The sequence below is a fragment of the Syngnathus floridae genome, chromosome 18, assembly GCF_059516105.1.
Source record: "Syngnathus floridae isolate MCC-2025c chromosome 18, RoL_Sflo_1.0, whole genome shotgun sequence".
NCBI classification, from domain to species: domain Eukaryota; kingdom Metazoa; phylum Chordata; class Actinopteri; order Syngnathiformes; family Syngnathidae; genus Syngnathus; species Syngnathus floridae.
In genome coordinates, this window is record NC_142430.1 from 4,128,495 (window position 1) to 4,231,539 (window position 103,045).

Below are 103,045 nucleotides of genomic sequence, written 5' to 3' on the forward strand. Positions count from 1 at the left end.
GTTGCAAAATGGTGCCAAGTAAAGAAAAAAAACCCTCCAAGCATGCACGTTTCTTCTTTTTTGAATGTGCTGCAGTTTCATTTTTGTCCAGTCCACCTGCAGAAGATGACGATACAAAATGGAATTTAAACAAAAGACTTTGAACAGCCGTGAGGAATTCAGGTTAGTCCCACAGGACATCTCACCTGCCACTCAGGAAGGGTGCAACATGGAAAAAAAAAGAATCTCTGTGAGGAAATGTTACCTAATATGATGAAAAAATAGATCACTGCACACCAAACAAGGGTTCATCGTGCTTTTTTCCCTCTTCCTTTTTTTCCCAAGCAGGCCTTTGAGCAGAGGAAGATGGTGAAATATTTAAAAATGTAAATATATGTGAGGGTGAGGGAATGGTGAAGCTCGTTCTTGTTTGAGCCCGCCCATGTGTGCTTTTATTTTTTTTTCTCATGTGTGCAACAACTCCTTTTCTTTTTCCTGCAGTGTTGCCTTCACTGTCCTGTCTCACATGCTCCATCACAGCCGGCTTCCTCTCTCTCTCTCTCTCTCTCGCTTTCTCTCTCTCTCTCTCTCCTCCTCTTTTTTTTCTATTTATGAAAACGTCACTTCAAGTCCCTCCCTGTTTGAATCTCATTAGTTTCTTGTGTGTTTCTCCCTGTCAATAATCCCGAATCCAGACTCTCTCTATTTCCATCCCTCTCTATCTGTCAATCAGCGCCGCCTTTGAACTGAAAACCACTCCGACCAACTTCAACTCTCTCAATCCGAGCACCGCGGCTCCTTCTCCGGCTTCCCCTTTTCCACCAAGAGCGCCCTTCTTTTTTTCTTTTTGGGACTTTTTTTCTGTGGGACCGCGAACGCCACACGCTGTGTGTCTCTGCGTGCGGGTGCGTGTGTGTGTGTTTTTTTCCCCAACTGGAGGGGGGCAACGCCACCAACGACACCCCCGAAGTCGCGGAAAGTGGCACTTTTTTCGACGCCGAGGGGTCCTTTTTCGAAAAAGAGCAAAAGTTTCTCCTTTTGGAGATTTTCCCCCCACCACCACTACCGAGAGCAGCAGCAGCAAGCTAGCCGCCTTTAGTGAAGCTCGTGGGGGGGAAAAAGCGCAGCGACATGCCGCAACTTAACGGCGGTGGAGGGGACGACCTGGGCGCCAACGATGAGATGATCTCCTTCAAAGACGAAGGGGAGCAGGAGGAGAAAATCTCAGAGAACTCGTCGGCCGAAAGGGATTTAGCGGACGTCAAGTCGTCGCTCGTCAACGAGTCGGAAACAAATCAGAACAGCTCGTCCGACTCGGAGGTAAGTTTGGAGCTGCACGCAGCTGCACCGCCGCCACCCCCCGGACAACTCCGAGGCGAGTGGCCGCCGCCTGCGGCTTGTGAGGCGGCTAAACCGTAGCGAAAGTTATGCCTCGGGGCCCCGCTAACGCAATTTCTGTGTTTCACTACTGTTTGGTTTTTACTTTTGTCCCCCCCACCCACGCCAACCTCTCTCAAGGCGGAGAGACGGCCTCCGCCGAGGTCTGAAACTTTCAGAGACAAAACGCGAGAAAGTTTAGAGGAAGGTGAGTTATTGGTTTCCATTTGAGACTCCCCCGCGCTTGTTTGTGTCTTTTGGGTTATTGTTAAAAAACTTTTGCCCCTTTCTTCTCTTTCTTTCTGCCTCAACCACAACCGCCATGTTAGCAGCGAAAAGGCAAGATGGAGGGCTGTTCAAGAGCCCACCGTACCCGGGCTACCCGTTTATTATGATCCCCGATCTCAGCAGCCCCTACCTCCCCAACGGATCACTTTCCCCCACAGCGCGCACAGTAAGTTGACCTCTTTTTATCGGTTGTTTTCCCTGCAACACACCGACGCGACACGCGAGCGAGCCTTGCCACCGGCGGCCGTCTCGGGGAAGGGTGCAAAAGTGCAAATGTATTGCAAAAGTCGAATTTTTGCCACTGTCCGTGAAGTGTACAGTTGGCGCGGCTGTCATCGCTGCTAGCATGCTAAGTGGCTAACGTAAAATGGGCAATAAGTTGCTGTGCATATTTAATTTCATGTGTTAAAATAGTCATCGTTATTATTCATGATTAAAAAAAATAATCACAATTGCAATGCACTTCTTTAGTTAATGAATGATGCATTTGGCTTGTGTTTGTTCAGCCCTCATCAAAAATGCCCTTTTTTCCTCTACAATGTGAAAGCTGCACCAATGAAATATGCAAATGAGCTGCAAGTGTGCTGGTATTTGCATGTGGCCCAAAAAAAAAAATATAAGAGGAGGTAAAGCGCTTATCCAACCATTTAAATTGTTTTCATTCATTCAGAAGATTGTTTCTATTTTATTCGGTGACATCGAGCGTCTGCAAATGTAAAGTTCATCAATAAATTCATGTTATTTATTTAGCTGGGCTTTAATTATGCACCTCGTGGATTCCCACCGGGGCTCCGGCGAGCCTTAAGCGCCGTTACCCCCCTTCACCCACCTTCCTCCCTTTTTACACGCTCCCCTTATTTTATTTTAAACGTTTGCAATTACAAGTGGAGCGCTTTAGGACCTGTCATCTCATTTTACAAGGTTAAGGCGAAGGCGAGGCATTTAGGAAATTGGAACCCTGCAAGCCGCAATACACCCCGCACCCCCCTTTTCTGCACCACCTATTTTGTTTCCTCCATTTTCTATTGTGCGCACCTTGTAAATCAATACTTGTACGATGAGGGTAAAATTGTTGCTCCCTGCTCTTATTTTTTGTGAAATCATTTACTGTATTTTCTCATCGAAAAGAAAAACTATTTTTCTTGACCACACCCCTATTCTTTTTTAATCAATCGCCGCTTGTCATTTATTGTCATTAAAACCGACACACGCGCACTAATGTCAAGCACAAGGAGTCCCGTGACGACGCGTTGCACTTTGCTCTTTTGATTTCACCTTGGCGTCATCTTTTTTTTATATCCCCCATTATCCCTTATAGCAATTTCCCTCCATTTAAAAAATGTGATTCACTCAAAAGGAGCATCTCCTTCAATTTAAAATTTTTCTCAATTAAATGTCGCTACATTTTAAATTCACTTGTTGAAATTTCCGTAAATAAAAAAGTGTTAATTTCACACAACTCTAAATTTGAAGAAATTGAAAGAAAATAATATGGTGGAAGCATGGAGGGTTTCGTTTTCTTGCATTTTATCAAGGTGGGTCTAAACAAAATGTCTGCGCTTGTACTTCCTCGTGCCTGCGGATAGTCTGTAAATAACGCCCCCCCCCCAACATGCACCCCACTGTGTCTAAGCCATTAGCGTCTTTGAAGTGGTCGGTGGCTCTAATATCAATTTATTCGACTCCGAGCCGCCATTAATAATTCACCTGGACATTGATTAGCTGTCTGTTAGGCGGCAACTCGCAACCATGATGGAGGAAAAAAAAAGGATTTGGATTTGGGCGTCTTTTGTTTTTTTAAAGCTGAATGGCAGGGGGTGGGGGGGGGTTAACATCATTTGCGTGACCTCTAGTGGGAATTTGTTTAGCCAAGGAAAGCCGAGTCCAAAGAAGCTGACAACTTCGTGCCATTGAAGCATTTTGACGTGTCCAGTCGTGGACAAAAAAAAGCAACTTGCTGGGCTGCACTCGGCCTTTTTTTTTTTTTTTTTAATACGGTGCGTCCGTGTGGGCTCACGTGACCTCAACAGGTAGATGCCCCCCATCCATCCGTGTTGACCCACCCCATGGAGGGTTGGCTACGGGAATGTATTCGCATAAATAAAAATACCTTCATTTTTTTTTTTTTTAAAACACACCCGTTTCTTATTTTCTTCATTTGAATAATGCATGTGGCTTTTTTTTTTGTGGTCCCCAGCAACACGCGACGACAGGATCCTTTTGTATCCGTTCTAATTGGCGCTTGGAGCCACGGTATCTCAGCTCAACATGGCGGCATTGTCGTGACAACAATGCGTCATCGTATGGATTACGTTTGTTTGCCCTCCTGTAAATGGATTTTTTGGGGGATTTGAAGGATTGCGTGTGTGTGGGTCGGGTGCCGGTGGCTGTTCGACACCTTATCAAATTGGCTTTACATGCTAATGGGGTCTAATTGGTGTCTGCAGGGGAGTTGGGGGGGGGGGTGTCAAAACCGCGGAAAGTTGCAGTGCCCCTTTTGTCTTGCAAATCACTTTTGTTGACAAAAAAAGTACGGCGGTGGAACCTTGGACATTTTTTTTTCCCCTTTTCCACGTCTCGTAAAATCTGCTTTGCATTTGACGAGTTAACTTTGGGGGGTTGGGAGCAGGGGGGTCTGGCACACGCAAACGCCGGCGGGCCTGCGAGACATTAGCGGCCTCGCATTCTCTCGGCTTAATTAGTCCAAAATGTAATTGTTCACGCTCTGCCAACAGCGAGGAGAGAGAGCGCGCTAGAATTTTATTTTTTTTCATGATTTTTTTTTTTTTAGCAAAACAATAAATCACTCGCATATTTGCGCCGTGATTCACGTGGAGGCTCGACCTCTCCCCGGCTCGACATGTGGTAAATTGTGAAGTCAATGAATCGCAGATGTAGGGCTGCAGGAGGGAAAGAGGGGGGGGGTATACGTAAGGGGAGTTTGGAGAGGCAGTACAGTAAGCTTTTGTCAGTGCCTGGCCAATGAATGGGAAAGATTCTTGCCGTAAATATTTACCGACAAGATGTGTGTGTGGAAGTTTTTATTTTCTTCTTCCCCATCATCTGCTCGCGGAGCTTAATTGTCTCATTCGGAGGATGTTGGCGGGTTGAGCTGTCATCGTCTAAAATATTTAAAAATAAAAATGTGCATGTGTTTGCCATCAGATTTTTAACTGCTGCATTGGCAGCGCTAAGAAAAAGGAAAGGGGAGGGGGGGTGAATTCAGCATCGGGTTTAGATTTTTTTTTTTTTTAAATGAACTTTATTGACACTATTGTTTTAACATCTTGACATAATTTTTAGTTTTATGTCGACAGGCTTGCACAAAGGCATTGGTTTAGCAGCTGTGCGCTAGTAAGCCCCCCGCCTGCCCGCCCCCTTTTTAGTGTACCCCCCTCTTCTTTCAGCCGCACTAACCACCCACCCTCCCGCTCTCGCTTGCTCTTTCTCCCGTGCATTTCTATAGCCGCCGTTGCAGCAGCACACAAAGATAGCACTGTACATTGAGAGCGCCAACTTTTGTCATCCTGTTAAATATAGGTTCCATCCCCCCCAACCGCCCCCACCACCAGGCTGTTAAAGCCGTGCGTGTTTACGTGCCTCCGTTTTCTTTCATCCATCTGTTGAATCTGCAGTCAAAAGTTTTCGGCTGAGTGAGCGAGTGAGCGGGTCTCTAACTTTACCTCCCCTCACCTTGAATGCGAACTTGAAGCGGGCCCAAGAGATCACCATCAAACTGCTCGTCAATTGCGTCTTTCTGCCGGGGTCGCTCCCGAGCGCCCCTTAAGCGCTGCCGCCGCCGCCGCAAACTAGCGGTGGTGGTTTGGAGACTTGCTCGAGGTTAAATTCAAGTTCACTTACATGAACTGAAATGTGACAAGTACAAAAGTTGCATTTTCTCTGTTCCCCAATTGGGTGGGAGTCTAAATCCATCGTTTTGGGGTTGCTTGTGGTTAAAATTCAAGTTCATTCACACGGGGGGGGAAGCAGTAGAGTGGGAGGGAAAGCGCAAGAAAGCGGGAAATGTGTTCGAGTGGGGGCGGGGACGCCGCCAAAGCGGTTTCAGGGGGCAGCGGCGTGGGTCTGCGGGGTCACGCTCACAAAAGCCGCCTGAATAGAGTGCGTCATTGCTTTTAATGGCGGGCTAATGAGAGCGGCCCGGTTCCATGTCCAAGCATCATTGATCATGCCACGTCCAAAATATTTCAATCATTTTTGTTGACCTACTTTGGCAGCACGGGATTGTGCTCCAAATAAAAATAATGTGGTCTTCACAACGTTTCTCACCTATTTTTAGTATGTCCGTCGGCATCTGCGCTGCCAGTCATTTTTCTATGCTAATAATTTAGATGTGCCACTTTCATCTCTTGGAAATGGGCTTCGCTGCGTACTAAACGCAGATGAAACTCCGGCCTGTGTATTTTTAATCTACTAATTAAACTTTTAATTGCTCGGAGGAGTTATGTACAAGTGTGTAAAGAAAAAAAAAAAAACCTTGACGCGAGGGCACTAATGAGGCGATCCGCCATGAAAGGTGGTCGACGTGTAGCCACATGTTAAAGGTGAGGGAGATTTGCCAGCGCGCGCGGCAATAAATTAATCTGCTAATCTACGGATTATGGCAGGATTTGCACGTTAAAAGACAGGAAAAACTTTGCGCCACGACTTGGAAATGCAAAAGGATAATAAAGTAAACCCCCTTAGTCTGGAAGAGTGTTCGATTTTCCTGTGTTTTTTTTTTTAATCCCTTCCCTCCCTCCAACGAACAAATTCCAGCGGAAAAGTAGATTAAGAGTAAATTCCAATGTTGGCTCCAAAAGCAGATGTTGGGAACCTATTTACACAATAAAAGGGACGGACAGCTGTCAACTTGTGTACAGCTCCAGATAATGCGAACAGCTCGTTGTGGCCCGAGCACGCCAATCCTTGTAACGAAGGAAATGGATTAAGATCGCTAAGTGTTTCTTTTTTGGCGCATTCACTGATGCCTTGGTTAAACTCCCAATTAGTTTTTTCCACAGCCATCTCAAAGTGAATGTTAGCATTATGCTAGCTTTTTTGCAGCATGGGATGATAAACGTTAAACACCATCAAATGTCTGCCGAGCTAGCCTCAGGTTGTTCATTTCGAGGTCCAGATATCGCAAATCCAGTCGCTATTTCAATCAATGGAGGCCGTCCACCCGTCCCGAGTTGTCACTTTATTCATTTGGACAAATTGCATCACCCATCAGGCGGAGGTCAATTCCAAAATTGAGCAAATTGACTCGCAGCATCAAGTGAATTGTCAATTGTCCTCCTTCCCTGGAGGGCTCAAGCGACCACCGCCATCCAGCCAATAGGGACGGACGGACTGAATGATTGACAGAGAGAGCTGAGTAGGCCGCCAGGTGGTTTGGCACTTTTGAGGCGGAAGACCATGCAATCTAGTCACCCTGAAATGACTTGTTTGATTGGAGTAATGACCAGTCGGACGCGGCGGCGTGCGGCTTTCACCGCGTTTCCGTCGTTTGTCTCGCTGCAGGCCCGAGATGAGCCATGCCGAGCCCAAACGATGACGGATATATTGGCTCTCCTGTGTAAAAAGAAAGGAAAGAAAATAAAGAAAACCCCGCAGATCTTTGAGTCTCCGCACCTTGGGCTATATCTTCCGTAATGACGGGTCTGGAAACAAAAAGTTTGACTTCAGCAGGTTCCCAAGTGGCAATTTCTTTTCCTATCTGAGGGAGTGGGACACAGAATTTTTTTGGTTTAGTTTGGAAGCCACATAAGCGGATCAACCCCTGTCGAGGTCCAAAACGAACACCGCAAAATGTATTGTTGCTGATGCTATCCGCTCAGGACAAACTCTGAAATAACGCAGTGTTCCGAGTCTGGACACACAAATGTGAGCCGTTCCGCTTAAGTGGCTTAACATCATAAAATCAACGTCTCCGATAGGAAGGTATTTTAGGTCCAAATCTATCGGCACGCAATCCAAAGGTTGTCTTCCAATACTGCCTATGAATCAGAAACCGCCGCCCTCATAATGAAAGTTGAGATTAGAAGTTGGCATCCCCGTGTCGCAATGGCCTGTGTGTCATGTGATGCATGTCGCAGTGCCCTTTAGAACCTGCAGGCTCCTTATCTTCACTTTTTACAGCCCTTTCTATCTTTATTGCCCGTCGCACTTGTTCATATTTGGAATATCAATAAAGATAAGTCATCCGCTTCGTGACAAATTGTGGAGGAGAAGACTGGCCGGGTCATACCTCGCTGGCTCGCTTTCGTTGGCCTCATCCCCCCCCTGTCTGGCACGTCCCAGGCAGCAGCTGCACAAGAATGCCATGGACGCTGTTTGAACAGTGGCTTGCCTCAGGAGCGTAGTGCAGGGAAGGAAGTAGCTGCATGTTTACATAGTTGAATTGTCCTTTGCCCTCCCCCTTCCTCCCCCCTCTAGTGTCTAATGCACTTCTGTTCAAACATTCCCAAGTGTTGAGATGACCCCAACTGAACAAGTGCTCAATGCTTGCCTAGCACTGTCTGGATGTTTGGCTGAACGGAGGCATGCACTTTCTGGACTGCGCTAGAAAGGCTGCGTGTTTCGAGACAGATTAAGAGACGACGCGTTGTCCGACAAGGACCCCGACATTGACATACAGCCCAGTCGTCAAGCTAATTGTTGTTTGAATTACCTGTTAAGATCCGATGACAAATGTCTCGCGCGCTGGCCGCCAGAGCGGAAAATGTTTCCAGGGGATTGGCATGATCTTTTGCGAGTGTGTAAACCTGGCTTCAACAAGATGGATAAATGCAATTATTGGGTAGACCTGGAGTGGAGGAAATCCATTTAAAGCCCGTAAAGCTCAGCAGGATCCGCGCTTAATTCATTTGGCCAATTTGCGGGGTGATGTACGAGTGTCAGGGCACATTAGTCAGGCTGGCCGAGAAGTGTGTGTGGTGAATCACCGGTGCAGATGGACGTAGCGGCCGTGTAGAGATTACGGAACGCAAGTTGCTCGAAATTTACTCGGTGGACAAAACAAATGAAGCTTGGACACGGAAGTCACAAAAGATGCAGTGTGTGCACCGTGCGGGATTGCATGGCCAATGAGGTGGGGAGACGCGGCGGCGGTCCGGCGCACGCCTGAGTGAATCCAAGCCCCATTTACCGCGCTCAATCAGGTGCCGTCGTCTCTAGCCTACCCCGTGTGTCCAACCCCAGACAAAGATTTTTCTGTCACCAGATCACATCTCAAGATAAAGCACTGCCATGAGAAAATTGCTCTTGTGGTGATGTAGATGTTGCATTCCTCCTTCCCCAGCATACTGAGCGATGCTGACGCTACGTTTATCGTCCGATCGGAAAGGTTGTCTCACTCGTCAACGATACGCTGATGGTGGAAATTTGCTTAGTCTGCTATAGTTTCGCCAGAGTAGACGCACTCGACACTCGCAAGAGCTGAGCGCTATGCAAAGACGGCGGTTAGCGCAGTTGAGGGAAGCGTGGTTTAAGCCAGCGTCTAACTATCAGACATGCGACAAAGCCCTCTCTGGCTACGATGCCGCCGCATAAGTGGTTCACATCATTCTGAAGTGGCTCTTGTCAGGTTTGGATGCAGAGTGCTCGTGTTAGCATTTGTCACCTGACAGAAATGCGGCCAGGCCGGGTGTGAACGCCGAGGCTTATCCGAGACAGGTGCCGGTGCTGGTCCACGGCAGCTGGAGGAATGACTTAAGGCTCGGGGTCAAGTTCAGGTCAGAGGCCTTGGCTTGAATTCCCCTCTTGACCGGACAGAAGACTCGTTGAATTGCGGCGGCTGAAACGAGCTGAATGCACCTTTCTCAACCAGTGAACATCTTTTGGTCACAATCTTAGTCCCTAATACGGTCGGTAGGATCCAAAACCAGACTGAGTCGATTTTTATGCCGTGTTGTAGTTTGCATGCAAAAAATGACAGTGGCAGTAACTTTTGCTTCGTTTGTCAATTTCCTTGGGAGATTTGAATTCCTTTATCAGTGGAGATTCTGTTGACATTCTTGAGACACAATAAAACATTTCAAACATTTTTCAATACCTTGTCACGCAACCCGATCAACCACCCTGTGGGAATTTACAAAGTGTCTCGCTGATGCTCATTTGAACTATTTATGTGCCAAAAATTAAAGAGTCAGATTACCGTCCAAATATCCAAGTAGGTGAGACGGTGATTCTGTTTGAATTAATACTAGCAGCTCGGTTATCTGACCTTTAGACCCGAACTTTATATTATGCCCTGAACAACACTGCGTTCTTTGAACAGAAATTTTGCATGACGGCAACACAAACATGGAACACATTAGCAATGGAGCAGAACTGCAGCGTAACGGTCTATGGGCTGCCACAGGAAGTCTCTTCGGGGCACTCCACCTCATCCTGGGGAGTGTGAAAATCCTGCGCTGTAACTTTGCATGTGCATATGTCATCATCCCCCCCCCCCCCCCCCCCCCCCCCCCATTTCGACTGCTAGATCCCGCCCAAAGTGCTTGCCCAATCTCCAGGGAGAACAACTGTTTCTGCTGTCTACAGAAAGCAGGAGGAATTCCCTGCCCTGACTGGGAAAAGGGAGAACTTGTGGAAGTTTTCTATACGCTCCAGCGGATCGTTTTACATCGGCGGACCAGTCGTCTTTACACAACTGTTCCCGGTTAGTGGCGGGATGCCAGTCCTACTTTGGTTGCCAGTTGGACAAATGTTTTTCACTACCGCTGGATTTAGTTTCACACTATGCAGCTCAGTTGTGAAGGTATTCAAGGGATCATTTTCAGTGTCTCAAGTAGGGATTATAGGGAAATTTTCAAAACGTCACCTGGAGAACATGCAAGGAATTCTGAACGTATTTTTGGCCAGTCAGCACAGATAAGGCAGAAAGAGCCCGACCCCCCCCCCCCTTCTGGCTTTGGAGCAACAACAAAATGACAAACTCGTCGATGAGACTCTCCTTTGTTGGCTCCTTGGTGAGGTGACGAGATGCGGTCAGAGATGCCGGAAAAAGTCAACCTCTAATTGCTTCCAAATGATGATTGAGGCATCAGCATGGGTGGATGCTGCCATGGGATCGCTTCCACTCTGGGGTTTGGAGCTGGAAGGAGTGCAGCCCACTGGGATTGCTCCCCAATGACAAATGGTTGTCATAAAATAGACCCCCGTTACCACAGAAAATCCAACTTTTCTTGGCATACGTTGTGGAGACAATATTTTCTTCATGTTTGGAAGCGGTCTTGTCGTGTGGTTTCCTCGCATGGGCTGCCTGGAGCCGACTGCTTCCACATTAGCCTTCTGCTCTGGTTTTAGTTTCAAGAAAAATACAGCTTGTGTATTCTTCTTAATACCGCAACGATCAGTGCCAAATTTCCCCACACAGTCATCCCCTTGTATTCTCAACTCTTTTGCGAACTCAGTCCCAAACAAGAGGCACACCTGCCCTGTCACCCACTGCTGCCTTTCACCCCACTTGTAGCGGACCCATCCAGTACTCGCCTCGCTTTTCGGCGTGCCGCGATTTAGCAAATCACGCCAGTAATGATTCAATTGGGCATAAAGTAATTGCGAGGCGGCCTGCTTGCCATCTGTCCGTTGAGATTAATACTCTGTGTAATTAAATGTGACCTTGGGGGAGATGACCAGATTTAAAGTTTGAGAAGAAGTACAGCGATATAGATACACTGGATGATTTTCCACCCTGCCTAAGAACGGTGGCGAGGTTGAGACTGAAGATTGACAGTCCGTGCGGCGTGTTGATAGCCTCGACGGCAACCGCTGTTTTAACTCTTATTTTATCTGTGGTTTTTGTACGGACTCCTGAGCTTTGGAAAGCATCCAGAGACTACAAGGCCTGCTTCTCCTCAGCACTCCTGCGGGGTCGGCGTAAAGGACCCTGCAAAGCTCCGTTATTGGATTTCAGGCCTGATCTGGTTGTTTTTGCAGCGTAAACAGGACATTAAAGACAGGGGGGTGCTGGGGGGTGGGGGGAGATGGTGAGCTAATGAGTCTTTGTGTCAGTGTGAGCGCGGCGGGGGGCGGCTGTGCTTGGAGTTTTCAAGCCTTATCCCCTGCATCCGCCATCACGGTGGCACGCAGTGAAGAAGAGGAGCCTCCACCCCTGCTTTCGTCAACAGAAACAACAGATCTGTAAAAGACATTAGTATGGTTCAGTTTGTGCCTTGCAATACTTCCGCACAGTTGTTCTGGGGAGGAACAACATCCCTCTGTCTCGGCCGTACTAAAATAACCAATTTAATTGCTATGGCTGTGTTATGGTGTGGCCGCCTCATGGCAGGCAGGCCCGATTGAGGTGGCACCGACTGATGGGGGACAAGGCGATGAGCTCCTGACTGACCTCCAAGGAACTTGCAGGAACGGAGCGCTACTGTTAGCACCCCCCTCGGTCCAATTTGAGAGATGATTGTAGGTGTAAATGCAACCATCCATCCATTTTCTTGAGCTGGAGTCTACCAATTGAGAGGTGGCTCACACCTTAGTTATGTTGCCCCGCCAATTGGAGCCCACTTATTAACAAACGACCAGAATTGGTCTCTATTTATAGTCTTCAATGATGCTGGACTACCCTGAGAAAATTCACCCAAGCACAGAGTTGAACCCCAAACCTCAGGGGCAGACGTCTTGACCTCTATACCACCATGCCGCCCAAGGTGTAAATCAGATCAGCATCCCATCAATTCAAGTTAAACATCTGCCCAGCATAGCTCTTCTCAACTTGTCTCTGCCAGGCATCTACCCTTCAAACTGCCTTAGAAGAAGACAATACTCCAATTCCAGCAGCCGGAAATCCCTCCCCTGCCATCCCTCTCTCAGTATGTGCTCTGATTACCTCTCCAAACTGGCAATAAGTTGATTGCTTTACAGAGATGATGTAAGCCTCAGCCCTAGGGTACATCAGGTTGGATTTCTCCTGCTTTATCTTGTAAAGCCTAAATTAACAGCTGGTTTGGTCTGAGTTCTCCCGGATCTGACTAAAGGATTAGGCTCGGTTCTCATGCGAGTCAATCCAGTTTGATTTATTGCAGGTCTATCAAAAAAAAGATCAATGGGAGTCCTTTTGAAAGTAAATCCTTAATCGCTCTTTGCACTTACGTGTCATCATAGTGATTTTTTCTCTCTCTCGTTTCCTATTTCTCACTCCCTCATTCGTATTCTTTCCATACACCTTGTCTGCCCCCCCACCCCTTCTCCAACACCACACCTTCCCCCAATAGTGATCCGCCCCACCAACAGTATCAGGGTAGCTGGATAGATTTTTTTTTTTCTCCAGCTCTCATTAGTGAGCCGTTCAGGCAAGGCAGCTCCAAATCGGACGTTAGCATTCCGTGGTCGTGCTCGCAACCTTTGTGCTGCTCTTGTTTTGTCTTCACTGAAACTTTCCTGTATTAAGCCCGTCACTCATGCCAGGCTTGGTAATAAGGAAGTTGAAGAATTTATGTGTTTGGTTCTTCTAACCTCTGACTCTGTGATCCATATTTATGAACACAAGACTGAAATGACAATGCTAACGAAAAAACAAAAAGGTTCTGGGTGGGATGCTTGGTTACTTTGGTTATTTTGAATACTTTGGTTCTCGTCCAGCTCTGTTCGGTTCAGTACGGTACACATTTTTTCAAGAGTATTACATAGCAGACGCGGCAAACACAAGCCAGATCAGTATTCAATGTCATGCTTTTAAGAAACATGACTTCATAAATCCAGTGCAGGGAGGCTTGATATGACCTCACCGTCCAAGCGTGGGAACGTGTCCAGTCGCTTGTGTTGACGACACCGTCCTTAATGTTTTGAATGATTCCTAAGGATCCTGTTTTCAGATTGTCCGGCAATCGCTCACACATCCTGCGCCACAAACCGATAGGTCGGAATTTATTTGCCAGAGACGATCCGGGCTAAATTCAGGTGTGTCACGCTGGCACACTCGGTCGGCCCAGCTGACTGGCACACAGACCCGGCCGGGGTTCTGCAGGGGTGGGGTGAAGCGGGCTGACAGGATACGTGGGAAGGAAGGGGCTTGCTGTCAGCCAGCTGGACCTCTTAATCCCACAGCCTTGGGGAAAGGGTGTGTTTGAGTGTGTGTGTGTGTTTTTGTCTCCTCGTGTCAATTCTAACACACACCTCTCGCAGTACTGCGGCCCAGCTGAGTCCACGCGTGTGTGTGTGTGTGTGTGTGTTATTGCCCCACTGAGACCAAGGCTTGTTTACCGTAGTCCTGCTTTTTAACATCTCTCAGCACTGGAGGTGAATTCTAAAAATTATTTAAAAAAAAAAAAAAGAGAATCGTTTATCGACCGTTGCCGTGTCAACGCATTTTGGCACGCTGTAACTAAGAAGCCACTTGCATCAAATTCTTCTTGTCTACGTCATCTTTAGCAACATTTCCTCCTTCTTGTATTATTTTTATTGTTATGCTATATAGTTTTACACTCTCTCTCTTTGCATATATCACAAGCTTGCAGGCTAAGAGCTCGGGACTTCCCCACACCACACACTCCAAGCGTTTGATCGCTTGCTTTGGAGGTAACATCAAACGGCGCAGTGCAGAAAGGCAGCTACTACTGTGAAGTTCAATGTTCAACTTGATGGCTTGGCTGAGGGCTTTTCCCTCCCTACCACCATCCCAACCCACCCCCTCACGCTCTCTCCTCCTCCAGCCTACCACCACCACGCCGCTCCCTCGATCCCTCTGCTGCATCTCTCAGCTGACAAAAAAAAAAGCCAACACAGTTTGCAACCGAGTTTTTTTTATTTATTTATTTATTTATTTTTTTATACCTTCGACCTCACCTCTATAGCGTTGAGGTTGTGCAATTGCAAGACCTCCTCCCCACCTAAATTTCGTGAGTACACAAAGGTATTGCCGTCTGACCTTTCTGGTTAGAAAGTGCAGCCTCCTCGTGTATATTTCAGACGGTTGCATCAATGCCAAGCGTGAGTGAGTGAGGCTTGCTGCAGGAGGGTAACGGCAACATAGTCTTATTCGGGGAATTCATCTTCCCCGTGTTTAACTTGGAAGACTTTGACTGACTATTGCACAAGTAGTTCACCCCTGGAAATAAAAATGGCACCCATTGTCCATTTGTGACCGTTATCTGCCACCAACTAGGAATTAGTCAGTCTCCGTGCCTCGATAGAAAAGACGTTGCCCCAAACTGCCGCAAACATTTTTTTTTGGTGGTTCCCAACGAGCAGCATTTAGGCGAGTGTGCAATCCAGATCGTAGCCTGGCTCCGCTCTGCTTTTGCAGCATTTAAATGACTTAAGACCAGCCAAGGTGCTCCACTAAATGCTTCTCTCTCTTGGTTTCTTCCGCTCTTGCTTTCGCTTACTGTCTTGCTCTCTCACACTTTCATTCTCAAGCTTCCTTGTCTGACTGCCAATTAGCCCAAAAAAAAAAAAAATACAGTGTGGCCTGCTCTTCTTCTTCCCCGCTACACCTTTCTAGATAGACGCGAGCATACGTGCATGTTTGGGTGTATCATTAGCTGGCTGTGCGGGGAGGCGTGCGCCAGCCAGCTTCTGCTGCCTTATCTTCACGTCAATCACGGCATACGTACTTGTGAGATGTAATGATCTCCATCCAGGCTGTCGGTGCGCGTTAGCGCCCAGCTTCCCTCGCCCCCGGAGCGAACTGTTCCCTTGCTAATAGATGCAAAATTAAGCTGATCAATAGAATTCCTGAGCTCATTATTGACACGTTATCTTCGGCGTGGGATTTTTGTCCAGGGGGCAGGTGTGTGTGTGGAGGGGGGGGAGTTGGCAATGCAGGGCGTGAAGATACAAAAGTGGGAGGGGGCGGGAGAATATTTACATGAGTCCATTAGCCTCGCACAACTATCGTATGAAATCCTAAAAGGAATCTTATGTGTTTATAAATCCATAAGTTGTTGAAGCTGTCTTTGGGACTTGAGTCGCGATCCGCCTTTTGTGATAAATATTCCGAGCTGGACTGCTTCCAGGTGCACTTTCAGGTGCCAAAGAGATCAAAAAAATCTGGCTGGGTTGCTTTTGTGAGGATTAATTGCCTGTGTGTGTGCGCCGTGCCTCCTGCGTGATACTTTGGGATTGATGAATATGTGTAGGTGGATTGTTGCGATAGCGCGGCGGCGTTCCCGGCGAGTCGGAAGTCTTTGTTGAAGCCTGAGAGTGCACACATTGTCTCCCCGGTGAGGAGCGGCTTCCTTATATCCCGTCTGCCGTTTAACTAATTCACAGCGAACTCGCAGAACAAAAAGGGAAAGAGAAGAAAAAAAAACACACACAGAGAAAAAAACATCAAGGGCAGCTCTCCTCGTAGCGCTCTAACAAATAACGACATTCTCCGGCAGCGCTGCACAGTTCACACCCTCGGCTCAGCTCGGTTGCCGCTTCACCTTTTTAACTGTGAGGGTTGCCTGCCCTCCTTCCAACACTGCCTCCTGGTCTTGCCAAAAAGAGGCCTGCAGAAGGACCCACACCAATTGGTATTGATAAATCACACGGAGAACACGTTTCATTGAAATTCGGGCAACGTCACTAAACTGCAGCGGTGTTTGGGACACTTGGAATCCATGTGTGACAGGCTCCGGAAGACGGAGGCGGACCGGTAAATCTAGTTTTGGTGGCGTTGGCACTGGTAGATAGCCAATTACACGATGACGGGGATCGTTCACGTTCATCGTCACGGGATTCTTTTGAACGACCTGCTTGTTGACCGCAAATGTCTCTAGCGCTCGAGCCAAAAGAATAGAAGACTTGAGTGTGATAATTATTATGATTGTTTCGTTTTATGTTTAGCCAACTTTTTGAGAGAGATTGTTAGCTAGCAGGATTTTTCAAAACATCGTTTGTTGGCCTTATTGGTTTTTTGTTTGTTGATTGTTGGTTAGTTTGTCAAACATATTTCAATTGCGGTTTGTTAAGTGGCACAATGGGGCAAATGTTTTAATCAACACCTGCGATTATTCCAAAAACCTTTCAGACCTGTTGGTGAATTATTAGTGCCAAAATATTTTGAAAAACATTTTTTAGTTAGGATGACGCCCGAAATGTTTTTGACACCCTTGTGATTTTTGAGACCTACAAAGGCCAGCTCTGTTGGCGTAGGAAGCGGCTTAAGGAAAGTGTCGCCCGATGCTAAAGGTGCCAGCCAAGGCCCGTTCATTAGTCAGGCTGATGGAAGCCTCGCCATCTCCTGCTGGCCCTCCATCCTCCCTGTCGCTATTTATAGAGCAGCCAAGATCCTCCGAATCGCACGGGATGAGGGAAGGAGAAGGGAAGAGTTTGAAGAAATGCAACACTGTTGATTCCTCTGAGGCTAATTGAGAAGGTGGTAGATTGCAATCAAGTCACGCGTTCTATCATTGCACCCTACACTTTGTGGAGTCATGGACTTTATTCACGGCCAGTCAAATCCAGTTCAACTATTTTTACAATTCTGAGTAGATCTTTTTCACCATGTCGCAATAATTACTGGAGAGCAGAAGTGATCTCCGGCGCCATTTTGTTGTTATTGTTTTCAATCGCTTGCATTCTGCGGGCATTTTTTCTTTCTTTACAAAGTGGCGAGCAGTTACACAATCTTCACCATTTACTGGCGACTCGGGTCGGTATTTGTCTAGCACAGTTGTCCGCACCTGTTAAGTCAACAGTAGAAGAGCCAAAACTGTGTTTATCTCGCCAGCTCAGCAGGACAAACATTCACGACAGGATGGGCCGAAAGTCAAGTGTTTCTTGACGGAGTTTTAAAAGCACTAGATTGGGTCGAAAGGTCATCCATCCATCCATCCATTTCACAAACGGACATTTCTGTACGTCGGTGGCAGTCAACAGTCGGATTCTAGATGACAAACGTAAACGTCCACAGCGGTGAATGAATATGTGAGGTCGAGCGTTGAGGTTGAACAACTTTACAAGTGTACTTTGACAACCAAGCCTTGGTTTCAAGATGCAAGTCAAGTCTGCATTTGGTAGCGAGACAGGAGAGGCCGCGTGGGCATCCCCCGTCGGAATACATGTTTATTTGTAAGAGTCAGGCCGAGCTCCTCCCGCAAGGAAGAAGAGAGTCTCTGAGCTGGTGCATTTTGGACCGGCACGGCGGCCCGATCGGAACCCCTCCCCCCTCAACCCCCCCGAGTGGCTCCGGCTTTGGAGTAAGGATAGGCCCAGCGGACCCATTCCTACCCCGGGCCTTCCCGTATTCCACCTTTATTTTCCTGCTTGCGGAATGCCTCTGGCTATCAATGCAGGTGGGGTGTATTTTTTTCCCCCTCCTTCTCTCCAATATTTACTCATAAAATGTGTATTAGCCAGACCAAAGCTGCCCGTGTTGTCCAAACGGTAGCTAGTTTTGTGTTGAATTTGCCCTGCTCCGTTCATCAAGTGAGTTCTGCCAAAACATCTGTATCTGGCCGATTGTTTTTCAAGCGCGCCGGGATTTCAAAGAGGAAGAGTTAAGCTTTCCCTGACCTCTGTCTGTCGCCCCCCCAAAATGAAGTGTTCCATCCTCAGCAACTGTTGTTTGCGTCTTGCCTTCCACCTGCCACTAAGGACGGACTCTCACTGCAAACAGATCAAGTGAAAAGGCGGCCTTGGATCAGATTGTAGTCAAACTGCCGGGGTTAATCCGTTAATCTCCGGGTAGTTTACTCGCACAGATTTTGTTTTTGCTTAATGGGCTTCTCTAACTCGTCTTTATCTCGTCAGACTTTAATAAAGCTCTTTAATGATCGGGTGTAATCTGCATGCTGTCCGCGCCATCTCGATATTTTTTTTTCGTCCTCTTTGACCAAAGATGTGGCTTTCAGGTGTGCACAAATTTCCGGACAATCGTGTTTTGCGGGCCCCGTCTGACAGATGGCTTGGAGATCTGCCGTACACAACAAACCCAAGCTGCTATTTGTCTGTTTATGACCCCCCTCACCCCTCCTCTTGTGCAACCACCCAAATTTAACCTAGCCTGTCCAACGGTCCCCCGCTGAATTTGAGTGCCACATCTAAAACTCTGCTCGTTTGATTCGTCAGGTGCCCTTAAGTCGCAATCCCGTTACCAACAAGCTGCGCTTTGGCTTATGCGTCAGCTGTCATGTGATGCAAGATATCAGATGGCTACTTGATTGATGGGTAGCTTGACGGAAAATGTCTGGAAAAGTCCTGGTCTCTTTCCATGGACTTGGCCTTAACGGCTGGAACTTCTTTGACTTGTCATTCTTTTAGATAGATACACATTCAAAGACTATGGCTAGCAGGTTGTCATTTCAAAGGAGTTTGCTCCATTTATATTCCGAATTTGTATTTGTCGACCGGGGCGTAGTCCATCACTAATCTATACTTAAGTAAAGTCATAATTATGGTAAATATTTGGCTGCAAAACACTTCAATTCGGAGTCCTTTAAGAATTCCTGGAATTATTCCAACTGCAATCCCCTACCGAAAAGTTTTTGTTTGCCTGGGATGAAAAAATGTGACCCGGCAAGAGTTGAGTTCATCGTGGTACAATCATTTGGAGGACTCCGTTGTCTTTCACCTCATCAGAGACAATTGAGTCATTCAGGGGGGAGAGAAGGGTGGGCTGATTGGGGTGAAAAGGGGGCGGGGGGGACAATCTGGGTGGTTCTTACAAGGTGGGGGGTTGTCTGAGGGGTTGAGCGACAGCGGAGACCAGAGAGTTATCCTGGAACTTGCCAGCAATTTGTCACTTGGGAATGGCTCTTGAGTTACTCGGGAGGCCCCCTCATAGCGGGAGAGTTTTCAGGTCGCGGCGGAGTGGGCGGGGGCTTGGGACCAGCAGCGAGGGGTCAGAGGTTGTGGCCTACTCAAGCCCAGGCAGTGTGTCCGTTGATGGAGGGAAGAAGGGGGGCAGAGGACGGTGGGGGTGTTGCTCGGAAAAGACATCGCTTGCCAAGGCTCCCTTTCCTTGGCAAAGCTGCAGGAGACATTGCACGGGGCCAGCTGAAGTGGGGCCACTTGTTAGCCCCCCCCACCCCACCCCACTCGACCCACTGCCACTCTTGTCACCTTCACGCTCCCTCGGAATGTTCTCTTCCTACAGCTGCGTTGACATATTTTTGCGCATAGACTCGTTTTTGAGCGAGTTGGCTCGTTGCCGCTGTACGGCGGCACTTCTGCCTAATTGGATCTGGCAGATCCGCTCGGTCAACTAAAGCAAGTTACGTTCAGGGTTTTACGTTTCTGACCCCACATCGCTGAGAATCGGAACTATCGAGAGGCTCTAACGCACGTTTTAATGACTTCTAGAAAGATACAATCCACCCCAAAAAATGTGATCTAGCAAGGGAGTGAATGCCGAACAGCAATGAAATTCATGTGCTTCAGACATGCACGCACTTAAATATCTTTGGAAAACAGATAGGCGCAAAATCTATTTACGTAACTTGTAATCTGATAATTGTGAATGTTTAGGATAGACAACTAATGTTTTCATGAGCTAGCTAATGTTTGTAACGTTGTTGCTCGGTGAAGGCAGACTAGCAGGAAAGCCTCACAAACACTTTTGAGAAGTCAGACAAATTAATTAGGGGGAATTTCATTTTATTTGGAAAGACTTGTTAATGAGACATGTTCTCCGACCGTGCATCCAACATGGCGGCTTTTTTTCCTCTCGGCCCGTCCTGACAATTAACACCCGTTGCGTAGGGGGTCCATAAATCCTCAACTCAGGTTTTTACAACTGTTCTTTTTTTTTTTCCCCCACATATAAACAAGCATAAAAAAGCACTAAAATCTGTCTCGTGGTTCTAAATGAGTAGTGGAGAAACACCAGGCACCCCCCCCCCTCCCCCCCCCCCCTTGCAGGGGTTGTAACCGTGGTCATGGAGTCAATAACTCCCTCCAGCGTCGACCACTGGCAGGCACCCCGCGGTGAACTCTCCGCTAATTACCACTGATTTAGACACAGTCTCAGGAAGGGTCGTGACACGCGCTCTCGGACCAGCGCCGACTCAAACGCACATACACACGCACGGACATGCATGCAAAGCATCGGCCACCCAAATGAGGTTTAGCGCACCAAAAAGGTAGGAAGAGTCGCTCCGATAGCATCTCTACCTCGAGCTAATTTATCCATGTGGATGTCAGATGGTGGGAATATAACTGACAAAAAAGTCAGTGTGCTCTTCTAGCAAACGAAGAAACCCAAAGTCATAAAAAGTCAGTGATCTTCTTGTTTTTAGCCCAAATAAAACTTTGTTTTTGGAATATCAATAAAGAAGTAGTTGTTTGACTTAGTCACATTTCAAAGAAAGCGACGGAACCTAAAACCTAAAAATGTTTTGTCTTCCAGGAAAAGCCACGACGTGCATTTTGACAAACGTTCGTTCCTGCTTATCTGTTTTTTGTGACGTGACGGGGGGGGGGCGCGAGCGAGAGCGAAAACGGTCCGATACGGGCCGAGTCAATCATTTACGGGAGCCGTCAGGAGGTCTAGCCTGGTGAGACGCCACGCTTGCACCTCTTTATGGCTCCCAATAAAAGACATGAGGTCACCGCCGAGCCGCTAACCGCGCAACACCGCCGGAAACGCCACGGCTAGCTTCAGTTGAGCCGGAATCATGCCATCCATCCATCCACCTTGCATGTTTTTGAGTTTGCAAATGTCCTGTCTTTTTTCAGTTTGGCATTAACATGTTTTGTTCCCTTCTTTGCGTTTGTCTTTCCTTTCTTTCTTCCATCTAGTACCTCCAGATGAAATGGCCCCTGCTAGATGTTCAACCAGGAGGTCTTCAGAGTAGACAAGCACTTAAAGATGCCAGGTCCCCGTCGCCGGCGCACATCGTTGTAAGTAGAAACAGTTTTTTGTTTTCTTCCCCCTCTCCCGGCGGTTCTTTAACCCGCAAAACAAAATTGTTTTTCATACGTGGCGGGCCAAAAAACATTTCGGGCAAATCCCGAGCCTCCTTTTGTGCGGCGAGGCGTCTTGAAATAGGCTGTCAAAAGTTCTGTGGCAGACAAAGCCAACGCTCACAAAAGAAAAGCAGCGGCCCAGGTCGCTCCTTCGCTTCCGTCGTTATTTTTAAACCCGCCGCTTCAGCGGGGCCCCTTTTTCTTGCGCGGTTATTTTAGGAGTCGCTGTAAATGAGTCCTCAAACCGGTCGTGGGCAGGTAAATAGCGGCGCTTGTTATTTTTCTTGGAAATGACTCGGTGACGTGACATCTTGCCACGCAACCTCCGGAGTTTAGAAATCAAGTTTTGCTTGTAGCTGCAACTTTTCTTTACACTTCTATTTTTATCATGGCAAAATATGGCCGCCATTTTGTTTGCGCTTGAAATCCTGCGAGTCTGCTCAACTATTTATATTGATTAGCATTTTGCGATGACGAATTTTTGCTGTTGACGAATTTTTGCTGTTGATGAATTTTTGCTCAATGTCAATTTTTTGCCATTTGCAGATTTTTAGTGTTTACAAATTTTTGCCGGATGTTCCCCATTTGTGGAGCTTTGCTGTTAGCTTTAGCTCAGCTAATGAAGTTGAGCCAGTCCAGCTGTGAAGGTGTCTTTGTTTGCGCGAGAAAAACTCTTGAACTTGCTGATAAATAACTCAGTAGGTTCATTTTTTTTTCTTCTCCACGTTCTTTTCCCCTTCAGCGCACAGGCCGCAAAGCTCCGAGGCATTGCAGCATCGCGCTCGCTCGCGAAAGCACGCACGCACGCAGACAAGTTGCTGTTAGCGCGTGATGAAATTGAAGGTGAAACGCAGCTTGTATTGTTGGCGCTCCTTCTTTCCTCCTGCTCCAGCGTCCACCGCTTGACTGCGAAGGAGGTGCGATTGAATGTTTCCTCAGTTTGCATCATACCGACTGTGTTGCATTAAGAAAAAAGAAGAGGGGGGAAAGCCAAAAAAAAAAAAACAACTCGACGGATTCCCATGGACAGCGAGCCGATGTTAGCCCCGCCCGTGTCACTCAATCATTTTTCTGATAACTTAGTGTTAGGCTCAATGTTATGATACAGGAAAGTGGGCGTGGCTAACAACACCTCACGTTCTGATTGGCTGCAGTTGCTTAATTTGCTGCTCTCAGAATTGGGGCATGAGCCCGAACGCTCGCACGCTCGCCCGCATCAACGTCTCGAGAGCCAACAATGTGGCCATTGTCTCGCCGGCTTTCCCTGGCAGCGGGGGACGGCGCGAGTGTTAACCATTTTCCCGCCATGCCTCAGCAACTGCTTCGTTGTGGCAAAAAAAAAAAAAAGCCTCAGGGGAAGGGCCGCTTGTACGATAATTAGCGCAGAGGAAGTGATGGAATCTCGACAATTTTTACGGTCACGTAGCTGCTTTGCTAGCTTCACGACAGAATGAATAGTCGGCGGGTGGAATTCACCTTCCCCTCCGGATCGCGCGCGGCCCGGCAAAATCTTTTCGCTCACGAAGACGTTTGTTCAAGGGATCACGGGGTTGATGTCATCAGATGCCACGTCGGGCCCGAGGCTGTTGTCTGGACGGCCTCTTGTTTCCGCAGACACTGTTGACTCTGTCAACAAGATAACAGTGACTCAAAGAGTCACGCTGATCCTTTAATGGACGCTTGCAATCGAGGACCGGTTTCGGAGAGGGCCGCTTCGGAAAAAAACATCTTGGGAATGAGTTCTTGATTCTTCCACAACATAGTTGAGGAGTTGTATGTATTTGTGCATGTACACATGATGGCAACGGAAACAGACTGAGGTGCAGCATATTGATTTCTTGAGAGCCAGCCAGAAAAGGGCAGGGAACTTTGCCGAGGAGAAGCAACCTAACCTTTAGCGCACTGACCAGCTTGGCCGCCCGAAAGCAATCTGACAAGTTGCTTTCTCTGCGCTGAGATCACCGGCTTCTATTTGGACTCGCGCTTAACCCCCCGAGGGCCGGCCGAGATAACTCGCAGCAGCAGCTGCATGTTCGGAGAGCCCTGTTGGGAAAAGGCAAATGAATTTGGATCGGCGCCCTCCAATCATTGAACGCATTTTACCCAATTTTTAATGGCCATGTTTTTGTTAGTCATGAAGGGCAATTTGTGGATTTTGTTTTTTTTCCCTCTCCACCAAATTCCGGCAGGAGCCGGCCCCTCATCATCTCCCCTCAGAAAGCTTGCAAAACGTCGGCAATGTACTAAAGAGTGTAATATTGTTTTAACAAGCAGCCAGCCAGTCGGAACAGCGGCGTAAGCGGCAACCGGCGCGCAAAGGCCCTAATAACCCACTCGGACGTGAGGAGGCCAAGTCCGCCGAGACGAGCTCGTGGGTTTGAAATCAAGGGGATGACGGATTTTCCTGGGAGGACGCCTCGCTTTTGCATATGTGTGTGTGCGTGCGTGTGGAGCTGATATAATTGTGTGACTTGGGACCGTCCATCTTTGCCTTTCAGGGGCCCTTCTGCTGGGAATTCCCTGGACAGTCAGATCTGAGCCTTCACCAATTTCATTTGGTGAGAGACCTTTGAATTCCCAAAAAATATCATGCCAGATTTTTTCTGGGGGTGGGAGGCGGGGGGTTGATTACGCACCACATAAATTAACACCTGCTAATTGATGAATTGAAAAAAAAAAAAAAAAGATCCATTTTAATGAATGATAGCTTGGGATCATGGTGATAATCAGACTGTTTGTGCTTGCTGCTGCTTTCTTGTCGCTTTGCTGCTCGTCGGCCTCTGTCAGCTTTTTTGCTAACCAAACTAAGTCTTTTCTCTTTCTTGTTTTTTGCCCCTCCCTCTACTCACGCTTTTTTTGTCCGCTACTTATCCGGCCGGCCTGGGTGATCTTGCTGATACATTTAACGGAGACCCATTGTGCTTTAATTGTCTTGTCGTGTGTCTTCATATCACACTTGTGACATGTTTTTTGTCCAAATCTTCTCCTGCTTGATGCTCCTCTGAACCAGGGCAGGTTCTGAGGTGCCGTTTTCATCAAATGACGTCGAGAAGTGGAGATACTTGTTGAGCCCCGAGTCTGTAAAGAAAACAAACCACCCAAAAAACTTGACTTGTGAGCAAATAATAGATGGCTTGCTGGATGGCTATTTAATGAAGCGCACCCTGCTACCATATAATTGCCACTTTGTCTGGCACCTTGTTTTACGCATTGAAATAGATCTGCTTAAAGCCTCCGGGGGCTGCGACATATTCCACCGGGCCGGGCTGGGGCTTTCCACATCGCAACAACACATCGCCAATGTCGAGTCCTCTGAGCGGTTTGCAAACATGTTCGAGCTGGGTGCGAACCACCTCCACGCCCACTTGTTTAAAAATGGATTTGACAAATCAAAACAGAGACAAAGTCAAAGACGTGTCCAATTAATGTCATTTCTGATTAGATAATGATGGCTTGATGGCTCAAAGGTAAAATCTTAAAGCAGTGTGGCCCCGGGACTTTCTCCCGAAGCTCTTGACAAACTTGTTGACTCAGCGCACTCTTGACTGTAAATACGACGAGCCCTTAAAGATGCGAGCTGTACTCGAGACGAGCCAAAAGGAATTGTTGCTTTTCACCAAGCTCTCTCTCATGCGATGTCTTTGCTAGAACTTGTTTGACGAGATCTGGCAGGATCACGTTTGGGTGCGCCCGCCTGCCCATCGGTGTCGCGCTTTTTCACGTCCGGAGTTTCAGATGACAGCTCGTCAGACGGAGGTCAGGTCACAGGCGTCACATGTCACGGTCTACGACGACTTGAACTCGTTTCACCCCTGCGGCGGAGCTAAGTAGGCGTTGGAAGAATGCGCTAATCACGCTTTACTCGCTGCATCAACAATTAGGGTCAAAGTTTAGAAGTGGCATCAATAATCCAATCTATTGCTGACCAACTGTACAGCGGCGTTCTTTTTCACTGACCCCCTCCGCCCCTCCCCTTCCCCAAATTTTGGCAAGAGCAGCGGTCGCTGAGTGACAACGGCTGGCTGCGCTACTGTATTACACCGAAGGCCGTTTCACTGGGAAACTTGTTTTGACACAACTCCAGGTGTCTCATTGTTGCCTCTGCCACGGTTCAACAGATTTACCAATTAGCACTGGGCTGAGGCCACGGGAAGGAGGAGGAGGAGGACGAGGGAATACAACGGGAGACGGACGGCGGGGGCCACCGCGCTAGATGGGGGGACAACGATTTCGGCTGCAGTGATGGAATGAGGTCCCCAAAAAAGCCACAAAAACATTTCACAAAACCACACAAATGGAAAATAGACTAAAGAGATTAAAAGAAAAAAAAATAATTTTAGGCCCAGAAAAAATTGACAAAATGAAAAAATATATTAGGTGAAACTGAGAATATGAGAGAAAAATGAGAAAATAATAGAAAATAGAAATAAATAATAGAAAAAAAATTCAAATAGAAAGTACAAAAATGCAATGTGATTAAAATTAATTGAAGAATTGGCAAAAAAAATTACAATTATTTTCACCCCAAAGTATTTGACAAACTATTATGAGAAACATATTTCGAAAGCGTCCCCCTCCAAAAGTTTTTTTTTTTCTTCCAACAAGCAACCTCTGTGACGATTTCAACCTTTAAATGCCGTTCCTAACCGCCAGACATTTTCTGCAACTTATTGATAAAGTGTATGCTGTTGTGTGGGCTTAATCACATTTCCGCGCTCTTTGTCATTGCCACGACATGCGCACTCCCCATTCCGTGAAAGTTTCGAGATGAGAACCTTTTGAGAAGTAGGTGAATGCAGTTTTGCCTTTCATAAGATGCGTGTGAAGCCGCGCAGACGCAAACAAGTAAGGCGCGCACGCACAAACAAAAGCGAGACGAGCATCATTGTGAGCACGAAGCGAGACCAGGGCCTGGCCAACAATGCTTGTGTCAGGCATTCAGGGACAAAAAAAAAGAAACATACCGCTTAATGTCAATTGTGCGAATCAATTCCGAGCGTTCGGGGTCAGGGTTCTTCTTCGGTGGTGGAATTTGCGGCTTGATGTATTATTGATGTATTGTCAACTTGTAATTGCACTGGATGTCTTGCCGGCGTCACACTAGCGCTTTTACTTTTTTTGTTTTTGTTTCTACCAAGCAAACTTTGAACCGTAGTGTTGCGTGATTGGTGGCGGCCCAGAGAAGAAAAGTATTTGAATTCCCTGAGGAACAATTTCAAGTTTTGGACGAATACACGGTGGCAGTCAAATTTGAACGCTGCTCCGGAACGTCGAGTGATTCCAGAGAGCGCTTAAGCCGCCCGCCAGGCCAGCGAGTCTTGTTTGCAGGTCGTGGACGCTCAATTCGCTTCGTCACAATTCTTTCAGGTTGGCCGGGTCAGACAGAACCAGACTAAAGCTCCCCCAATTTATTTGTTTTTGTACCGAGCCTGAACTCCGTCGGATTTGTACGACTCTCGTTTTGGTGTTTGTTTTGTCGCCGTGTGTGCATTTTTTTTTCCTAATGCTCAGTCTTCCGAGTCGACGTCGGAATGGCGGGCTTTTGTTTTGGAAGGAATTTGATAGGTGTCTTTTGCTCTTAGCGTGCTTCCCCCTTTTGCTGTCCTAGAAGTTTTGTCCACTTGAGCGAGACAGGTGATGATGATGTGATCAGACAGCGTACACATACCTGTGCAGGTGCGCACATGCTCGCCTAGTTACTCACCCTTAACCTACCGGTGTTATCGCCACAAATTTGCCCGTGGGAGCGGCGCCAGTCGAAACATTAAAAATGCTCGCCCAAATGAATACCGGCCAAATGTTAAGCTACCGTCGCAAACGTCAACAAAGGTTGCATGAAAAAAAAAAATATTCAACCAAAAATATTTGATGAAAAATCAAATCTATACCTTGTGCACAAGTTAATATTTCAAAATTAGAAATATCAGATGAAAAATACAAAATGATGAGATGAAAATATGACATAGCATAGAATAGTCTGACAAATATCACACATGCTCAGGTAGTTCTTGGTCTAAAAAGGGACAGCTTGAAGATCCTGTTTTAAAGAAAAAAAAACTGACAAGAAAAAGCTTTCAGCGGGAGGCGAGCATGACGGGGTGAAAAGGAGAAGTGGATTTGGCGAGATTAAGGGGGATCATCGTGCTTGATGGCTCAATCCTGACGGCATATCGGGGGGAGATGTCCAAACTAATAACGGCAGAGCGGCCAAAGATGGCCACGGACGGCTACAAACCAGGCCTAGCGTCCCTGCATTAGCGACATTATCCGCATCCGTATGTCTCGTTAACATCTTTCTAGTTAGCCCAGCTGCGCCTAGGCACTACTTTGCGTGACAGATATTGAAATCAAAAGCCCCGGCGGTGTGATTGGCGCTCGACAGGAGCCGCCTTTCCCTCGGCGGGCTCATTAACGACGATGACGTTGAATTTACAGACAATCCTCGTGCTCCTCAAGATAAACTATCATGGTTTTTTTTTTGTGTCATTGGAACGTTTCTCCATCTTGTGTCGAAACAAGTTGAAATTCTTTGGAGGGGGGGGGAAAGGGTCTGGAGCCAGCCGAGACTAATGATGCTTCCTTCGAGCGTGACTTTCCTTCGGCTTTGTTGCCGCAATTTAGCCTCACTCTTGTTTTCTGTTTTATTTATTTTTTTCTCTCTGCCCGCATTGGTAATGTCTCATTGTTACTCGACATTGCGCCTTGAGATGATTTTATCTGACAAGTTGGACTTGGCCAGCTTGGAGTTGTGCTTCTGTGTACAATATTTAGAATTAGAAATTTATTTGAAAGTTAGGGTCAGCTTAAGAGTTACCAAAAGTGTTGAGAAGAACCCGGACTGTTGATTCTTGGAACTTGCGGAAGAAGTTGCAGTTCGGAGTCAAGGTAGGCTTGCAGTGAGGCTCTCAGCGTTTGATTCCAAAATACTCAATGGGAGTTTGGCGCATTTCAGAATCTCCTGGGCTGCCTCCATCCGAGGAATTGATGAGCCGGCCAGATGAGCGTGTCGACAAGCTCCCTTTGGCGGCCGTCGCTAATGCGAAGCACATGCAGGCCCGTCGAGCATCTGCACACCTGTTGAAGTGCTCTTTGGCCTGAGGCAGGCCGGCCGGAACCGGGTTCAAGCCGGAACGCTTGTAATCCTCCTTGACAGAATGTCGTCCTTGTGTTTGGCCAAGCGTTAGCGCGTGTCACGAGCGCGCACTGCTCTTCCTGCGCTCTGCATGCTAATGGACGTGTTTGTGTTTAGTCACCTGGCCCGCTGCCACTGAGGCCCTCCGGACCTTCCGGTTCCGGACAAAATGTGGCCCCAGCTCCCACTAGTCACTCCCTTACCTGCTCTGGCGTCTATGGCGTGTCGACGAGCCTCTCCCGCCGTTTTAATCGCGTCTCATCGGCGCTGACGGCTGCAAACTAGAACATGAAAGGCTCCAGCCTTCTACACGTCGCCCCAGCCGACTTCAGAGAGCCTAAAAAGGCGATCGGTGTGCCGCTGTGAGTTCCCTGCCGGAACGAGTTTGATGGGCTAATTGTAGCCCCCAGTGGACTGATTCTGTCCTTCGATACACAGCCGTATTTCTATAAATCGCTCCTGTTTTTGTTTTGTTATTTGAGTCGCGTAGGCCTTCCGGTGACACTTTCTCTGTCTGGGCCATTGGACAACAGGAATCTCACCCGTCCGCGATTCCTTTATGGTCAGTGCATCTAATAGGCCCTGCAGACCTTTTTGCCAAACAATGCAACGCGCAACACAAAGCGGCCTCAAGAAAGCCTCTGTCCGTCCGTCCGTCTTTTGCGTTTGTTTTCCTTGGTTTCTTTTTTTTTGCATCAAAAAGAAATCAATACCCAAAACTTCTGAGTGCGCGTATCAGTTTATCCTCCTGTCTCTCTTTAGCGTCATGCCACGGGAGGGAAAAAAGGAGGGGGAGGGCACAAGGAGATGACACCGGCTCGGAAAGCCGGGAGAAAATCGATCGGAGGGAACTCGCTCCCGTCCGTGGAAACGGCGCTACGGGAAGGCAAAAGAGTTGCAATGGTGAAAAAAACGTTTGTTTGGGTTTTTTTTTCCTTCCCCCTCCTCCTTTGCTACTACCCAGGGAGAGAACATCTGAACAACATTCTCAAAGAGTTCTTTTGGTGAGGTTGACTTGCGCGCTTAGGCTTTGTTTCATCCAAGTGTGCACCAGCGCGTGTACAAGTAGCCGGCCGCCTTTGGAAAGACTCCTCGTGGCGTGTTGCGGGCTACTCGCTGGACACGCATGCCCTGCAGGAGGCCGAATTATGAATACAACATGAGTAAACACACACCTACGTACGTGCCATTAAAATAGCGCTCGCCGGATTTGAAGCAGAAGCAGCCTCCAGCGCCGAGCACTCGACGACCGCTGCATCCTGTAAGCCGGGACGTCAACATCCCGTGATAGGCAAAAATGGAATTTTAATTTGGCGAGTTAATAATGGTCTCAGATCTGGCCTAGGACTCTTTTTGTTTTGCGCCGTCTGAACTTTGACCTTTAATAGCTTCTCCTTCATTTGATTGAAATTAGTTTCCTAGCAACCTGAGCACTTGGCTGCCTCCCGCAGGACTGTCGGGGTACTACACAATTGTTTGCATGATTGGAAATTTACGATTTGAGGAATGTGCTCTAATCAGCTTCATTTTGGAGTGATTTTCACACGAATGTATTCTTGGATGCTTGTAGCGTTGACTTCCGCGATAAAGCCTCTTTCTTCTTTTTTTTTCTTTTTCTCGAGGCAGCTGTGAACAAAGAGCACAATAGCACGTGCAAGCTCGAACCACAATTCCCAGCCCGAGCCCCCAAATGCCATTCAGTCAGCTGGTAAAGTGACGGTATGGAATTGCCTGCTGCGTGGGGGGGTCAGCGTGACTGTTGGCACGGTTGCCACCTCGCCACTCGGATGCGGCGGCGATGCGCCTTCGCCTTTCATATTGTCGCCGTTTCCTGTTTTGAAGGAGCAAAATTTCCTCGCAGATGAAAAGGCCCGTGCTTTTGAAACGTGTCCAAGCGCAAATGTGAAAAAGAGGGGGAACGACAGCTGATCTGTAAACATCTCCATCGAGGGGTCGACGGAAAAGGAATTGTGAGGAGGAGGAGGAGGGATGGAAATGATACATTCATTTGCCGTCTTCTTCTTTTGCGTCTATTTTTTTGTTGTTTTTGATTCGCCGATGAAAGCCAGGCGGCGTTTTTTGTTCGCAGCCAGCTGTATTGCTCTATTCAGGGTGCGGGGGGCACGGAACCGCACGCACAGCTTAACCCCCTTCCGAAAAAATGCTTTGTGACATCTGCATCCACGCAGCTCTGCATTCAACGCAGCCGGCGAATATTTATAGAGCCGTTTGTTTTTTTTTTTAACCCCGACGCTCTGATCACACCCCCAAAAAAAAACCTTCAGAGAGGATATTTTTCATCAGCTCTCGCTGGCTGTCACATTTGTTTAGTGGCCGATCAGCTGCTGGACACCTCCTCCTCCTTTTTGGTCTTCTCTCACTGACCTCTTAACTGGCTCTAATGGAGCCTAATTGTAGCCTTCAGGCGTCGTCAAAGGAAATGTCGCGAAACAAAGTGGAGCAGGCCGGCTGGTGGCCTCAAATCCAGACCGGGCCGTCGTTTGCAGATAAGGCACAAATTCTGAAAAGGGGCGGCATCCCATTTCCCCGCTGGCGCAGCTACTGTAAATTAGCACTCCCACGCGCTTGCAGCGGCGCCACCTTGGGGCCGACAGCGAAATCCGGGAGAGAGGTGGGGCCGGCCGCTCGCCATGCGGGTCTTTGCCGGGTCGCTGAGCATTATCGATGGAGAGCTGGAGACGGGACCGAGCCGCTGAAACGTGTTTGTGTGTGTGAACGAAATGCCGGTGACCCCTAAAAGCTGCGACCCGTGAAGAAAAAGAGAGGGGATTATCACACTGAGTCGAAGTCTTGGGCCTCATTTGTTCTCTACCTTGTGAGGTCTTAATCCAACACAGCCTGCTGCTCTTCATTTTGACAGTACGTTTACCCCCCCCCCCCCCCCCCCCCCCCCCCCCCCCCACGGCAATCTGCCGTGGGTCCTGCGAACCAAAGAAACCCAGCTCTTTTTTTGCTCAGGCGTGTCATAATGTCCCCATAAAAGACGGCAAGGGCTTCATTTTGTGTCTTCTCGCAGAAGAGGCATAATTAAGATATACAGTCTACTCAATATATAGACTGAAAATATAGAGGAGCAGACCAGTGGCAGCCTGTGGTTTTCCTCTTTGGTTCAAGTGTGTGTGTGTGTGTGTGTGTGTGTGTGTGTGTGTGTGTGTGTGTGTGTGTGTGTGTGTGTGTGTGTGTGTGTGTGTGTGTGTGCGTGCGTGCGTGCGTGCGTGCGTGCGTGCGTGCGTGCGTGCGTGCGTGCGTGCGTGCGTGCGTGCGCGCGTGTGCGCGCGTGTGTGCGTGCGCGTGTGTGCGTAGTTAGAGCAGCGTGCTATAAAAGGCTAGCGACTCGAGCTTTTCCCTTTCAGCGTGTCGGGGTCAGCGCCAGCCAAGTGTACACGTATACAGGCTTGGATAGAATTGGTTGGACCTGAAAAGGTGTGTCGTGAGAATTTGGGATTTATTTTTTTGTCAGGTTTTATTTTAAATTTGTGATTTGTTTTTCTTATTTGGCAATCGAATAGTGATGCTAGTTTGTGCGCATTGTTTTTTTTTTTTTTTTTTTAGGAAAGAACGTAGCCAAAAAAGTGGACAATAAAAATGGGAATGGCCCGTCCTAAAGCTCTGCCTATTGTGGCTCTCAGCCAGGACGCATCCCTATGACCCCACACGCACATTTTTAGTTCTGCCTCAGTTGTTTCAGGGCTTTGTGACTTTCTAATGCTAACTATCCATCAATAGGTGGGCGTCGCCGGTGGCAATGAAGACGGATTGAATGGGTGGCTCCGTAATTACGGCGGCGGTACCATTGAACGGGCAGCCACGCGTTGCCGCCGCGTTAGCGCTCGATGGCGAGGTCGGCTCCGCGTCGTGTCGTCCCTAATGACGAGCGAAAGCGTCCCGTCCCGTCAGTCATCACCTTCGAGCATCCCGCTCTCTCTCGGCAAGTAGCTCCAATTGGCCTCAAGTGTTTGTTTATAAAACTGGACATGGCAAAAAAAAAAAAAACGTCAGTCGGAGCAATTAACCTCACCTCCGCTCATTAAAAATCTCGGCACACATGAAAGCGCAAATTTGTCCAAAGTCATTTGCAAAGTTAGGATTTGACCAAATCATCAGGACTCCTTGAAGAAAAGGACCTGCAAATCCGTCAACATCTGTGACGCCAAAACTTTTTTTTTTTTAAGCTTGTCAATTTGTGGCGTTCTCATTGAAAGTCCATTTGTGCTAATCCAAGAGAGACACTGCCATAATTGTGCAATTTCTTTTTTTCATTTTGATATTTAGTCCCGTAATGGCTTAATAGCCCGCAGAGACGCTCTTGTTTGTTCACACACGCCCCCCCCCCCCCCCCCCCCTTGAATAATCCAAATAATTACAAATGTGCCATTTGGCCGTTTTGGACTTGATCTCATCTTAAAGCTCGCCCGCTAAGTCTGCTACACGGGCTCACGTTAGAATCACCGAATTAAAAACCAAAACAAACACAAAAAGCAAAATATCCCAAATTGCGTAGCCGAGTCACGCCGACGGTCCATTGGAGGCGAGCAAAACATTTGCGCTTGTTAAAATGTTTTCTTTGGCCTTTTGTCCGTGCGAGTGTATCGCTGGCGAGCCTTTTGTCTCGTCTTGAGCCCAAACGGTGGCCCGAAATCTGATTAGGCTCCATTCTAAAGAGCGATATTTTCATCCCGCTGATTCTCGGCACCGCGTCCCAGCATCGGGCAGCTTAATGCCGGGAAAAAGGCCGCTCTTTTGACAGATAGTAGATACTCCCCCGCGCGGCTTGTTTGGACGTCGGACGACTTTTCGCCAGCGACGAGACGGCCGAGGAAATAAAAAGCATCTAAATAATGTCCGCAGATGAGGAATCAATGGGCCGGAGCAACGTGATACGCAGCGCGGGCGTCTTCCCTAAAGTCGCTTTTGTGCGGGCCCCTCGGAGATGTAACTCAAGCAGAAGGAAGCCGTTGACAATGGCCGCATTTGGACGCCCAAAATAGCCTCGGACTTAAGACGGACGGACGGCTTTATTGAGTTACGCCGTCGTCAGCCGCGACGGGCGGGAGGCTTCCGATTTCACATTTTAATGAAACGCGCGGCCGGCGATCAATGGCACCGTGAAACACAAGATTAAATCAAATCAAATGCCAACAGACAATCATTTTATACTCTTTTATAAATGCTGTTATTCACGTTCTTTCGATTGGATTTTTTTCCTTTAATGTTAAGAAGTTGAAATCTTGACTTTTTACAAATGCAGAATATTATTAGTATACCCTTAAAAATATATATTTTTTACTTTTTTCTAGATTATGTACTTTGAAATGATAAAGTAGTCAAATATTTCTGCTACGTAAATTGCAAAATCAAAGTGCATCTAAAAATGAATATATATTTATAAAATTTTAAATGATTCATTTATTATTTCGATTGAGTAAAATATTTAGAAATTGTTTTAAGGTGCTGGTATACATTGTAAAACACAACACATTTAATTTCCAATAAAAATGATTTCAGTTGAAAAAAAAATTTAGTATAGGAGAATAAATGGGTGGATATCATTTGAACAAATGCTGTGCTTGTTTACCAAACACACACAGCAGAAGATGTCTTTGTGAGATTACGCGCATCTAATTCTATTCCTTTGAATTTGTTAATGGCGTTCATCGTTGCGAGCGCTTTGTTTCCGAACGCCACATTTAGGCTACTTTAGCGCATCATTTTTTTCTGAAGCGCCTTTAAAAATAATCTCGACGGGTCGCGCGCAGGGCGACGGTGTAGGGTTTCAACTGCTGTGGGGAGTTGTGATCTCTTCTAATGAGAAATAATAATAATAATATAAAAAAAAAAGAAGAATGCAGCTTTGACACAAAGCGTCGCTGCACTGAGGCGGCCAGATAGACGGGGATTAAAAAAAAAAGGGAGGGGGGGTTAAAAAACAATTCTTGGCCATTTCGATGAGATAAATTTAATTTCTTTGCTATTTGGAGGTCTTCTTTGAAAACAGGCAATCGTAATGAGCACATTCAAAACCGGAGAATAGATTTCGCCTCCCGCTTCAAATGAGCCTGCGTTATCGGCGTCCGTCATTCGCGCTTTCCCATTTTCCAGCTGCTAATTGATGTTTTTGATGTCGGCTGGGGAAAATTTGAAGCAAATGTCATGTGTGAATCGGCGCGGAAGTTAATAAGATTGACTCCGTCGGGCCAAGGCCGCAACCAACGCGGAATGGGGGTGGCGAATTTTCTTCGTCCGTCTGGCAAGGAGTGAAATTGACACTGTCGGACAAAGAATTTCACCCGCCCGCAAATAGAAAGTGTTTGCTTTTTCTCCTTAGACCAATGTTTTCTTCCTGATTGGGGCTTCGAGTTTTTCTTCGTTTTAGCTTTGGAACAATCGACATTTTTAATGCTGTTTTGAGTTTGAAAAGGCGCAGTGCTTCATAAAGGCTGAGCTTCGGAAAACAACAAAAAAGAAAATGCGGTGATATAAGTCGGGGTCAGCGCATCTGCTCGGCCGACCTTAAATCCCTTCCGAAGAAAAGAAGTGCCACCGAGCTCGTACCATCTTGCGCCATTTAGTCAGCTCTGGCGGCGAGCCAAACACAAACGCGTTACAAATAAAAAAAAAACCAACTTAAAAAGTACAAAAAAAAAATATTTTTGCTACGTTTATATTCATTTAGTAACACTAAAATCGATGCGATTGTCATCTGGATTATTTCGCTTGACTGCATTTTTTCTAGCCTAAATGGGCCACGACCCCCTCCGGGCACTTTTCTTTTTGAAACTCAAAAAAACAAAAAGTAGCCTCTGCTTGCGTTGAGCCCTTGGAGGATCGCGGATAAGGGACATTATTCTCAGAATAGGCAATTAATTCCTCTGGCAACGATCGGTTGGAGTGTTGCCCCCCCCCCCCACCCTCTCGCCCTCCCCTCCCTCCCTCCATTCGCCATTTGAAATGCTAACACAATGAAATATTTTTCTATTGGTCGGCGTCCCCTCGGTTAAGCCGCCACCGGCCGCCGGCGAAGAATTTCATCGACTGATGAGACCACAGGCGTGCCCGATAAAAAGGTTAACTGTACGTGACACGCACACCGAGTAGCCCCCCCCACCATCGCCCTCGCTGCTACCTTGAACTCACTCGCAAGTTCGCCGTAACTTTTGTTTGACTTTTGCAACGTTGTTGCTGACAGCGCTTGTTTGCTCATGAATTTTTTATTTTTTTTTCTCCAAATTAAAATTGTTAAATGACGGCGGTTAAAACGGGAACGTAAGCGGCCTTTATGGCTCCATTGCGTTGCCGTAAATTTACCAGAACGTACTTGAGATACGAGCAGAATTGGTTTTGTCTTTTTTGGGTTGCCGTAGTTTCCTATGAGCAAGTGATGTGGCTTCATGGTGGTAGATTGACGTGTTGCTTTTGACTGCAATGTATATTTGATGTTGTAGATTCCCATCTTCCCTGTTGTGCAGCTTAAGGCTCAATTGTGGCGCCGCTCCCGCGACTCTACGTTTTGCCGTTACACAACCCGCCACCGTGTCTTTCTCGCCGCCTTTGTGTTTCCTTATCTGGGTTGTGCTGCGCGTGCATAGTGTGTAGAGTTAAAAAAAAAAAAAAAAAAAAGAGCTGCACATTTTTCCCCACCTTCAGGGATGAGATGCGGTCCACCGCCCGGGAGTGGGAGGAGGCGCAGGATGGCGTAAAAAATAGAAAATTCTGGGTGGTGGCAGGTGAGTCGCCTGGCCACGCCATGGCTTTGGCTTCTTCATGACAAGATGCCGTTGATTGGAAACGGCAGGCCTGTTGATCAATCCCGCCGACATGACAGCTTTGCCGTGAGGCCCGCCAACTCTTTGGAGTGTGGCGGCGGCGGCTGAAGCTCAAGCGGCACAAGCAGCAGCAGCCACAGCAGCTCGCCTGCCCGTTTCGCCTCACTAATTGGCACAGCTTGCTTTTTATATTCAGGCAGTTGTTTATCCTTTTTTTTAATGCCACCACTTATCCCAGGCTGGACAAAGAATGATATATTTTTTGGGGGGGGGTTGTAATATATCAACTCCAAATTACGAAATTTCAATAATTAGAGCTGTTTATTTTTAACCTTTATTAAATAGTAATTATGTTAATCATAATACAATTTAAAAATGATGGTTAATTTTTTTTCGTCAAAATGCCTTCACCCAAATGTTGTAGTTCAATTACCTCATTAAATAGGTTGCTGATTAATTAATTGCCATCAATGATGATCAATGAGTTAACAGCATTAGCATTTATTTGATTCAATATATAATTAGTTTTAAATGAATAATTTCTAATACAATAAAAGAATGAGCAGGAATTAAAATTAGATTTTTTTGTATGAATTAATCAATTTCCCCCTCAAATATTTCAATATGTCAAAGTTTGCACACCCCAATTTTGGGGAATTGCATGGCGAGTTTTTTTCCCCCCTTAAATTGCACCCACCCTTTTCCGTCACATTCAATTACTTTAAAGTCTATCTTAACGCTGCATGTAAATGACATGTTCTTATTGTTTTGCCAGTCGTATTACAAGTTGAGATGGTAGCGAAGCAGGCTAGGTGGTGGGGGGGCGATAGTGATGTATGTGCTGCTGGCTTTGTTCCATCTCTATTTTTTATTAGAATTTTTGTTGTTGTTGTTGTTAGTGCTGGGATGTGACTGTAGGCAATCTGCATCAGTGCCTGATCCGCAGAGGGGCTGACTGCGGAAAAGCGAATCAAGTCTTTGTCAGTGGGGATGAAAGGAAGAAACAAGCTTTTATTCCCCCCTTTTTTTTTTAATTGCAATTTTTTCCTCCACTGCTTAAATTCATATATCCATAATTAAGTGAAGCTGTCATTTTCTTCCCCAGCTGTTTACAGCAATATGCATTTGATTCATCACATGCCCCCCCCCCCCCCCCACCCCCCCTCCCAAACCTCGCGCTAACTCCATCAAACAGACAAGTAGGTTGCACAACGTCAAGGCAATTGTCAGCAAACGGCTGTTTTGTCGCTTTGCTGACTTGTCGCGACATGGCGGGCGCGTCGCGCTCTTAATTCCACCGCCTGACAAAATGAGGCAAAAGGCGGGAGCAGATAAGTAAATGTTGAACTTTCATCTGTTTTCAGGGCCCTTCATTAAGCTTAGCCCGCTCATGCCTCTTGTGGCGCTTAATATTTATCATCAACTTGTGATTTAGAGTCCAAATATTGCCGCAGTCTTCGGTTTGATTTTTGTTGTTGTTAAAAGTGGCCTTTTCGAAAGTCCCTAACGTGACTTCCCCAAGCCCGCCGGAATTAATGTTGACGTCGACGGCGGTCGGCAAAGATTAACTTACTACCTCCACCCAGTGGCAATCGCAAGAAAAAGAAAGTGCGGCTGTGATTGGCAGCGCACCGCATTTAATGTTGTGTGCCTTAAGCCAAGTGGGGGGGGGGGGGGGCGTGTAGTGAGCACACAATAGTGGTGCTATCTCCCTCGCACTCTTGCTTTGTCTGGCTCATTGTGCGCCTTATTACACGCCGCATTTGCCGTGAAGAATCCTCCATCCTGCCTTCTTATCGCCGCCGAATGTTAACGGCGATTGTCGCCGCGTTGCCATTTGGATTGGAAAAGCACTCAGGCCAAAAGGAAAATGCGACGTCTTTTTTTTTTTTTTTTGTCATGCAGTTCCATATGCTGTGTAGGATTCCACCAAAAAATCGAAAAGCTTTTGCTTGCGGCCTTGTTTCCTTTGGGGAAAAATTTGCTGAGCGCCCAAAAAATGGTTTGGGACTCACAGGGGGAGCCGGATCCTGATCCGGGTCGGAACGGGGTGGGTGATGAGAGGGCCCCGCTCTGGTGATCAAAGCATGGCTTGTTTTATGCTTTGCGCTTTGAAGCGGCCCGCGTCACCCACAGCACTCACTTCATCAACTTGACCAGTGTCTTAATAGCAGATCAATAAGTTTCAAAGTCGCTGCGTTAATTTGATACCAGCGCCGATGTGATCACGCTGGGCCTCTCGCTCTCCCTCCCTCCCTCCCTTTGCCACTAAAGCTCGCTCACTCACCCTCCACTCCATCTTTTTTTTTTTTTTTTTTAGGCGGCGGGATTAATCTCCTCACCAATTAAAAGGTTCTTTTTTTGGAGCCTTCATGAAAAATGATAACCTTTATGGGAGCAAAAAAAACAAAACTCTATGATGTCAACGTTTGAGAAGTCTTGAGAAATCTAAATTGATCTTATGGATATGACTTTAGCATTTACGATATTTATTATTACTTATTATTTCAAATGAGTCTTGATGTAATTGACTCATTGAAAACATTTTCTTTACATCCTATTTACGTATTTTCAATTTTCTAATCCCACAAAATGAATCATTTTTTGTAGGCTAATTTACGGTTTTGACAAAATGTAATTTTTTAAAATCAGCTTTGTTTCCCACAAATTTGCTAAAACATTGGCTTCCAATAAAATGTAAAACCGAATGCAGCCTTTGTGTCTATGAAGCAGACCGATAAATGCGCTCGACAGCTTTTTCGGCACAACTTTCCCCTGAGCTCGGCATCGACTTAAGAAAAAAAAAAAAAAAGAAACACCATCTGTGTGCGGGATCTGCACCTGGAGAACAAAAGCCAATTTAATGTGTTCATCTAAGGGTTGCTAATGGTATTAGGCCAGCCCGGGGGTGGTCGGCCCCCTCGGTGGCGTCCGGCGAGAGCCACCGCCTCGACCTCTCGTTCTCGGGGCGGCTGCCGTTTGTGCCCCGCATCTGCACAAAATGATGCCAGCAAAAAGAGCATAAACTCTCCTTTACAATTTGGCAATTATTATTATTTGGCTGGTGTGTTTTTTTTGGGGGGGGGCTTTTGTTGCACACAGACACATTTTGTCTTGTGAGAAAATAATTGTTGGAAAAGGCACTACTAATGTTGGAAAAGTAATTCCACCTAAAGGGCAGAAATTCATATTTACAGTTTTGAATGATCTTTTTGTCTCTGAAAACAAATGTAATTATTCATCTTTTGGATTTGTTTTACACAGATTTATGTGGCCCTGAAAAAGTAATTGAGGCACCACGGCACTTGCCTAAGGGGACAAAATAATTGTCGGAAGGTCAGAATATGCAAAATTGCTAGGAAAGGAATAAAATAGTTTGAGGAAAAAAAAGGGATGGGCAAAATAATGTTAGAAAAAAATAAAAAGGGCTAAAATAATTTGGAGGAAAGTAGAAAACAAATGTGAGGCAAGTCGCAAGATAATTTGGGAATTCGTTTGGTTTCTTGGAATTCTTTTTCAAAGCGACACGTTTGCTGCCTTTTTTTCTTCTTTGCTCCCTCTTCTTCTGCCGCCTGTGTGGTCCTCGGCGGTTGGCCCGGCGGCGCTCCGCCGAGGGAGACGGCCGACGCCGGGGGTCCGGCGTTTTCTTAATAAATCTTTCATGATGAATTTAGGCAGCGCTCGTGGCAAAAATCCATTCTTGTCCGCACAGACAGAAAAGAAAGATGACTAAATCGCATTTCGCTCATCAAAACAACCAAATACATGATTTCAAGTCTGTTCCCACCCCCTCTTTTTTTTTTTTTTCCAACCCCCCCCTCAAGTAAGTGTGGAATCTTGCTTCATTAAAAGTGTATTAATCTGGCCCGGTCTCGTGGGAGGCACCTTAAAGACGATGTTGTGTCATTTTCTTTAAATTGTCAGGGGGGGGGGGGGTATGTGAAGGGAGAGGGAAAAAAAAATCTTCCAGATTTGGTCCCTGTCAGTCAGAAATAATTGTGTGCTTAATCTTGTCCCTGATGGATGACTCGGAGTTCAGCAATGGGCCAGCTCCAATGACAAATACAATATTAATATTCATTAAGCGCTTTGACAATGCTAATTTTGATGCCGTCGTAAAAGGGCCTCGCAAAGTTGGCGGCCAAAAGCATCAGAGCGCTGCGCAAGGTGGCGAGATAATTTGTGCTGCTTTAGCGAGGGAGCGAGCGAGCGGCACGTTGCGGCGGCGGCGGCTTTTAAAGTCTTAAAGCGGAGAAGAAGAAGAAGGAGAGGGGAAAAAAGGAAGGGGGAAAAGGCAAGGTAGCGCAAACAAAATAAAAGAGAAAAGGCAAAAAGTTCAGACGCATTGGAAAGCGGGGCCGCAGAAGTAATACGATCAAGAGAGCAGGCCGGAAAACATTTGACGCCTTCCTTCCTTCGGCGCAAAATACTTTTTTTTTTTTGTTTTTCGTTTTGAAAAGGCAAAAACCCTCCACAAAACTGGCAAGAAAAAGGAGAGGACGCCCAACATGGTAAGTCGACAGCGCATTCTTGATTTTTCGTCCCCTTTCTTTTTCTTGCATCTTTTTGATCTTTTCAATTATCAGCATTTGAAGATCAATAGTCATTTTTTATCTGCGTCGGTTGAAAGGCTCACAGCGGTGGTGAGCGGCACGGCGAGGCGGTGGCGCGGCGGCTGCTCGGATCACGCGCGGCTTTAAGAGCGGGCTTCCTCCTCGCGCCGGCACCACTCGGCCCTCCGCCTCCACTTTGGCCACTTTTTCCCGGCTTTTAGACATCGGCGGCGTTTTTGTGCTCGTTGACGGCGAATCGGACGCAGACTCGGAAGCAGCACGCTTGCTCTTTTTGACGCTTTTCCCCCTGCATAAAATCTCCGGAATGCTTTTTCCACCCCTCGATTTTGCATCTAACGCGGTGTGACCGGCATTGAATGGAGCGTGGCTAGGTTTTTTTTTTTTTTTTTTTTTTTTCCCTCTTCTCCTTTCTGCCGGGTGGGGTGGGGGGATTACTGACATGACGCCCCGCTGCTCGAGTTTAGCCAAGTTAGGGCAACTCCTAAAAAGACGCACCACTCCACTCGCCTTATGTCCGCCGAGCCGGTGAGTGAAAGCCTCTCTTCTTTTTCTTTTCAATTTATCAAAGACGGCAGACGAGGACACAAAAGGGCCGTTAGCGGGAGGGGGGGGCGCTGGATATGAAGACGCGCGAGGGGGAGAGCGAGGGAGTCCCGGCCCGGGCGGACGGCGTGACGGAGCGCCGCGTCGGGTCCGGCCGGCATCGGCTCGACCCCGAAGGGCCGGCTCGGCGGCCGTGGCGGCTGGTCGGCCGGTGTCTTATCGGCTCAACCCATCGAGCGAGGCGTGAGCGAGGGGGGCCGCCGCAGACGAGGTGCTGCCCCCCAGTGGATTAGAGGCTGACATGGCGGTGGGAGTCTGCTTGGAGTGAGTGCACGAGCGCGAGTGGCGGCATGCGCGTTTTAACCAGGAAGCGAGCAGCATCCCAAATCGGGCTCTTTTAAATGGTAAGACTTTTTACACTTTTCATGTTTGGAATGCGCAAACGTGGCTTCACTCCTGCATGCCTTTTGAATACCACGGAGGATTTAGTTTGATTTGTGTCCGGCCGGGCTGGCTTTGGGTCATTTCGAACACTTATGTTGCTAAATGACAGGCTGACAATTTGGATGAATGAAAGGCAGCGTTTGATTGCTTTGTCCTGACGGGCTGACAGGCATGAATTAGTTCAAGATGTCCCCATAAACATCGGCGGGGATTTTGCTTGCGCTCGCAAATCAATCACAACTTTCATTGTATTTATTTAGGAAATGATTAATTAGTCTTTCCTGGAATTTCGATCATTTGTCCCACGTCTCTCGTTCATCTTTTGTAGTTTGCCACTGTGTGTTTTGTACGCGACTGTGATGAATATTAACCTACAACAAATAAGAGAATGGTCTAAATTGAACTTTTATTATTCAAAATAATTTTGAAAAGAAAACTGTTTTAATGCACTTCTTTTTTTATATACAATCAATCACTTTTTACTAAAAAACTATTTTAAAACTATTTCATTTGTTTATCGTTTAAACTGAATTGTGATCCCTGCTTTCATTATTCTTTGATTGTACTTTTAGCGCTGTAGAAACTAGTTCTCAGTTGTTGTTTTTTTTTTTGGAGGGGGGGGGGGTTGTTGTTGTTGATGCTGCTGTGGCAGCGCGTTGGCGAGCTGTCCATCACTTTGAGTTTAGTGAAGAAAGTCCACGTGGGACAAAAGGGAGGCGGCGGGAGCGCGACGGGCCGATCGGATGGGGAGGGCGGGCAATTAGCCGCTGCCTCGTCGGGGGGCTCTTTTACTTGTCAAACCGGGGAGCTCGCCCCCGCCCGCCTGCCTGCCCGCCGCCACCCCGCGCTATTGTGCGGGACATTCCCTCTGCTTTGTTTTGCCTGTTGGGCCTCGGGACGGGACTCGCCGCAGCGCGGCCTGCCATCCGGATGCTCGGCAGAATTTACATTTCAATTGACCTTTTTGGAAAAGTTTGGAAGATGCAGAAATTAAGCATGGATGCATTTCTCCTCCTCGCAATGAATCAATTTGTTGGAATTGTTCAACTTTTATTTAGCTTGGTTGAATCCATGAATATTATTTAGAGGAACAGTGCACACATTTAAATCATGTATGCTATAAATATTTAATTTGATGCGGTTCTCGTTGTTAGGGGGTTGTCATGTTAGCTCCTTAAAGCTCATAGTTGGAATTTAAGGCCATCAAAAATAATATTTTTAACCTAAATAGTAACCTTAATTTTTTATTTGCAAGACATTTTAGAATTGTTTCAATACATTTATAATTACAGTATCTCCATTTACAGCATTCTGCGGTGGCGGTGATATGCTTTGGTTTTATTTATTTATTGTAATTTAATGAGATTTTATTTCCATGTAAAGGCATTTATAGTTGCTGTCACTAATTTGGTAAAAGTGATGGAGAGAGTTTAAAACGTGTTGGGTCATGGATGGAGCCTTTTTTGGGGTGAAAATGTGCAACTCGTAGGCCTAAAATGGCCTGCTCAGACATTTGATGTGGCCTTGCCAATTCAAAGATATTCATAAAACCTTTTGGGGATTTTTTTTTTTTAAAAGGCCAAAAATGATGCCAACAAAAATGACTCCCCCTCTCCACCGCCAACACACAGACAGGCACAAACTTAGAGCAGTTTTATTTTTATTTTACATCAAATATACTTTTGCTGCCCGAGGTCATTTCCCCCTCCGCCTCCACTTATCACGCTGCTATGGAAAGTTTGCGCGAGGAGAGTGCGTAATGGATGAGGCGGGATTAGGTAGTAGTAGGCCCCGCAGCCTGCCAGAGAGCTGCTCAAATGACTAACACCCTTGGGGAACAATGGTCAGCCACGGGCGAGTGTAAAGAGAGAGTGCACAATGAACACAAGTTCACCCACACACTTCACTCAGCGCGGGAAGGCGGCGAGGCAAGAAGCGGCTTAGCGGCACGGCAAAAGGGAGCTTCTGCTCACCGGGCGAGGGAGGGCGGGAATAGCGGGGTGGGGAGGGCTGGGGGGTCGGTCATGTACCCGCAAGACAGACCTCCGGCTGTGTCGGAGGAGACCGGAGTCCTTGGCCCGGGACTCCTCCAGAGGGTGGGCGGCTGGCATCTCAATCTGAGCACTTGGGTGAGTAGGCCGCACCACTTTTTTCCCATTAAGGCAAAGAGGGTGAGACGTAAACATACGGAAACATGTCATACCTTTTAAAAAGTCGTCATCATCCGTTTGTTTATTTACTTGAAAAAAACGTATTTAATCAAAATGCTGTCTTATCGTCGGGAAGGAAAAAGCTTGACAGCCTAGCGTATTCTTTTGTGTGCATCCCATTCCAAATCTTGATTGCCAGACTTTCAAGTGAATTTCGGCAAGGCTGATTGCATTTCAAAAGGTGCTTTTGACACAATACCGCCCGTTTAACTCGGGTACGAGAGCTCAAGAGGCTGTTTATGTTGAAAAGTGTAGTGGGTTGTGTGTGTGTGTGTGTGTGGGGGGGGGGGGGGGGCGGCTTGAACGCACGTGTGCGCCTGGGCGTCAATTTGTCAACACCTCCACCAAATAGCACTTGGTATTTAAGCGCGCCACTTTATTTATGTGTGACACATCACAACGTGTCCTCTCTGCCATTCCATTTGATGTGCCGACTATCAAAGACGCGGCAAGCGGGAAAATGAGCGTCGACGAGCGACCTGAGCGGCAGCACGAGGACGGGGGAGCAAAGGCTCTGGCCCACATAATATTTTTCTTCCGCACTCTGATCAAGCAAGTCAGCGTATCACGACTGTAAAGTGAATAATTAAGTTTGATAAAACATCTCGGGGTGCCCCCTCTCCTCCCCTCTTTTTTTTTTTTTTTTTTTTGCCCTGGGAGATGCATCCCCTCTCGTAAAAAACAGATCAACACTTACGGATCAATCCCGGGCTGGACCAAGAATATGATTTGTGAGGGCTAATCAGCGCCGGCAGATCCAACCTCTGATAAGCCTTTAGTTTGTCTCGGCATTTCATATTCCATCGCCGCTAATCTTTTAAGTATTCCTTTTAGATTTTCTGCCTGAATCTGAGGATTTGCTCTCAAGCTTCAAAGGGGCATTCAACCCCCTTGCCCCACCAAAAAGTCAAATAATCGCGGGCTGACATTTATGATATTGGACTTACTGGAGTGATTAAGCTCCTTATGATGTGCTTGAGTTTTTGTGCCTGGTGTCAAGTCGGCCAGCCACCTCTGGAATGCGCAGGGCGCAAGAGGACCCCAATCCATCACGCCACTGTCATCCGTCAACCTCCTCCCTGGCCCGGCCACTTGCAGCTCATTAGCGGCAGGCGAGCTGTTGTGACAACTCATCATATCATGACACAAAGCAGAAGAAAGGCGGCGGCACTCTAGCGTCGGACGGGCCCTCCGGGGGCCCGTAAGGTCAGCACCTTCACATTTAGGCGGAAACGCGGGGCCAACAGCTTTTTCCTGTCCGGCCTTCACCTCGCCGCCCCGCTGCCTTTGTCTGCTTCTGTCCTGCTGTCACTTTCTGAGCCTCTGGGCTCGCTCTTGCCCGGCCCCCCCTCTCCCTTCCACCCTGGGGTCTGACTTGAAGCATCACATTGATTTGACCGCCTCCCGGGGGCTCTTTTTACAGTTGCTGACTGCTCTTTCCAAATGTAGATTAGTGTTGGGACTTGTGGCGGACCATCCTTCGCTTATAGGTGCTCAGGAATTTGCTGACATTTCGCCTTCCTACGCAATTCCCATATGTCTTACTACCATGATAATTCTCGATGGACTGGTCCCTGAAGGGTCGGGTGCCAAAAAGTATAGACGTGCTAGGAAAAGTCACAAAGACCTAATATAAGCCCCAGAGTAGGAAGTAGGAGTAAAACGATAAAGAAATAGAAGCGCCGGTAATATCAGTATCCTTAGCGGAGGTGGCAAATCCCACGCCTAGACTCGAGTATGCCGCCTTAGTCGGCAAGCGGCACCCTGAGTGTTGCGGACAATCGAGGAAGTCTGTGTGCAGTTCATTGACGCCAGTTGTTTTGCAGGGTCTTGTGAATGTCTTTTGGAGTCTTGAAAAGCTCGGCCGTCTTTATTGTCTGCTGCTATTTTTGTTTGCTCTAGTGACGAAGGATGCGAGTCAGCGGGGGTGTCGGGCCAGGAAACATTCTTTCTTCTTAGCCTGGCCCTTGTGGAGAAGCCTCCCACGTCGCTCGCTTTTGTCTCTCTGCGCTTTCTTGTCTGTTGTGCGATAGAAGCTTCCCCCCAAGTTGAGTGCGAGGTTTCAGAGCAGGTGCGGGGCCTCGTTCCTGCCGGGATCTTGCCTCAACGGGATCGGGAACCCTAGCGGATGATCTCATTGGAGGAGACCGAGTGTTTAACTCGCCACACATCACACATGACTGGAGGATATCTCAAATTCTGGTTTTGAGGTCTTCTCTCTCTGTCCCACAGCCCAGGAATTCTGATTGTCAGACCTGGTCTTGCAGTTTCTAATTCAGACAGCATGGGAGCTTGGTATGAATCCGTCATTTTGGTGGCAGAAGATTTTGCGTACTGTAGCGAAATACCGAAAGGCGGTTTCTGATGTAAATCCGCCGCACTCTGGCCCTTTCCCTCCCTCTTTTTAAGTTGGAACTGGGGCGTTTTGAACTGTGCTCTGAATAGCCGAGGCGTGTGGACAAAAGACTTACTCCAAATGGCCAGTAAAGCTTTTCACAACGCACATGAAGAATCGACAACATTCTTTCACATCATTACCCGAGGGAGGAGCAGGGATTCGTGAAGGAGGAGGTTAGGAGGTGAGAGGGGGGGGGGGGGACTTGGGAAAGAGCGACACAACTCGTCATCTGCATGCGGCAGCTGTCATCATCTTGTTTTTTTCCTCCCCATCATCCGTCTATTCTGGATGTGCGGATCAGATCACGAGCGCCTCGGTTTGTGTTTCTAACGAATCCCGTTGCAGCTCCCAACTCGACGCGCAGGCACATATGCCCCCCCCCCCCCAATCCCACCAAGCCCTCCCTGCTCTGCACAGCCCCGCTCCTCCACAGCCTTTTCAGCTCCAGGCTGTGAATGAGTCCCAGGAGTCTCGCTTGCCTCCCTGGAGTTCTGCAGGGGGTTCATTAATCTTTCATTGGGACCATGGCAATAGGGAATGTCCCCCCCCCCCCCCCCCCCCACCTTCCACAATTCTCCAAACTATATAGAAAAGATCCTGGAAGAAATGGCACATACCCGAGTCCAAATATTCGTCACGTTCTCCCAAAACATTGGGGTAGACCAAATCCAGATTGATATGTGGACTCGGATGCCCCCTCGTCCCATTAAACCTACATCTGCCACAGTGGATTTTTTTAGGCATATATTTAAGTCACTAATGAGGTTGTGTGAGGGCTTACAGACAACGCACTCAAGCAGATCCACCCCTTTGCTTTGCCTCTCCTCCCAGCCCCTCTTGAACATATCATCCATGTTATGATAAGCCTGATTAGTGCTGCTTCTTTGGCTGCTGAGGGCAGGATAAGGATGTGTGGGTGAAGGGGTGAAAGCCACCAGGCTAATCTACAGCAGTGCTCTAATCTGGTTATCTGGCGGCCGGGGGTACGGTCCCAGGCCCGGAACTTAGGGGGCTCCCGTGGCAGCTCCACTGCAATCTTTGGGTAATTGAAAAAAAAAGAAGGGAGAGGGTGGACTGCGCCACTTAGGAGCACAAAGAGAAGATTACATAGCTCCAAGTAATTTGGCAAAAATGCAGAAATGGATTTTCAGCTACTAACCCTTTTAGTGGCAGAATGGAGAATCGGGCCCAAGCGAGGAAGACGAGGAGAGAACAGTGGCACGTTGACCGAAGCCGCTAATGACTCTGGATTTACATGAGCTGTCTTAATTTTGCGCAAGATCGATTACTCGCGCTGCCGCTGTGGTTAAAAGTGCCTCATCACGCATCGGGCCCCAAATGAGAAGTGCCAACCCCCCCAGGGCCTCATAGACTCTCACTGAATTCCAGGATGATACCGCAGAAGTGTTTTTAATTACAAACCGCAGTGTTTTCACTGAGGCCCGGCGGTTTGGCGCCTCCCGGACACTCGAAAAACGATATGCTCTGATTTTACGTTTGTACAATTATTAACCCTTGGCCTATTTTCTTTCTTGTTTTTCTCTCCTGCAGTCGAATAAGGTTCCAGTGGTTCAGCACCCTCACCACGTGCACCCTCTCACACCGCTGATCACCTACAGCAATGAGCACTTCACACCCGGAAATCCACCACCACACCTACAGACAGACGTGGACCCCAAAACAGGCAAGTGTGGCAGCTCTGGATCAAGTAAGCACCAGATACCTTTTGAACTTCACTTACAAGACTTGAAACAAAGACTGCTTTCGTATCTGAAGACTCGGGTCCAGAAACCCGAGGCTTATTTCGACTCTACGGCTGATTCTGTGATTATGTATGCAACTCAATCCCCCGTGGGTCGCCCAGTTTTTTCACATTAATCATCTTTAGGCCTGCATCGGAGCTAGCCCTGTTGCCTTGTTTTGTTGATGGCCTACCTGCCTCTTCACGGTGAACCATTTTGTTCTATTATCTAGTATTTCATTTGTTCCCACTCAGTCATTTAGGTAATGATGTTTGCCTTATTACAACGGCCCTTACGAGGGGGTGAAATAATGCACCAGCTGCTGTTTAATGCAGTGCCTAATGGGGCGGCCTAATCGGAACTCAGTGTTTAATTAATTAACGAGGCGTATTCGGTCTGGCGGGCTGCTTGTGTGGCTTTTAGCGGAATAACGCTCCAAAATGCGGGAGAAGGAAGACACGGTCACCCCGGTCGTGATGTGATGCCGGCAGGATGGAGAAACCTGTAGAAAATGTCACGCTAGCTAATGAGCCTTACCTGCTACGACTTTCGCTACAGCTAAAGCTAATGAGGTATTCAAATAAATAATGAACTAACCTTAGCGACGCTAATCCACCTCGCATATGACGTTACGTCAGATTAAAGATTGCAAGATAGCATTGGCATACTATCTCAACTTAATCCAATGCTAATATGAGCTACTTTGATCCACCTTATTGTTATTCATCTCCATACAGTCACAAGGCACACTCTTACTACTACACCATCCGTAGCATTTGATTGATGTCGCTAAATCAAAGGAGCTGGCTCCCCAAAGGCGGCTGTACCTTTTTCACCGTTGGTGACACCAAACAGCGATTGCGCTAGTCACCAATTAGCCTAAATCGCTCGGCTAACAATGTTTAACAGCTGTGTATTTCCGCTAGTTTTTGTCGCGCATTCAGAATGATGTGGCTGACAGGGAATGAGGAGCCCAGCTCCCTGTGATCACATGCAAACGGCGTAATGATATTGTTGAGTTTTGTTAACTTCTAAACATCCGTCATTTTACATCATTCATCTCCAGAATTGGCATGACAAATGTGACAAGGATGGTGTCGGTGTTTTATTTTATCATTCCCTTCTTCCTCCTCCTCTTGCACTTCTTCTCCCTCACCTCTCTCTCCTCTCCGCCTCCTCCAAACACATTGCGTCGCTGTCGCCTGGTGAGGCCTTTGATCAGAAAGTGTGATTTTTTTTTTTTTTTCCTTTCCTTTTTTTTCACGTTTTTGTTTTTGCGGCGTGTACACACCTGCAACAAGGCTTTCTCCTCCTCCTCTTCCTCCGCCTGTGATGTGCGTGACATCTGAGATTGTGACAAAAGATTTGATTCTCCATCTTGTCCACCTCTTCTCATGTCATCTTCTTTTTTGTGCAGGAATTCCAAGGCCTCCGCATCCTCCAGATATTTCTCCTTATTACCCTCTGTCACCTGGCACCGTCGGCCAGATCCCCCATCCCCTAGGATGGTTAGTACCACAGTAAGCGAATCCTTTTTTTTATATATATACACACACACATGCTGTTTTTACTTTGTTCTTTCACGAGTTGTGCAAAAAGTTAGGAAAAGTCCACTTTCGGAATTGTGTATAAACAAACCTCGAAGGCACACATTATGTATAATGTGCTTTGAAAAGATGAATAATTGAAAAATTGTGAATAATTGACGCTGATAATGAAAGATTTAGAATTGCCTATTGATGCCACAAGATGGCGGCAAAGCACCAAATGAAACTACTCCCCTCAGGTCAACCTAGTTCTTTAGTCACATATGCAATTATTCAGTTTTTTTGCCTGATCTCCAAACTGTTTGAATTCCACAGATTTTTTTTTTTTTCAAGAGCGCACACTACTTTGCATGTCTCTGCAGGGTCAAATTAGAGTAAATGAACGGCGATTGCCCGCCTTTTACCCGCCATCCCGCACGGGGACTCTCCCTGGGTAACTCTTGTCAACACTTGTTAATATGACAAAAGGCTACAAATTAAGCTCTGTTAATTTAATGTTTTCTCGCCGCTGTCTAAATAGTGGGAAAGGGCCCCCGAGCACCGCCACGCCGCCCTTTGATTTGCTGCACTTTATTTTCGGTATAAATTTACATTCATTATTGTTTGTCTTTTGGATGTGTAGGGCTCAATTAGCGTGACGGCTCCATTAAAGGGAGCCGCACTTCGTCTTTAATTATCACAACAAAACACCTCGTTCCAGCTCAGGGAGGGGCGCAGCGAGCGCAGGGTTATAAAATTTAATTAGCCGCCACCATCAAGATTTGCGGCGTTCAAAATGCTCGGGAGTTTATTCCCACCCCGCCTTTGATCCACCGCTTGGATTTTTGTCCCCGATCAAATGAGAAGAGAAGAAGCCGACTTAAGGGGGCTCGCTAGCTTCTCCTCCCTCGTCTGTCAACCTTGTTTCCTTACCTTTCTTCTTTTTCTTCCCAGGCAAGGTCAACCTGTTTATCCAATCACGACAGGGGGCTTTAGACACCCCTACCCGACTGCGCTCACTGTCAACGCATCCATGTCAAGGTGAGTCGAGCCCTCGCCTCGCCGCTAACTCGCGCGCAAACTCGTCTCCCTTAAGGATGCCTCCCCTTATTCAAAAGGCCAAATCTCCAGCAAGGGTGCTCAAATATTAATTCTATTTATCTCCCCGCCCCTTAATGAGGCCCCCGAAGAACATTTAGCCCCCGCCGCACGTCAGGCTGATGCTAAATCAGCCGGGCCACGTAATTGCCAGACGTAAACAAACACCGTGGCGCTTGGGGGGGGGGGGGGGGGGGGGTGGACGAGGCCCAGTTTGGCATCTACCAACATTTATGCTCATTTTGTGTGTACTCGTAAGCATTTTGCATGTGTGTTTTTACTGTTTTGGTGGTTTTGCCGTCATGTTGTGCCTTGAGAAACTTGAAATTGTGCAGAAAACACTCTACGACAACACTCGCAAACCATTGTCGGCCATTTTGCAGCAGTCCTCCAGGACTAGCTGGAGTTTAATTACAAAAGCAGCTCCTCAAGGCATTGCATTTCAACCTCTGTGACGTTGATGGATGGCGTCTGAGGAGGGGGGGGGGTGACTTTTCAATCCAGCTCATCTGTTCCCAAGCCCTTAAATTGTCCTCAATAACACGCCCGAGCCCAACGTTATGGAAAAGGCCTCTCCAGATTGCCCTCGCTGGAGCAGAGGTCCCGACATCTGGCAGTGGCGTCGGCGTCCCAACTGGGCCTTTAAAGTGACTGATAATTTGCTCTCCACATTGTCATCATCCTCTTTCCAGGGTGGCTAATTGAATCTGCCGGCTGCGGGGTGTGTGTACCGAGCTAATGCCCTGTCATGAAACCCCTAATTTAATTACCCAATAGAAGGAGGGAGGGAGAAGGCGGGGCGCCGGGGCTTGTGAGGTCTCCAGAGAAGGCTTGAACACATCCAAATCACTTTTGCTCTTAGGCTGATAAAATGTAGCTCGGGCTAAAAAGCGAAGCGCGGAGAGCCTGTCGCCGTAATACGCCAAGGCCAAGGATTGAAGGGAGCAGGAGGCCAACACTCACTCATCATCAGCATAGAAACGAAATGTCTGTCGTCCTCTTTACACCTGACCCCAAATTAGCGGACAGAAAATGGATCTGGTACCTGCTAGCACCTTGCACCTCCTGTTAAAAATGCATCACGAGGTGGGATAAGATGATTTTGGATAATGATAAGGGTCTGGCTACCTGTATTGTGTGCTGTATTGCGCCTGTGTCAGGTGGGCCGCCCTTTGATACGCCCCCACCTCCAGCCCGCCGAATCCCGCTCCTTCTCGGCCGCATCATTACACATTAAACAGGCGCAGGGGGGGTTGCGCTTCACGTCGGCAATTAAGCGGCACGGCTTTGCGATGCCGCCCCCACCCCGACACACCTTTCCGATTGAGATGTAGGGACCCGGGGTCGGGGCGGAGCAGCCGTTCTCACCGTTCCTTTTCTGTCTTGATTAAATTGGTCCGAGGCGCCGCTTTCCCTGACGACGGCGATGACGATGCCCCCTGCTCTTCAAAGGCACAGCCGTCATGTTTTAACCATAACCTGGGCCCGCTGGGGAGGGGTGGGGAGGGGCGGCAGGCATCGCGGAGGTGGCGAGGGGACAGGAAGAGCAGAAGAAGGGAAAAAAATAGATTTGGAACAGAGGAAATTTTAACAAGTGCACAGAGAGGCAAAGGGGAGGGAGGAAGCGGCGGTGGCGGCGGCAGCAGCCCCTAATGATGGGCAACGCGCAAACGCCCGCCCGCCCCGCCGAGCTCCCCATCAGCACATGACATGGCACAAACACCAACGTGTCAGGGATGAAGGCAAGAGAAGGCAAAAGAGTTTGAAGGGTGTGTGTGTGTGTGTGTGTGTGTGTGTGTGTGTGTGTGTGTGTGTGTGTGTGTGTGTGTGTGTGTGTGTGTGTGTGTGTGTGTGTGTGTGTGTGTTTGGGAGCGAGAGATGGGGGGGGGGGTGGCGCCCTCGCTCTCCCCTGAGATGGCCTCCAACAGAAACTAGTTGTTCCTGGCGAGTTTATCCTCATCATTATATTCTGGCTCCGAGCCATGCAGCCAGACGCGGCGAGATAATGAGCGCACACACGCACGCAGGGAAAAAGAAAAAAAGAAAGAGGGAAAAATCTTTTTTTTTGCCCTCCTTCTTCATCCCTCGCTCTTGGATGTTTGGTCCCACGGTGGCCCCGCACTGTCAACAATGCGGATGGATGGGTCAATGTGTGCCGATTCCTGCGGGAACGGCCCGCTTTCACAAATTGACAGAGAAGACCAAATGACCGCCGATGAGCCGCGTTGACGCTCGGCGCCGCAATTGATCCGCTTTGATGGTCCGGCCCGGCCAACTCGAGCTGCAGTAAATGCACGCTCAACAGCTAAATGGTCGTCGCGCCTTTCAACTCTTCTCATCTGTGAAAAAATGTTCTCTCCACACAATCCAAGTTTCTCAAGTTGCGTGATGGCTATTTGAGCGCATTTGCAGTTGTTATTGTTTTTACATGTGAGCCACGGCCCCATTTCAGCCGCGTCCATTCTGACCGATTTACACAGTCTTCTGTCCTCTAGGTTCCCTCCACACATGGTGCCCCCCCATCACGGTTTGCACACCACCGGCATCCCGCACCCGGCCATCGTCACGCCCAACGTCAAGCAGGAATCCTCACACAGCGACATCAGCTCCCTCAACAGTTCGTAAGTAACTGGCCGGCACCAGCGTGGACTTTTCTTTCCCCTTGGTAGTTTCCCAACCTGTTTGTCTGCAGGAAACAGTCGGATGCAAAAAAGGAAGAGGAGAAGAAGAAGCAGGTGCACATAAAGAAGCCGCTCAACGCCTTCATGCTCTACATGAAGGAGATGCGGGCCAAGGTGGTAGCCGAGTGCACGCTGAAGGAGAGCGCCGCCATCAACCAGATTCTGGGTCGGAGGGTGAGTTGCCTCGCCGGAGATGCCGCAGGGTCCGGAAGCGCGTCCCGCTCACCTCTCACGGCCGCCTCTTGCAGTGGCACGCGCTCTCCAGGGAGGAGCAGGCCAAGTACTACGAGCTGGCCAGGAAAGAACGACAGCTCCACATGCAGCTCTACCCCGGCTGGTCGGCCCGAGACAACTATGTAAGTTTTTAAGTTTACAAGTCGGAACGGAGTGTCAATTTGCAGGACGTGGCAAAAATTGGAAGGTGGTGCTGAAAACGGAGCGCCAACATTTTGTGCGAGTGTTCGTTAGCATACTCTGTAACAAAAGAATCAGTCACATGGGCCTCATTACGCAAGGTTGTTGCTCTTCTACTCACTTCTCCGAAGTAAATCTTTTGATTTTTTTTTTTTTTTTTCCTCAAGTCCAAGTGTGGTCTTTCCCGCTTTCTATTATTTATATCTGATTGTTTACTTTGGTGTTGACGCCGGCCCTCACGTGCTTGTTTTAGCGCCGCGTAAATCCGGCCCGGCCGACGATTGGTCATTTGAGTCCGCTTTCGGGAGCCCATCAAGACAAATGGAGGAAAATAAGGCCGAGTTAGCGAGCGGCGCCTCACTGAAACACAATTCTCGTCAGGCTCCCGCCAACCGCGGGGCAAAAAAGAAGCCATGAATAAATAAATAAACACAAAGACGAGTTGTTCATGTTTTGGGGCGTCCTGCAATATAATAACTAAGGTTCCTGTCTATGTCTGTCTCCCTTTTTTGCCCCTCTTTCTATTTTCTTGGCGGCTAACCAACAGGGGAAAAGGAAGAAGAGAAAAAGGGAAAAGCAGCAAGCGGAGAGCAACGGTAAGCGAGCGGCAATTATCTCCCATATTAGAGCGGGCCCGTCATGTGTCAGCCGCATGTGACGCCCGCTAGATAAAAAACAAGCTAGTTTTGTTGTGCGTGCGCGTATGTGCGTGTGTGTGTGTGTTGGTGCTGCTTTTTTTTTTTTCATCATAGCCATGCGATGCAATATTTAAATGGTAGCAGCGTTGTCTGTACAGTAACACTCCCCCCTCCCCTCCCTCCCCCTTCACTGTAGTCCTCCCTTGCTAATAACAGCTGAATATGCATGAACCCACCCCCTTAAGACCCCCGTCCCGTAATCCCCTCCCTCCCTCCCTTTTTGCCCGTTAGCATTGTGCTATATGTGTAGAGTGAGTTGATGGAATGAAGTGTTTTTCTAACACTTGCAAATACGCTTCAGCGAGTGTGTGAGTGTGTGTGTGCGCACTAACTGGGCTGCCCCCTCGCTTGCTTTTGATCACAATCGAAACCAAAATTAAGGAGGTTTCCTCATCCTGTGACTGCTCCATCTTTCATAATCCACATATTTTCTTGGCATCATGTTTGCTTTATTTTTCTTCCAATATTTTGTTTTTTGGGTGACGGTGATCTCCTCTTGAAGGCCTCTCTATCTGTTCTTGTTTTTGTTGCAGAACACAGAGAATATTTTCCAAACCCTTGCCTTTCACTCCCTCCGATTACAGGTGCTAATGTCATTTTTGACTCTTAAATATACTAACTTGTTTTTTTCTTCCTTTTTAATTGATCTTGATCCGTCCGCCGATGTTTTCTTTTTTTTTCCCCCGCTGCCTTTTATTGAAATGCTAAAGAAAGAAAAAAAAAAAAACCATGATGTTGTTGTTCGCCGAGGTCGTTGTTACCGTGTTTGTGGGTTTGATGCCGGCCAGGGTAAACCTCCTTAATGGACCAAACGCTCCCCCTTGTGCCTCGGCTGTCGGCTCGCATGCTCACGTGAGATTATTTCAGGCCACTAACGAAGGCCAGCGACCAGGCATGGGACGCAAGATCTAGTCTGAAATTATGTTAAATCAGCAAAAAAAAAAAACATTTATTTATGTATAAGAAGAAAACAAAGATTAAAAAAAAATTGATATATAAAACAATGGCCAGCTGTAAATAAAAAATTCGGTTTCCTGATTTGTGCCCATGCCTCCAAGCGTCTGAGCAAAAGTATCGGACCAGTCGCGTTCCCTTCCGGCTTCTAGATGCTCAACCTCGGCGAGGGCTAACAGCTAGCTGCCGCTTTTGATGAATACCTCCTCGCTTTGACAGTCTATTGGGCTTGTATTAATATCCCGATTTTCAACTCGTGCATGGAATGGAACTAATGCTTGGAAGTCACCCGGCCCGAGTCTGGATCGACACCGCCGAGGTCAAATGACTCGCCAATTTGTTCTCCTGAGATTGGCGTCCGATCGTTTCCGATGCAAGCGGTGTCGATCCAGCCGCGAGGTGCGCGAGCTGACAATAGCTGGCGACCTGCGTAGATTCTCTCTAACTCTTTCTCTGTATTTCTCTCCTACTTGTGCTTTGCCTTTGTTTTTTTTTTGGGTGCTATTTTTTTTTTCTCCCCCTCTTCCTTCTTTGCTGGCGTCCCCCTGCCCCCTTTCTTCGGCATCAGACCTGAGCGCTCCTAAGAAGTGTCGAGCGCGCTTTGGGCTCGACCAACAGAATAACTGGTGCGGTCCGTGCAGGTGTGTATGGGGTGTGCTGGCACCGGGTGTGGGGGGGAGGGGAGGGGGTGCCGCCGCGCTGGGACTTCCTCCTTTTTTTGTTTTTTTTCTTGGTCTTTTTTCCCCCTCCCTCCCTTCCTCCCGTTTGTGTCGCCGAGCTACGTCAGCTTCCTCCAGCCGCGCCCTGCCGGTCTGCGGTCTATCTGCCTGCCCGAGTGCCGCTTGTATGAGTGCGATGCAATTTTTGGGGCTTTGTGGACTGGCAGGTGAGGGCTTGGGGAGGTCCCGAACGGAGGAGGTCCCAGTGTCTAGCAGCCTAAACCTCAACCCAGGCTCCACGTGTTTTTGTTTTGTGTCTGTGCAATGACGTGTCCATTTTTTGTTTTTGTTTCTTTTTTCCTCCTGTGTGTGTTTTTGTTTGTGTCCGTACCTCTTTGGCTATAACAGATGCAAATACCCCAAAGAAGTGTCGTGCCTTGTTCGGGCTTGACCAGCTGAGTTTATGGTGCAAACCGTGCAGGTACATAACTTGCCTGAATGAATTGGAGGAAGGCCACCAACCGCCACCAAGCTTTTTTTCCTCCCTCTCCCTTTTTTTTCCCTTGATGATTTTCTCTCTCGCTAAAAACACGTTTCCATCGGTGTGCTTAACAGATGGCAAACCGCTTTTTCCTGCAGTATATATTTAAAAAAAAAAAAAAATGGAGTCAGTTAGAGCCAGTTGGTAGAAAATGGATTTCTGTCCAATATTTTTTTTCCTGTCCCATTAGAAATCCATTTTCTGCACTCCCCCTTATTAACTGTCATGTAGTATCCTAATTGGCACCCCCCTTCCACCCCCTTTGTCCCTTTTCTGGAATAACAATGTGATGCTAGCCGATATTTTAATTTTAGTCCTGCTTCCTCTTGAGGGGCCTGCTCAGTGACACTCTTTTCTGTGCTCCTCCTCTTCCTCATCCTCCTCCCTCTTCTTCCTCCTCCTCTTCCTTCCCTCTCTTCAATAACCCTGACTTAGTCCCTACCTGTTGTCTTTCTGTTCTGACACAAGCAGTCTTTGAATTGGGAATGCTTTCATGGTAGGTATTTGTTTCTGCTAAGTACATAACCCCGCCCCCAACCCCGCCCATCCTTTCTCCATTTGTGTTGTGACGACCGTGTCCTACTTCGACAGATCATGAGATCAGGCGCCGTAATTCCATCTTCATTACCAGAGCCGAGAGGTTAAGCGTCCTCTCCGGGGCTCCCCTCGCCCAAACTCCGGCGTAATTTCCCTGGAGGCGGCGGGAGCCGACAAAAAGCAAGACAAATCAATAGCGGCGCAGTCGATGCGCGTGTTAAAAAATGGATATGAGCTCATTTGTTGCTCTTGGACGGACGCTTAGTGGGAGCCGGGCAAAGCGTACAAAGCGGCAAAACGATACCCCGCCGCGCCCGCTGGATACTATTCCCAATGTTCCGCCTCCTGGAATTGCATGCGCAAAAGCTCCGCCTCCACCCACCGAGCATGTACGATGTGCTTTGTTGGTGTTGCCTCATCCCCAGTAATGTGCTCTCTCTGGTTTTTGTGGGCCCCCAAAATTGGACGCAAAAAGCCTCACTGTTTCTTTTTTTTGTTTGTTTCCGTTGTCGCCTTGGGGCGGGTTCACCGCCAGGGTCAAGGCAAAAGCATGAGCGGGGGCAGATCTCACCCCCCCCCTCAACCAAACGCAGCCCGGGGTGATCACCTTAAGACCGGAGAGCGGTCCCGAACCCGGCGGGAATGCAAACGTAAGGCCGTGACCCCTCCTGTGCTCGCTGGCTGGCTGGCTTGTGTCTGTGGGGCAGCTTGCTGCATTACTGAGTGTACAAACTGGGACCCCCTCAGGAGGAGGAGATCGAGAGGGGGCCAGTAGCTCAGTCTCCAGCCCCAATTGGAGCTTTTCTCCGCGCAGAAATCTGCCCGGCCATTTGAGCCTTTTACACAGCCTTTGCTGGATCGCGTCCAACAATCCTGCAATTGGATGACACTTGTTGGAGCGCTTGACACTCTTGTCCCTACTTGGATGACGAGCGCTTTGAAATTGAATTCTTGCTTTTGCTCAGGAACGAAAAAGTAGTGCAAATCCAGAGAGCGAGCATTACTTGATCTTTGTGTCCATTCCTCATCACCGCCACGCTCATTTCCCCCGCCTGCTTGGTGTCCTGTTTCCTACTCTGAGGGTTCGGGCGGGTGGGTGGGGGCATTCCCCAATCATGCATGGTGCTTTCACGCGGGCCGCCAGCATTAAATCCAAAGTCTGAAAGATTGTCTTGTCTCGCCCTGCCCTTCCCGATCCAGGAGGAAAAAAAAGTGCATTCGCTACATCCAAGGTGAAGGCAGCTGCGCCAGTCCTCCCTCCTCGGACGGAAGCTTCCCAGACTCCCCCCCGTCCTCGCCCTCCTCCGTGGTCCCGTCCCCTTCGCCAAAAGAGTCCAAACCTCAGACTGAACAAATGCAACCTCTCTCACTGACTATGAAAGCCGCCCACCAGCCGCTCCTCGCTCACCCGCACCTCCTGGCCGGGCCGCCGGAAAACCTCTCGACGGCGGCGCTGGGTGGCAAAACGCTGGCCCCGGAGCCCGGCGAGGTCCCGCCCTCGCGGCTACCGGGCCCCTCGGTGGTGTCCCCCGTGGCCCGGCCCTCGCCACTGCTGTGTCATTCCCACTCGCTGCAGCCGCTGTCGCTTGTGACCAAGTCTATCGAGTAGCGGTCGGAGCCTCTTTATCCTTGTTTGCTTCTAGCCGCTGCTAGCTAGCTAGCTGTTGTTTTCTTATCAACTTCATTGGTCAATATTTGACCCGCCAAGGAAGCGTCGCGTTATCCGGGAGCTGCAGCAATAGCTCGTTAAAACTTCTTATTTAAATCCTTTGACTGGACTCTTGCTTGTTGAAGACGTCGGAGCCAAAGCTTCTGTGGTCCAATGGCGAGCTCCGCGAAGGCACTTCATCTGGGTCGTGGTCATCGTGGCTGACGGTTGTTGAAAAATCTTTCCACGGCTTTTTCACTTTCGCATTTGAGTCCAGTTGCCTCCGTTCAGGTTTTGCAGATGGCCACGACTCCAATGACAGACGGCCGATGAGTTCTAAATTTTTCCAGAGAAGCTTTTGGTGACGTGGGTGACTGAGAATCGGTCCTACTTTGTATCTTTTCTTTTTCAATTTGGAACAACGGCGGACACACGACGAGCTAAAGGCTAGCGTTGGTTCTCCTTCTTTATTTGTATTAAATACGAGCTTGCGAACCAATCACACCCCTTCACGCAGCGCACCAGGGCGAGAGGCGAGCGGCGACGCCACACCGAGGAACAACTTTGAATTGTGATGTTACTTGTTTAAATGTACAGAATCGAACAAAATGGGGGAGGGAGGGGGTGGGGTGACGGGCTGGGCTGGTCGGGTCGGGGATACTGTGTTAATTATGCATTCTTCCACTGCTTTTTTCTTTGTTTACCTTTTCGGGGAGGGTTGGGGGTGGGTTTATGGGTGGGTTGTCTCAAGGGGTCGTTGGATTGAAAATGTCACCACGCTAGGACCAGTAGTATTTATTGCTTTAGAGATTTTGATCGTTGTATCTTGTACGTGTCTCTTTTCTTTTTTGACCTTTTATTTCCTTTTTTTGTAATGTTGTACAAAATACTTTTTCTTACGGTAAGCACTACACACACACACACACACACATATATATATATATATATATATATATATATATATATATATATATATATATATATATATATATATATATATGATCCATTTTTACAAGGAGGTTTTAAAAGGCCTATTTTTTTTTCCGACCCATCTTTTTGCGCAAAGCCAGATTCCGCTCTCGTCTCACCCAGCCAACGTATGCACATATTTGGAAGAATGCGTCGATAAGCCATCGTCCGAACACGCAGTTCCTGTCGTCGTTTTCTGACTGTTGATCCGCCGTGTACAGATTTTTTCCGTGCCAAATTTTAGGCGACGATTTCATCTGCCCCCCCACCCCTCACCCAGATCAGACCAGATCACGCTGTCAGGATCCTCTTCTTATCCTTTGAGTTCAACGCCATCGTTTTGCTGTGACGTTACATAGATTGCTATGTATGTAGTATAAATGTTGCTATAACAAATGTGTTTGGTAGCAAATTGTCAAATATTAAAAATTTAAACCTAATTAAAAAAAATGACGGGCATCATACTGTATAAAACCTACACGGGCCAAATTCTGTATATTAGGAGGTTCATAAAAAAACTATCAAATACAAAAAAAATACACAAAACTGCCACTTTTAAGGACACTACTACATATAGGTAGGTAGGAAAAAAAATAGGCATGTTGATGTTGCAAGAGGCTGTAAAATATTAACGAGAAAAAAAAAAGCTCCATCCACTCGGTGCCATTGTAGTTGACATGACGCGACTGTAATAATCTGTCGATTTCTTCTCTGGTTTATTAAGATGCTAATGATAAATAGTTTGAATGTTTCCTTAACGGCTGTGATGTTCCTGTTCTCTTTTCTGCTCTTTTCTTTTCTCTGTTTGTCTGTTTCTTTCTTTCTTGCTTTCTTTCTTTTTTCCTGTCCTTTTCAAATGGTTTGGCGAAACCATGATTTTTGTAATGAATCAATGTTAATGCTGTACAGTCTCTGTAGCATGCAGTTCTGTATTAATAAAAGCAACTTAGTATGTGCACGCCTGCGTCGTCCTTTTGCTCCAGAGAAAGTGTTTTGAAACATTTTGTATTGATAATAAAGCAAAAATAAATAAATAAATAAAGGAAACTGCAAGATTACGTTTGTGGTAAAGTGCAACATCAATCAACATCATCGTCATCTGCAACACACATGAGCTGATTTTTTTTTAGGCTGGTAATTGCTAGTTTGTTTTCTTCTAAGAAGAGTGCAACATGAAAAGTTTGTCTTTTACTCCATAGATTTACAGTCTGTGCTGTGAGCGAAGCCGCAGTAATATTAAGCCACCCTTGCAGAGGACAAAGATTAAAAATGCCTGTGAGTATTTTTGTCTGTCTACATGTGTTGCCACACCGTTTGTGTTCAAATGATGTTTGTCAACTCTTCTACGGCTTTACGACTCTTTTTTTAAAAAATTATTTTAAAATTTCCGTGTATGTCGTTCTTTGGCAGCTTTTTATTCCGTACATCCAATACACTAAGGTATTTAGTTTGACCTTCAAACAACAGACTCAACGGTGATTACAGCGCCCTTCCATCGAGGTTATTGAAGCCGGGCGGCGTCACGTTTTCCTCCTTTTATTTGTTTCTGTAAGTGTCCAATTGCCACTGCGCTTCCTTTGCTGTATGGATTCTGAGCACGTATTCTGCTATATGCCTGCCGTCCCCCGGTCACGCAAAGAACATCTGGGGGGAGGGGGGCGAGGTGGGTGGTTGGGGGGGGCCCTCTTTGTTCCTAGTGAATGTGGCGTCTGGAGATGCACACTTAATGCATCGGTGTGGGCCTCGCCCTTGAACTGTCTTGGCGCCGTGTAAACACGCAAGCGGTTCAATTTCATAGTGAGGAGAACCAAAGGCTTTGTATCGCCCAGTAAAGAAACGCCGCTTTTGATGTGGCGGCTCGACAACAACGGCAACCAAGGCCGATGCTGCCGGCGAGCGCATGGCTGCATCCAGCACGCCGCCGTTAGCCAGGTCTCAGCTCGTTGCAGTCACAAATGTCGTCTTGTTTATTTTTTCAATCCTGAACGCTTTTCACCCAATTGAAAGCTTTGTTAACATTTGCAACATGGCCATCCGGGTGTTTGTGAAGTGACAAACAAAGATGAAATATTTTTCTGACAAATATGTTGTCAACTTTACACCGGGCTCCGACATTTTGATATTTTATTGCCCCGTGCTGTCGACTGAAATTGATGTCAAAGTGCCTTTGGGCCGGCCTTGCAAAAGTTGGGTGAGCTGTGAGGTTGGCAACACGAGCCCGAGGGCACCCATGTCAATTTCGGGTGACAGCAGAACAACTTCAAAATGTCCGACCCCCGAGATGGATGAAAGCAGGTGCATTCATTGTCGTCATCCTTTCACGAATGCAAAATTAATCCGAATGCTACATCTCATGGGGGCACTTAAAACATCTCGCCACAGAAATTTAGGACTTGAGTTCCGCTTTAAACTGGGAAATCACATTTTTGTAAAGTTGAATTTTTTATTTTATTTTTTTTCCAGGCCATGCCAGCAAGTCACCCTCATCCACGTGCTCACCGGCTGACTGACGAGCGGCTGGTGTGTCACCTTGGCGCCACAAGCGCCCTCCTCCCTAATGATGGCGCTGTGCCGCGCAGGCGGCTAACTAGCCTCAGAGTGGAGCGAGCCCCCAGGCTAGTGCCACATCTTTCCATCAAGGTCCGCCTTCATCCCGCTTTGCGATGGGACACGCACGCACACACACATACATGCACGTGTAGCCGATGACAAATAATTCATATTATCTGGCACGGCTGAAAGTTTGCCACAGTGCCTCATTAAGCAGTCCTGACACTCCCCGGGCTTAATAGCGCACCTTGCCGGGTGCCTTTTCTTACTTTTTTTTTTTTTTCTTCCCCCTCCTTGATTTGAAGGTACATCCCACTAGTGGGCCTCGGGAAGAAAAAAAACAGTCGTGTTGTTTTTCCACCTTGTCAAGGTGATGCAACTTGTGCGGCTGCCACATATCAATAATAATAACAATGCGCTCCTCTGGGTCGGTCGGCAAAGGACGATCACAAGAGCCGCTGAGAACTGCACTAACTTGTATTCTTGTATAATATTCAATATTCATTTATTTGTTGTAAATAAAATATTGGACTATTAGTCAAATAATTCATCAGCTAACAACAATTTTACATATTCAACATTCATTATTCGTTACTGACATGAAAAATGTAATTTAGGACAAACATTAAATAATTGGAAAATTAAAAAATGAAATTTGACAAAACCTTTTCTCACTGTTCTTCAGCCCAGTGGGTGGTGGCTCCACCTCCAACTGATCATTTTTATTGTGGCCATTTAAAGCTTCAGCTTCGTGACTGGCGAGGTGGTTTGCCGAGGGAGACGACAACTTTCTGGCAAATTCTTTCAATCTGCTTCATTAAAAAAAAAAAAATCAGCTTTTGTACTGACGTAAAAAAGAAATGGAGAAAGAAGGAAAATGCATGTTTGGAACTAAAGTTGCTTTCACTTGCAAGAGTGCACGTTTCCCCCGTGCGCTCGTTCCACGGAAAAAAAGTTTCCTCTTCCTCCTCTTGTCGATTCCCCTGTAAAAAGTGCGTGCGCGCTCTCGCCCTGAGGACAGCGTGCAACGGCGCGCCGCACATGCCTCGTAGGCTCGCCAGGAGCTCAGCGGCTCTCAACTTGACGGATTGCCACTCAGGCAAACGCAAGAAGAAAAAAAAACACCCACACTGTTGCTTGACTTGCGTTTGCCTCTGTGCACAAAAGAGGAACATCTTCACCCCCTCGCCTGTGTCTGCTGCCTTTTGTTTTCTAATCTTTCTTTCTTTCTTTTCACAGGCGCAATCAAGCACTCGTTGCGGGTAAAATCCTGCCAAGGATTGCCAATCAATTGGCCATGAATTGATTTCAGCCTCTGAAAATCCACCACAGTTCTTTGGGGGTATGTGCTTTTAATTTTTCTTGTCACTTGATAGGGAGCGTATCTGAAGTGCACTTCAATTTTGTGGTGCAACATAAAGCAACAAAAAAAAAAAAATTGCTGCCCAAGAGGAGCTTGTTATTTTAATCAACTAAATGGCTGTGTTTGTACTTTTTGCGCTCAGGCCAAAGCCATGTCCAATACAAAAATATTGCTTGGCACCATCTTGTGGCATCCTGGTGGAAAAGGAAAAAATAAAAAAAATCGAAAAAGGGAGCCTCATGCCCCTGCTCCCCCCCTCCCACATCAAAGCCCTGCCCTCAGGCATCGTCTCGTGATATTTATTTATTGAGATGATTTTGCCAGGAAGCCCCCACCCCTTTGATATGTTGCCTGGCGGTCCTGGAAGAAGGTGGGTCACGGGGGTCACGAAGGGAGCTGGCGGCTGGCAGAGCGGGTCGCTCAGCGCCCCGATGTTTCCAGATGATGCGTGGGGAACGGGCGGGGCGGTTCCTATTGATCACGGGGGGGCATTGATTACCGTTAAAGGGCCAATTATTGTCTTCCTCCGCTGTTTGAAGGAGTGTGGCGCACATCTGAATGAATATTGGATTAAGACGTCCGCAAGTTAGCATCCGGCAGGAAGCTACACAAATGTTTGACAGCCAGCAAGGCAACGGCGTCATTTACAAGCGCACCGGCCTCTTCTTATTTATTTAAGTTCTGAAATGTAAACTTTTCAATGATAAGTAAATACTTGAAGATATTTATTTAGCTATTATGTTTATGCACTCGGGCGCTCGTCGGCGGCCACGTTGGGTAGGATACGGCGCCTGCCGCTCATTGAAGCGGCGCAGCTTGCAGAAGGGACCATTTAACACGGATGTTGTCGCGTAAACATATGCAGCCGCCCCGTCCCCCTTAAATGAAGATGGATGCGGGCTGCTGGGATTTAAAAAAAAAAAAAAAAAGCAGCGTCAACGATTGGCACCGTCCTCGTGCGCTTCATTCAAAGGGGGAGGGGAATCAAGCAAGGCCAAATGGTGTCATCCATCAGGACGGACGCTGCAATTTGCCATCTCGTTTCTCATCCATCAAAATGTTAGGCGAGGGTGGGCGGACGTTTGCACTTTTATTTTTGGAGTGAGCTCGGTCGGGTTTAATTTTGTCACACGTTCGGCGTCCTCTCGCCGGCTGTTGTGAGATTAAAAAAAAAAAAAAAAAAAGCACGCCGTGTCGTGTCAGGAACTCAAGCGTCATTAACCCGACACGTTGACCTCCGACCTGCGGGGCAGACGACAGCATGCGCGCGGCATTGTGCCGCGAGGCACCCGCGATTTATGGCTGTCAACACGTTGAACGTCATTTGAATGTTTGCTACCACCACCACGATGGTGGCGGCAGCCTTCTCCTGTCAGCCATCCTCACGGCACTTTTCGACCCGCTCGGATCCAAGCGCCAAACAGAGCCATTGTTGGCATTTTTCCGAGTTGTTGTCAAGTGCGAGTTTGCTAAAAGAAAAAAATATGCAAAAAAAAAAATAAAAGTCTGGCATCCACCGCACCGGGCTGGGAGATGTTCTAAAGACCTCCTCTCACTTTTGTGCCAGCTCGGCTTTACCCGAGCGGCGTTGCGTTTAAGTTCCCCATCTGCTTGTCTTTGCGTTATCTCGCTCCAGGGCAGGCACCTTGCCCAAAACACACACACTCACACACTTTCATCCTTGGGATGATGACGCACTTTTTTTTGTGCAGCCCACACACACACTCACACACTCCCCATCCGTAGCTGAGATCAAGAGGAACGCGGCGGCCTCCAGAGAGAGGAGGCCGCTAACTTCCTCGGAGCGTTGCGATGGCAGTCGGGCGGTTGGGCGGGCGGCTCCGTCACGACTTGGGCATTGGGGAAGGACGCCGCAAAGGGAAGCAAGACCACGTCAGGAAAAAGAATGAGCAAAGTTCTCCACTGAAAAAGAGAATTTCTTTTTGGCAGTTTCTCTTCATAGCAACAATTCAGAAGGAAATTATGAAAAAAAACGTTGCAGTTAATTCTTTGAGGGGGGGGATTCTTGTTGAGTAAGACTAGACTGAGCATTTTGGGCTCAACAATGTCTTGACCTTTGATTGAAAAGAGGGAGCCATAAAACAGATTGTTATATAATTTGTGCGGACCCCCCCCCGCCAAGGATATGGCACGCCGTCGTATTCGCATCGGAATTTCCTTCTCTTGGCTCCAGTTTGCGCGCGACTGTGCCAGGGCCTCGTTAACGCTTTGAACATTCATCGGCCTCAACCGAGAACGGTGACGGAGGAGGCGCTTGATCCCATCCAAAAAAAAAAAAAAAAAAGCCACACAATCTGCGTGTGCACAAGAAGTGGAAGGAAGAGCTGCTGGAATGAGGCCTCCCGGTCGTCCCGCCCCTCCCCGCGCTCGCGTCTCCTGAAATACCTCTCGTTGGAAAGCCGCGGACGGCGTTCCCCAGGGATCCTCTGCTGGTATCATTAGCGCGGCTCAAGTGGCGTACAAACTTCAGCAAAACGTCAAGCGAGGGGAAATGTGCTCACATTGCACCTCTCCCTCCTTTTGCTTTCTCGCTGTCTGATGCCGCCGCCGCCACACTCCTCTCCCAAATTAATATTTCTCCAAATAAAAGTCGGGGACAACTTGAAACTAGCGAGAAGAAGGAAAAGAAGAGAGACTTGTGTGAAGTGGCGCCTCCTGTCTCATTCTTGTGGTTTTTAGGGGCTCCATCTTGTAAATGATGAGGTCGGCGTTTGGCGCACCCGCACACACGTTGTGTGCATCAGCAAAAATGTTCCTCCCCAAAAATTCTTTATTGTCCCTCCCGAGGAAATTCTGTCAGCGTTTTCCTGTTGTCATGCATGTGCAGGCACACTCGAGCACCACGCAAGCCCTGCTTTTTTCCCCCCCCATTTTGGAATTCCATGTCTTTTCATGACATTCCAAGTCCCATTTTTCTTCCAAAATGCAGATAAGAACAAATGCCGTGAAAATATTGCTGGCCACCAAACCTGTGAGCCCTGTCAAACAAAACAAGCGCTCCTTTCCGTCAGTTTTGGTAACATTTCAAGCGCACGTGTTTCTATTTCTTTGGGCAAAGGTCAATTAAGTTCTGCGTCGCCTCGCCGGCCAGTGAGCATGTCTTCCTCTTCTACTACGACCGCGACGTAATTGCAAGTTGTGCTCGGCTTCTATAAAGAGAGCGCTTGAGCCCGTTATCATGGCGGACCTCACAAGCGCTCGCTAACGAGCACACAGGGCCAAACGTACAATTTGACACCATACATTATGTCACCAAACTGTAGACATTCAAGAATAGTTTTGCCTTCCGACAAAACATTGCGGTGAACCTTGCGGTTGGATCGTTTTCAAAGTGGAGCGGAAAAAAAGGAGAGAGAAAATGATGTTGACTTTGTTTCATTGTTGTTTCAGGAAAGGAGACGCCGTTGTCGGCCTTAACCAGTCACATGAGCGCACATGGGATGACGCAACAACAAAAGTGAGTGACCGTTTTACATTCATGACTTTGTAAACAAAAACAAATATGCATTAAGTTGCTAAAGGTCAGCCGGTCACCAAACAAGTAAACTGAGGTCACGGAGCAAACAAAAATCCAGAGTCAAGGTAGCGTTGGCCGAATGTTGTCACCAGAATTGCAATCGACTCGCTTCTCGTCAATATTGCTACTTTGCATATCAATCCCGCCCTTGAACGCCTCAACGTGTTGCCGGTCATTATTTATTAGCCGGACACAAAAGTTCAAAGACGAACGGGCGCGCCGTAAGCAAAATAGCCCCTCGCGACGTTCTCGCTGCGTGCGCGGACGTCCACGACAAGTGCGGCGAGGCGAGGCGAGCTTTGATGTGACAATCATTCCCGAGTTAATTTGTCTTCAATCGCCAGCGCTCACGGCGACCATTGTGCAGTCATCAAGTCAAAAGAACACAAGAAGACCAAAAAAAGAAAGAATAAAAAAAAGCAGCCACTTTTCTGAACAATGTTGTCGCTTTGAGACGTAGTTTGATGGAAGTCCACCTAGAGGCCAAACGGGATCACTGCACGTGTCCTGTACGACCACACGTCACACCCCAAGTTTGCCTGAAAAATGGCAATCTTGCTTTTAAATATATCATCAATATTTTGATGCCCAATTGTCATTGATTTTTTTAAGAGCGTTGCACACACTTTTTTGTGCGTCATGTTTAAAGAATGGCTTGAACAAACGCTGCTAAAAGATAAATGTATAATATTACATATTACACTTAAGTAATATTTTCTGAAATAATACTTAATATCAAAGTTAAATGTGAAATAATTATTAAAACGTATTATATGATGAATAATTTTTGCCATATTTATTCACATTAATATCATGATTAAATTCCTGTGCGATGATTTTATTTTCCTAATATTCTTGCAATATTTTTTCCCTCTTAAAACTCATGTCTTATTCTAATATGGATATATGATATTAATAATGCCATCATAATATCAAAGGCATCCAATCTGTATCTAATGAAGTGCCTGGCTGTTTTGTCTTCTCCTTCCTTGTGCTCTTCTGCCACCTGGTGGTCGGCGTGTGTATGTTCCCCCAACCCTCCCACCAACATCCCAAACTGCTTGTATAGCTGGGAAATTCAGACAATATACACTCGTCCATTCTTGTTGTTGAATATGTGTGTGTGTGCGTGTGTGTGTCATCGTGATGACAGTTGATAGTTCTTTTAATGGCCAACACAATTAACTTCCAGATAGCTAAATAGGGCCTCCTCAGTGTGTTTACGTTGTCATTAAAGTGACGGCCGAAGCGGCAGCGGCGGGCCCTCATTTGCATAATTGAATGGAGTCGTGCGCGTTGTGGACTCTGGAGACCGCACACGTCATCATTAAACGTCCTCCTCCTTCTCCTTCGCCTTTTTCTTCTTTTTTCGCCATAACAAAGACCTTTAAAAGGATGAGGGGGGTGTTGGGGGGGGGGGGCTCATTACTGACAAATGTAGCTGCACCCCCAAACATCCAGCAACGCTGATGCAAATCCGGCCGCGGCTCAACTTTCCCAGTCGAATTCCGCTCAAGAGGAAAGCTCGTAAGCATGTTCCCCAAACATTCACTTTTTGACATTCTTACGGCCAGCTCCCCCCGCCCAACACAGGATGTGACCCAAAAGTTACGCAGGTGAAATTACAAGCAGGTGATCCAATAATAGCCGCGCCGCAACCATGGCTAACAAAACCCCCGTTGTGTGTGAGTTTTTTTTTTTTTTTTTGTCAGCTCCCGAGCCGAGCGTTGGCATCACAAGTGAAGTGTTTGACGTTGGGCGAGGGGATGAATCAGAGAGGAGCCCGAGACCGTTTCTCCCAAAATATCCTGAAGGAGAAGTGAACAAAGGAGCCCACCTGCCGGGAGGGAGCACGAGCGCAACGCACAAGGGCAACCAGGTACACGACACTCCTGCGCAAATAAAAATAGAATATCGGCCCTTACCCGCATCAGCATTTCAAAAGCAAAATGTGCATTTTAATATTTATAAGGGACAAGTAGTGCTTCCCCTGTGAAGGGGAAATAAACATAAATAAAAAAATAAAACAAATTAATATTTAAAAAAAAAAAAGATTTCGAGATGAGATGTAAATTCCACAAACATGACAAATATGCTTAGTTTAAAAATATGAAATATATGGTGGCATATAATAGTAGTATAAGAAAAATACTCATCACACTAAATATAAACAGATATTTTTTTATCAAATACTATATAGTGAAGGAATTCTGATGACTAAACACATAATCTACATAAAATAAATGATCGTGTTATTTTTAATGTGAAGACATGAACCAATCAAATATGTACACTGGAATATTTAATGGTTTAATACAAATATGTGTGACGGTGTTCTTGACAAAATATTCAAATATAAAATGAATGTAAAAAATTAAGTTATAATGAATCAATGTACGATATGATTTGTATACCTTTCTAAATTCTCTCAAGGTGGTGTATGCTTATCTCACATTTTTGCAGTTTAAGACGACTCGTAATCCCAATATTACAAATGTGACTGTTATAATATTGAGCGGGAAAAAAATTGACCGAGCTTGACTTCATTGAATCGTTCCAGTTGCATCCTCCCAGCTTTTTTTCTTAAATTCGTTTAAGTAAAGCAGTTTGACTCGCAATCGATGTCAATCTTCCCGGCCGACGATTATTATTGATCATAACTCAAGTTGATAGGGAAAGTGTGACAAATGTCAAGCTCTGAATTTTATTTTTTTTGTCCAGGGACAGCATCCTGCAGAGATGCGGGTGTCTCAATGATGCGCGCCTGGAGATAGCATCTTTCCATTTGCCCCGCGGCATTACCTCTGTAGGCTGAGGTTTTTATTATCGGGGCCGCCGCTGCCGATAACGACGTTCCGCCCTCGCTCTGACGCTAAACGGCCAGATTGTTTACGTGCGCGCGTGCGTGCGTGCGTGATAAGCCTCAGGAGCAACACTCACTCCATCGACACTTGAGCATCTAAATTAATTGTAGCCTGCTTTGGTTCAAATGTCACCATAATAAAAGCTTCTGAAATAACCCAATAGTAGCATTTTTATTTATATTTTTGCTTCTGTTGGTACCCCCCCCCCCCCCCCCCCCAAAAAAAAAACATACAGTGACTGAAGCAAACTATATTTCCATTTCCACATCAGAGCCCAACCTTTCCAAAAGAAAACAAGGCGGGCCGCTGTGTTATTGCATGAAACACGTTGGCTGTTTTTTTGCCGCGCTACAAATCAGTTGTGACACGGGCAATCTGTGCGTCCACGGTGGAGAAAAAAATAAAAAGAGGGTTCAAACGCGGCTAGGGGGAGCCTTGTCGGGCGCTAAGCGCGCAATGCAGCTAATGGCCTCCCATCTACGTCTGCCGGCTAGCGCTTAAAAACTCTTTGGCGCTTTGATGTCGCGGCGAGCGACGTTCCTCTTTGGGACCGCCGTCCCAGATTTAAAGGCCTGCCGCGTGCCGCCGGCCCTTTGTTTTGCCGTAAACTCTTGTTTTTTTCATCTTTTGCCATTCCTCACGGGGGCATGTTGTCGTCGTTCGTTTTTGGAAGGGGGTGGGTGGGGGGACGTCGGCAAGCGGGAGTTGAAATGGAAGGCATCTCGCTTTTGCGCTTGCTCCTTGCTTTGTGTGTCTCTTCTTATTACGTAGGCTCGGAAGTTTTGATCAATGTAGGTTGAATTAGCCGTCATTTTTGCAGTGTGTACTATATACTGCAATTATTATTGTCACACAGATTTTCTCGTGCAGTCGGGCGAGGCCGTCATATCTCGCAGAGAATGAAGCACAAGTAGACACACAGTCGGATAGACTGTGTGTCTACTTGTGCTTCTTCACCGTTTGTGTTCCACTATTGATGCTAGTTTAGTTGGCCTGAACCTTCACTACCGTAATTCCACCGCAAGAGGTGCAGCCAAATAACTTCTGGAATTCACAAAGGCCCTTCCTTCTCCCGCCTGTTCATCTTACAGATGTCTACCCGAATGCTTGGAACACACGAGTAGCTGAATGCCTGATTAAAAAAAAAAAAAAAAAAGCAAAACGAGATGGAGGCGCGCAGACGTGTGCGACGATTCAAAGCTCTTGAAGTCAGCCAGCCAGTCAGCCAGCCAGCCAGGTGTGGAGTGTTTGGGAGATCTCGCGTTTGAAAGAACTTGTGAGAGATGCCGAAAGAGAAGGAGAGCGCACGGCAAGCGTTTGAGAACAATGCGCCGTGCGTAAACAAGTCCTCACATCTCCAAAAGCGAGCAGCAAATGTTTGAAAGTCTCCTTTTCCACGCTGCGCTCATTAGCATGGCGAGGAAGTGCTTCTTGCCGCTTGGCTTTGTGACGTCCTTTCTTGCTTCCTTGCACCTCTGTCCTCCCAACTTTGGCACATCGCTTAGCCTTGTCCAGAACCAGATTTTGTTTCTCCCCCTTTGACCTGGCACTTTTCATTGGGAGCACGACTTTGTGTCTTGGCAGCGGGAGCGCTCTCGCCATGCGGAGACGATGGCTTCCTTTGCCTCCATTTTGTGTGATCTCGCCGCGTTGTATAACTCTTTTGCGCTGCTCTTGTGTCGTCTTTTTTTTTTTTTCTTGGATCTTTTTGAAATCCCTCCCTTGCTCTTTCTGTGAGTTGCGTTCCGTATCGACCGCTCGCCGTTTTTTAATGTTGCGGCAAAAAAGGCCCGGGGCTTGCGGCTGGGTGGTGATGGCGGAGGGAGGGAGGGAGGGAGCGAGGGGTTGACTCCTGCCGCCCCCGTAGTGAACTCGGGCTCCCCACGCTCTCGCAAGTGCACTTGCTCTTTTCTTCTTGTCTTGCCTCTTCTTTTCCCGCTTTCCCGCACCCCATGCAAAGATCACCTCATAGAAGATTAAGATGTCGGAGCGGGATATTTGCACAAATAACCATCAAAGCAGTCCCGCGGGGGGCGCCAGAGAGCGCCGCGCTCACGGAGGCCTCGGTCCAAAGCTGCCAGGGAACAAACGGGACGGCTCCTCCGCCGGTCGGCCCCTTTTCAGATCCCCTCTTGACTCGCCTTTGTCTCTTTTTTTTTTTTTTTAACGTTCTTCAGCGATCGATGCACTTCGCCGCCGCCCGAGATGAGCCTTTAATGGGACTTGAGCCGCTGATATCTCACTCCTCGTCTTGTTTGATTGCCAGGCTACGCTTCCCGTACGGCCGGAGGTCGAGCCGAGCGTCCCCCGTTTACCGGCCTGACCTTTGTTGCGGCTGCTAATGCGGGACGGCACGTAGCCGCTCGCCAGAGTTTAGATTTTTGGCAGAAATAACCGTTTTCCATCACGGCGAACGCAGCTCGTCTATACAGTAAACGAACATCACGATTGAGTCCTCGATGGCTTCGCCGACAAACTGTAAAAGATACTTTCAAGCGGCGCTCGTCTTTCAAGTGGCGTTCTGGCGCTTTTGACGTCCCCCAACGTCCCCCCCATCCAAAAAGAAAAGGCTGCACTAACGGCGCAGGTTTGACGACCGTTTGAAGGCTCAGCGGCGCTGACAAGCACGTCACGTGTAGCGGCCATGTTTTGTGTTAATACGACAAATTAAATCAGCCCGCCGAGCCCCCCCGTCGGGAATTCCGCACGCAGTCGACGCTTGCTGTGACAAATAGCAAAAGTTTGCCGTTGCTGAAGCCCCCCGCTGCAAAATGGCCGTTTTTTGTTTTTTTGCATCCGCCCAAGATGAGGTCATTGGGAGTAAATGATGTGCTTTGTGACCCCTGGCCCAGCCCCTCCGTCTTTGCCAATAGGAACCTCAAAGACGCCAACCCTGGCGCGTTATTGATTGGACACTCGATAGAAGGTCACGAGGGGTCCGGCTTTTGTCCTCCCCTCCCCCCAATAATTCCATTTCCCACAACGCTCTCAGCGGAGACATCTTGAGTGGCTTGCAAATGTCAGGGATATTTTTTTTTGTATTAATTAATTGTTAATTAGCTCCCTGAGGCTCGCTCACTAATTGAGAGCCCCAAAAAACGATAGCGCCGCACAACTGGTACATAAATTAACCCGGTATTAGAAAAGAAACAAAATAGACAAGTCTTTCAATTTTAATTTGTGTCTTAGGCTTCCTCAACGTGTCAGCCCGACCTGTCAAAAGCATCCCGTCGACGTCGCCAAAGTTTTGTAGCAATTAGCACGGGCCTCGCTCGTCGCACTCAACTTTTAGCGCTGCGTAATTAGCGCTTGTGGAAAGACCCCGCCCCCCCACCGCCGCCTTTGTCAAGGAGTTGAGAGACGTCGGCAGGAAAGGTTGGCTGCGGGTGGGCGGGTGAACGTGCCACGCTCACGCCTGTTCCTCAATTACGCCCCCCGCCGTCACACGTCGACGCTAACGCAAAGTCTTCCAACCTCATATAAATAGATCACTTGGATCAACCTGGCTTTGGATTTTTAATTTAAAGTGCGACATCAGTGGCGTCAATCTTAAAAAACACAAAAAAAACCGCAAGAGTCTAATTGCGAGCTTCACGGCGGGCTTGATTTGACTTTTTTTCGTTTTTTGTCGTTTCGAGGCATCGCAGTGACAGTAAACATGTGAGAATATTGGTTTTGTCTATTCAAGTTGTCGGCTGGCTCGCGAAAGTTTGCGCTCTTAAAACAAATAGGTCAAAGTTTGTTAGCGGCGGCAAAAGTTGAAGATGAAAACGCCCCACCGGCTCGTCGAACTGCGTCAATATTCAACATTTCCACGCAAACTCATTATCGGCAAAACTTTTGCTTTATCTGATGACAAAAACCTCTTCGACAGAATCTCCAAATTTGGACTTTTTGATCAGAAAAACTTTGAGTGTTTTTGGCACAGTTTGTACTTGATTAAAGAAGATGTTTGCTTTTTCTTGGATGAGAAACTTTTTTAGCCGATGGAACGTTTCAACCTGCGCTCTTTGTCGAAATGCAGCAACCATGTTGTATTGTGGTTCATACCGGAAGAGTTTCAGATGTTAAGTCTTTTTTTTTTTTTTTTTTTTTTTGTATCCCGTCGTCTGTCACAATCCCCTTGGCGGGGCCCCCTCGGATCGATCACCGCCCGCTATTGACACGACACCCGCCGAGGGCCGCCATTAAGCCGGCCCAGAGCCAATGTGGCACTTCAAAAAAAAAAAAAAAAAAGAAACGTCCGCCGCCTTTCATGTTTGTCAACATCATCCCACCAATTTGCATAATGACCTTAAGAAAAAAAAAACAGACAAGGGCAAAGTTGCTTTGTCGTTTGTCTGTCGCCTAATTAGAGAGAAGCGAGGGGCCGAGGCTGCGATCGCCTGCAGGAAAGCGCTGTGATCGCCTTGACAAAGCGCACCTTGGCTAATGAAAGCCCCTTTTCGTCTTTAAAAAAAAAAAAAAAAAAACACCTTCCAGACGTCTCGCTAGACAAAAGCGCTGAGGTGTCACTTTAACGCGCATGCAAATGACAGCGGCATGTCACAATCATTTATTGATGAAGGAGGTCACCGACGGGGTCTGCGGTTTAGCTGAGCCCGCCCAGGAGGCGCTCGTGTTTCCCATCATGCCTCACTGACGGACGGCCAAGACAGACAAGGACGCAGAAAGGAGGAGGAAGAAAAAGTTGCAAAAACATGAAGGCGTGCATAATTAGGACTTTTCGAATAATGTGGCAAAACGAGTCCAGCAGAGGGCACTCTTCTTGCTCGTGAGCTAATTAACTTTTTTTAGTGGAAGCTAATTGGGTTACTGCTTTCCCTTTTTTGGTTGGGAATAAATAAGAGTTGTTTGTTGTTGTTTTAGTTGCACAATTCCATCTTATCCCAGAACGTCCTGACGGTTTTGTGGCCCAAGCTGAAGTTCCCCGCTGTCTCTGACTGTGCACTCGGAGGAGGGGAAACAATATGTGTGTGAAAGTGCGCAATTTGCTTCCCCTCCCCTGCGGAACAGGCCCCTTTTCCCGCCGTCGTCAAACGGAATGACTAAACGGCGGGGCTCTTATTAATTTAGAAGCTTACGGGCGCGACGTGGCGTGATTGACAATGTGATAAATGTTATTTGAATATGCTTGACATGAATTATGTAAGTGCAGAGCGATACGCCGCCGGTGGCTTTGTTGGCTCCCTCCAGCTCGCTGCTGTTCCTCTCAAATAATTCGAGCGTTGGTTGCCGTACAATATGAAGGGCCATCCTTTTTTTTTTGTACTCCAGTGTGCGGTATCCATTTATCGATCGGCCGTCCGAACGCCTTCCCTCTAATAGATGTTCGTTCAATTCTAGCAAGACACACTTGTGTATTTGCGATGTTTGCATGATGTTGACATCCCTGCAAGGACTTCCTGTCCCACTTGATGTTGTTCAACACGCGTGTATTCCGACTTCTCGTCACGTGAATGTCGTGGCTCTGAAAATACTTTGAAAAGGTTTGCGTGCTGCATTGCGCATTTCCTCGATGCAATTTTTCCCATCTGAGTGTATCTCAGTATTTATTGGGTTATTTAAGAGATACATGACCATCTATGTTTGAATACGTCATTTTTTTCTGGAGAAACGGCTTTAAGAGCACTTTTTCTTCCTGGTGTGTTTTTGTCCCTCGTCTCCTTCTTCTCGCGGCTCCTCGCCTTTGTTGCAGACATCGGCGCGCCTCAGCGGCGCTCTGGGACGGCCCCCGTCAATCACGGCTCCACGCGTACGGAGAAACATTTCAAACGTGGCCTCAAAGGCGACGCGTGACAGGCGAGCGTTTGAACGTGGCTGTAGCGCCCAAAACAAACGGCAAAAACAACGACGGCGCAGGCGGGGAGGACGACTCCCCAAAAGTTAAAAAGAGGCGAGAATGTGGGTCTTGACGATGAGAATTAGATTGTGGTGTTTTTTTAATTGGGCCGGAGCGGGACGTCCCCGGCCAGCCCCTTGTGCTCTTCGGAGGCCTCGCTGGTGCGCTTGATTTATGCCTCCTTTGCTCGTCAGTCCCGGTAGGAAAGCGAAAACTGAGACGAGGCATCGTCGGAAGAGCTCGTCAATAGTACATTGTCAAACCCACTTGGTAGCTTTTCCAGTCGGATGCTGAGTCGTCAACCTTGCTCACGATGAAAACGCCCATTCAGCAAACTACATTGCTGATGATCTGTCTCGTTAGTGTGCATGCTTCATATTTGTGAGTTGACTTTTAAAGTCACCAAAATGGCGCTCTTGACTTGTTGAGACTTTGCGCATCGTGTCATGACAGACCGAGTTTCGTATTGCCATGTGAGATGATGTGCAAAGCCCTGAAAATAATTTATTGGACCTAAGAATAATCACAAGAACAAAAACAAAGCCATTTCTCGGGGCCTGCCCAAAATATCCCCACAAACGTCATCAGACCCAAAAAAAAAAAAAAAAAAAAAACGTCCTATCAAATGCATAAAAAAAAAACGTGACGCTTCCAAACAAGACTTTAGAACATTTCAAAAGGCAAATCAAAGCAACAAGAGTGATAAGCACAAAGGGGATGTTCCCGCGCCGGGCCCCGACACGAGTAACCGCCGTCTCTCCGGCCCGGCCCGGCGTGGCGTGTGACACTTTTGACTGTTTGCTTTGAAAGCACTCGCGTGCGTGCTGGGGGACGCAGGTCACGTCAGCCTGAAAGTGATTTTGTTTTTCTGTTTCCAAGCGCTCCCTCGCACGTTGCGCGCTCGAGCGTTACAAATGTTTAGATGCAAGCAAACAAATGCACATCCAAGCTACAACAAAACACAGACCAAAAAAAAAAAAGTTCTCATAGAAGCCCTTGCTTTGGCTTCCAGTGCCCTCTAGTGTTGGAAAAGGATTTGTCGCCTTCATCTGGCTAAGATTGGACAGGACAGAAGAGCTTCCTCGATTTAAAATTAAAATAAGAAAAGATAATGTGAGATAAAACACATTGAAATAATTGTTTTGAAATATGAGATGCAAGTCATGATTTTGTAGTCACAACAACAAATTGTAAAAAACAAATGTCGCGTCCATTTAAAAATGTGCCACAAATTATTTAGTTTATTCCTTATTTAGTTCATAAATTTGCCAGTAGTGGAAACCTCAGCATTATTTTTTCAAGTCTACTTACGAGTCACATGCAAATAATTAGAACTATTACATGTGAATAAAAATATATTCTAAAAAAATAAAGTTCTTAAAGGAGGATGAAACATGAAAACAAAATCTTGGAAGGTCAAAATAACACTTTTTTATCTATAAGGATGGAAGCTAGCAGGGTAAAAAGTTGAAGCATGAATAGTTAAAGCATTTATTATCGGCCTTAATGAATTCAAGGCGGCTGTGTTTTTGCTTCTTTGAGCTGCTGAGGAGCAGCAGCAGCTGCTGCTCGGCCCGCTTCTTGTGCTTCTTGTGCTGCTTGTGCTTGTGGTTGCGGCGCAGTCAGAAGCTCATTTCAAACAACTCGCAAGCTCCCCTCAGGACGCCGCCTTCTAATGTCATCACTTCAACTCCACTAATGCCGCGCTTTTATTTCGTATGCGCGCCCGCTGCGGGACGAGGCCAAGAAACACACATTCAAAACAATTCCAAGACTTTTTCTATCTGCTCTTATTTGCAGGAGACGCCTCGTTCGCCGTTTGAGTTTAATTTGAGGCCATGTGATCATGAGCCGCCAGCGTTATTGATGCTAAGTAAAAGGGATGTACAGAGGAAGCGGACTCCTCATTAGGTACACCTACACGATACCATGCAGAGGCCTTTTTGATATAATAGCAAGTTGAAATTTCACCTACTAAAAAAAAAAAAAATGCCTACTCCCCCATCTCCCCCCTCATCTGCCGGGACTCCTCGAAATAAAATTCAAATGGCCTCTGGCAAATTATAAAAAAAAATCGAGCTTTCATGCTGCCAAGTTGAAAAAAAAAAGTGCAAGCAGTCAATCAAAGTCAGGTTATTATTTTTTTTCTTTCCTTTAAAACGGATGAAGATCATTATGAGCACAAGTTGCCTGGGCAGGAGTTCCGGCGACTAATGTGATCAATAATTGATCGACGGTGCAATGAGTCAAGATATAAATAAATAAATGTAAAAAAAATAATAATAATCTGCCGATTTTCCGCCTCCCCTCTGGTGCGCTTGTCACTTGCTGTTGTCAGAACCCATTTGCTTTCGTGACAAATTCGAAGACGCCAACGAGGGCGGCACACGTGTTTAGAAAGCTGAAAGACAGGGATGGGGGGGGCGAGGGGGGCTCTGGACTGGGCAGAGTGTGACTTATTTGACAGGAGGCCATGTGAGGCACTGAAACTCAACTACTTGCTGTAAAGGTCCATTCCAAGTTTCCACGGCCGCTTTAGATTCTCCGTCCATCGGCTCTGTTGACGGACTCCTAAATGTGGACTCCGCTTTAAGCGTACTTTGAATAAAACTTCCAATCTGAAGAGTATAATTGACAGCTGCACGCATGCACACGCTGGCTGGCTCTGTCCGAGCGCCTCCCGTCTGCTTCCTGCTCTTCCAACAAACTGTTTCCTCTTAATTATCCCCCCAGAAAAAAAAAAACGGAGCACATCAGAGACACGGCAGAAAATCCGAAGGCCTTGGCACGGGCTCACAGCGACGCCGGCGTCTGCCGTTCCCGATAGAGCGCCGGCGCTGGCAGGGACAAGAGAGGCGGCAGCAGCGGCTGGAGATTCGGTAAGGACCGTTTTGCTAGCTCCCTATTCTGAGAGGCTTACTTGGCTGGCGTGCTTTATTTATTTTTTTTGCTAGCCGTCTCGCACGGGAGCGCCATTGTTTACACCTCGGCAGCGTGCTGCTTTTGAGAGAGAGCGAGGCCGGCACGCTATCTCGCATGGCAACATTTTGGGGGTGACGCTTGTTCTATACGGCGGGGTCAGCCCACATTTTGGATTGCGCGAATCGAACATCCCGACGCCGCTGTCGAGCAACTGAAGTCTCCTCGTTGGCACGCTACTGGCAGACTGAGGTGCCTGCAAACCCGAGCGTGCATGCTTGTTATTCACAGCAAAGTTGAGAGGGGTGGTTAGTTGGTGGTGTAGAACCTCACACAGCCCACCTTTTGGTCTTGGCATCAAATTGCTGAGTCTAAATTGGGAACCTCAGGATGATTATTGGCATCTTAGCCATTTTCTTTTGTGAGGTCAAAGGTTAAAAGTTAATCAAGTCCGGGTTTCTCCTCACTCGGCAGGGTGTGCATGGAAAGAAGCGCCATTTGATGTTAGCTCGCCTTCAGGGAGGTGGGGCAGCGTCGGGAACATTCGCGCAACTCGCCTGGCCCGTTTGCTGTGATTGTCTTTCCACAAAACAACAAAAAGCCAGTGTGGAAAAAAGAGGGGTCGCTCGTGCTTTGTTTTGCCTTGAAAGGCCAAAAGGTGTGGGTGACCTTTCTGCTCTCGAGTGGGAGGGGCTGCAAATTGATGGCATTGCTCCCCAACATTGTGTATCTGTAAATCACAAACCCTAACTTGAAGCTAACTCCTTGATGCCCCTTACAAATATTTTTCCAGGAGCAATGGGTAGAAAATCGTCCCTCGCTGGACACTCCCCCCCCCCCCCTCCCCATCGCTTTGTTGTTAGGAGGCCACGCACCCTAAAGACCTTTTGTCCTGCCTTTCAAAAGCTTCCACGCTTGCTTCTATAGATAAACACTAGCACAGAGGAGATAAGTGGACAAAAGAGGGCCTGGCGTGAAAAGCCACGAGGGAGGATATAAAAGGAAGCACCAAGTACGCAGGCGGGCCGTCAGGCGCTAACATGGGCAAGGTAGGACGCAGTTCTAATTGGATCGCACGCAAACGGCTAGCAAAATCCTCGAGTGACGGAGCTCTCTCTCCTTCTAGATCATCTTCTACGAAGGCCGCGACTTCCAGGGCCCGCAGTGGGAGTGCGGTGGCGACTGCGCCGACACCTTGCGCCACTTGGGCCGCTGCAACTCCATCCGGTCCAGCGGCGGTCACTGGGTGCTCTACGAGAAGGCCAACTTTGCCGGCTACCAGTACGTCCTGGGCCCTGGCGACTACCCCGACTTTGGCAGCTGGATGGGATTCAACGACCGCATCCGCTCCTGCCAGATGTTCCCGCCGGTGAGTCAATCAAACAGACAGCTCCAGTCCACCCCTCCTCCTCCTCCTCCTCCTCTCCCCTCCCTCTCCCTAGCGCACCCCGGTGCACCGCCGCTCACCTTGCACATCAAATGGTCGCCTTTTCAAAATGGATGTCAATCAGCGGGGCTTTTGATTCCATTTCGAGATCCTCTGGCAGGTCACGGCATGAAAGGCTTTGGCTGCCAGGCCCACAAAGGAGAAGCAGTCAGCCTTTAAAAGGAATATCAGACAACCCCATAAGACTCCGCTGCCTTCATTCTAATTCCGCTAATCACACAAACGGCTTCTGGCGCTTTCAGGCAGCGCCGTGCAAATGTTTAAAAAAAAAAATCTAAACTTGTGTCACGCCCCTGAAAGTGTTGCTGCTTCAAGGTGCGCTGCCTTTCAAAGTGAAAGATTATCTCAGGCCAGAGACAACAAATTCCAAAACTGCCGTCATACTTGCCAAAGTCACCAAGAGTAGATCAGCAATCTGCTTTCCCGTGAGTTGATTTTATGCAAAGCCATGCCCGAGATCTAAACCCGACCCCGCTTTCCAGTACAGGGGCTCGTACAAGTTGAAGCTGTTCCCCCGTCCCGACCTGTCGGGCCGAGCCACGGAGGTGACGGACGACTGCCCCGACGTGGCCTCGCGCTTGCGCCTGAGCGACGTCTACTCGTGCGACGTGGCCGAGGGCTTCTGGGTCTTGTATGAGCACCCCAACTACAGGGGGCGCCAGTTCGTCCTGCGCCCCGGCGAGTACAGGGCCTGCGGCGACTGGGGCAGCCAGCAGCCGGCGGTGGGCTCGCTACGTCGGATCAAAACCCTCAAGGCCAACGAGTAATAAATTCACAGGCATTTGCACAAAAATGCGCCTTTTGTCACGTTATTTTGCCTCATTTGAGATTTGGTCGGGCAACGCCCCCTGGAATTAAGACTGCCCAATCGCATCGCGGCACGCAGCTCAAGGTAAGTCATGTCTACTTTGTTGATTTGTAAATAATTTCAAAAATAGCGTTATGGAGAAATGTTGACCTAAACAAATTTTCATTTCAGCAGATGTTGCAACTCCTATTTGACTTTTTTTTTTTTTTCTTTCCTGCTGCATGAGGAAAAGTTGCAGCCGAGCCGCATTTTCCACAGCGCTTAGCCGGGACAAAGCGGCCGTCGGTGCAGCTGGGCAAGCCTGCTGACTCGGCCCCATTTTGCCGCACTTGGCTTTTGTTCGTGCGACTCACCAGCTCTATAAAGGTGCTGCCGCGTCCATAACGTGGCCCGAGCCGATCTGCCGTATTTTCTGATCGCCCGCCGCCACAATGAGCAAGGTAAGTGGCACAAATACAACATTTACACATAAAAAAAAAACTAAAAGAACTTTTTCTACTTGATTTGTATATTTTTTTTCCCCACCCCTACTTAAAAACCATGCTTTTGTTAGATCATCTTCTTTGAGGATCGCAACTTCCAGGGCCGCCACTTTGAGTGCAGCGGCGACTGCCCCGAGATGCAAAACCACTTCAGCCGCTGCAACTCCATCCGCGTTGAGAACGGCTGCTGGGTGGCTTACGAGAAGCCCAACTACGCTGGCTACCAGTACGTGCTCCACAAGGGCGACTACCCCGACTACCAGCGCTGGGCCGGATTCAACGACTGCATCCGTTCCTGCCGCCTGGTGCCGCCCGTGAGTCTGCCCACTTGTACACACACACACACACACGCGCGCGATCACACAATAACACTTAATTTTGATTTGAATGTAAAATGTTTTTGTCAAATAATGCATTTTTATTTATCTATTTTTATCTAATAATGTGATTTTTTTTTTTTTGTTTCATGAAAAAAAAACTATACTATTGTTTTTCACCAAATTTGGAGTTTTTTCTTCTGACAAATTTTGTGGGTACCTTCACAGAAATGACCCAAAAGTTAATATCAAAAAGAAAACCCCTTTCTAAATGCGCATTTGTTTAAAAAAGAAAAAAAAAAAAACACGGATGGATAGGCCGAAAAGATTTGCTGGCTTGTTTTTGTTGCGGCCACAGTACAACGGCAGCTACCGGATGAAGATCTTTGAGCGGTCGGATTTTGGCGGGCAGAACCTGGAGCTGATGGAAGACTGCCCCGACCTGAACGAGCGCTTCCACACACGCGACATCTCCTCGGTCAACGTGATGGAGGGCTACTGGATGCTGCACGAGCACCCCAACTACAGGGGGCGCCAGTACTTCCTGCGTCCCGGCGAGTACCGCCGACACAGCGAGTGGGGCGGCGCCAGCCCCACCGTGGGCTCGCTCAGACGTGTCACCCAGCTCGACTGATTTGTCGCTCGTTCTCGTGCCACCGCCACCGAACTTCCTTCCCTCTTTCTCGACGTCTCGTCTATTTGCCGAAAACAAAATAGTCCCCCGGTAGAATGTTTGTGCCTTGCCACCGCCTGCCCAAATCCACACAGAAAATAAAATCTTCAGAAAAGTCAGCTTGCGTTTGGTTTCTCAGTCCCTAAACAGTCAGCAAAAACAATTTCATCATTAAAAAAAAAGATAAATTTTCCAGATTAAGTAAAAGAAAGTTTGTGTCTCCAAAGTTTGTGAGTTTTGTGGGAATGGATGTGCGCCTCCAAACACAAAAGATGGATTAAAAGATGTTGAAAATAGAAAAACACCAAAATTGTCAGATGAAAAACATCAAGCTCCAAATATGTAAAAAAAAACACACAATTTTGTTTAAAAAAATAGAAAAGTAATATTTATCATATTACTTTTACTATTTTATTTTTATTACTATATTTATATTTTTTACTTTTATTATTTTAACTAAAAATATAATATTTTTAGTTAAAAAAGCAATACTTGTTTTAAAAGTAATGACATGTTTAGTTAAAAAAACAATACTTGTTTTAAAATTGCACCTCTAGATTTTCTTTTCTTTTTTTTTTTTTGGGGTGATACATTGGCTGGCACGTTGTCAGCCATTATCATCAAGGCGAGCGGCGGCCTCCATCTTCCTTTGTAGCTGGCGCCGCTATTAAAGAGCACTAGAGGCTACGAGCGGATGTACAACAAGTAAGCGTCTTTAGCAGATCACATGGCGCCATGAAAGACGTCCACGTTAGATCCACATCACAGGCCTCAAAGACACGCCGCGCCACGCCGTCAAAGTGTCCCGCGATTAGCCCCGAGCCAGCGGGCGGGAAACGCGCTCGCAACCAAAAAAAAAAAAAAAAAACACAAAACCCGCTGCTCATGCATTTTGCAGCAGCCCGCGATTCCTCTTTCAGAAATAAATATCAATTATTGAAATTGTTAATTAGGCGCCGTCTAATTGGCCGGGATTCGCATGAATAAATCACTCTAGGCATTAATTATTGACTGCTGAGGAGAGGAGGAAAAGAATGAAGCGCGTTTGCTGCTCTCTTAAGATCAACATTGAGAGGAAATATGAGTTTTGGCCTCCAGTAATGTCCAATTAAGGGATTTCCGCCTTTTTTTTGGGGGGTGCACCAGTCAAGCGCTTTGACTTGTCGTACGGATGCATGACAATTCCCAGAAGGGGGCGGAGCATCTTTAAATCAAGTGGGCGGTTGAGGTTTGGGAAATGTCCGCTCATTTCCTCCCAAATCAACATTGCAGCGGAAATGACAACCTGGCAAGTTGTCCCGCTCGCATGTCCTGCGTATGTTTTACGAGTGGGAAAAAAAACGAGATGCCTGCTCCACTTTTTCCCGCCGTTTGAAGATCGCAGAGTTTTGTCTGCATCTCTTTGGTGCCAATTGAAGGCTAAACTAGTGCATTTTTTTCCCCACTTGTTTAGATGATGAGAAGGGCAAAGGAGAAAAAGAGGGAGAATTCCTGTGATTCCCATTGTGAAGTCGCCTCGCGGCTCTTTTTTCATTTGTAACGGCCGGATAATTAAACCTCTGTAGTATTGTCTTGCATCTTTTCTCTTGCTCGCCCGCCTCACTTGCATCAACGGCAGATTCCCCTGTGGGCCCGACGTTCGCAAAGACATCAGTAGCGCTGCTTTCCTTAATTTGGGGTGGGGGCGACCAAATGCTCCCCGCCTTTGAAACTAAATATCCAAATATTCTTTTTTAAGGCGTTTTTTTTTTTCCGATGTTCTTATTCAAGAAGAGGCTTCATTTAAGAAGCCGTCATCTTCTCATGACTCCCCAATGGAAAGGGGAGTGCCACTTTTATCTGCTTTAATTGCAATGTAAATTCTGTGATCAGCAGGACGTGTTCATACTAAAACAAAAAAAAAGTTAGTCTGTGAACTACTTTGTTTAGATTCAAGCTTATTTGTGAGAAATGATATGCAGCAGCGTTTACACATCTTGAAATTTTACCTTCCATTTCTTTGAATCTGACTAACAAAAAAAGACTCAGTCGGTGGTCGGCATGCCCGTGAGGCCGTCCGTGTTCATGCCCGCCTCTGCTTTTGCAAGTCACCCGGTCCGAAGCAGTAGCTGTCGGCCAAAGCAGAGCTAGCGTCGCAGAAGACGCGCGCGGGCGCTGTCCAGCTGCTACAAGGAACCACTCGGCTGTGTCCTCTGAGACAAAAAAAGAAAAGTACACTTTTGGCCGCAAGCACTTTTGCGTCATCAATAAGTTGGACTTTCTAGGGAAAGTACTTGGCGAAACTCTGGATGGGTTTAGCCTTATTTTTTGGCCCAAATGAAAAGGGGAAAAAAAAACTACAAATTTTGCAAAATGTAAAAAATTTCTGCAACATGTACATTTGCTTTTCCTATAAAAGTGACTTGCCATTTTATTATTTTTGTTGTTATTCAAATAAGAGAAAAAAACTCAAATTTGTTGCTCTTGTTTTCAGGCCAGCTGTTTTGTGTGACGACGTGCGTGTTCCACGGCCGCCTCCATCTCGACGCAGCACTCCAGGACGCCGTACTCCATCTCCCGTGGGCCAAATGTCAGGTAGGCGGGACTCGCCACCTGAACCAGCGACCAGCATAACTCGATTGTCATGGGGCTTAAATGCACTGCGTTATTCCATTATTTCGGCCCTGTTTTCTCTCTCGGCCGCTTTTTTGCTCTTTATCTGAGCCTCGTCCTCATCTGTTTTTTGTCCATCTGACTGTCGAGGAAGGAGCTGAATTTACTTTGAGGCTCTGGGCGCCTCACAAACCAACACAGCCGCTTTTTTTAATTGTGTGTCTCCAGAGAACGTAGTGCTTGTGTATTTTTGCACAGCTCAAGGAAATGCACAACTGTGTGGAAAAAAAAAAAAAAAAGAAACGCTAGCCGTGCGCTAAGCAATAAAAAATGTCCATATGGAGATCAAATCCTGAAGCATCTTTGGAGGCTTCTTGTCATGAGCTTGAGAGGCAAAGGACTATTTCGGAGAAGATTCAAATTGGGTGTACAACGACGGGCGAGGGCCGACCGTCCCCAAGGTCGGCCTTACCGCGCTTTTGTCTTTGGCTTGGGCATGCAACCAAAATAACCGCAGACGCACAACTATGTCAACACGGCCCGCCCTGCCCTAACACTTGTGCAGGCTGGTTCGCCGGGTGCAGTCGCAATCGTCACTCGCTCTTTTGCACTCGCGGAAGAAAAGTTGCTTTTGAAGATGAGCGGTGGCGCACTGGACTGCAGCGTGCTGGAGGAGGACTGGTACAGAGGGCAGAGCTACTCGGCTCACTGGCACAGCCTCAGCGTGTCCCGCTCGCAAAGGTCAGCAAAGTGGTCAAGCTTGTCAGCGTTAGCGCTTAGGCTTTCTGAGTTTCGGTTCAGCTTAGTCTGGATTGCTTTTAGATTGAATGTAAACAGGATTCAAATACAAGTTTAGCTTTTAAAATTTGGGTCCGTCAACTTTCCAGGCCTACAGCGAGCGAGGCGCAGCGCTCCGAGAACTACTGGCAAGCCAGGCGACTCCTGCACCGCTTCCTCTCGGGCGCCATCGGACATGGGCTGCCGCCGCAGACCGACAAAAAGGTTGAGCTGGGAAGCCAGCGAGCAACTTGACAGTTCCAAAGAGTCTCGTGTCGGAAATCAAGACCACCGTCAAGATGACGTCGCCGAGGTTCCTGGCTTGAAGGGTTTGCCGTCAGTGGATACAAAAGTATGTTGGCTTCTTTAATAAAGCACAAAGCCAAAGTAACCACTTTGTCCCCTTTGCTTTCATTTGAAAATATGAATCCTACAAAATTGGCAAACGTGATGCCAGGAGGATGATCACATACTCTAATTTGACCGCTAACGTGGCAGAATTCCACATTCCAAATACTGCGAGAGTGTGTGTGTGTGTGTGTGTGTGTGTGTGTGTGTGTGTGTGTGTGTGTGTGTGTGTGTGTGTGTGTGTGTGTGTGTGTGTGTGTGTGTGTGTGTGTGTGTCCATCTGCCAGGGATGAAGGAGGTCTCAAGGGAAGCAGTTTGATGACAACGTGGCAATTTTCCACTGCAGTTCAGCTGCTGCTTACACTGGGAATAGGCCTTCAATTAATTGAATCAGCGGCTCAAAGTGTGTTTTGTCAGCTGGCCTTGGTTGCTTGCGCCGTTCAAAGCCTAACATGCCCCTTTAACCCCCCCACACACTACATTGGCCGACGATGACATTGCAGAAGGTTTCCAAACAACACAGATGACATGTTTGTCTTGTTTTTATGTTTCCAGAATATTTGGGAGTAAAAACCAAACTGCGCTCCGGTGCCGACTGTAAGGGATCCTCTGAAGAGTTAAGATTCAAAGGGAGTTGGCAAAGGCAAACGTGGACTGATGAGGAAGATGGTGGAGATCTGTTGAAGGTTGGACGCCGGACCTGAAAGCAATGATGCGTCCATTAGCGTGGCTAATCTGATGGCATTGGTGCCGGAGGGCAGAGAATGGAAACGTAGGCAAACGCTATCAGGATTCAACACCAGCGCACCCCCCCAAAGTCCAAACATCAATGTGAGGCTATAAAAGGAGGCTCCGAGCTGGAGCTCGGCAGCAAACTGACTTTTATCCGCAGGGGACGAATGGAGCAGACGGAAAACGACACGGCTGCCATGGCTGCCCGCTACCAGCGCTTTGACCCGGTGGCGTATCTGCAGTACAACTACACGCCGCCGCGAGCCGATTTTGACAGAGAGGACAGCATCGTGCCGTGGAAACTGGCCCGGCTACACCGAGCCTTCGCTGAAGGTAAGCGAGCGGTACCCGAGCCGCTCCGCCTGTCACCGAACCGCTTTTGCTCAGGCGACATCGGCGGTGAGCTGCTGGTGGACGTGGGCTCTGGGCCGACCCTCTACCAAGTTCTGAGCGGCTGCGAGGTCTTCGACGAGGTGGTCCTGACTGACTTCCTGGAGTCCAACCGGGAGGAACTGCGGCGCTGGCTGCGAGACGAGAAGGGCTGCAGCATGGACTGGACGCCGTACCTGCAGCACGTTTGCAAGCTGGAGGGCCGACGGTATGACACCACACGACGGTTCTCTCGACTCGCCTGAACTCAACTTGTGACTCTCAGGGCCTCGGCGTGGACAGAGAAGGCGGCCAAGCTCCGCCGGGCCGTCAGCGACATCCTCCCCATCGACGTGCACCGTCCACAGCCTCTGGACCCCCGCAAGTTCCCCCCCGCCAAGGCCGACTGCCTGGTGTCCTGCTTCTGCCTGGAGAGCGCCAGTCCCGACCTGACCGCCTTCACCCGGGCCCTGGGCTACATCGGCACGCTGCTGCGGCCCGGGGGCCACCTCCTGCTCATCGGGGCCCTTGGGGAAAGCTTCTACATGGGGGGGCCCGGCCTGAAGATCCCCGTGGTGCCGCTGGGCGAGGCGGAGGTGTGCGCCAGTCTGAAGGAGACGGGCTACACCCTGATCCGGCTGGAGGTTTACACGCTGCCTCAGGACATGCGAGTGGGGGTGGATGATGTGACGGGGGTGTTTTTTGCAAAGGCAAAGAAGGATTAAACAGGTGCTGTCCAAAAAGTGTATTCTCCTGAGTTATGTGTCTTTGCTGAATGTCTTTCTCATTTCAGATGGACGAGGAAGAGATGAGGAGCGTGCTCTTTATGTTAGATGGTCACACATCCCCCCCTGCAGTGCAAAAACAGGTACTACAGCAAACCCAAAACCAGCCATGCGGTGTTTTAAAATGAAATGACTGTGCATTTCATTTTGTTCATATAGCAAAAAAATGTATAAAAAAAATACATAGATTAACAGTTTAATGTGTACATGTATTGAAAGTGGACATACAAAAACAGATACGCTATTTAAAAAAAAAGCGAATGAAATATGAAAAGTATATTTCTGGATTTTATCGCAAATATTATTACTTTGATGGAAAAATCGTTTAATTTGCTCCAAATTGTACTTATGTATTCATTTCTGTGTCGTGAAGTGACATCATCTCTTGTGTCTTCATTGTATTGAAACTCCATAAAGAGTGAATTAACTCTCCATTTATTCCAAACACAATTCACTGACTAATAAAGGCACTAGATGATACGCTTCAAAAGTCATTCTGGAGCTTTTATTTGCAACCAAGCATAAATATATCGAATGCTAGTGTGCAGGACACACATGAAAAGCCCCATACAAATGTCCATTCAAATGCTTCCATTTTCTTTAGCACCACCTTGTGGCGTCGACAGAGATGTTCTTGCACACACTGTCTTCAGATGCCATCTCCAAGCACGCGTGCACACAAACTCCTGTCCACGTCTTTCTAATCTCATGCCATGTCACTCGTCGGCCTCCTCCGTGGCTCGCGATGCATCCGGCGAAGGTGACCGATCCCGCCGCGCTTTGTTTTGCACGCTAGCGTCTGCCAAGAAAGGAAGCGCCGGGTTGTGTATAGGTGTGTAGCACTGAAGCCGTGTTACGATCTTTATTGATTTGTTACCCGAATCCGACAACGTGCCCCCGTCATTTTCGTCTCCAGAAGGCGTGTCGTCCCGGTCCACAGAGCTCGTGGAAGACAGATGCGCTAGGGCCAGCCTCTGCATGGCTGAAAGTAGGTTGTTAACCTGTTATCGGTTTGTTATCATGACAACGTCTGTGCGTCCATCCCATAATCCGGGATGATCCAGCACAGACTCACATCTGCCGCCCTAATCTTACCATCACACACACCGGGCTTTTTGAGACAGATGTCGACCACATGTCCGTTTTTGCATCACGGTAAGAGACAAATGCGGAGCCCACTGACCTTTGAGGGAAGGTGGCTCGTAGGTGCTTGGCGTTTTGTCAGATGTTTTGGATTTCAGAACTCCATTTTCTCCTCCGAGACACTGTAGCAGGCATGGGGAAAATGGCACCGGGGACACGGCGGGCAACACACGGCAAAAGGTACCAAGCCGGCGTACCTGGTGAGACCCAGGGTCGTCTTCCGGCGATAGCGGGTCCGTCAGTTGGAAGAGGGTGGCGGGCGTTGGCCTTCGACGTCGAATCTGAACACAGAGACGCTTGTGATTCAATTTGAGATCAGAACACTTGTACATTTTTATTTGACTTGTCCTGTTAGGGGTTGCAACAGCACAGCATCATTTTCCACTTAACCCTATTAAACATAAATATTGTATTAAAGTCTTTGGTGTGGGCTATTTTATTTTTAAACAATCAATAAAATAAAAATTGAGAAATTAGAAGTTAAATTAGAAAAACATTTACGTGGTGTAAAAAAAAGGTTGCAATTCCCCATAGACACCACAGGAGGGCAGCAGATTCCTCTGATCAGCACAGAGCGCTCGATTCAGTTCCACTGAATTGCTTGTCACAAAATGCCACTAGGAGGCGTCAAATCACAACGTTTGTATGGTCCTGAGCAGCAGGCGCAGGTTTGATTCCCAACCTGGGCCAGTTCAAACCCCAGTTTAAAAAAACAAAAAGCAGGTGCTTGCATAAGAGCCTCAAGAGCAAATACTCTGCCAAACAAATCATGAGATAAAAAAACCTAACTGGCAAATGTGTGGGAGGCTCATTTTATTCAGTTCCTGCTTTATAAAAATGAGCCATAATTATAAAAACAAAGGTCCTAGTGTTATTTGGAATGCATAATACAGGTGAGTCATAAACACTGCCGAGAGTTATGCAACTTCATGTCCTATTGTAGCTCCCATTCTCCACGCAAGTTGTATGGACATGACGAGGCAAAAGAGCTTGTACGAGAGCCCTCAGCACCCATGTTTTGTAACATGGTGGAAATCACATTTTAATATTTGTAATGCTTTATCCCTCATGTCAGCTTCTCCTCCACTCCTTTTGAAACCTCATCACTTTGAGGAGATGCAAAAAGTCAGGCTTGCACGGCTCAGCTTAATCCCTGCGCTGTCCATACTCGACTGCCAACAGGCGCTAATACATTTAAACAAACGTGAGTCCTACTGCTCCTCGTGTTACGTAAGTCGGGGGCACTTCAACACGGGGGCAGGGGGCCAACAATGAACAACCAAATTCTGTGAAGCTTGCTCAAAGTTCACTGCAGTCCTTTTATTCGAATTGAGGCCACACCTCAGTTGGATGGTGCGGTGCTGTCCACTTGAGAAGATTCACACTGATACCCCAAATACTGTAATGTCCCCCTTTTGAGGGTGATAACACAAGAGTACCACAAGGTGTCGCAATTTTACGGCTAGTCGTACGAGTCACGTTTCTTCCTCTGCGCGCATAGTTGAACAGTCTGGATGCATCTGTAAGGCAGAACTTTGCAGTGGAGTCTATGCCGCTTAATAAAATCATTAGACATCGATCTAACAATGTATCTATATGTGATTTGATGATTGCAGCAGCACACCATCTGCAGAGGACACATGGCACCTGTGAACCTGAGGTTTGCTATGGAATCAATAATGAAGGGGGAAAACAAGCGAATTTTAATACACGTGTACTGTAAAGAACGATTTTAACAACGTAATATTGCTCTGTTTTTATATAGTTTAAAGAAATGTTTTGCAAGTCTCCATCTGCTAATAAATGCCTAGTATGCATGATTCTCACCAGTTCCACTTGTCGCGGGTCCAGCTGGAGGGGCACCGCCGAAGGCACCGAGAACTGGATCTTCCTCTTAGCATCGCTGTCCTCCTGCTCTCGCTCCGCAGTCATGTTGATCCCTGCAGGTAGAAGGGGCTCCATCATCACACGTCTCCAGCCTCGTCTAGAAAAAAAAAAAAAAAAAAGTCCAATCTGCGCTATGTCAGTCCCACTCCCACATATGCATCCTCGGTCACGATGCAACACAGCAGCGCTTGTTCGTGCGAAGGAAGGCTTATGACGCGACCGGTTGTTGCCGCAGATATCGCGAGATCTTGGTGAATTTTATACGTGGCTTCTGCGTTAACCGGTGGGCTTTAGGACCCTGCGCTCTTCTGGCTTCAAAATTAAATACAGCCGCGATAAACTTTTGACAACGCGGAAGTAAATAAAGATTCGTGTAACTGGCACCAACAACGTCTTCCAAATACTCCGAAAAAAGACGTATAACAATGAACAATATTGGTCGTCTTCAAACCGCTTCAGGTAGGCTACCGGAGGTAACTTGTACCGCACTGCACAGAAGCGACAAAAGGCAACGCCTCGCCCGAAACAACAACATATGAAAGCAACGTGGCACAAAAGAGAAAAAACACGACAAAATGTTACTGCCGGTCAAAACGTAATGCGTACTTTAAAAGCCTAATTTCAAGCACTAGCCTCGACTTGTGGTTTAAACAGGCAACGACGTCCCAACCGGGCCATAAATTGAACTGCACTAACACTTTACGGCCACTAGATGTCAGCCCCTGCCAATTCTTGTGTGCACAGCCTGAGGGCTATCGTAAATGTAAATAATGTGTTTATTGCTTCATGTTTGTGAGCAGTGTGCTTCTGGGTGCTAAGTACACTGATCGACTACTACTGACGTAAATTGAAAACGATTACATTTCAACCAAGAACTATTGTTTCGATTTAAAGGAATGTTTTGTAAGTCCCTCAATCTGTTAATAGATGCCTTGTACCCCCAACCTTGGCTTGACACCACAGTTTAAAATCATACTGCTATTTTAAAACCCGAATCCAGACTTGAAACCAGCAAGGGGCAAGACCTAGTTTACGATAATGGGGTTACGGGTGTCACCTTTTTTTGCGATTGACCCCATTTTTTTCCCCCATTCTAAAACATACCCAGTGTGAATCTACTCACTTATGCCGCTTATTTCATTTTGCCTTTCAGAGCCCGCTGACAGATGGCGAGTTTTTCTCAACCGCCTGCCCCCCTCAACACCTCACCCAGCCGCCCGGGGGGAGTCGCTCTCTGCGAATGCGGCCGCATGTCAATCAGCAGCTCTCATGTGATGGCTCTTGCCAATGACGTGCCAGCCATGTGGGCCTGGCATCGCACGGCCCCGCCAGGCGAGTCGCCCGCGCGCTTCCTCCCCTTGCGCACGTCTGAGCTGCAGACAGAGGCACGGTGGCCGCAGAAGAGGAAGAGGAAAGTAGAGGCACGAGCACGCAGCACACAACACAGCCTCTTCTTCGCCCTGCGCGACTCACCGTCGGCATGGTGTAAACAAAGCCAAGGTAGGGTCTTCCGAAATCCGCGTTTCAACTTCTTTGTGTCCACCTGCATCCCATCATTTGTCCACACGGACAACATTTGGTCATTCGTGGAGCCTCATTGCAAGCGGTGGTAAATATAGAAAGATGGTGTGTGTGTGGCTTGAATTCTATGGGCAACACACACATGCGCAGGATAAACGACAATTGTGTTTATAATTTTGGGTGGAAAAGAGGAAAAAAATATAGACATAAAATTAAAAGCATTTCATGCTTTTGACTGTTTTTAATTGATTTTCACTCAATGAATTGCATTTTTGTGCCACTTGACAAATTGTGACGTGCAAAAATAGTATGGAGTCAAGATGAGGCATTTGCCTTTTTTTAAAGCATAACAATCTAAAAATCTTAATTCAAAGCAAAATTGCTGACATTTTAGAGTTTAATCAAGGTTGTTGGAAAAGTTTTTTCAGTTCATATATTTAATATATGTCTTCGCCGGGATTCTAAAAAAGTATATACGTCCTACCATAATAATATCTACTGCCTTATTCTAAAAGTTGTGAATAACAGTATTTAAATGAACAAATAATATATTTGTTTAGACTTAAAAATGTTAAATATTTTTTACGACAAAAGGTGGTCTGCTTTTCGGTCAGACCATTAGGTACACCTGCACACCACGCCACGCCCTTTACAAATATAATTGACAAGGTCAATGACCACCTCTGTGTGTGCGTGCGCATGTTGTGTATTGCAGTTGTACCTAATGATGTGACCTAGCGCATCCATTTGCAACTCATTTTGTGGGTGTCATTAATCGTAGCTCGAACGCATCAGTCTCCAGCCATTTTGTTTCATTGATGGTGTAACTAATACCCGATCGATCCTTTTTTTTTTTCTTCTTTTTTATGTCACCCAATGTTGCATGTGTACCTGGTACATCATTTCCATTTGTTTATTCTGTTTGTGGTGTACATAATAGTGTGACACATTTGCAGCCATTTTGTCTCTTGTTAAAGGTGTCCCTAATAATCTGACTGAACGTAGCCATGTTGATTCATCCCATCTTGTACATGTACCTAATCACATGACTCCGGACATCAATTTCCAGCCATCATGCTGTCAGTGTCCCTAATAAAGTAGCCCGGGACATGTTGCTGGTGTGCCTAATACCTGAGACCTGTGACCTGAGACATCCAATTCCAGTGGGTTTTTTTTTGTTTTTTGTTTTTTTTTACTGCTCAACCTTTGTCCATCCGCATTGTCATATTCTGTTGCATAGATGTCCCTAATCATTTGAACCGATAAGTCGACGAATCCATTTTCCATCTGATGCCATTTTGTCCTCTGTCCCTAATGAAATGGCCTGGCACATTCAGTCCTTGTCTTTCCTCCCCTCATCCCATCTTCAAGTATGCCAAATGTTGACTTGAGACATCCATTTTCAGCAACCGCATTTTTCGTCTCATCCCATTTTTTTGGGGGGTGGGTGGAGTGGGGGGGGCACCATCCAGCTTCACCCTTGTATGACATCATAGAGTGGATATAAACAGCGCACGCGGGACCCCGCCTCCTCTGTTGCAGGTGACAATGTTAAGCCGTCTCTTCAGTGAGGTTCTACCGGACGTCCAGAGGTTGGCGGCGGACTGGGCCGACAACCCGGACGGCGGGTTGGGCAAGGTGAAGAACGAGCAGGAAGGGCGCCTCAGCGCGGAGGACGAGCTGGACGAGGCGCGCTGCGGGGGCAGCAGTAGCCGAGCCGAGTCCGAAATGGCAGATGAGGAGGAGGACGAGGAGGAGGGGGACGAAGATGATGATGATGACGATGAGAGCGGTGTCCACGAAGGCACCGGGGATAAAGGCAACAAAAAACGCGGTCCGAAGAAGCGCAAGACGAGTGCGGCCCGCCACGAGCGCTCCAAAGTGCGGCGGGTGAAGGCCAACGCCCGGGAGCGCACGCGCATGCACGACCTCAACTCGGCGCTGGACAACCTGCGCAAGGTGGTACCGTGCTACTCCAAGACGCAGAAGTTGTCCAAAATCGAGACGCTGCGCCTGGCCAAGAACTACATCTTGGCGCTGGGCGAGATTTTGCGCAACGGCAAACGTCCCGACGTGGTCAGCTACGTGCAGATGTTGTGCAAGGGCCTCTCGCAGCCCACCACTAACCTGGTGGCCGGCTGCCTGCAGCTCAACACGCGCAACTTCCTCACCGAACCGGATGCGACGCGCTTCCACATGCCCGGCTCGCCCTTCTCCTTGCATCCGTACTCGTCTTCGCCGTCGTCGTCGTACCGGTGTCGCCTCGCCAGCCCCAACTGCCAAGCTCCGGGCGGGGGGGCCCTGAACCTACGCGGGCACTCGTACGCCCCCGGCTATGAGGCCGCGTACGCTCCGGGCGGGGCCTCCCCGGACTACCTGAGCCCGGACTACGAGGGCCAGCACAGCCCGCCGGGGTGCTTGATGGGCGTGGGCGTCAGCATGGGTGCGCCCGGCAAGCAGCAGGAGCTTGACGCCGAGCGGAACTATCACTACTCGTCTATGCATTACTCCCGAGCCGGACGCGGTTTGACGTTTGGCCCTTCGGGAGCCCGCGGCGGTGGCGGCGCGCACTCCGAGAACATCCCCCCCTTCCACGAGGGCCACCACGAGCGCGCGGCGGGCCCCTACGAAGACATCAGCGCCTTTTTCCATAACTGAGCCACGCACTGACTGATTTGAGTGACAATCCTTAATCTTTTCCTGTAATCTGATTACATGCGCTTCTTCATTGTACGGTATTCTGTGTGCGCGCGCAAAACAACCTGACATGTAATATAAATGAAATGCACAAATAAAACATGATTTATAATTGTCTGGTGTCATTCACAATTGCGTGGACTGTAATTCTGCATTTTAGGCATTTTAAGCCAAATTTTTAAAGGAATAAAATATAGATGAGACTAAATTGATATTTCTTTGGGAGGCTCTGAGACAAAATGGTTTCATGCATTTAATTCTTGAAAAGTCAACTTGTCAATTATGCATCTACCACTGACTTGTATCAAGTCTATTGCACAGGTTAAAAAAAAGTCAGATTTTGCTTTTTTTTTGTAGCGTGTCATTTTATATTTTTATCCAGTTTGGTACTCTCAAAACAAAGACGTTTTTCCTGTTTTAATGGTCTTTTTTAGCATAAGTATAGCATGCATTACTTTACATGTGTACGGATTATACATTAATAACCACTTGACCCCTATATACATTTATAACCAACTACCTGAGCTTTACACGCTAACATTCGATTCATTTTGAAGTACACTGGTGCACGGAGTTTTTTTTTTCCCCCTTCAGTGACAGAATCACAATGTTCCTTGTGTGCAGGCCAGACGACATCAGTGTTAATTTCTCCATTCGATGCTAATAATAATAATAATATTACTCGGAACATGCAGGCGCCATGTTGGACCATCGCCCGCGGTCCCATATGCTGCCTTGCTGCATGGTCAAGTGTGCGAGTTCGGCTCTGCAGGCACATTCTCGTATACCCAATCCAATAACACACAAATATAATGATGAGCATCTAAATGATTCAAACTGAAACGTGCCAACTTTAAATTTAAATTAAACAGAACTTCATTTTTTAAGTAATAATAATCAAGAAATGAGTGAATTAATAATGCACATGCTGCCTTTTAAAATGCCCACTCGAAATTAAATTTGTAAAATAACACGCTTTGTGAAATATAGATCGGTACAGGCAACCCATGGAAAAATGTGCTAGTTTAATAGCGAGAATTAATAACACGCAAATTGAACAATAGACATTTTAGTTGAATTGGTATCATTGGAGGAAAACATCTACTGTACATTTTGGCAACATTGCGAGTTGATTTGAGATTGTGACGGTCGCCTGTGCACTTTGCGCATGCATATACGTCCTGCATCAGAATTTTGCGGGCCGATACAGGTGATTCACATCAAATCACCGCCAGGACGCTGCGAGCACGTCCACCGCGCACGCGTGCACGCTGGCCGCCCGTACAGCCAAGCCACTCACGCGCACCGTGCACGCTGCAACTCGGCCAAACGTGCACCGGCCCTTGTGGGAGGGCCCCGGTGTTTCTTTGCTAATTCCACCAGCATCTGTTCATTACTCCTGCACAGCCTGCTGCATGAAAAAAAGATTTTTATTTTATTTCAAGCATGCAGGAGAATGTTGTTGAGCTCATTTATAATATCTGATGATTCCTTTTTTTTTATTGTGGTTTGACGCATACTTGAATTATTATTGTTTGAGTTTATTTTTCTCTTTGAGAATTAGGGGCTTCACCTTAATTTATTTGTAATAGGGATTTAATAACCAATTCCAATCAATTAGTTCGGCCTGTTTGTTAAAATGAATGTCTGTAAAATCCCTTCAGAAATGTTGTGCGTGGTGTAATTCAATAAGCCAGCAAACTGTTCATTTAGTTTGAAAGTGTAGCATCTGCATCATTTTATACTCACGTGATACATTTTATTAGGAGACTATCCCTGCAAAAAATGTTTTTACTAACAAGTGTCATTGAATAAGTTAAATAAATGGGCAGGGAATGCTTGGATAAAAACTGCCTACCCAAAAAAATGTTGAGGCAAGTTTTGTATGTTGTCTCTTTGGGATTGCAGTGATAAACATTCAAGCTCTGTTGCTAATCAAAATAACAGCACTTAAAGTATATGAAATAAATTAAAACGTGTTAAAGCTAAAAAGAGCATTTTTAACATCGATTAGTGTTTCGATGTGTGGTTACTTGACAAAGTTCTATGCTCCCATGGTTTTTTTTTGGGGAGGGGGGTCCTTCCCCATTATTGTCATGAACAATTTTGGTTTTAAATGTCACTTTTCCTTGGCATCAAAAACCATAAATATTATATTTTTCCCCAGTTGACAGTTCTCAGAAATGGATAAACATATTCATAAGAGTGTTTTGTTGACTCTCTAGTTCCAGCTCTTGTCATGGAGCCTCATTAGCTTGTGCAGGTGTACCTAATGAAGTGGCTGCCGAGTGTCTATTATGCGGTGGTGTTTGCTGCACAGATGGCAGGAGTGTTTTTTATTTTTTTTATTTCTTCATTTATCTTTCAGGGAGGGTGAAGGAGAGGCGAGGAAGAGGAGGGCGAGTGAGGAGGATGCCGGCGAAGCCGCCGCCGCCATAGCACGGTCACGCGGGCAGCAGTAATTGGCGGCCATATTGAGGGGTTTGCAGTGCTGCGGGGTGGGCAAACTCCCAGCTGGACCTGTCAGATGATATTCACTCCAACTCATTGCCTCCATTTTTGTTGTCTTTCCTGCATCATCCCACTGCACTTTTCTTTTTTACTTGTCTTTTCACCCTTTCAGCTTTCTCTGCTCGAGGTCAATCTTTTTTTCTTAATCGCGATAATTAGTCGGCAATCTTAACGCGCCGCATCTCCCCGAACGAAAACATCTGCATTGTAAATAGCTAAATGCGCACCTTTGCCAAAGATGAGCAAGTTACACACAAATTAATAACTGAAACAAAATGTCCTTTAGTTAAAAATGAATTATCCAAAAAAAAAAAAACAGACTTCTCTGCAAGGCAGAGATGTTTTTTTTCGGTCCTTATGTCGATGGCATCACCGCATCGAGACGTGAGCGGTGTGGGCTTGTCAAAGACTAATGAACATCTGTCACGGAATTCAAACGCACAGATGCTCTCAACACACACACACGCGCACAAACACACTTAAATCGCCGTCCTCGACTCCTTGGCCGCCACCCGCGGCTTTCCACTTTGACCTCAAAGCGTGTTTGACCTTGAGCAGATTTTACCTCGTGGGCTGCTGTCTGTCGCCCCGGGTGCTCGTAATGACAAATTTAATAAGGCTTGGCCAAAATATTAGGAATGGCTCTTGGTCGGGTGCAGTGTGATTTTAACAACAACAGCGTGAATACTTTAGCCAAACTGCTGTTTTAGTTAGCAACAACAATAGTTCCTGTCCATATTTTGTCTGAGGAGTGCAATTTAGGCTGAGGCGTTTAGTTATTCAAGTGGACTACCTGAGGCACGGCGTCAATTGGAGGGGACGCCAATATTTGCATTGCCATGACTTTGTCAAGTGGCTGGCTCTCAGTTGCGAGTCAACGGAAGGGAGCGCGGATTAAAAGATTGTCAGAAGAGGAGCAAAGAGGAGAGGAAGCTGGGTGGAGGGGGGCACCCATCCACTGAATTGGGGGGGGGGTCGCGTAGAGACATGCTGGTATTGAACATATGCTCATGCATATGCGCTCATGAATGAATTTATGCATATAGGAACATAAATGCGCCTCCAATTAGGAACTTAGCGACGGAGTGACTTTTAAGAGGACGCAGCCATTCGCTAAAGTGTCTTCAAGGGCTCACAAGATTGACACGCAGCGGAGAACAAAGTTGAGACCCTTCAAGGTACTTTATGGCCGTTCTTGTTTTGTCATTGCAAAGATGAAGTCGTGCAAAGGGAATAATCGTTGAAGTGACATCTGAGACGGAACAACCTGCCTCATTTGTGGGGATAATATGTGATCATTAAATTGCGCTTTGTGAAAAGGTAAAATTATCATTGTTGTCCTAGATTAAAACAAACTTCCAATATTGCACTATTGTTGCATTCGTAAACCAACATAAATTCTTGAAGTTGCGAAGTTTGTGTTGCTTTTTCTAATTCTGCAGAAATAATAAGAAGGTGATGCATTCAGATGCCGCTCGGACGAGGTCGTGAGCACCCGACAGCGCGGCAAGAGCGGGGGAAGCTCGGCGCTGTCCGACGAGATGAATAAATCAAACCTCTCCCCCTGAATTAATCTCTCTCAAGTTAAGATTCTATTAGCAACGAGCTTGGACATCTCCATGGCAACTGCAACTCCGCCGGGCCTTCCCGAGCGGCTTTGCTAGACGCCGTGACGGGTTACGCTGATTCGTGTACGTTCAAAGTTGCGGCGCGGGGGAGCGTTTGAACGCTGCGAAACAACCTGACGTCGCCTCGCATCCACGCTCAAAGCGCGGCCACGACCGGCGAAGGCCTCACGTGCGCATGCGCCTCCATCTTTCCAGTTGCCAGACACCGCCAAGTTGCCAGAGTGGCAATGCCAGAGGGAAGGAGGCGCCACATGGCTCATTGAAGGCGGGGCCAGCTGGGGGGTGCGTGTGTGTGTGTGTGTGTGTGTGTGTGTGTGTGTGTGTGTGTGTGTGTGTGTGTGTGTGTGTGTGTGTGTGTGTGTGTGTGTGTGTGTGTGTGTGTGTGTGTGTGTGTGTGTGTGTGTGTGTGTGTGTGTGTGTGTTGAATTTAGTGGGGCTTTTGTTTTGCATGTTAAATTCCACAACATCTGTTCAGTGGGCAGCCGCATAGATACCAACCGGGCTGGTGTGTGTCAAAGCGTAGGCAGGGCCTTTTCACTTTATATGCAAAAAGCCACACTCAATTTAGACAAAAAAGAAAAATGAGTCCACTATTTTTATTCTGTATTACAACCATTTAAAACCGTTGCTTGGTCTCAGAATTGTACTGGCGGGCGGGCTCGATCAAACATCAATAGTTCGTTTTAGGAAAGTGCAGCAACGATGCCTTGTCTTCTTTTTAAAAAAAAAAAAAAAAAACGCAATTTGTTTTTGAAGTTCTCCGCCGCGCTTACAAAAGAATAAATTCATTGTGGCGGAATAAAAGAAAAAACAAAAGCAGAGTGATTACGTTTCCTTCACATGATCATTTTGCCGCCGGCTGATTAATGTGACGTGACCATCCCAATTTGTTGTTCATCACAACAACTGGGTTAAAAGTAATTTCCAGCATGGTCGCGTGGAGGCTTTTCCACTAGCTGTCTGCAGGTGTGTGTGTGTTTGTGTGCGTGTCAGCCTCTCATTCTTCACACACGGAGGTATGCACATATAAACACACACATACACAGTCCTTCTCCTCATCCCCGCTGGCACTATGGGCAAAAAAAGTCTGGCCCACCCTCCTCCCACTTTCATTTATCTGCCCCCACTTGCCCCCCTAACGCCCCTAAGCACCCCCATCCCCACCCGTGGCAGCCGATGTCTTTCGCAGCGTGGCGCGCCATCTGTTGTGTTGGCCCTCCCCTTCTGCCTCCCTCGCTCACAAACACACCGACCATCATCAACTCGGTCTTCAGACTGGATGCTGAGAAAATGTGCGTTCCGGCATGGCTGGCTTGCAGCCTGTGTGGTGTCGTACGCAAATGGAAAACGCTTTTAGCATTTCCTTTTCAAGAGTCGAAAGTGATTTGAGATCACGCGAGAAATCCGACTCGTATCTCCAAAGTGTCTGCAATAGAAATTCCGGAGACACATTGTCAGTAGTTTAAAAAAAATAAATCTCATATTAGTGTTAGCTAGCGATAGCAAGAGCCCACAAAGTAACGCTTTTGCCCTGATCTTCTGAATTGTTCCCAGATTACGACGAGGGAGAGACGCCGGCGTCGAAAATGGATGCGCTCCATCGGCTTGGGCTCACAAACGGAGTGACACGTAAACTTTGGTGAGCAGACCTGAGATGCCGCTCGCTTGAGTCTTTTTTTTTATTCATTTATTAAAAACTCAATCCGACATGACATCAATTGTAATGTATAGCGCTTAATGTCGTTTAATATACAAATGAAGCCCCCTCCCCAATGAATGAGCAAGTGAGCGAGCCACACGGCAGCTGTCCACCTAATTCCTCCTTAACCAAAGCGCTCGGGCTCTGATTAAGAAAACGATCCGGCCTTTAATTTCCTCCTGACACCGCTTAATGCCTTCGGCGCGTCTCAATCCGACCCGATGAGTCCGGCTCCTCTCGCGCTCCGCTTGCATGACGGCGAAGAAAAACAGATACAGGAAAGACTAGGTTGGCCAAAGTTTGCATTTTGAAGTAGGGTTTCAAGTCTGGGGTAGGGTTTTAAATCGGGACTGAAATGTGCATTCAAGTCAGGGCTAGGCTTTGTGTCATGCCGTGTTTCAAATTCTGGTTTAGAAGGTCAAGGTAGGGAGTCAAGCTTGGGTTAAGACTCGACTTGCCTTTTTTTCTTCCATCTTCAGTAGCGGCTGATCACATTTGACATTCTTCCTTTGTCTCCCTTTTTCAGTAACACTCGCCGCGCGGGTTCATGTTAGCACAGACGCCGCCAATGAAGACTCGGTAAACACCAGCCTCGCTCGGCGAGCGCCAGCCACCCGGGCCGCCATGTGGCACGTGTGTGCGCGCGCCGAGCGAGGTGGCGTTGCTAGGAGCGCCAGGTTGCGTGCAGACAGCGGCACACACACACACACACACACACACACACACACACACACACACACACACACGCTTGACACGGCAGCCTGGCACTCAGGAAGAAAGCAGTGGAGCAATGCCAACAAGACCCCCACAAGAGAAAGTCCCAGCCCGGCCCGGCCCAGGCCGGCCCCCCATGAGCGTTGAGGCAGATGATCATGCGGGCTCCGCATCTAAAGGCGAGGGAGATTAATATTCCAAATGAGGCTATCAAGACCGGGTCGGGGTTTCAAAGAAGGTTTTGAGTGCCACACCCAAGATTTAGAACCGACGAAGCCTTTTGGATCAGAGGTGAAACGTCTTCAGCAAACAAGAAGAGTCCACTCGCCCCTGGACTCAACCTTGACCGCCCGCATGACCGCCAATGTGGATTTACATTTCCAGCCGCGGTTTGGCTTTGGCGTCAGGCGGCCCGGTGCGTTTTCTTTCCCGCAGCTTGTCTTTTAAAAGGGGGCGGGTGTGGTGCGAACAGGCCGCTATGCAAATGAGGCAGTTATTACCCCACTGCTCATCAAGCCGCGCAGAGGAGACATTAATAGGCTGATGAATATGCATGCGGATTTGTTAATTAAGTTAATTATTCTGCTGAAAATGCATTCGTCTTCCAAGGACATCTTCCCCAGGATTTCAACCTGCTCCGCTCATTAGTCATGCGATGTTTCACGCGGCTGAGAGAAAAAAAAAAGAAAGGGGGGTTGTTATTGTTGTTTTCGAGGGGGGGGCACATAATGTGTTTTAATGTCACGTGTTCACAACAGGATGCTTTCAAACTGCCCATCAAGGCGT

At 47.5% G+C, this 103,045-nt stretch overlaps 5 protein-coding genes and 1 pseudogene across 42 annotated transcripts; 5 read left to right on the top strand and 1 right to left on the bottom strand.

The window, feature by feature from the left end:
• The first annotated feature begins 519 nt into the window (after nt 1–519).
• Nucleotides 520–69,383, top strand: tcf7l2 (transcription factor 7 like 2). Of its 31 annotated transcripts, none has more exons than XR_015853955.1 (19): nt 520–1,299; nt 1,498–1,564; nt 1,686–1,810; nt 21,334–21,435; nt 24,000–24,059; nt 48,138–48,270; nt 49,746–49,848; nt 50,809–50,895; nt 53,433–53,573; nt 53,645–53,807; nt 53,882–53,989; nt 54,580–54,643; nt 55,279–55,329; nt 56,767–56,839; nt 61,253–61,328; nt 62,517–62,693; nt 63,843–63,945; nt 67,378–67,444; nt 69,195–69,383. XR_015853955.1 is itself a non-coding variant. In XM_088359545.1 (16 exons), the coding sequence occupies exons 1-16, from the start codon at nt 1,111–1,113 to the stop codon at nt 61,530–61,532; spliced, it is 1,611 nt and encodes a 536-aa protein (XP_088215671.1). In that variant the 5' UTR covers nt 522–1,110; the 3' UTR covers nt 61,533–61,583. The 31 variants fall into 31 exon arrangements, 27 of the variants coding, with proteins under 27 accessions (XP_088215671.1, XP_088215676.1, XP_088215677.1 ...); XR_015853954.1 differs by having other exon boundaries at nt 69,217–69,383; XR_015853953.1 differs by having other exon boundaries at nt 67,378–69,383.
• On the top strand, nt 69,232–81,369 carry LOC148382306 (gamma-crystallin M2-like). Its single transcript, XM_088359570.1, has 5 exons — nt 69,232–69,383; nt 78,944–79,089; nt 80,057–80,178; nt 80,256–80,498; nt 81,059–81,369. Exons 3-5 carry the CDS (start codon nt 80,170–80,172, stop codon nt 81,341–81,343), a joined length of 537 nt encoding a protein of 178 aa, XP_088215696.1. The 5' UTR covers nt 69,232–69,383; nt 78,944–79,089; nt 80,057–80,169; the 3' UTR covers nt 81,344–81,369.
• Nucleotides 81,370–81,655: 286 nt separating this feature from the next.
• Nucleotides 81,656–82,975, top strand: LOC148382307 (gamma-crystallin S-1-like). The gene is made up of 3 exons (XM_088359571.1): nt 81,656–81,824; nt 81,938–82,180; nt 82,542–82,975. Exons 1-3 carry the CDS (start codon nt 81,816–81,818, stop codon nt 82,815–82,817), a joined length of 528 nt encoding a protein of 175 aa, XP_088215697.1. The 5' UTR covers nt 81,656–81,815; the 3' UTR covers nt 82,818–82,975.
• A 2,342-nt stretch (nt 82,976–85,317) lies between these two features.
• Nucleotides 85,318–88,934, top strand: pnmt (phenylethanolamine N-methyltransferase). Of its 6 annotated transcripts, none has more exons than XM_088359563.1 (8): nt 85,318–86,189; nt 86,336–86,577; nt 87,129–87,259; nt 87,330–87,404; nt 87,466–87,638; nt 87,693–87,903; nt 87,961–88,403; nt 88,468–88,934. In XM_088359563.1, coding segments are annotated over exons 4-7 (825 nt in total). In that variant the 5' UTR covers nt 85,318–86,189; nt 86,336–86,577; nt 87,129–87,259; nt 87,330–87,402; the 3' UTR covers nt 88,400–88,403; nt 88,468–88,934. The 6 variants fall into 6 exon arrangements, with proteins under 6 accessions (XP_088215689.1, XP_088215690.1, XP_088215686.1 ...); XM_088359564.1 differs by having other exon boundaries at nt 87,335–87,404; XM_088359561.1 differs by having other exon boundaries at nt 85,330–85,430; nt 86,014–86,189; nt 87,129–87,404.
• Nucleotides 88,935–88,942: 8 nt separating this feature from the next.
• Nucleotides 88,943–92,168, bottom strand: LOC148382309 (protein phosphatase 1 regulatory subunit 1B-like). Of its 2 annotated transcripts, XM_088359573.1 has the most exons (6): nt 92,096–92,168; nt 91,430–91,586; nt 89,800–89,883; nt 89,643–89,724; nt 89,337–89,441; nt 88,943–89,258 (listed from the first exon to the last, which is right to left on the bottom strand). In XM_088359573.1, the coding sequence occupies exons 2-6, from the start codon at nt 91,565–91,567 to the stop codon at nt 89,176–89,178; spliced, it is 492 nt and encodes a 163-aa protein (XP_088215699.1). In that variant the 5' UTR covers nt 91,568–91,586; nt 92,096–92,168; the 3' UTR covers nt 88,943–89,175. The 2 variants fall into 2 exon arrangements, with proteins under 2 accessions (XP_088215699.1, XP_088215698.1); XM_088359572.1 differs by lacking the exon at nt 92,096–92,168 and having other exon boundaries at nt 91,430–91,722.
• Nucleotides 91,771–95,819, top strand: LOC148382310 (neurogenic differentiation factor 2 pseudogene; annotated as a pseudogene). Its single transcript, XR_015853958.1, has 3 exons — nt 91,771–91,948; nt 92,643–92,989; nt 94,553–95,819. The product of XR_015853958.1 is annotated as a neurogenic differentiation factor 2 pseudogene (transcript).
• Nucleotides 95,820–103,045: the final 7,226 nt, after the last annotated feature.

What these genes read in the sequence shown, in the direction of transcription:
- tcf7l2 (XM_088359524.1), top strand. Translation starts at nt 1,111, where the DNA reads ATGCCGCAACTTAACGGCGGTGGAGGGGACGACCTGGGCGCCAACGAT. An exon ending in ATCAGCTCCCTCAACAGTTC is followed by an intron (nt 53,574 to 53,644) that starts GTAAGTAACTGG and finishes GTTTGTCTGCAG; the next exon opens with GAAACAGTCGGATGCAAAAA. An exon ending in GGTCGGCCCGAGACAACTAT is followed by an intron (nt 53,990 to 54,579) that starts GTAAGTTTTTAA and finishes TCTATTTTCTTG; the next exon opens with GCGGCTAACCAACAGGGGAA.
- LOC148382306 (XM_088359570.1), top strand. An exon ending in CCTGCCAGATGTTCCCGCCG is followed by an intron (nt 80,499 to 81,058) that starts GTGAGTCAATCA and finishes CCCGCTTTCCAG; the next exon opens with TACAGGGGCTCGTACAAGTT.
- LOC148382307 (XM_088359571.1), top strand. An exon ending in CCTGCCGCCTGGTGCCGCCC is followed by an intron (nt 82,181 to 82,541) that starts GTGAGTCTGCCC and finishes TTGCGGCCACAG; the next exon opens with TACAACGGCAGCTACCGGAT.
- pnmt (XM_088359560.1), top strand. An exon ending in ACACCGAGCCTTCGCTGAAG is followed by an intron (nt 87,639 to 87,692) that starts GTAAGCGAGCGG and finishes GCTTTTGCTCAG; the next exon opens with GCGACATCGGCGGTGAGCTG. An exon ending in TGCAAGCTGGAGGGCCGACG is followed by an intron (nt 87,904 to 87,960) that starts GTATGACACCAC and finishes TGTGACTCTCAG; the next exon opens with GGCCTCGGCGTGGACAGAGA.
- LOC148382309 (XM_088359573.1), bottom strand. Translation starts at nt 91,567, where the DNA reads ATGATGGAGCCCCTTCTACCTGCAGGGATCAACATGACTGCGGAGCGA. An exon ending in ACCCGCGACAAGTGGAACTG is followed by an intron (nt 89,884 to 91,429) that starts GTGAGAATCATG and finishes CTCTGTGTTCAG; the next exon opens with ATTCGACGTCGAAGGCCAAC. An exon ending in GGGCACGTTGTCGGATTCGG is followed by an intron (nt 89,259 to 89,336) that starts GTAACAAATCAA and finishes CTTTCTTGGCAG; the next exon opens with ACGCTAGCGTGCAAAACAAA.